This window comes from Mauremys reevesii, linkage group 13, assembly GCF_016161935.1.
Source record: "Mauremys reevesii isolate NIE-2019 linkage group 13, ASM1616193v1, whole genome shotgun sequence".
NCBI classification, from domain to species: Eukaryota; Metazoa; Chordata; order Testudines; family Geoemydidae; genus Mauremys; species Mauremys reevesii.
This window is the reverse complement of record NC_052635.1, coordinates 48,022,108-48,131,239: the sequence shown is the minus strand read 5'-3', so window position 1 is coordinate 48,131,239 and position 109,132 is coordinate 48,022,108. Positions and strand designations below refer to the sequence as shown.

General features: G+C 51.3%; 2 protein-coding genes and 1 long non-coding RNA gene across 3 annotated transcripts; 1 reads left to right on the top strand and 2 right to left on the bottom strand.

The window, feature by feature from the left end:
* Positions 1-14,248: 14,248 nt before the first annotated feature.
* LOC120380239 lies at positions 14,249-82,705 on the top strand. The gene is made up of 4 exons (XR_005587664.1): positions 14,249-14,377; positions 74,281-74,384; positions 78,375-78,530; positions 82,635-82,705. It is a non-coding gene; the product is annotated as an uncharacterized LOC120380239 (long non-coding RNA).
* Positions 18,778-54,890, bottom strand: TGM2 (transglutaminase 2). Its single transcript, XM_039497771.1, has 13 exons — positions 54,881-54,890; positions 45,895-46,074; positions 37,589-37,831; positions 35,884-36,002; positions 31,224-31,352; positions 30,119-30,296; positions 28,798-28,933; positions 28,320-28,423; positions 27,492-27,731; positions 26,798-27,070; positions 21,199-21,359; positions 19,938-20,074; positions 18,778-19,335 (listed from the first exon to the last, which is right to left on the bottom strand). Exons 1-13 carry the CDS (start codon positions 54,888-54,890, stop codon positions 19,179-19,181), a joined length of 2,067 nt encoding a protein of 688 aa, XP_039353705.1. The 3' UTR covers positions 18,778-19,178.
* Positions 78,524-100,919, bottom strand: KIAA1755 (KIAA1755 ortholog). The gene is made up of 14 exons (XM_039497770.1): positions 100,661-100,919; positions 96,192-96,389; positions 94,065-95,463; positions 93,748-93,942; positions 92,475-92,598; positions 90,212-90,305; positions 86,732-86,818; positions 85,241-85,357; positions 84,473-84,571; positions 83,221-83,369; positions 81,746-81,884; positions 81,261-81,380; positions 80,310-80,501; positions 78,524-79,786 (listed from the first exon to the last, which is right to left on the bottom strand). Exons 1-14 carry the CDS (start codon positions 100,661-100,663, stop codon positions 78,758-78,760), a joined length of 3,945 nt encoding a protein of 1,314 aa, XP_039353704.1. The 5' UTR covers positions 100,664-100,919; the 3' UTR covers positions 78,524-78,757.
* Between the last annotated feature and the right edge of the window lie 8,213 nt (positions 100,920-109,132).

Genomic DNA, 109,132 nt, shown 5'->3' with positions numbered 1-109,132 from the left:
CAAGTGACCCGTGCTCCATGCTGCAGAGGAAGGCGAAAAACCTCCAGGGCCTCTGCCAATCTGCCCTGGAGGAAAATTCCTTCCCGACCCCAAATATTCCTCCCTTTTATTTTACCAAAAATCAACATCATGTTCAGGTCATTCTGGTGGGGTGCTGTTAACAAACCCAGAATCTCCTTACAAAGACTACAGCTCCCTATCAAAACAGGCAGGTTTAGATTTTTGAACCTTCAACTTTACCATCAGGCAGTAATTCTTAGCCAAATAGCACTCCTGAAACCAGCAGCCTGGGAGAGTGCTAAGGAGAGAGGGCCATTGTGCCCCGGGGTTGAGGGTCGTGCTCTGCATTGTTTAACATCAACTCCTGGAAGTGATAGGAGCCATGAGGCAATAGTGGTGGTGTCAGGGAGGAGGAAACCTGACCTAACAAGAACTAAAACCCAGCTTTGAGCCAGGAATTCAACAACCGGTTTCCTAAGAAGTGCATTTTCTGCTAAAGCAGCACTGCTGCCGAGTGTGTGTTAAGGCAGATGTGACTGACCTTCAGAAATAGCTGGGCTAATGTTTATTTTATCAGGACCGGGCATTGAACCAGAGGAGCTGCAGGTTATTTTTAAACCAGGCATTGAGCAGCTTGAAGCCGGGCTCAGCAGAGCTGTGTGTGACACATGCTCTTTGAAGTGCGGTTGTGCATTGTTTCCTGCTCTGAAGAATGTTTCTGATAAAGGAGGAGAGTGTGGAGGAGTTAACCCCTCCTTGACCTCTCCCTCAATGGCTCTTGTGTAATGTCTGTATTTGTGTTGCACAGTGCAGTCTCTGGCCTCGGCAGGCAGTCCTGGAGGAGATCTTGATGGTCCCCACTCTTCTTCCTTCATCCCTTCACAAAGAGAATCGGGGTGGCCAGCAGCAGGAATCTTTTGGTGAGCTCCCCAGCTTCCAGGCTCCAGTGGAGGAAGCCTGTCTCTGCCCCTGTCTCCTCTTTGCCCAGCCTGGGAACTGGGTTCATGGCATGGGCACTAGCACCTCCCTCCTCTTCCTGCTCCTTTCAAAGAGCCGCAATCTGTTCCTTATTCCATGGCTTCAAGTCCCTCTGTCCTACGCCTTTGGAGAGCCACTGCAGCCCCCAGGCATGGCTTTCCTAGGCTAGCTGCTGCAGCGATGCCAGAACACGTCCAAAGGAGCAGGCACGAGTAGGGTGACCAGACAGCAAGTGTGAAAAATCGGGACGGGGGGTAGGGGGTAATAGGACCCTATATAAGGAAAAGACCCAAAAATCAGGACTGTCCCCATATAATCAAGACATCTGGTCACCCTAGGCACGAGGGACGACACCTTCGGGGGGAAGAAGCACGTCCACCCCTCTAACAGGCTCTTTGGTAGCCTGATACTAAACTGCCATGGATTCCCAAGGCCAGCCCTTCAGATCTGCAGAAACACCCCCTGAGGCGGTTGTCCATCCCAGCCATGGTTTGCATAATAACCTGGAGAACCCCAGGCCAGCCTGAGAAGCAGTGAAGAGGCTAAAAGTTAAATATGTCTGCTGCACAGCAGCTAAAAGGCCAGGACTGGAACTATGCCTTGCATCATATCTCCAATGCAGCAGCAGGTGTCCCAGCAAGCAGGCCCAGGGTGATGGCTGCCCCCCGCCCTCCCCTCCAGCCAAGTCTATGTTGCACTTCATTGTGTGTTTAATCCTGCTGTTTTGAGGGCGGTATTAGCACATGTGAGAACAATCCACATTCAGCAAAGCACAGCAGTTTGAAAGGCAAATTGATCTCTGCTCAGCTGAGAGGAGCTCACAGCCTGAGGAGGAGAGAATCAGGGTGGCCACTTGCATGTATCTTAGGCCTTGGCTACACTTGCAAATTTGCAGTGAAAACACACCCTCTCCAGGGCTGCAAATTGCAGCGCTGCAAAGCGCCAGTGTGGTCAAAGCCCCGCGCTGTACGTTATTCCCCATAGGGAGGTGGAGTACAGACTCTCCCAGCGCTGGCGCTTTGACTACACTTAGCGCTTCAAAGCGCTGCCGCGGCCGCGCTTTGAAGTGCAAGTGTAGCCAAAGCCTTAGGCTGAGGTTTGGAGCACCCTGAACCTGTCTGTAGAACAAAAATCCCTTTGGGTAAATTTGAACTGTCTGCTTATGTTCAGGGATGAGCCCAAACCAACCCCCAGAAATTAGTATCTGGATCAACTTCCCAGCTGCTCCCTACCTTTATGATGGACAGAACCAAAGCCCAGGGTTGAATTGCCCTGAGACTTGGGGGAACCATCTCTATTTGCTCTGTCCTGTGCAGTGCTGGAAAGCGAGAAGCCAGCTAGTCCCCTGAGCGGGCAAATGAGACATCTGCACAAATTGGGATGTGGCACCATTTAGCTTTCCCGCAAGGAAGAAAACTGCTCCCCTTGCCAGCCTGTAGCCTTTGGTGGTCCCGGCAACAGCCTTGAGCAGTAACATTACATATGCCGAGAGAAGACTGAAAAAGGGCTGTTTAGGTGGCTAATTTTTGTTGCAGGGCAAGACGTTACAGCAGGGGTCCGCGACCTTTCAGAAGTGCTGTGCCGAGTCTTCATTTATGTGCCAGTCATACATTTTAACGTTTTTAGAAGGTCTCTTTCTATAAGTCTATAATATATAACTAAACGATTGTATGTAAAGTAAATAAGGTTTTTTAAATGTTTAAGAAGCTTCATTTAAAATTAAATTAAAATGCAGAGCCCTTTCCCCTCCGCCCCCCGGACCGGTGGCCAGGACCTGGGCCGTGTGAGTGCCACTGAAGATCAGCTCGTGTGCCATCTTTGGCACCCGTGCCATAGCTTGCCTACTCCTGTGTTACAGGAAGCAGATCTGTATTACTGGGCCGCTACTGATGATATATTAATGCCCCTCTACCTCTTTTAAAGAGAGTTTACAACTACGGTATTCAGAGTAGCAGCCATGTTAGTCGGTATCCGCAAGAAGAACAGGAGTCCTTGTGGTACCTTAGAGACTAACAGTGGGTACAGCCTAGGTTAACAATCTTAGTCAAATCTCCAGTGGTGTGTGAGATCACTTGCAGAGGGGGGGCAGGGAACCTGTTGGGGGGGGGCGGAGGGGTATCCTCCGTTTTAATGCAACTTAACCCAAAAAATCCCTGAACCCCTTAAAGCTGAACTCAGCAGAAACTATCAAGTTGCAGGTGTTACCATCAGTTCTCCCCAAGACTTGACCATCTCCTCCCCCAATGGAAGCCTGTTTTTCTCTGTAGCATGACAATGGGATGCTGAGAAGTCGGGGTACAGATACTGGGGCGTGTCACTCAGGCGCCTCTCTCTAAGGCTAGCACAGGCAGCGCTGCCTGTCTGACATAGCCCAGGTTTCTGCACTGGGCAAAGCATCTTTGTCGAAGTAGCTGAGGATTCATTTAAAACATGTCTTTAAACCCGCAGGCAAAGTTTGCCTTGTGCTGGCCTGACTCATTGCATGGTCTTTGGACTCTCTCCAGAGCCAGCTGCCCAGGCTCCCAGCAGTGCCAATGGTTCGGGTGATGTGGGTACACGGCCAGCTGGAACTGGGTACCTTCCCCCCCTTACAGTAGAGTGGAACAGACGACTCCTCGGCGCTCAGATATACGTGAGCGCTGCCTGTGCACTGGCCAAGCGCCACTCCACTCACGGTGCAGTAACTCCATCCCGCCTGCGTGCCCCCAGCACCCCCAGGCTTCACCCAAAACAAGTACAACTGGTCTGAGGCAATGTGTCTTAAAATGTGTTGGATGAGCCGCTCCCCTCCCCCACAAGCTCATTACTGTTTGGCTTTCACTGGCTGCCCAGGGAGGCTTTTAATTTCTCTCTCAGTAATCATGAACAAACAGGAAGACAGATTGACTTGGGCAAGGAATAGCTGTTTTCCTGCCTTCGGAGACGTAAACCAGATGACTATGGAGCAGCCAAAGTTCTCAGAGTGTCAGGGGACGATGTGCACTGAGCTGGGGCAGGATAAGATTTCAGAGCCGCCACCGGCAGTGTGGATGATAAACCCTTGTCTGAGGGAAGCATTAAAACCCAGTTCTGTTCAGGGGCAATTCTGCTGAATTATACTGAGAACTAAGACCCCTTTGATACTGCAAGAAACTCAGGAATGTGCCCCAGAACCCATTGCCTTTGCTAGGAAGGACAGAGCACGCCACCCCCTGGGATTTATCCCTCAACATTACTAGTGAGAAAGAGGCACTGACATCCTCTGGCTACCCAGCCATTGCACCTGCGTAAGGGACCAGATCACAGGAGTGAGATAGGGCAGGGAGGAGACTGACTAAACCATTTCCATGTAAATGATTGACGGTACCTTCCCTTTTTCCGGGAGCCCAAGTGCCTCCTGCTTTTTCAAACCACCAGCCATACTGTGCTCTGTGAGGTTCTTTAGGCCAGGCCCTGGATGGAGCAGACAGACTTGGCAACACTGATATGTGATGCCGGGGCGTTCCTAGGTCTATTAGAGAACATGTCCTCGCGGATGCGGAAGATTTGACATGTCACTTCAGCAAATCTAAACTGCATGGTGAACGCCTGCCCCCTGCAGCCTAGTCTCACACTGCCGTTGGTCCCAGAGCGGTGGCATAAGAGCCTCATAGCAATAGGTCTTTTCCATCACCGACTTGTAGGCTTCTATGAAAATAACAGATTTAGGGCTGGGGGAGTGTGGGGAAATCTGAATGCTTTATGGAGTTTTTTTTCTGTAGTCAGATCTCTGTATGCAACTAGAACTAAAATCCCAAGCAGCACTCAATTTGTCTGTTAATCTTAGGCTCCTAGTTTTCCTTTTGTCATTACACTCACTGGTTCCTTCTTTATCAGCATTTAACTAACTCAGACTAGCAAGTAATGCCCAGGGAGGGGGAAATTTAAATAAGACCTCCCATGTGCTAATACCCCGTGCTGCTGTTCTGCACTACGCAACCAGCCTGCAGCTGGAGAATTCCCCCCGGGCTCGTGCCAGGTTCTTTACTCCTCTTAAAAGACTGAATTAAGATGAGTTCCTGTCAGTTTCTGGTGTCCAGTTCTGCTCTTGGCGGCTCTCAGGCTGAGCTGCTGGGTAACGCAAGGAGGGAGTTTTCAGAGCTCTGAAGGGCTGGAATTTGTTTTGAAAAAATAAATCCAATCTTCCCATTTCCACCACGTCCTACAGCTGCTATTAAATCTGCCAAACCCCAAACTTTCCTGCCCTGCAGCCAGTCTGTGCTTACGTGACCAATTGTAGAAGACGTGAGCCTGGCAGTTTTCAGGAGGGGATCAAATGGTCACTTAGGGGAACAGTGAAAGCTGCTGTGTCATGTTGAGAGTATTTCGGAAGATCTAATTGGTCTTGGCTGTTGTGTATTCACTGCACAAAGCAAATCTGAATTGTTCTCCGGAGAGTTCATTATCCTCCCTCCACATGAACACACAATGGAAATGCGCAAAACTGGGCAAAACTGGAATTTGTGTCTCGCTTCATAACCCCATCCCAGCTGGAAACTACTCCTGACCCAGCTGGTTTAGTCAGTTTCCTCCCTGCCCTATCTCACTCCTGTGATCTGGTCCCTTAAGGGGGTGCAATGGCTGAGTAGCCAGAGGATGTCACTCCATGCCAGCTGGGCCTTCTAATGATCGTGTGTGTGCTGAACCAGTTCTCTCGTTTGTCTGTCCTGATGTTTAAAGACACAGAACAACACCCCCTCGGAGGCCTCATGACCGTTCACAGATGTGTCAGCACTGCAAGAAGAGTTACTCTATCAGACAGCTCAGCCCCCTGTCGTTTTGTGCCGCTGAAGCGATGTCTCCTAAACAGCTGAGCTTCTCCATGAGACAATGTTCTGAGAGGTAGCACTAGTGAGGGACATGCCTACGTGCTGCAGGGCAAGGCACGTTAGCCATGTCCAACATTGTCCTTGTGGTATGTGATACAAATGTGCTGCGAAGCTGCCTGGGAAGTCATCTGTAACTAGGGTCATAACATTTGTCATTGCAAATGTGCCCAGCTGTCCTTCAGCTATCGGTCACTGGCCCATGCGTGATATTTCAGAAGATGGTGAAAGCCTATTTTGCCCCCCAGCTGCTATAATGCACTCATCAATTCAGCCACGCTGAACCTCAGTGGTTTCCAGGAGTGGAGGAGAGGGGAGGGTGGAGGCAGGCAGGCAACTCCTTGGACTGGAAGAACAGAATGTGCCCGGGAAGAGGAGATGTAATTTTTGAGAATTAACCCAATCCCTCTATTTGATGGCCAAGGCTTATCTTAGATGCACACCCAGATTGGGAGCGTGTGCCTAAAATGAGCCTTGTCCATCAAAGAGAGGGATAGGGGATAATCCTCAAAAATTGCTTATGTTTCTGGTCTGCTTTTTAAAGCATGATTCTCCTTTGGAACACGACTGTACAAACGGCATTGTGAAGGTCTAGGCTGCTTTTGTGTCAGTCATTTTTTTAAAAATCAAATACCTTTTTTCCTTGTAATACAAGTATATCCTCTGAACTGCTGGCGCACTCAGCCTGGGATCTGAGAGTCAAGCTGGGCTCTTTCCTTGTGCAGAAAAGTTTCATTATGGTTTCTGGACAACCACTCTGTTGTGATTTATGTCTTTAACAACACCCATGCAATCCAGTTGCCTTCAATGGATTTAAATGTATGTAACTGGCCCTAGAATTGGACCTTCATAAGCAATTCTCTCAAGAGTAGTGAACTCTTATCTGCTGACTTCAGTGTCAAACATGAGACTTGGAATGTGCCTGGAAAGTGAATCTTCTGAGCAAGAAGGTGCCGTTCTCACATCAGAGAGGAGGAGCCTTCCTCATGTTAAACAAGGTCAGGACTGGATGCCGAATGCCCAGCAGAGCCTGGACTCTCAGCCAGGCAGTAGGGGGCTGGTATTTTAATAAAATACAAATGTTTTCAATATTTAGTAGCTTTTTCCTCTGCTGCTCCTGGCTCCTAATTCCAGTACCCAAACTGGGCGGCAGGCTCCAGGAGCTGGCACGTAGCTGCTCTCTCCCTGTGTCCTTGAATGAGCTCAACTGCAGTGTGCAGAGCTGTGATAAATGAGGCCTTCGCGACCAACCCTGTTGGTCAATGACCTCAAAGGCCTGACAGATACTTTGTCGCAGGGTTTAGATGAGAAATGCATGCTCAGAACTCCCCCTCCCATTCACCTTCTCTGCTTCATCTTAGTCTGCCCAACCTCCTGGCTTTGCAAAAAGCTTCACGCTTCAAGTCCCACGTGGTTTCCCCCTGTGATTGAAGGTGATGTTAGACTCTGATTTATCACTCCGGGAATGAGTCTGTCCCTCTGTGGTATTTCTTCTCTACTCCCCTCCAAGTCCGGTCCTGGGGTTTGGGAGCTGGAAGCGACACAGCTGCAGCCTGACGCAAACCACAGCAGCTGAGCTTCGGAGCCACCTTCTGCCTCAGCTTGTAACCAAAGGCTTGTGGTGCTGAAGGAGGCAAATCTGTTCAGGGGCCTCCTGCAAGGGGGAGTGAGAAACTGGACTCGGGTCTTGTACTGAGAGGTGAGATGTGCTCAGCCTGTCCTGGCTCTTGGACATATCAGCCAGTGCTTTTCGGCCTGGAGCAAGGAATATGCCATCAGGGCCCTGTGCTGCTGGCTGGACATCACCTGCCCTGGGTAGCTAGAGCTGCCTTGGGAATGGCACTAGTGTAGCTTGCCTAGGTTCAGTCATGCCAGTGGAGGATGGAAGAGCCCATATGCCTACACTCGCTGTCCTGGTTTTGGGTGCCCTGTGCATACACCTGGCATGCCCTGCAAACGGTGGATTGTCACAGCGACGCCTCGGTGCCTGGCAGAGCTCCCTGGTTCAATGAAAGGCTCAGCCCCAAATCCATCAAACAAACAGAGCAGCCAGGAAGGGAGAACAGACCCTCAGGCGTCTTTAATAGTTCTCTTTGATTTGTGAACTAGGCCATTTTCTCTTTGGGCTTCTTTTGGGTCTCAGTAGCTGGTGCTAAATGGCACCGTTGACCAGCCCTCTGGAGTGTCAGAAATAGTCAGAGATTCCTAATCTCAAGCTGTCTCCCTAAAATGAAACCCCTGCCTTGGTAACTGCTCCATTCCCGGGCGGGCGGATGGCTCCTGAGGATAAGGAATGATTCCTGTAGGGGGCTGAGGGCCTTGGAGCCAGCGGCATGAGTCAGTGGAAATGCTCTTGGTTCCTTGGCTGAAGGTTTGATGGAGTCCTAGGTCACTGGCAATTGCTGTGCAAATGCTTGTGAAGAGCAGGACAGAGTCGTGACTGTTACAGACCTTCTGTGTAATTGGCTGGCCGGGGAGCTCTCGGGGCTGTTTCAAAGGCCTCCATGTTACTGATTTGCTGGAGCGTTTCGGTCTTTAATTCCATCTCTCACTCCTCCCTCAGTCTCTTTAGCTGGATTCGGGTTTTTTTAAAATGATGTTTTCCTGGGACCAGAATAAGACCAAAGCTCTGCATGAAAGGCTCATCTCCCCACGGCGCTTTGTATTGATGTTCATTTTCTAGGCCTAGCACGCGTAGCGCTGTACCAGCCAGCCCCAGAAAGAATCCTCAGCGTGTCTGGAGCGCCGCTCGTCAAAGCGCTCGAACATCTTCACATCTTCCCACGAGTGTCTGCTGCGCTAAAGAGGCTCGTCCCCCACGGGTCCGGCTGAGAGCTTGTCTCTCAGGGTGTGGCTCTTTAGGAACCCAACGGGCAAAGACGTTTTGCAGCTGTCCGTGCCAGATGGAAGCGTGAGAAGAAGAAGTGGAGCTACACGAAGACTGACTGTCCCAGGGGACGTGAAGGGACGTGGTCTTTCACCTTTAGGCTGCTAGTTCAACTCTGGCTCCGGCTGGTAGTAACTACAAACGTGACCGTTATTGGCCAGCGTAATGAGCTGCTGCTCTAATTCCCGAGTGCTAGAAAAACCCACCAGCTTAATTCTCCCCTTTGGTGACCAAACCTGAATGGGTCACGGATGCTGAGCTCTGCCATCTCTGCTCAAGCTCTCCAGTGCAGGGTGGGGGAAGGGAAGCTTGCCCTGCGTCTCCCTTGCTGGTCTCTTGTGTGTGAACAGAGCAGTCCTGGCACCAGGGCTATCGAGTGGCTCCTTTGCACGAACGTTGCATCTGCCCTAGAATGATCCAGGCAGGAGTAAGATCACCATGGAGAACTCCTCCTGAGCCAAAAGCCTTTGCTCTGCTCTTTGCAGTGTGTCGTCTTCTCTGAAATACAGTCAGGGAAGTGGTTTTTTGGGTATATGTGCTGCCGTTGGTCGTGCTTTTCAGAAACTCCTCTGCTATTAATGGCACAGGGAGTGGTGTAGAAACGCTTCCATCTGGGTTATGGAGAGAGTGGCTCAAAACTCAGAATTCCCATTTCAAAGGGACATTTCAAAACTTGTTTTCATTCCAAATCCGAATGAAACAATTGTCTTAAAATTCTGGAAAAAAATTCATATAGAACAATTTGTTGCAGAAAATGTTTTGAAGTTTTGTTTCAAAATGAAGTTTTGGTTGTGAAATGTCTGTATTTTACGTTACTACATAACATGTCAGTAGTAGCAGTGCATAGCTGTGTCATGATGCCACACTAGACTATTTCAGTGACTGTTTTATTTTAATGTTATTTTTGACAAACATTAAGGGCAGCTGTCACTTAAGATGTTTCAATCAGTACTGTTTTTAGATGAAGGTTACTCCTGGTTGTGTTGTCAAGAAATAGTTTGACACTGACACATTCAACATGAAAATGCTAATCTTTCAGTATGCTAATTAGAAGAGCAGCTGTATTTAATATCCTAGCAAAATGATTCCAGGATCACAGAAGTAGATTGGAAACGGCTGCTCCTCTAATTAGTACTCGGAGCACTTCCCTTATATTGTTATTGAAAGTGTCAGTGTCAAACTGTTTCATTACAACACACACAGGAGACGTTTTCAGCAAGAAAACTATGTTTCAATCTGTACTGAGCAGCAGCTGCCTTTAACGATGTTAAAAATAAAATAAGTAGATATTTCAATTATTATTTAGTTGTCATAATATGACAGGACTTGACATGCCATGTCATAATATAGTACTGCTAACATGTCATGAAATAATGTAAAAAAACCCCCAAAGATATAAATTAAAATAAATAAATTGACACATTTTATTTTGAAACTAAATTTCAAAGTTTTTTCCAAGCCAGAAATTGTTTCAATAAATGTGGGGAAGTGTTAGTCTCTACATCTTCATGACCAGCTTCACTTTAATCAGAACAGCATTTTCCAGCAGAACAGCGTTTTGATGAAAACTTTCTGCCAGCTCTCGGCACAGGTATATAACTTTGCAGAAAATTTAATTATCTTTCTTCAGTGTACTCGCTGGGTCTATTGGAATCGTTGGGATATGTACCTATCGTCATTCTTAGAACCGCTGATGTCGAAACAGAGCTGGACTGAGACCCTGCCGGGGAGGGTGAACTAGAAGAGTGTGTTGGTTTTACCCAGACCAGGGCCAGAGACCCCTAGAACAGCAGTGACCAACATGCAGCTCAGACTAAACATCCTCCTGAGTTTTACAGGACTCCATGCTCTGAATTGTCCCTGGCCTCTGTTTGCCAGAAGCTGGGAATGGGCGACGGGATGGATCACTGATGATTCCCTGTTCTGTTCACTCTCTCAGGGGCATCTGGCCACTGTCGGAAGACAGGATACTGGGCTAGATCAGGGGCTCTCAAACTGGGGGTTGCGAGGTTATTACAGGGGGGTCGTGAGCTGACAGCCCCGCCCCAAACCCCGCTTTGCCTCTAGCATTTTTCATGGTGTTATTATATTAAGTGTTTTTAGTTTATAAGGGGTGTCGAAACTCAGAGGCTCGCTCTGTGAAAGGGGTCACCAGTACAAAAGTGTGAGAACCACTGGGCTAGATGGACCTTTGGTCTGACCCAGTCTGGCTGTTCTTATGGATTCTGAGGCCAGAAGGGCCCACTGTGATCCTCTAGTCTGACTTCCTGCATGCCACCGGCCAGAGACCTGCCCCAAAGCACGTGCTAGCGCAGAGCTCTGTAGCGAGGAGGCAGGATCAGCTGCCAGGGAAGGCGAAGGCGTTGCCTCATTGTGGGACAGAAGCCTTGTCTACACTGAGGACATTGAGATCAAACCAGCCTTACTCTAGCAGCAGTTCCGCCCTTAGGGTTGCAATGGGCAGAAAGCTACAACCCCACCCGGTGCTGGCACTTCACCACTGTGCGTCTGGCTCTGCTCAGAGCAGCGTTGGATGGCACAGCTGAAACTGCCAGCAGGGTGTCTCGGCCGTCCTCTCCCCTCATTGCGGGATCTGCAAAAAGCCTGAGCCTAGAGCCCGAGTCTGTGGTTCTCTCTGGCGTCTGACCTGGACCTGTGCAAGCTGGTCCCTCTCACCAACAGAAGTTGGTCCAATAAAAGATATTCCTCCCCCGACTCTGTCTCAGATTTTTCTCAGCATTCGGAGGAATGTTTGCTCATGACACAAACATCCTTGAGTGCCAGGAACTGACATGGTGGAATTCAGGGGCCCTTGGGTTCCAGAGGCCAGGCTGGAAGATTTAGGAGCAGGAGCATCTTGGGTTGGAGGTTTGTGAAGTGGGGGATGAAACAACACTAATCCCAGGGCCCTCTGGAACCTCATAACTTACCCAGAGATGACTGCAGCAGCTGCATGGCCGTTTTATGTCCTCTCCCTGGGCTGTGCTGCTCCCCTTCACGCTCTCTGCGAAGGCATTGGGTAAGTTGGCATTTCCTTCCAGGCTGGTGGCTGATACAGACACATCCAGAGCAGCTGGGTCCTGGGTGAGGCACTTGGGAACTGCCTGGAGACTCCTGTGCCGAAGAGCAGGATTTGGCCTGGTGCTTTCTTTGGAGGAGGCTGTCCGTGGGCTCCAGACGCACATGCATGAACTACCGACGTGCAATTCCCCACATGGGAGCTTGACTCCACGTTTGGGGTCTGTGCTTTGCCTGTTCTCAGTTGCATCCTGCCATTGTGCATTGTCCTTCCCCATGGGAAGCGGCTTTGAACTGTAACAGGGAGCTTCGGCTAGGGAGCTGTCACGCACCCGGCTAACGATCAGCACCAGCCTCACCCCACTTACAAGCGAATGTAATTTTTTTAACAACGTGCATGTTTGCCCTAAATGAGGGGGAAGAGATTCCCTGTGGACTCTGGGGTCTAGAATGGGGAAGGGGCAAAGTCCTATTGCTTGAGAGGAGACTAGACCCAGCCGTGGAGTAGGGAGCGCGGAGAACGCTCCTGCATGGGCCCCAGGACCTGCACCTGCTGGAGAGTTTCACCCTTTTTCCCCTGGATGCCAGAGATCTGTTGTTGTTGTTAGAGCCTAATAATGCAAAGTTCATTAATTGTGTTTCCTTGAGGCTTAGCTGCTGTTTTCTTCTCCCGAGCATTTGGGACTGTACCCCTCATGCCTGTGCTTGAACCACTAGACCCCACTTCCTCTCAAAGCCTAAATGAAGGCTCTCATGCAGCCCCTGCTGGCCACCCCCAGGCGGCTGGGTTCAGGTCCCAGTAGGCTGCAGCCCTGTTTCTCCCCTTGGCCTCCATGGCAACCTGCCTGGGCATGAGTTTTGTCTGTTACCATGTCACAGAAATAGCCCCCGGTTACCCGCTGCCCTAGGTCCCCAGAACCGGTGCTGACCCCCAGCCTCCCGTAGCTCAAGCGCACCCTTTCCCAGAGCTCCCAAGGGGCGGGGACGCTAGGGTCACAATTCTCTTCCGGGACACGGGCGAGTGAAAGGGAAAGAGACATATGGGCTTTGGAGGGGTTTCTAAACAGAACTGCCCTTTATTAAGACAGTGTGAGAAATACACAGATACAAGCAAAATGATAAAACCCTACATGTATGTCTCTGCATCAGTGTCCTCGTCACTTTGGAGCATTCTGTGGGCTTAGGCAGAGTCCCCCAAAGAGGCCAGGATAAGGATCCTCTTCCAGGACATGGAATCTCTCAAATGGCTGGTGAGAGACCCTCTTTTACAAGCTCCAGCCCCCTTTGTCAGGTGATCAGAGTCCCTCACCCGGTGACCTTTTCATCAGTTATTGCCCCTCTGGAGTTCAGCTTTGAAAAGCTGGTTTGCCCTGGACAGTAGCCATCTCTTTGTCCAAGGGTGCTCCAGTTAAATGGATGATCATTAAAGTTTAATGACCTTCCAATGTTAGCCTGTGCTACCATGGCTTGGAATTTTTGTGCAAGATGCAGGTAAACGGCCAGCAAGAAGGCACTGACCAGCCTTACAATCAGGATGGAGTTTGCAGCCTGACAAAGATACGTGCAGAGAGTGCCCAGTATCAAACAGAATTTGTAGGGCGGACAGAGACAGAATTCCCAAATCATCACAAACACTTAGGAGTTACTGCAATTCACATGTACAGGGGCTACTTTTCAAAAGCCAGCTGGGCTCATATCATGCCTGGTCTTAGAATCCTGGTCCTAGTTCTCAATGCTCAGGTCATCTCTGGGTATGAACATCTGGGCTATAAAGTGCATCTAAAATAGGGCTGCATCTATACAAGGCTGTCTGGCCTGTTGCCCGTGACTGGTGCAGCTCCCTCAGTGCAGCAGTGGCAGAGGCTGTAGCATGGACAGGACTCTGGTGGTTTTCTCACTGTGTTGCCTCACCCTACCTAGAGCTGACCTAGAGTCAAAAATGCCCGAGTCCTGCCTACATTACTGCTTCCTCCATTGCTACCCCTGGAGCGGCAGCATGGGTGCGAATTACAGGTTGCCAGTTTCTTAGTGTAGCGTCAAGGTGTGGAAGTGGTGTGTGAAATACAGAAACATTAATAACAGAACTTATTTCTTTAGCGCTGCCATGAAAATACATTTCCCCTGAGACAGCATCAGAAGATCTCTGAGGGAGGCACTCACATGTAATATCCCAGCACCCCAAAATTAGTGTATTTAGCCTCCCAACAGGCCCTGAGGCAGGGCAGCCCCAGTATCCCCTTGCACAGAGAGACCAAACGAGTTGTCCAGGGATACACCTGGTGGCTGGCAGAACAGGGCATTGAACCCTGGTCTCCCCGGTGTAAGGTGAGTACTTTACACTGTGGGCTATAGCTGTGGGCTATCCTGCCACTGAGCAGCTGCTGCCTTTGGCCACTTTGTGGGTGGGCCCAGCTTTGTGTGGTGTTTTCCTGAGCTGGAGCTGGGCTACCTGGGTTCTGGCATCGGGGCGTTTGCACAAGAGCCCTGACTGGCTGAGCCGCCCCCATCATGGGCTCAGCAGAGGAAGCCATTTTGAGTAACTTCCTCAGGCAGGGCTGGGAGCAGAGAAGGGTCCAGAGGAAGGAACGGGCCTAGTTCCCACCACCAGCGTCGAGTGGGCTGGTCCTGTCCCCACAGAAGACACCACCAGGTAGGGGACCAGTTGTTTTCTATCTAGCCCGACTGCTGCAGAAGCGTTTGCAAGGTCCCGTCAGTGTAGCTGCTCCGGGCAGGGCTGCGTGGGCTTGCGGTGGGGAAGGGGATTGTGACGGGCTTTGGGTGTCGCTTGCTCAGAGATGCTCATGCTTGGCTTGTGGGGCAGGTCCCACGTGGCTATTCCTGAGGGGAGGCTGTGTCCCTGTGTAGCTGAGGGAGCAGGGGCAGTGGCTTGGCCTAGCCTCCAGGTTACACACCCAGGGCCCGGGCGGGTGTGTGGCATGTTTCTAGCGAGCCAGCTAGAGCACAGCTAGTGTAGGGACGGCACCTCCCAGCTCAAGCACGGATGTACTGTTACCCCAGGCTGCCAGCTCAACCTCCATTTTCCTTTCACCGTCAGTAAAGCATTAGGGTCCTCTTCCCTTCCAGCTCACTGCTGCCAGGAGCCTTTGTCATAAAAGCTCTGTGCCCTGCTACTGCCCTGCCCTGGGCAATTCTGCACAGAAATGCTGCCCCGCAAAGGGACACGGGCACCTCTTCCCTTTCCTCACACACGACAGGCTGCAAAGCAAAGATCTCCCCACAGCTCTGTCACACCCACAAAGGGCTCCACAGATCTGCAGACACACCTCTACCACGCAGACCAACTACTGCCATCACCGTCCGGTTCAGCTCTGCCTGACACCGCCCACACTCGCGGTACCGGGAGTGCATGCAGATAATAAACCCTCAGCTTGCTCTGCTCACGACTGACAACCCCTGTGCCCCGCTCTGTGTCGAACATACGCAATTCGGCACTGACATGATGCATGCTGGATCCGGAAGATACATTTGCTGCTCTGCCCTTTGCTTTCACACATTGCAAAACGTGGATTTCCTCATATCACAATCACAGCTCTGTCACACACCACAAAGTAACCCACACGTCGTCTCCTCTGACAGACACTTCTACCAAGCAGGCCCAGCTCTTGCCTCCGCTGTTTAGTGTTGGCACACCTAACCCCCTGGCTGCACCTGGCGTGTACACCAGCAATCCTCTTTGGCTGCTGCCAGCTCCCGAGGAAGAGAGGGAAGCTGCTGTGAGCAACCTTCCCATCCCCTCACCCCTTTGTCCTTCAGTAATGTTTGATGGAATCCTGGGGAGGGCTGAATGTGGTGTAGAAGGAGGTGAGGAGCTTGTATATTTCAGCACCTATGGAGTGGGCAGAATAACAGTATGTGTGTTACTGGGACGTGTTGGGGCATAGCTGAAGGAGGGCAGAGTTAAGGTTGCATGGGCAACCTTAACTCTGCACTTCCTGGTTTTCCAAAGTTTGAGATTTGCTCAATTCAGCATTCTGAAAGGGGATGACTGACCACCAAGCAACTGTGACTCTCTGTCAGTGTAATCTTTTGCCATTGAATGTATTGGCTTTGCGGCTATAGAAACAGGGAGAGAGCTATTTAGAAGGGAATCAGAGAGTGGCTCGTTTGGATTCCTGCATGAATTGACGTAGAAAAAAAATCCACTGACCCAGCATTTTACTGGGGGCATCAATTCACCTTGGGAGGACAGAAAACGCAATTTCATATTAATTTAGTGGAAAAATACCCCTGCTCCCAGCCGGCTGTAAGCCAGACAGAGAGATTACTGGGAGACCCCTGAGGCGCAGGAGGCTGAGAATGCAGCAAGTCAGATTTTGAAAGTGAAAAATAAACTCTTTATTCTGTGCTTACAGAGTGAATTCATGTCAGTGTCATGTCCAGCCCTCGGCACGCAGTGTCTGCCGTGACAGTAGTAGAAAGGGTTAGAAAAGCGCATGCGCTGCCCTCTCTGCACAGGAGAGGTTACATATAATGTGCATCGAAAACAAACACAGTGTTGCTCACATTATACAATCCTTTTTCCACCTCGCTGGTTTCAAAAGCACTTTCCCGGCACTGATAACTGGTACGAAATAGCGCTGGCCCTGTGCAATCCCGTTATAAAAGTGTTAGTTTTATTAATTCCTGCGCGTTAGTTTATTAATTCTGCTCAGCTTCCCAGTCGAGTATGTAAAGCTGGGGGAAAGGAGGTTTTACTTCTAGAAGAAGTGATGGTTTTGAAACTGCAAACTTTCCAGACCTGTTCAAATGCCTCCTGATTTGCATAGATGCCAGGTAGTGCTGCTAGGAATGCCCCGGGGCTGGGAGGGGTTAACTCTTCCCACACCCTATAACAAATGTAAGCGGCCACAGCGAGAATAATCAGATCATGTTCCCCCCCATCAGGAGGTGAAGCCAATTTTTAATAACCACTTCACTGCTGAATGATGTAGCGGACATGTCCCATGGCGGTGCGCTGCCAGGACTGTGAGATGTGCCAGGTGCCCCCGGCCATTCCCGTGGGGACTGCTGCCAAGGCACAGGCCCCTGCCACAGCCACAGCAGCGAGCTGATCCCACAGCAAGGAGATGCTCCTTTCACAATAACCCCCTGCCCTCCAAAGTGCCTTTTCTTCTGCAGGGATGGAGGGATTCACTGGGGGTTCAGGGGAAGGGATGTATTGGAGGTTTGGGAGAAGGGATTTATTGGGGGTTTGAGGGAGGGAACTGAATGTTTAGCACATTGGGCTGGGTGGCGTGGAGAGGTTAACGTATACAGAGCCTGATCCTGCATGATACTGAACCTCTCCGTGAGCCTTGGTGGGAACTCCAGACCGGGCCTCTGGAACATGCTGTGACCAGTCGGGTTAAGTCACGTCTGCCACCCTCGTGCTTTACAACAGCAGGGGTTCAGATGAGTCTGACTGCCCTGCCAAGCCAAAATCGCCCAGCTGCTTTGTTCATTTCCTCGCTCTTTTCGCCAGAGGTTTTCCACTCTGCACCAGTCAGGATACAGCGCACCCCAGACAGCTGAGATGTGCCCAGAGGGAGTCTAGGGGGATTGCCGATTGTCTAAAGCCATTTCCTTTGGCCCTGCCTGGGCCGCTGGGAGGCAGGGGCAGGCGGCCAAGGCTTTGCTGAAACAGCTGGGGACTGAGCAGAGGTGGAAGGTGACTTGGGGTCACAAAGGCTCTAAGGGCCACGTTTTCAAAGCAAGTCACTGAGAAGCTGTGCATGGGAGCCTAGGACATGCGTTGGCTATGTGAAAAAACCCACAAGCACAGCTGGCAGGTGGACACGCCACATCCCCGAGTATGTCGCATAACACAAAGAACACATGGAGGTGGAGGTTCAGGGAGAGCTTCTAGGCCACCCTAACACCCAGCCCTAAAAATACAGGAGTCACTAAGGGCGTGACGCCTGCCTGTGGGACATGGTGGGTAACCTGCAAGGAAGAGGAGCCTTGTGTTCTCTGCAGCATGGCCTCTGCACCCTAGACGGGCCCGGCGCATTGAGGGGATCCCAGCCTATCAGCAAATGCAGCCTCCAAGGGAGGCAGATCCTGCAGCTGGGCGTGGCAGAGGACAGGGAGTGGTGTAGATTGATCATATCCTCTCCAGGGCAGGGCAGGGCAAGGCAACAAAAATGATTAGGGGGCTGGAGCACATGACTTATGAGGAGAGGCTGAGGGAAGTGGGGTTATTTAGCCTGCAGAGTGAGGGGGGATTTGATAGCAGCTTTCAACTACCTGAAGAGGGGTTCCAAAGAGGATGGAGCTCGGCTGTTCTCAATGGTGGCAGGTGACAGAACAAGGAGCAATGGTCTCAAGTTGCAGTGGGGGAGGTTTAGGTTAGATATTAGGAAACACTATTTCACTAGGAGGGTGGTGAAGCACTGGAATGGGTTCCCTAGGGAGGTGATGGAATCTCCTTCCTTAGAGGTTTTTAAGGCCTGGCTTGACAAAGCCCTGGCTGGGATGATTTAGTTGGGGATTAGTCCTGCTGTGAGCAGGGGGTTGGACTAGATACCTCCTGAGGTCCCTTCCAACCCTGAGATTCTATGGTTCTATGATTCAATCTGGACTCATCCAGCTCAGCTGAGGGGCCATTGGTAATGCTGCTGAGAGCGCCATCAAATGTGTGTGAGGAGGCCTGGGACTAGGGTGACCAACTGTCCTGATTTTATAGGGACAGTCCCGATTTTTGGGTCTTTTCCTTATATAGGCTCCTATTACCCCCCCCCCCCAACCCCCGTTCCGATTTTTCATACTTGCTGTCAGGGGCGGCTCCAGGCACCAGCGCAGCAAGCGCGTGCCTGGGGCGGCAAGCCGGGGGGCGGCCTGTTGGTGGCTCTGAGGGCAGCAGTCAGGCCGCCTTCTGTGGCGTTTCTGAGGGAGGTCTGCCAGTCCCGCGGTTTCGGCAGCAATTTGGCGGCGGCTACGCCAGCGCAGGACCGGCACATCACCTGCAGAGCTGCTGCTGAATCCGCGTGACCGGCGGACCTCCCGCAGAAATGCCGCCGAAGGCCACCTGACTGCCGTGCTTGGGGCAGTAAAAAACATAGAGCCGCTGTCTGGTCACCCTACTTGGGACTGGGGTTCCCGCTCCCCAGAACCATTCTCTCCCTTGGCGCCTCCCCTCCCCGCCGCTTTCTGTGTCAGCTTGGGCTGATTTTCTCCTCGCTGTCTGACCGTGGCCGACTGGTGAAGTGTCTGATGCACGGGGTGTGGTGGCTGCACCAGGCACCTCTGGCAGGAGCAGCCGGCTCCAGGAGCTGTTCTGGTCAATGGCTGGCAGCTCAGTTCCGTGAAGTCCTTTTGAACCCAGCGGATGGCGGAGGCGCCTGGCGTCCGGGCCCGGCTGCGCAGGGCGAGGCGAGGTCTCTGGTCTCTGTAGGAATCGTCGTTAGTTCTTGAGAGGAGGCTCATGTTGGCGTAGGCAGGGTCAGGCGGCTTCACTTGGGCAGCGGGGCGACGATCACGTTGCGATAGCCCTTCACTCCCTTCAGCTTGTCACTCTCGAAATTCACCACGAGCTTGTGCAGGCCAGACAGCTTGGGGGCCAAGTCCATCCTGACCTTCGCCTCCTGCCCCGGCTCAACGGGGCTGGCGCTGCAGGGGGCAGAGGGAAAATCAGCAAACCCCAGCACCACCCGCCGGCGTAACTCGGTCACTAGCAAGTACCCTCGCCAGACCCATGCATGGCCCTGTCGGGAGCCCATCTCCTTTAGAGCCCCGGGGACACTGGACAGGCCTGTCCCTTTGGTCCTCATAGGCAGCACCAGCCTGAGGGGGAGATCCTTGGGGAGCAGCAAAACAAACTGGGGGGTGGGGGGGAATTTTCCCTTTAATATCGGAGATGAAACTGAGCATCCTCAGTGAACTGCAGCAAATCGACTCGCAGGACACTTGCAGCCAAATGCCCCCGGACCGTTCTGTACGGCTCCTCCGCTATTCCCTGCAGCAGCTCCTGCTGGGGGCGGCTGGTCTGAGCTTCCCCCGCCAGCCCTCCTCCGCCGGTCCCTTCAGTGACTGTCACTGGGGCAGGAGCAGCTGCAATCTCTCACAGAGTTCACATCCCCGCTGCATTCCCCACGGCAGCCCCCTGGCTGACGTGGGGCAAGCGCCTTCCCTGTGCAAAGTTCTCGCCGAGTCCCTTGGCCCCTGCCCCCCCACAGCAGCCCAACCCCGCAGTGGGAGTAGAAAACACCTACAGCTCCTGGGTCTTCTGTCCTTCGGTCAGACCAGCCCCCTCCAGGGTGAACACGCAGCCGCTCAGAGGGGTCGAGAGGGGGTTAGTCAGGGTGAGCTCTGCCACCAGCTTCCGCTTCTGCATTGGTTCCCCTAAAACCTGTTTTTCAAAGAAATAAGTTGGATCCTCAGTGAAGTCCCTTTTGCCATTAGAGAGCGAGCGCGAGAGAATGTGTGTGTGTGCATGCGTGTGTGTGTGTGAGTATGTGTGTGTGTGCGTGTACTGTGTGTGCACACCTGTGCGTGTACATGTGTGCACATACGTGTGTGTGTGCACATGCATACGCTCCCTTCCATTGCCCTGGTTCATGTTGACTGGGTGTATAACATTCCAGACACACACTCACCCCTCGCCCGGAGGGAAGTCATTAAGCAGCACCACTCACGACAGGCCGTGTCTGCATTAGCTGCTTCATTGATTCTAGTGAGACAAAGCCGGTTACGGCAGCTCCTGGCCCCATGGCTTGGCTTGGCTCTGCGCTTACTGGCTGCGTGTGTGAGTCACCAAGAGCTGTGGCAATGCACCCTGCCCGTCTGACAGCCTCTATAACCTACCTGCTGCAAGCCCCTCAGCGCTGGCCACGCCAGCCTGCTCCCCTCAGCGCCGGTCTCGCCTCTCTGCCCTCCCAGCTGGCACCTGACCTCCTCTCACACCAGGGGGCCGTACCCCGAATTGCTCAGCAACGCTGCAGCGTCCCCTCTGCGGGCTCGAGCCCCCTTGCATTGTTTGTGAGCTGCTCAGCCAATAGCCCCTCGGGGGGTCTTGTGGGAGAGCGGGAGGCTGCCGGGTTTCCCCCTCCTTTCCAGGGCTAAGTGAGGTGAAACGGGCCGCACTGGGAGCTGGGGGAAGTGCCTGGCAGTTCGGTCTCAGGATTGGGGCCCAGGGAGGTGCTGATGCTTTTCAGTTCTGACGTGGCACTGCATCGAACGCCCGTGTGCACTGGGACACAGGTGCCAGGACAGGACTGCCAGAGGCACGTGCTCTCCCAGTGCAGCAGCAGAGCAAGGCCGGTTTCCCTGTCTGATTGCAGGGATGTCAGTTCAATACCAGGCATTGGGGGAGGAGCGAATGCTGCAAGCTGCATCTCTTCCATTATTGCTGCCTGGCTAACACCAAGGATACTGGGCTGAGAATGTGTCCCCGTCCCCTCCACGTCTGCGGAGCTGAGCAGGGACCGGACACGTGCTCAGCAGTGCCAGCAGGGGGCGTGCTGAAGCCCTTACCCTAATCTTAATATCCGGGTTCTTTATGTAGATGTCTCGGACCCCAAGGACGATATCTCCGGTCTGGTATTCAAACAGGAGGGCCACCAGCTTGATCATGTTGTCCTGGGTCAGGCAGCTGCCGTACTTCTCATACAGAATACGCAGGGGCACGGTCTTTTCTGGAGAGAAAGGTGAAAAAGATCCAGATTAGCTGTCCCCCAAAACCTCGACTCTCTCTGGCTTCCTGGTGCCCAAGGATCACTGAGCCGGGGGCTGGGCCGTCACCTAGTCTGGGGCCAGCTGTCTCCCTGCAGCTCATGCAGTCAGTAGGCAGGGATGGAAATGACAGAGAAAAGAGGGTGATTTCAGGTCTGGCACAAGCAGGTGTCACAAACCCACGTCAGTGGGAGGGGCCGCCCCCCACCCTGGCTCTGAGTGTGGTGGAATGTCTGGTTTTCCGGGGTTGGGATTGTGCCCAGAGACAAGCTAGCATGACAGTGGCAAAGTCTGATGGCAATACCGAGGCGGGAAGTCTGAGGAGAGGAACTGGAAATCCAAAGGGGTTGTGCCCAGGGCAGCTGGCCTTGGGAAGCCAGGAGCAGGCAGGTATAGCAAGGGATGATGCTGAGGTGTCTGCTTCAAGAACCAGGCAGAAGAGCAAGCTACAGCTGGCTCCGCCAGCAGCCAGGGCCCCCAGATCTTGGGTGTGGGATGCTTTCAGTGGAGGGGCACCCTGGAAGTGATTGCAAACAGAGGAATGAGTCCTGTGTTATCAGATGAGATACAGGCCTGGTTTGTGACTCTAATCTTCATGCATAACTTCCACTACTAACCAGGGATTCACATTCAGCTCTTGTTAACCCCTGCACTGCTGGCATTTTCCAGACAAATCCATAGTCTCTGGAAGGCTATAGACAGAGGTGTGTGAGGCCTGTGAGCCCCGCTGGTTCCGACCCAGTTCTGGGTCCGCGGGCTGCTTTTGGCCAGCCCGATAAAGCTGCGTGTTGGGGCAGGTTGTGGGCCCCTCGCAGGGTGAGCTGATGGGGCTGCTCAGTGACAGTGCTGTGCGATAGCAGGGAGCTGCTGAATGGTCTCTGCATTCGGGGTTCCCGCAGCGAGAGTGCTGATGGGAGGGCAGCCTGGTCGTGAGTCGCCAAATTGGAAACAGCCCCGGGGCGGGCTGGGGGCGGCGGGGGGCTGCTCTGGGGCGGCAGCTCCTGCAGCAAAGCTGAGAACTGAACTGGCGAGAAGTTGCAGCCCTGACAGAGCCCTGAGCCCTGGGGGGCACTGGCCTGGGGGGGTGGGTGGCAGAGTGCAGGGGAGAGTAAAGAGAGCTGTGAGTGCTGAGAGCTGGGCATGCATGCATGAACGATCCTCTAGGCCTGTCCTCTCTCTGTCCTGGCGACACGACCTGTAAGTCAGCTCAGACCTCAGTGTCTGTTGCGAAATAGCAAATTTCTCATCAATGGAGTCTTTCCTCCAGAAGGATTCCAAAGCACTTGCACGGTTACAGACCTCTTTCTGATCTTTTCTACACTCAATGAAGGTGAGCAGAGGGGCGCAAGAGAAAAAGGATAAGAGATTTGGCAAACATGCCCTGTGAGGAAAGGGAAATCCAAATGCACGTTGATACGGCCTGTTCTGTTCTCTATTGAGCTGTGTTAGTTTAGCATTTTAGATAGAGCAGAAACCTTTTAAAAGAGAAACCTTATGCTAACCTTCCTGCAATTAGCTTGTTTAATCTAAAAGGTGTCTATCCTTTGATGGAATTTAGACCAGATGTAAAACTGAGGTCTTGACAAGCTGTCACCTTTAAAGAACTTAGACCATCCCTGAGTTTGTTGTCCCACCAGTTCTTAAAAACCACCAGTGATGGGGATTCCACAGCCTCCCTTGGTAGACTATTCCAGAGTTTAAGATGCCAAGAAAAACTTTCTAGCTATAAGTCTATTCTGGTGTTTAACCGTCCGTAGATACAGTGATATAAACATAAAAGAAACCAGCTGGTTTAAAAAATCATACAACCCCCCAAACTCTTTTAACTTCACTGTCAGTAATGGTAATGGATTAGAAAAACCAGGCAGCGCTTACCTCAGGCACCTCCTGGGAAGCGGTGACATGTCCCTGAGGTGCAAGGGTGGCCAGGGAGGCTCTGCACGCTTCCCCCGAGTGCTGGCTCCACAGCTCCCATTGGCCTGGAACCGCAGCCAATGGGAGCTGTGGGGATGGTGCCAGGGGGAGGGTGTGGAGCCCGGGCACCAGTTCCGCAGCTCCCATTGGCTCAGAACCGCGGCCAATGGGAGCTGCGGGGGCGGAGCTGGTGCTTAGGGGCAGTGCACAGAGCCTCCCTTCGCCTAGAAGCCACAGGGACATGTTGCTGCTTCCCGGGAGGTGCCTGAGGTGAGCACCACCCAGAGCCCACAGCCTAAACCTCCTTCCGCACCCCAGTCTGCCTGGGGCCGAGCTGACTTTTAACAGCCGCTGACCGGAGCCGCCAGGGTCTCTTTTTGACTGGCTGTTCTGGTCAAAAACCGGGCTCCTGGCAACCCTAGGAGCGGGACTCAGCACCCCTGAAATATTAGGCCTTAAGAACTCTCCAGAGGAGCGCTAACAGGTCACGACGCCTCCGCAGTGGCGCTGTACAGGGATGTTGTTATTATTTATTTGTATTATCCTAGCACCCAGGAGCCCCCGTCTTGGGCCAGGACCTCACTGGGCCAGGAGCTGTTCAGACACAGAACGAAAGGCGGGACCCTGCCCCAGAGAACTGACCATCTCAGTGTACGGCAAGAGGAGCCAGATGGCTACAGATGAACGCAGGAGTACAAGGCAACTGGTCATCATGATAGGCAGCGGTCTCAGCCTCTCTCTAACCACCGAGGGTGCAGCGAACTCGGATCTCACACAGACTCAGTGCTTTCCTCTTGAGGCAAATCTTGTTCCTAGTTAGTTTTTCGGGCAGTATGCGCCCATCTGGCCCGGGCTTTGTCTGGACCTGCAGGAGCAGGAAGGCTGCCTCACATTCCTGCACAACCTCAGGCTGGTCACCATCCAGGTCCCCGAGCCTGTCTGTCCTGGGTGCTGGCTAGTGAGTCCTGCCCACATTCTCAGGGTTTAGCTGATCGCCATATTTGGGGTCGGGAAGGAATTTTCCTCCAGGGCAGATTGGCAGAGGCCCTGGAGGTTTTTCACCTTCCTCTGCAGCATGGGGCACGGGTCACTTGCTGGAGGATTCTCTGCACCTTGAGGTCTTTAAACCACAATTTGAGGACTTCGATAACTCAGACATAGGTTAGGGATTTGTTGTTGAAGTGGATGGGTGAGATTCTGTGGCCTGCATTGTGCAGGAGGTCAGACTAGATGATCATGATGGTCCCTTCTGACCTTAAAGTCTATGAGTCTATGAGAGACCTAGCTATGGCCTAAAGTGGCTCTCTGTCCACTTGATCCAGTTTTCAAGGATCTGGCTCTGTAATCTCAGATCTAGCAGCTGAGCATGGGTCCAGGGCTGTAAAACCCAGGTCTGGATTGGGCAGCCGAGCGTGGGTCTAGGAGCCGTAAAACCCAGGTCTGGATTGGGCAGCCGAGCGTGGGTCTGGGAGCCATAACACCTGGCTTTAACACTTCATGCATTTGTAAATGGGTTTGGGATCACCTGTTGCCTGGTTATACCAATGAGTGGAGCAGCTTGAGTCAGAATTTTCAAAATAAAAATGTATTAATGAGAGAGAAAATAGAATGCAGAAATAGTGAGAGAGAAACCTCTTCTGCGAGGGGACAGAGGAGTGCGATATAAAGACCTAGAAAGAGAGATCAGTGCGGATAAGCCCAACTCGTTTGGAGAGAGTCAGAAAGACGCTGCTTTGGCCCATCTCCAAATCCATTTCCGGCCCCTCTACCTGAACAATGTTCTTTATCCTTTCATCGAAGATTACAAATCCACAACAATAAATAAATAAAGCAGAAAAACACTGAGACCTGCATTGGCCACAAAGCAGAAGCCCAGAGAGCCAGAGCCTATCAAATAACAACCCGCCTGCATGGGGGCTTGCACGTAGAGGCAGGCTGCGGTGCCGCAGAGCCATTTCAAAACCCTCTCTGTGCAATAGTGAAAGTGGCTCATGCAGCTTGGCGGCTACCTACCAGGATAAGCACCACCTACGTGTCTCAGCTGGGAGCCGGCCCAGAGGAAATAGCCTTAGGTGCTATTTATCCTGGTAGTTTGCCTCCAAGGTGTGTTTGGCACCTTTATTATTGCACGGGATTAAACACAAATACTGAATTCTTGTGCTGCGCCAGCCCATAGTTTGTATGAACCGATGACCCAGGTGGCTTGTTATACAATTGAATTAAGTAAAATAACATCTGTAGACTCGCACACGGCTGTGGCCAGGAAACTGAAGTTCAGAATGAAAATCTGTCCTCAGCTCACAGCTCGTTTAGCAATTCAATGCAAAGTGCCAATCTGGAATGAGGGTTGTGTTAATCTGTGTTGATTTGAGTCTCAGCAGTCAATAACGACAATATGTTGGGTCAAATTGTCAAAAACCAGCTCCAACTTTGAACAAGCTAAAACCAGATTTTGCATAAACAGATGGGATTTGTGAGTGCCCTCTAGATCACTGGATTTTGTCCATGCAACGTGATGCCTGCTTGATTTGCACCCACAAATCTGATTTGTGGGTGTAAATTGTATGCAAAAGTTTGCATATAAACTTAGCGGCTGGGATGACATCCAGGTTAGATCTGGCTGTGAGGTTCTTCTGGCCTATGATGTCCTAGAAAAGAGATGATACAGCTGTCCCGCTATTGGCAAGCTTCTTCCTGGCAGTGTATTCATAGATAGCATTTCTGCCCTAGACTGCCCATCAGCGCTAAGCTCTGCTGAGACAATGGCACTGCCAGCCACAAGAAGGAGATGGGTGAGCATGAGGGCAAAGCTGCCTTGGCATCTGGCCTGCCACCGGACAGTCCTGGCCTTCCCAGGACACATGGGAATGACCAGTCTTGCCGCCTTCAGATCAAAGTACAAAACTCACTCATTTGACTTGGCTTTCCCAGAATACTGATCAATGGAAAACCCAAACAGCTGGGCAGGGCTGTAACAAGGATTTAAATAATTAGATCTTCATTAAAAAAACAAACATTAAGTCTTCCAAGGTTCGTAGATGCCCTGGTGCTGAGCAGCTAAACTCCGAGGTAGACATGCACCATTCTGTGCACTGATTTCAAAGTCAGCCCCTCTGTACCATACAGACACTGCCCTTGCCACAGTACAAAATACTGTTTGAGAATGAGCTCGGCAAAATGCCATTTCTACCACAATGGAGAAAACACTCTACAACGTCTGTCTGCGATCTCCCCTATTGTCTCAGATCCGGCCGTAGGATACACACACAATGCTGAGCTGTGCTGCGCTTTGCAATGCATACAACGAGGGATGGACAGCTAAAGAGAGCCGCATGGTCAGCTGGTACAAATCACTACAGTGCCACTGGGTTTAAAAGAACTTGGCTGGTTGCCATCAGCTGAGGGTCTGGTCCAGGAAGTAGAGAATTTTCTCTGCTCCGTTCTCCCTGCTTTATTTCCAGTATCATTCCCAGAGCCAGTCTCTTACCTGCATGGGGTAGGAGAATGACATTCAGAAGATCCTTCATCCCACACTCAGGGCCCATGACTCCATTGTAACTGGCAGTTCGGGCACAGAACATGAGCCTGCACAGCCGTTCGGTCTCAGTGTTGTTGCTGATGACCGCGTAGACGTCAAAATCGCAGCCATTGTTCATGCCCTCGGACACCTTGATCTTGATGCTCACGCCCTTCTCCTCCTCAGTCAGGGAACTCTTCTGGAGTTCTGCTTTTGCAAACACTTCCCTTTCTTGGTCTGATCCTGCAGTGCATGAAAAGATCATTGTTACCAGGTAGGTCAACAAGATGCTGGCACAGGAGTCCCAGCTGCCTTTGCCCTTCTCCCCACAACCGTCCTGAATGAGACCACTGCAGCTTGACCAATCAGATGCTTTATTAATTAGATTATTCTTGTCCAATCCTGAGTTCCCCCCATTTTATCCCCCAGCACTTGGCTTTTCTCTCACTGGGCAGTGACCAGACCTTCCCAAGCTGCATCATGCTTTGCCCTTCCTTTCTGCCTCTATTTCATCATGACCTATTGAGGTCCCTTCCAGTCCTATCTCGCTCTGATTCTATGAGCTCAGTGGGAACTAGCATGATTCCTGCCCACAAATCGGCAGAAGAAATGAACACCAGCTGGCACCTGTCCTGCAACACATCCTCCGACAAGCAGCACATACCCTCGGGATACTTGTAGTTGTGGGTAATGTCTTCTCTGGTATCTTTGCCCACGCTTTTCGTGCTCATGTTCTTTCCTACGGTAGAAGAGTGGATGGTCTTCTTTCTGGAGCCATCCTTCTGCAGCACCCAATAAACAACATCCGCATTGACCTCCGCAAAGACAAACGGGATGTCGTATTTCAGCCTCAGTTCACCTTCCTTGATGGCTTTGACTGGAGCTGGCCCGCAGCAGTATGCCCCTGGGGAGAAAGGATTCTGCATTGTCTTCCGTGTTTAGTGAGCACGGTCAGTGTGCTTGGGAATGAGCTGGGTGAGCTGCACCAGTCAGGATCTTGGATATGGTGGGCGCGTGCCATACACCATCTGGACTGGACTGAAGTGAGCACTCAGTAATTGGCCTCTGTAACAGGGCAGCCTGCCCTTTAAAAGCCGGGAGGGCTGAGGAGCAGCCAGCTCTGTTCTGGAGAAGAGCCCGGCAGGCAAGTGCTGGGAATCATCCGACCCAGCTGTGCAGCATCGAGTGAGTGGCTCTGATGGTTCCCAGCTGGGGGAATAGAAACAGGGGGACGCTCTCCCAGGGCTGCAGCAGAAGACAGTGAGAGGGCAAGCAAGCCCCGTGAACCCCTGCCAAGCCTGGGGAAAGTCCTGACCATGACACTGCCGGAGACCAGGGGGCCCCACAACCTAGGTTGGGAGCAGGGCTAGTGTGCTATGTTTCTGTCCTAGAGAGAAAAAGGGTCCTGAGGTGAGGGCTACGGACAGAACCAGGCGTGGCTGATTGCTTTCGCAGGCAGGCCTCAGGCCCACTGCCTATAGCATCTCCTTACCTTCGCTCTTCTCCTGAGGAGTCGGATCCAAAGCCTGCCATCCATCACAGCCAGGGGGAAGGTCGGGCCGGGTCATCCAGGACTCCACCCAGCAATGGTAATTCCTGTAAGAAGAGCAAAGAGAGGGGAGAGAGAGTTGAACGGTCATGTCGTCTGCATCCCTGACGTAGGAGGTGTCCAGCAGCCTGTCCTAGAGAGTCACAACTTTCCAGCGCTGTCTGCTAGGGACACTCAGGCGCTGTCCTCTGCCCCTTGCTCAGTGCTTGCTGAGGTGGACATTGCCAAGTGCCATTACTGATCTTACAGGGGGCCTCAACCCTGCATGAGATCTGCCTGTAACTGAGTGGAGAACGTGGCCTGCGTTCCTGAAGAGCCCAGCTCCTGGCATGCCGTACGGAGCAGTATTTGTGTAGCCCGGGATATTATGATGAGCATTTCACCCTGAAGCACAGCGTCCCTTGCCGTGGACACTACTCACCATATCATGTCTTTGGATGTCTTCTGCAGGGTTCCCATTTCGTCTAGGTAACGGTCGACGACCAAGTTGCTGTTGGTATCGTGGGCGGAGTTATAATTGGTCACCACGCGGGTGGGAATTCCCAAACATCTCAGGACTGGGGAGGGAGGGAGAAGGGGAGTGAGCCATGGTGACTGGCTATTGGAATCCCTTGAATCCCTTTCCATCCCAGGCTCTCCAAGTGCTGTCCAGTCCCTGAGCCTCACAACCCCTCTGCAATGCAGGGAAGCGTTGTCCTACCAGGTGCCCAGGCTGCTGTGTGGAAGCCCAGAGAGACCATGTCACAGACAGGGGTTGCGGCCACAGCAACCCACATTTTTTTTTTTTTAATTTCTTTTGGGCCAAAATTTCATACGTGCTCCAGGGGAGGCAACGATGATGGAAGGGATGTTCAGTGACACTGACAGTCTGTCAAGCTCTGATACTTCACTAGAAACAAGGCACAAAAGAGGCTGGGGAAATGCTTTCAAGGGATTCCATGAACAGGTCGAATTTAACATCCAACCAGTTTATTTAATCTCCTAGCTGCTGCTTACAATAATCCGGGCACCCTTCAGAATATACAGGTAGTTCTAAAGTTTTGAAGGCCACCGGTAGGGGTGGGCAGGCCTGAGAAGTCCACATGTTTTAGCTATTTTCTTCCTCCTGTTTATGTACCCAGGAAAACAAGGCCAAGCCCTCATGCACTTTGTCCCCAAGAAAAATAAGTGTCTGCACCTATATGTGTGTCTTGAAAAATTTAAGGCCGGATTCTGTTCTGATTTGCACCAGTTTGACTCCGCTCACATTGGTAAAGTTCCCTTTGAGTTAGACTGTGGTGACATGAGATTTTGTCCCTGTGTGTGCACATGGGGGAAGGCCAATGAATTTTCTGTCAATCATTCACATAGTATTTCTCAATGGTCTGTGTGGATTAATTACATCATTTTAAACTATTCTTTGTCATTCATGTAGTACGTGATGCTGTGCCTGTTGCGGGGGGGGCTGCATGCTAGGGGGACACGAGAGAGAAGTAACTGAGAAACCAAGGTGTTTTTCTCATGTTTGCAGTTTCCTGACTAATTAGACTAACAGAAAGCGTAACTGGTAGGAAATCAGCCCGGAGGAGACGCTCCCCTGCTGACAAGTCTGAGGCCACGGACCTCAGCAGAGTTACTCTGGCCCCACAGCAGTGTCAGCTGGGTCACTGTGAGCCCTGGAACGTGAGGGGCGAGTGGGAATCTGAATGATCCAGTCCTGGGAGGAGGGGGAATCGTCTGCAGCTGTCAGCTGGTCTCCTCACCTGTACATGCCACTGCCGCAAAGACCCAGCACTGGCCATATCGGACTGGCTGGCATCCGTACTTCCTCCACCTCCGGAGAATGTCCACACTCCCTATCCAGGACATAGGGCTCACCCCGTCCTCGTACTTATTGTCCCAGCGCCCTGCAAGCACCCCCTGATCATCATTGCAATTCACCTGCAACACAACAGATGAGATTCCTGGTGAGCAGAGGGCATGGAAAGAGCCGTCAGAAGGGAAGCTGTGGGTGTGAGTTTGGACTGGACGCAGAGATCAGTGGAGAAACGGATTCATAACCGGAGGAGTGGTGGATAGATGCGTGCGCTGGTGGATGGACAGACCAGACCAGTGAAGGGCGGATGGATAGGTTTAGGGATAGATGGAGGTTGAAGAGTGAGTGGATGGATTGACAGATGGGTGGAGATTTTATACATGAGAGGAAGAGAGAGCCCCGTGGTCACTCACCTTAATTCCCCTTGTCTGCTCTGTGCCTCCTCCCCATCCCCCGGGGACCTCTCGCAAGGCCCAGGCAGCTGCAGACAATCACCCTCTTAAACGGGAAATCAACCTGCCTCTAACACTGGCTGTCTGCAGCCCGGGCCATTCACCGTTACCACGGCAATGGTCGCCCCCAGCCGTATTCACGTTATGCAATTGCATGGTGTGTACCGTTGGCAGAACGCCAGTTGGGGGCAGGGCCACTGGGGGGTAGTCTGCCCCAGGCCCATGTTTGACAGGGCCCCCAAACCTGAGTGGCTCTGTGAGCCCCACAACTCCCGGGGTGGAGCAGAGCCACTGCTGTGGGGTGAGTGTGGTTCAATCGTGCGGACGGTGTGAAAACTTGCTGGGGTGCCTAGGTAGCCCCGTATACAGAATGAGGCAGAGCACAGTCGGGTCAGCTGGGCTGAGCGATCAGTGTCACCACTGTCTAATGGTGCCCATAATACGCGGGGCTGTAGCTGGCTGGCTGACCAGGGCAGCTCAGGGAATACAGGCGACACATATGGGATCTGGGGATGAGTGAGTGGAATGGCCACTGGTGGGCGGACCAGCCAGCAGATAAAAAGCTGCCTGTTGGCTACTCCGAAAGTTCCCCAGACTCACCATGGCGCTCACGACCCGGCCAATGTAAACGGGGTTATTGCGGCGGGAGCAGTCTCGGTTCTGGTCTCGAAGGAATTTGGGGTTTGTGTCCAGCAGCTGAAGGCAGGCGTCCAGAATTTCATCTTCAAACTGGTGCAGTGGAGAGAGAGACAGGAGCGCGGTGAAGCCCGGAAGCTGGCCCTGGCACGGAGGCTACTTGTCCCCCCTGGGCGGGCGAGCTAGCCCAGCGCTGGGGCTAGGTCTGGGAGGGATAGAAAGTAGCTGCACCCCAGGGCGTGAGACGCGTCGGGGGACCCAGCCCCTCCCTCGCTCAGGTCTGTCTCACGTGCCATTGTAACAAGGAGGACACACGGTGAGGGCGTGGGAGAGCCCAGGGGCAGCATCCTCCAGAGTGGGCTGCCCCCAGGCCCCACCCTTTGGGCGGCAGAGGCTCTGCCGCTGTCTTGGTAGCCGGGGGCTACCCAGGGGTTTGCCCCTTAGTGTGCGGCCATGGCCAGGACCAGCACAGGGGGATCAGGCACTGACTGTCTCCCCGGTTCCAACATCAGTGAGAATGCGCATTCCTGGCCCCCACCCGGCCCCGTGCCAAGGCTCCTGAGAAACGCTCGGCATGTTTACTTAGGGAGGCAGCTCGGGGCACTTGGAAGGAGAAAGCGAGAGCCCGACAGGCTGACTGGGACTGGTGCCTGTCCTCAAGGCACCTGTGAGAGCAGTTCTGCGATGGGGAGGCCTTGACATTTCAGAGCAATGTTATCTGACCAGGGGCGGCTCTCGGCATTTTGCCACCCCAAGCACGGCAGGCAGGCTGCCTTCGGCGGCTTGCCTGTGGGAGGTCCCCGGTCCCGCGAATTCGGTGGCAGCCTGCGGGAGGTCCGCTGAAGCTGCGGGACCAGCGGACCCTTCACAGGCAAGCCACCAAGGGCAGCCTGCCTGCCGCCCTTGCGGCGACCGACAGAGTGCCCCCCGCGGCATGCCGCCCCAAGCACGCACTTGGCGTGCTGGTGCCTGGAGCCACCCCTGTATCTGACAGCCTGGGGCTTGTACAAAGGCGGGGGAGTGGGACAGGGAGTTTGGATGCTTTTGTCCATTTGTGCAGATAAGGAGCTGGTGTGTGCAAAGTTCAAGGCTAAGCATGGAAAATGAATGAGCTGAGCCTCCCGCCCAGGCGCTGAGCAGACTGCTGGCGTGCAGCTGGGATGCCTCTTGGAAAGCCAGGCCATGGCCGGGCCCCACACATCCGTGGGAACCCAGCTGCTTAGCCCCATCATCCTTGCAGGAGTCACAAGACTTCCCTGAAGAGGCTCGGATCCCCCAGGGATATGGGTGCCTCTTGCTGCTTTAGGAGCCTGAATCCACCATTTGGGTCCTACTGACATCCTCAGCGGCTGCCCAAATTCCCTCAGCGCTCACTGTTCTGCTCTCGCCACCTGACTGTACCGTTGGGTGTGCACACAGCGCCCTCGGTGCCAGGGGCGGCTCTAGCTTTTTTGCCGCCCCAAGCCCCTCAGTGGCTTGCCTGCGGGAGGTCCCCGGTCCCGCGGCCCGGCAGCGTGCCTGCAGGAGGTCCACGGTCCTGCGGCACCCGCAGGCAGCGTGCCTGCGGGAGGTCCCGGACTCCGCAGGCACGCTGCGTGCCTGCGGGAGGTCCCGGTCCAGCGGCCGGCAGCATGCCTGCGGGAGGTCCCGGTCCGCGGCCGGCAGCGTGCCTGCAGGAGGTCCCGGTCCCGCCGGATTCAGCGGCGCGTGTACCCACCGCTGAATTCCCGCTGAATCCGCGGGACCGGGGACCTCCCGCAGGCATGCTGCCGAAGCCGCGGGACCGGGGACCTCCCGCAGGCACGCTGCCGAAGCCGCGGGACCGGGGACCTCCCGCAGGCACGCTGCCGAAGCCGCGGGACCGGGGACCTCCCGCAGGCACGCCGCCGAAGCCGCGGGACCGGGGACCTCCCGCAGGCAAGCCGCCGAAGCCGCGGGACCGGGGACCTCCCGCAGGCAAGCCATCGAAGGCTGCCTGACTGCCGCCCTCGCAGGGACTGGCAAGGCGCCTCCCGCAGCTTGCTGCTCCAGCACGCGCTTGGAGCGCTGGTGCCTGGAACCGCCGCTGCTCGGTGCCGCCCCACCCCGCACTCAGAGCCCTAGCTGTGGAGGTCCCCGCCCATCTCAACAATGGGGCCCCGTCCTAGGCATGCCCGGAGCACACCTGAGCCCTCCAGATGAGCGTGTGTCTCCCCCACCCCAGCGCAGCCGAGTGCGACAGCACATGTGCAAGTCCCTGGGCTGCAGGGGGAAGTTGAACGTCAGTGTCCCGCTTCCCAGGGGAACATCCTTCCCGCTAGAACATTGGCTATGGGGGCGGGGTCTCTCTTTCTGTCTGAGATGGGCTTAGGGCTCTTGGTGGAGGGAGCTGTCTGTCTCTGGCCAGCCAGCTGCTTAGGTGCCTAATCCCAGCACGTTCCCTGCCTTTCATTCCCGGCTAGCTTAGGCAGCTTCCCACCCCGCTGGTTTCTGAATGTCTCCCGCCCCCCCTTGCTGTGCACTAACACGCTGTGTGGACAAACCCTTCAGCCAGCGTCTAACTCTCCCCCTGCATTGTGCAGGGAGCCTGGGGCTGAGGATTGCACTGGGCAGCCAGTGCTCAGAAGGGCCTTTGAGGAGCTGGCCTTGAGTGACAGCTGCTGTTCTGCACAGGAGCCAGGGAACTTTGGTGACCTAGGGTGATTTTTGTAACGGTGGAGGAGGAATTTGCTGCATTCAGGGGTGCAGTGGTGGTGAATGCTAAGAGGCTGGAAAGCCCCTGATTCAGCTCCACCCCCGACAGGACCCCCTCCCAGGAGGCGCTCAGAAGGAGGGATAGCTCAGTGGTTTGAGCATTGGCCTGCTAAACCCAGGGTTGTGAGTTTAGTCCTTGAGGGGGCCACTGAGGGATCTGGGGCAAAATCAGTACTTGGTCCTGCTAGTGAAGGCAGGGGGCTGGACTCGATGACCTTTCGGGGTCCCTTCCAGTTCTAGGAGATAGGACAGGTATATCTGCAGCTCTGTTGTCTGCCTTGGGAATTGCAGGTCACTCAGCCCCAAAGAGAGAGGAGCTCACGGGTGGGGGAACGTGGCTGGAGCCAGCTGCAGCCCCAGCCCCAATATGGCCAAAGGCGTTTGAAATGCAGACATGACGTGCTCCTGACCAAAATACACCGAGGCAGGGCACTAGCAGTCCCCTTATCAGCACTGTAACCTGGGAGGGGGGAGCTGGTTATCTTACAAAGGCCCCTCCATATGTTTCCCAGACAGAGGGTGTTTTTGTCATTATTATGGAGTGTTCTGTCCTGGCCTCTCTCCCAGGCCTCATTGGTTAAGGATTTATGGGCTGCTCCGGGGATCTGAACTCAGCATTTTCCCCTTCGGAAATGAGATTTTAATTTGCCTCTAGAGGCAGGAGGTGTGAGATTTCCACTGAGGTGTTATCAGAGGACACAGAAATTGACCCCTGCTGCCCAGCACATGGGATGGGACGTGGTGGGTGAGCAGCGAACCCTGTTCTGTGTGTGGGGGCTGGTGCTCTGAACCGCCAGGTTCATCTACTGCTGCACACGTGAGATAAAGGGACCTTGCACAGGCTGCAGCTTTGCACTGGAGTCCTCCCCCCGTGTAGGGGGGCTCCCCACTGGCATAAAGCCACTCCACCCCCACCACCCAGCCGCATCTCCTCCTGCCCTGGGACCCAGCCGAGGGCACGTGGTAGGGAGAGGCTCCGATGGGCCTGGTTATCTGCTGGCAGAAGGGCCCAGTGGCGTAAGTTAAAGCTTCTGTTTATGCAGGAGCCAGTCAGCTGTGATTAGCCCCCAGCGCTCTCCCCTCTCCCTGAGCAGAGCGGGGAAGCCAGCCTGGTGCGGTCATGGGGGTTCGGTGTGTTTCCCCACTAGCAACTCTTCCCAGAATCTTCTCCTCCCATCCCTGCTGATCTCCCCCCGCAGCATCTCGGATTGTCTCCTTTGGGGGAAGGGGGGTGCTGGGCACCACTCCCCTTGGGCTCTCAGTGCCTCTCTGTTTGCAGGCCGGAGCAGATGGCAGAAGGCTGGGGTGGAGGATGCTGCACAGCACAGCCCCCAGCAGCAAGGGACCAGGGCTCATGCCGGAAATGCAATGTCCTGCGTGGCCACGTGTTGCGGAACTGCCCAGTCACTGGGTCAGGATTGCTGTCTCCACACAACCAGGCTGTTGAGTGAGCCTGAAAGGGGCTGGGGGAGGGATCATAGAATCTCAGGGTTGGAAGGGACCTCAGGAGGTATCTAATCCAACCTCCTGCTCAAAGCAGGGCCAATCCCCAACTCTCCCCGATCCCTAAATGGCCCCCTCAAGGTTTGAACTCACAGCCCTGGGTTTAGCAGGCCAATGCTCAAACCACTGAGCTATCCCTCCCCCTTTGTATCGTGCCATTCATGATTCTATCTGCCGGTAGTGGGTGGGTTCTGCTGTGTTTCCAGAGGGCTCCTGCAGGCCCCTTAGAGGCGATATCCTGCATAATAGACTCTGACTCGCTGCACTGTGATGCTCCACCTGGAGGAACTCCATGTGCATGTTCCCGGGCAGAGATTACAGCCTGGGCCCCGACTCCCTGTAACTGTGCTGCCAATACAGGGCAGGGGGGTCAGGGCTGGAGACTCACCTGTCCGAAATTCCAGGCAGTAGGGACGATGAACTTCAGAGATCCCTGGTAGATGAGGCCCTGCTGCGTGAGCACAAACTCACACCGCTGGTCTTCATACTCGAGAAAGACAGAGTCGTCTGTGGGGAGAAGGGAGGGAGAGAACAGTGGGAGACGCTCTCCCCCCTCGAGCCTCTCATTCCAGCACCCACGAACTAGCAGAGATTGGACAGCTCCCCATTGCTTCTGGGAAAAGTGCTGCAGTGATGGGTGGCCCCCCATACTAGGAATACCTCTACTTCCGGCTGCAGAGTTTGGACCATTGCTGGAGCAGCACAGAGCCTAGGACTCATGACCCAAGGATGCAGGAGAAAATCCTCCTCTGGGCTTGCGTGGTGATGCTTTGTCCCACGGCTCTGACCCCACTGGGCCGGATCCTAACCTGGCATGAACTGGCATCGCCCCACAGCTGCCCATCGAGCTACAGTTCTATGTGCTGAGTATCTGGGCCCCTGTGAAAAGTGGCCGCGATTTCCCATGAGCAATGCTGAAGGAAATGAAACTGTGCGTCGCAGGTAACATTTTTCATGAAATTTGCTGAAAATTTTCAATGCGATTAGATTTGAATTAAAATGTAACATGGGGGGGGGTTGGCTTTGCTTGTGTGCCCATCTCCTCCCCACCCCCATCTTTTTTCCCACTGAAAAGGGGAGAGGAAGAAAAAAGAAGAGAGAAAGAGGGAGGGAAATGCAAGAAAATGAAAACTGAAAAATGTTCCTGTCGATGAGATTTTTGGTTTTTCTTGTTTCAGTGAAAAACACTGAACAATGTGGCCAAATGTTTTGTGTCGTTTGTTCATTGCAAAAACTTCCTGCCAGCCCTGGTGTTCCGCGCGGCGGTGGCCAAGTGAAACTTTCTAAACTCCTTATCTCTGAAGAGTCAGCACAAAATGTGTTGGAATTCAGGAAGTTTGTCATTTTAGACCTTGTGTTTCACTTGGGTGACATGAGGCTGCACTTGGATGGGGGACTTGATGGGGGAACATTCCTCGTACTGATGGGGAGAGCAGTGGGGGATAAGAACAAGGTGCGGGCAACCTGGTTGGTCACTTGCCCAACCATGGCCAGACATTGGTCCCTCCCTCCACATGCTGCTGTCTGATCTCAGCAGGGACAGTGGTGGCTTGTTTTGTGCCCTGGCTGGCTCGCTAACACAGTGGCATTCAGAGCTGCGTGTTCTGCCCCATAACCCGATGGCCATGGCAGCGAGGGAGCAGGGCAGCAAGTGGGCGAGGGGTGGGAATTGAGATGTCCCCTTGCATCTGGCAGAGTTCTGGATTCAGCGGCAAGGCTGGCTCCTACCCCCAGTCCATGCTCTTCCCCATGCACCAGACTGCACCCACTGTCAGGGATTTTCCAGGGAGGGAGCAGGCGTCTGACAATATGTGCGTTCCTGTGGTGTGGGAAGGGGAACCAGCACTCCCTAGGGAGGAGCTAGAGGGATCCTGGCTGGAGCACAGCTGGGCCTGCTGCTGAAGCTCAGAGCCAAACCTCCCCAAAGTTGTGGGCGTTTGGAGCTGGTGTTGGTTCGGCCCATCCAAGAGAGGCCAGCGTGGGCCGTTCCGCTCCAGGCTTGTGCAGTCCCAGCCAGAGGCTGCTGTTCCGACTCTGGCCCATCTCCCTTTGGAGAGACCCCTGCACCTTAAATGGAGGAATGAACATCTCACCTGGACACCAAGGGTTAAAGAGCAGGATGAACTCTCCGAGCCTGAAGCTGCTGCCTTGGTACCCCGTAGAGGCCTCCAGGGTCAGGGCGTAGCGGCCGATCCGGGCATCGGGAGGGGAGTAAATCAACAAGGAGAGAGCGGCTCCATCCTGATGGTCCACGACCGCGCTCCACGCTGATTGCTGGAGGGCAGCGGAGACGGGGAAATGGGACTTGGTTCCCGACGACTCGATGGGGCATGGCCCTGCCGGAGCAAACGGCCTCGTTAGCACACCCTGCCTCTGGCCTCTGGCTCTGATAGTCCTGGGGACAATGCCTCTGGGGCCAGGGGAAGGACGATTCACCCTCTGTGAGCGCTGCCCGAGAGACCCTGGCCCTTGGATGCACCAGGAGCTATTCCGGCCTCCCGTGGCCCAGCACCCCTCGCCCTTTACAGGCGTGTCCCGCTGGCCCTGGCTGTAGGTAGCTCCCCTTACTGAACCAGCGGAGGCTCAGGCCCAGGGTTGGCTCCGCATCTGCCTTCACTGGCCCCCCAGCAGGGCAGAGGCTGGGGGCTGTGGTGTCCTGAGCAGCCCAGCATGCAGAGGGCAGGAGAGTCTAAGTGGCTGGCGTGTACGGGGGACTGCACCTCCTGCAGATGATTCCCTGCTCCCAGTACGGAGGAGCCACTCGATGGGCGATTCCCTGGGGGACAGAATTCTCCTCATTCTTTCATATGCGGCTGGTGCCCGTCAGTGTGGGGACCCCATTGCTCTGCTGGCTGGATTGATATGTGATGTCCTGATCCCCTGCCTGCTATAACGGGATTTTGTCTCACGATGCCCTGGCGGGCAGGGGCCCATAGCCATGGGTAACGTTCAGGCCCAAGCTGATGCCCGGGACTGGAATTTCAAGGCTATTCGGTGCACTGTGTGCTTTGCATTGGCTGCACGTGCAGTAGTAACTGCACACACGTGGTGCCTGCAGCTGGGGACCTGGGGTCCTTTCCAATCGCTCCCCGTCAGCCTTTCCCTGGTCTGTACGCCCCCTTTGCGGTGATTCTGTCTGAGAGTCAGTCTGCTTCCGCTGCTGAGTGATGTCTGGGGGAATGGTTGGTTCGTGCCCTTCCCCCGCCCTTCTGTGGACACAAAAATGGAGACCCCAAGGGACGCGCCCTGGGGAGCCCAGCGTTCTGACTGGGACACCCCAGTCTGGCTGTGTAGTTGGGGGCCCAAGCCTTGCACTTGTAACTAACAGCTCCCCAAATAACCATTTCTGGGTCCGCAGTAAGTGCCAGGTAGCGCACCCAGCCACAGGACTGTGTGAGCGCATCTCTGCCGGCTACAGCCAAACGGCCCATAACAACACACCACAGCTGAGCATCACTAAGCCCATTTCCGCTCGCGGCCTAGACCATCCAAGCTCTCGTTCCAAAGCCAGCTGCTCTGGAACTGCAGCCGGGTCCCTTGGCAGGACAATACCCGCCTGCGACACGAGAGCCCGTGTCCCTTTCACGGAGCCTGGCCCCCATCTAGCACTGTGCACTTCCAGCGTCTAGCAGTGACGTCAGTGCTCCCTTGCGCACAGAGCTCTCCTTTCACTCTGCTCGGAGTGTTCCTCCAAGTGCAAGGAGCCGTCCTGGAGCCAACCACTGCTCCTCCCAGAAACAGAGGAACACACAGACCAGCTCAGACCTGGCCCTCCCCTGTGACTGCACCCGGCAGCCGCAGTGACCGGCAGATTTCATTTCAAGTGATGTTCTGTGTGCAGGCTTCCCTCCCACACTGGGAACTCTGTGTTATGCTGGTCCTGGGCCCACGCTCCAGCACCCCGCCCTTGTTGGGGAGTAGAACTTCATGACCAGAAATACACATGAACTAATGAGAGTGACACACTTTCTCCTCCTCGCTCCATCTGCGAGGCCGGGGAAAGCTGAGCTGGCTAGTTCACACTTAGCTGGCTGAGCTCTGAGAAAGGCGAGTGCACAGGCAGAGCGTTTCCCTTTTCAGCCCTGCTCCTTACTCATGTCCCCAAGGAATCCCCCTCCCCAGACAGGCAGAGGGAAACTGCCTCCTTCCCTTGCTCCTCCCCCCCGCCCACCCGCTCTGCCTCCTCTGCACAGAGGTGCTAATTCAGTGTTGGAAGAGCAGTGGGGTGGGGACGTAGGGCTGTTGTTGGATCTGTCCACACAAGGGACCCGACTGGAACTGTGCAAACATCTCTGCCTTAAAAATAGACACTGTCTGTCTGCACTGAAATAGCTCCCCGTCTTTGCAGGACGGGCTATTCCAGGCTATTAGCAATCACTCGGGGTGGGGATGACTTGGTAGCAAAGGCTCAGGTTTGGACTACATGGACTCCCTGGGTTTGAAGCTGGCCAGGTAGAGACAGCCCTGTCCTGTTAGCCAGGCAGGTCAATTGAGGCCCCCAGACGCTGAGCCCTTACCCGCTCTGTGCAGATGTTAAAGAACCCCTAGCTCTTTTCTGCAAGAGTAGACATGTTCATCCCTGTGCCCTTGGCCAAAATGTCAGCTGCCTTCCACCCTCCACCCCAGAGGTAACTGCATTCGGTTGTGCTGTATGGACACACTGTCGTTTGGAACACCCTTTGGGATCACCTGGGATGAAAGACACTACGTAAAAATCCTACTGATGGCCAAAGGAAATGGAGGCAGCCAGCAGCAGGTCAGTGGCTGCTGTGTCTGTGTCCAGAATGGCCCCATCAGTTTGCAGAATTTGAAGCTTATACAAAACAGAAATGTTGTAAACAGGCAAGAAACACCAGGGCAAAAAACTGATTTGTTCTACACTGATCAGCTGTTTGATTTTGTAAACAAACCCCAGCAAACACAGGGACACTAACCTGGATCTGTTCCCAAATGCAGCAGGAAGGCAAACTCCCTGGGGAGTTCTTCATCCCAGGCATGGATCTCACCCTAGTTTTGCATCTCAGCTCTGGGATCTAACTCCTCAGACACCTAAATTTGACATCTTTTGTCGAAATTTTTTTTTTCTGACCAGAAGTTTTTTTCTTTTTTGACAGAATGGAAATGTTCATGAAAAGATTTCCATTTTCACTGAAAACGTTCTGACTTCTCCCTTCCCCCTCCCCCCATCTCTAGTTTTAGGTTTTTTGATGAAAATCTGAAAAATTTCTATGAGAATTTTTAACAAAACCAAGTTTTAATGTTTTTTGTTGCAACTTCTCATTGGGAAAAATAAATTCTCGGCCAACTCTATGGTTCATGATTTTGAACCCTCCTGTCCTAGGCCCTGGCACGGGACATCCTGTTTAGGGCCCTCCGCCATGGAGGAGGACCTGCAGGAGGCTGGTAAATAGGGTCACCAGACTGCAAATGACCCAAAAAGACCCAAAAATCAGGACTGTCCCTATAAAATCGGGACATCTGGTCACCCTACTGGTAAAACTGCTGGAGACAAGACCAGGCTGGAGCAAAGGCATTGTTTATCCCCAGAGGTGTCACACTTTAGCCAGTTGCAGGGCAGATTTTCCCCATTCCTCTAACCAAAGTCCCTCTGCACTGTCCTGCTGGGACCCACTGTGCGGGGGAGGGTAGCTAATGCTGCCTGGAGAGCTCAGCCTCTCTTCGGAAGCTGCCGACAAGTCAAATCTCGTATGCTAGACAGCGCAATGGCTTTGTGATGTGGACACAAGTGACTGGATGGCGTCTCACCGAGCCGGCCAGGCCCGCACGTGGTAATGCCTCCTCCTCTGGGGCAGCTATGAAGCTGGAGCAGAAGGCCCCAGAGCTCATTCCCAGTCCCCTGGGCCAACTGGTGTCCCTCCGGGTAAAAGTTTGTCAGTACAAAAGACTGGAAAGACAAAAAGTGGCTGACACTATTACTAGAATCTGTGCTGCACTGCAGGGAGCTGTCTCACCCCCCCTGCCCCTGGCTGCAGGAGGATGGCTCTCTGCTTGGCAGAGGGAGGGACTGCGAGTCAGGGAAGGCACACAGGTTGTATCCACAGTCAGAAATACCCTGTGGCAGTGAGTCTAGGGCCCAGGTCACCTGACTTGGGCTCGTGCTGCTGGGCTAAAAATGGCAGCGTTGCCCTTCGGGCTCTGAAACTCGGGGTGGGGGGGTGGGTCTCAGAGCCTGGGCTCCAGCCCGAGTCTGAGCTTCTACACGGCGACGTATGGCCCTGCAGCATGAGCCTTGCGAGTCCAAGTCATTTGACCTGGGCTCCGAGACGTTTTGTGCTGTGTAGACGTGCCCATTGTGACTAACTCCCTGAGAAATTCCAAGCAGATACTTGGGGAGGCTGGGACCTTTTCTTCCTTGATACTGATTGCTGAGGAAGATGGGTGTTGGCCAGCCTGCAAGCTTCCTTGTTTTGTTCCCCTCCCCAGCCTCTTTTGTTGTCCTTGGTGGAAAACAGCTGCCTGATGTTCAGAGATAACACACGTGCCAAGATCTAAGTATCCTTCTCCCCCTCACCCACTCAGGCCTGGGACAGCCCAGTTCTTGAATAAATAACCCTAGCCTAGGGGTTCTCAAACTGGGGGTCGTGACCCCTCAGGGGGTCGCGAGGTTATTACGTGGGAGGTCGCGAGCTGTCAGCTTCCTCCCCAAACCCTGCTTTGCCTCCAGCATTTATAATAGTGTTAAATATAAAAAAGTGTCCTTACTTTATAAGGGGGGGGGTGTCACACTCATAGGCTTGCTGTGTGAAAGGGGTCACCAGTACAGAAGTTTGAGAGCCACTGCCCTGGTGTGACAGTGTTTGAGATAAGCCTAGGAACAGGGCCGGCTCCAGGCACCAGCGAAGGAAGCAGGTGCTTGGAGTGGCTAATACAAAGGGGCGGCTCTCCGTCCAGTATCGGGGTGGAACCTCTGGGTCTTCGGTGGAATTCGGCGGCAGGTCTCTCAGTCCCTCTCTTCCTCTTTGAGCTGCCGCCGAAGTGCTGCCGAAGAGGAAGAGAGGGAGTGAAGGACCCGCTGCCGAATTGCCGCCGAAGAATGAGGCGGCGCGATAGAGCTGCCACCGATTGCTTTTTTTTTTTCCCCCTCTGGGGTGGCAGAAAAGCAGGAGCCGGCCCTGGGAGGGAATATTCAGGCAGGTATTAAAGCCTCCAAATCCATGCAGGCTGCTATAACCATGGACAGCTAAAGGCGTCCTCCAGCCTCTGAATGCTGTGGGGTGGTGGGAAGTTCCAGTCTTGTGTGTGGTCTGCTCCCTCCATCCTAGCTTTGTTCTGCATGCGCACGGCTATATCCGGGATGGGGAGAGGGAAGGAAATGCAGCATCCTAGCTGCGTTCTCCCCGATAGCCCCTGTGGGACTGGATTAGTGGCGCACACAGCTGGTGGAAGTACGATCCAATGTGGGTAGCGGGTTGAGTAATGGAGCTGGTCCAACCCGAGCACTGACAGTGGGGCTGGGTCTTTCTTACTGTGTTATATGGTCACCTGGGCAGGACCGAGATAAATAAACCTTCTGTCCCTCTGCTGGGCTTCCATGCGGTGTTCTGTCCATGGACAGACCTGCGGTTCATGCTGGGAAAGGAGTTTGGTCTGGCTAACCGTGACCCATCCAACACTACTGCACAGCACACCTGGCCTCTCTTTGCAGCTCTAATTTTACTCAGCAATTGAAAGATGGAAATTCCCCAGACACTGGCCCAACCCCAAGAGAAAAAACGGGCCCAGACTTTGAGAAGGTTCATAGCCAAAGCCTCTCAACCAAACCCACATCTTTCTGGGCTGGGTCCACCACTATTGTTCCTTCATGTCTGATTTCTCCCAAGATGGAGGATAGATGTACCTTGACCATGAGCAGAGGGCATCTCCTTACCCAGTCACTAGACGGGAATTGAGATCCTTACACAGAATCAGCCCTGGCCCACACGCAAAGTTAGACCAGTTTAATTACAGGTGTGATTTTTATACCGATTTGATTAAAACGGTACAACTTTGTGTGCGGACAGACATATCAATTTGAACCTGGCCTATATCAATTTAGCTTGCACTGGTAAATGTACAGGTCAAGCTAAAGGCATAGAACCAGTTTTAAATCAGTTTATGAGAGTCCACACGTACAAATTGTACGATTTAACTAAACTGATTTACATTAAACAGTTACAGCTTCCGTGTGCAAAGAAGCCCTTAGCCTACGGAGGGTGGAAGCACAGTGGGACCAGGAATTGGGAGTTTTGGGCTACATTCCTGACTCTACCACAGACTCTATGTGTAACTTTGGACTGTCACTTAAGCGCCCTTCTGTGCCTCAGTTTCCTATATGTAAAATGGGGATAATATTACTGCCTTTTGTCATGGTGGTGACATAAGGCTCAGTTAATTAATATTTATTAGGGCCTTAAGATTCTCAAGGGGAAGGTACTATGTGTATATACAGAGGGTCCATGGCGCTAAGGGATATGACTTTATTTTATACTTGCTATCCTTATTATTTTATGCTGAATTCCTTGAGCTGGAACCTTAGAGTTCCATAAAAATAGCTTGTGGATGAAACTCTTATTTGGCTTCTGAAACCTTCTGGCCAAAGTACCTCTTATTATTCGTAGTAGTAGTTTGTTTTTCCAGTCATCGTAATGCAAATCCCAGGTGTGAAAGTGACTGCTTGGAATTTTGGAACGCCGCATTAGGAGTCTACAGATGTTATGGATTCCAGCTCAGACATTCCAAGGTAATAGCTGGGCAAAGCCCAACCCTGTCAACTCATCTGAAATAATCCTTAGCACAGACTGATTGACTTGTCTTCATGCCCAAACACTTAAGAAGCGTGGAACGTGGCAACAATGAATGTTGTTGGCGACGGGGAGTTAGTGTTGCACCTGTAGGAGAACACTTCAGTCTCCCTGGACACACCATAGCAGATCTTAAGGTGGCCATCCTGCAGCAAAAAAACTTCAGGACCAGACTTCAAAGAGGAACTGCTGAGCTTCAGTTCATCTGCAAATTTGACACCATCAGCTCAGGATTAAACAAAGACTGTGAATGGCTTGCCAACTACAAAAGCAGTTTCTCCTCCCTTGGTGTTCACACCTCAGCTGCTAGAAGAGGGCCTCATCCTCCCTGACTGAACTAACCTCGTTATCTCCAGATTGATTCTGGCCTGCATATTTATACCTGCCTCTGGAAATTTCCAGTACATGCATCTGACGAAGTGGGTATTCACCCATGAAAGCTTATGCTCCAATACGTCTGTTAGTCTGTAAAGTGCCACAGGACTCTTTGCTGCTTTTTACAGATCCAGACTAATACAGCTGCCCCTCTGATACGCAAGCAAATAACATTCACTAGTGCTGGGGCTCTTGCTTTCTTTCATAGAATCTCAGGGTTGGAAGGGACCTCAGTAGTCCTCTAGTCCAACCCCCTGCTCAAAGCAGGACCAACCCCAACTAAATCATCCCAGCCAGGGCTTTGTCAAGCCGGGCCTTAAAAACCTCTAAGGAAGGAGATTCCACCACCTCCCTAGGTAACGCATTCCAGTGCTTCACCACCCTCCTAGGGAAATAGTGCTTCCTAATATCCAACCTAAACCTCCCCCATTGCAACTTGAGACCATTCAACTATTATTATATTGTGGAGTTTCTGTTTTATATCTTTCTGTCTGGGACTGTGAGGAAAAACCACCTATGACATCAGGATCAGTGCCAGGGAAATTTTACTTTAATGTTGGAAATAACATGACTGAGATAACAGTCTCCTGACAGGAAGAGGAAGCCGTCCTCTCAGATCCCACAATGTAAAACAAATAAATAAAAAGTTTGGACCAAGGGCTTTTAGATTCACTTTGTGAGTTGCAAAAACAAGCAAATATAAGCCGTAGGGGAAGCAATTAGTTTTCTTGAACAAAAATGTGAGGGCCTTTCATGTGGTAGTGCTTGCTTATCTGGATGGTGACAGACCTCGGATGGACTGTCTGAGGTGAATGGGGTGGCGTCGGCCTCTTACTGAGGTGAGAGGTGGGGAGGTGGGGTGATGGGGGTGGAAACTGAGGACAGCTTGCCTATAAAATGGTTGAGGGAGAGGGGGAATCTGTATACAAGTGACAAGTGTGGAAAGTGCTTTTTTGAATGGGCTGGGGCAGGGATGGCTCTCTCTGTGATGACTGGGGTAGAAATTGCCCCTCCTGGACGTGACAGCGCTGAGGTGGCTTAGTTGGGCATGGCCTCTCCCTGAGGGGAGGATGGATGGTGTCTCTCTCTGAGGGGAGGGTGGGTGAATATGTCTGAGGTGATGTGACAGGGGAGGATATTGTGTGTCTCTCTGAAGGAGGGGATGGAGGTGGCTCCTCTCCAAGCCGGCCGCAGTTGAGTTTAGTGAATAGCTCTGGACTTACCTGTCTCTACGTTGAGAGTAAGTCTATCCACTCCTTCCTTATAACCCCTTCCAGCGAAGAGCAGTGTGATGGTGAAAGACTGTCCCCTCCTCACAACAAGCTTCTGGCTGCCCATGTCAGCCGTCATGTGGTTCTGATTGTTGCACTCACACTCCAGGTTGCATAGTTCCAGCACCAGATCTGCAAAACCAACAGCATCTAAAGCTCTCTTTCAGGAAGGCAGCAAAGACACAGCACAAACTGACCCAGACTCCACACTCTCTTCCTTTGAATCCATTTAGTGGTTCAGAGGCTGGGCATCAAAATCTGATGATCCAACTGAGAAGAGATCAATTTTACTCCTATAGAGCTCATGCATTTGGCTTCACTACCATGTGTTTCTCATATGCACGCACACATGGCCAGGTTATTGTTCTGCTGCATTTAGGGAGTACAGGGTGCATCTCCATGCATGAGCAGGGAGCTCTGAGCCCAACGAGATTCACTAGTTGGAAATCTTTACCTTGGTGTATGTCGATGTAACTCAGGGCTGGATCTAGCCCCCTTCTTCCCCTGCCACCTTCCCACCCCCACACTCATGAATAGTCATCTACTAATAGTCAGTACAAGTTTGGTTGATAAAGGTAACACTGTCGATGTAATATACGTAGACTTCTGTAAGGCATTTTACTTGGCACCACATGATATTTTGATTAAAAAACTAGAATGATATAAAATTAACATGGCACACATGAAATGGATTAAAAACTGGCTAACTGATAGGTCTCCAAAAGTAGCTTGTAAATGGGGAAACTTCATCCAGGACTGTTTCCAGTAGGGTCCCCCAGAGATCAGTTCTTGGCCATACACTATTTAATCTTTTTATCAATGACTTGGAAAAAAACATAAAATCATCCTTGGTAAAGTTTGCAGATGACACAAAAATTGTAGGAGTGGTAAATAATGAAGAGGACAGATCACTGATTCAGAGTGATCTAAATTGCTCAGTAAACTGGGTGAAAGCAAACTATATGCGTTTTAATATGGCTAAATATAAATATTTATATTCAGGATGGGAGAACCCTATCCTGGGAAGCAGTTACTCTGAGAAAGATTTGGGGATCGTGGTGGATAATCAACTGAATATGTGCTCCCAGTGGGAGGCTGTGGCCAAAAGAGTCAATGCAATCCTGGAATGCATGAACAGGGGAATCTCGAGTAGGAGCAGAGAGGTTATTTTCCCTCTGTATTTGGCACTTGTGTGACCACTGCTAGAATCCTGTGTCCAGTTCTGGTGCCCACAATTCAAGAAGGAAGCTGATAAATTGGAGAGGATTCAGAGAAGAGCCACGAGAATGGATAGAAAACAAGCCGTATCGTGATAGACTCAAGGAGCTCAACCTATTTAGCTTAACATAGAGAAAGTTAAGGGGTGGCTTGATTACTGCCTGTAAGTACCTACATGGGGAACAAATATTTAATAATGGGCTTTTTAATCTAGCAGATAAGGGTATAACATGATCCAATGGCTGAAAGTTGAAGCTAGACACATTCAGACTGGAAATAAGGTGTAAGTGTTTGACAGTCAGGGTAATTTACCATTGGAACAACTTACCAAGTCATGGTGGATTCTCCATCACTGACCATTTTGGACGTTTTTCTAAAAGACCTGCACTAGGAATTACTTTGGGGAAGTTCTATGGCCTGTTCTGTGCAGGAAGTGATCACAATGATCTGTTCTGGCCTTGGAATCTGTGCACTTGTGCATACACACAGCGTACATACATGTACCTACACAACATACATACATGCACACACAGCATGCACACATCTCCTCTGCATTCTAGCATGGAAATGGCTTCAGTGAAACCTGTCTGAACTCCTGGGTTATCTGTCCTTTTAGTGTGCCTGCCTCACAGGGGTCGATTGCCTCAGCAGTTAGGAAAATAGCTTCCCACCATGAATCATAGAATCACAGCATATTAAGGTTCGAAGAGACCTCAGGAGGTCATCTAGTCCAACCCCCTGCTCAAAGCAGGACCAATCCCAACTAAATCATCCCTGCCAGGGCTTTGTCAAGCCGGGCCTTAAAAACCTCTAAGGAAGGAGATTCCACCACCTCCCTAGGTAACCCATTCCAGTGCTTCACCACCCTCCTAGTGAAATAGTGTTTCCTAATATCCAACCTAGACCTCCCCCACTGCAACTTGAGACCATTACTCCTTGTTCTGTCATCTGCCACCACTGAGAACAGCCGAGCTTCATCTTCTTTGGAACCCCCCTTTCAGGTAGTTGAAGGCTGCAATCAAATTCCCCCTCACTCTTCTCTTCTCCGGACTAAATAACCCCAGTTCCCTCAGTCTCTCCTCGTAAGTCATGTGCTCCAGCCCCCTAATCATTTTTGTTGTCCTCCGCTGGACTCTTTCCAGTTTTTTCACATCCTTCTTGTAGTGTGGGGCCCAAAACAGAACACAATACTTCAGAACTGGCCTCACCAGTGCCGAATAGAGGGGAATAATCACTTCCCTCGATCTGCTGGCAATGCTCCTACTAATGCAGCCCAATATGCTGTTGACCTTCTTGGCAAAAAGGGCACACTGCTGACTCATATCCAGCTACTCGTCCACTGTAACCCCCAGGTCCTTTTCCGCAGAACTGCTGCTTAGCCAGTCAGTCCCTAGCCTGTAGCAGTGAATGGGATTCTTCCTTCCTAAGTGCAGGACTCTGCACTTGTCCTTGTTGAACCTCATCAGGTTTCTTTTGACCCAATCCTCCAATTTGTCTAGGTCACTCTGGCCCCTATCCCTACCCTCCAGCATATCCACCTCTGCCCTCAGCTTAATGTCATCCACGAACTTGCTGAGGTTGCAATGAATCCCATCATCCAGATCATTAATAAAGCTGTTGAACAAAACCGTCCCCAGAACCGACCCCTGGGGCACTCTGCTTGATACTGGCTGCCAACTAGACATTGAGCCATTGATCACTACCCACTGAACCAACAATCTAGCCAGCTTTCTATCCACCTTATAGTCCATTCATCCAATCCATACTTCTTTACCTTGCTGTCAAGAATACTGTGGGAGACTGTATCAAAAGCTTTGCTAAAGTCAAGACTCTTGCATCCAACGAAGTGGGTATTCACCCACGAAAGCTCATGCTCCAAAACGTCTGTTAGTCTATAAGGTGCCACTAGACTCTTTGCTGCTTTTAAAGTCAAGATATATCACATCCACCACTTTCCCCATATCCACAGAGCCAGTGATCTCATCATAGTAGGCAATCAGGTTGGTTAGGCAGGACTTGCCCCTGGTGAATCCATGTTGACTGTTCCCAATCACCTTTCTCTCCTCCAAGTGCTTCAAAATGGATTCCTTGAGGACCTGCTCCATGATTTTGCCATTCCCTGGGTTCGCTTTCTTCCCTTTTTAAAATATTGGCACTATATTTGTCTTTTTCCAATTGTCTGGGACCGCCCCCGATTGCCATGAATTTGCAAAGATAATGGCCAATGGCTCTGCAATCACATCAGCCAACTCCCTCAGCACCCTTGGATGCATAAGATCTGGACCCATGGACTTGTGCATGTTCAACTTTTCTAAATTGTCCTTAACCTGTTCTTTCACCACTGTTCTTTCACCATGGCCAAAGCTCCCAGGAGCAAACTGAAACTAATTAATAATTTAAGCAATCTGCTTGTGCGGGAGAGAGAAGCAGAATCCTGGGTGTCTTTGGGCTAAAAGCTCCTTTGGATCATCACTAGGGCCGGGGGAGGAGTTTGCTAATCTCCTCCCCACTCTCCCTTCTCCCAAGACACAGAGACGTGTGACACAGTTACAATCGCTGTGGCTGCCCCAGTTTGGTACCACCCATAGAACTTACACAGCGCTCTTCCTGCGTCGATCTCAAAGAACCTTACAGAGCTGATGCACGTTACGTTCCCCGTTCCACCAGGGAGTAAACTGAGGCGCACAGAGAGGAAACACGGTGCCTAATGTCACGCAGCCAGTCAGCGGTAGAGCTGGGAGTGGAATGCCGAGCTTCCCCTTGGTTCTGTGCCAGACTCTTGCACTAGGCTTCTGCTCTTAATGATACAACAGCGGAGAGGCCTGAGGCCAGGCCAAAGGAGTGCCGCAGAGCTGCACTGGGTCCATCGGGATTCAAGGACAGGAGAGACTTGCAGAGGGCCAGCAGCAGAGAGGGCAGCACTCATCCTTCCTGCCTCTGGAGGAGTTTGGCTTCAGGCTTCCGCTGCCAAGTTGTCTGGGTTGTTTTCCCCCCGAGAGAGAGAAGCATTTCTGAGCTTGGGGAACGCTGGGCTTTGGATGTTCCCTGTGCCCTTGGTCAGGCTGACAGGAAGTTTCCTATTTTCGGAGAGCCTGCCCATAAACGTACTGCGAAAAGGGATGTCTGACTGAGTAGCCTGCGGCATTCTGCAGGGCGTGCTCTTGTGGCGGTAGGGCAGAGAGGCACTGGTGTAAGCAGGGCCTGTGCTCGGCAGCCGGTGATAATCAGACAGCACCATTACCCGTTGTTTCAGCGTGGTTTCCTGGGGCAATGCGATATCATTCATCCTTGTTCCAGGCTAGCGAGCCGTGAATGCATTGCAGTCAGGCAGATTAGTTGCCAGAATAAGTGAAAGTATTTAATGTAGGAGAACACATAGCGAGTCCAGTGCCAGAGTACCTGAGCTGGAAAACCAGGGTCTGATTTATGGAGCAAGTGCTGACAGGGCTGGGGCTGCTCGGCTCACTGCTGCTTCGCTCCCATCCTCTCTCAGCAATCGGTCAGCTAGCAGTGGTTCTCAGCCAGGGGTATGCCTACCCCAGGGGGACGCAGGGGTCTTCCAGGGGGGACAGCACCTCATCTAGAGATTTGCCTAGTTTTACAACAGGCTACAGGAAAAGCACTAGCCAAGTCAGAACAAACTCAAATTTCATACAATGACTTGTTTATATGGCTCTGTCTATGATACACTGAAATGCAAGTACAGTATTTATATTCCAATTGATTTATTTTATAATTCTATGGTAACAGGGAGAAACTCAGCCATTGTTCAGTACTAGTGGCTGTGACCTTTTTGTATTTTCGTGTCTGATTTTCTGAGCAAGTCGTTTTTAAGCAAAGTGAAACCAGCAAGACAGATCAGCCTCCTGAAAGGGGTCCAGTCCTCTGGAAGGGCTGAGAGCCACTGCCCTAGGGAAGGGGCTGAATGCTGGCCAGAAGGAGGAAGGGAGAGAGCTGCAGAAACCCGTTGCTATAGGAAGGTGAAAAAAGGCAGACCTCTGACATTGCCACATCCAGAGCAAAAGGCTTTCTTGCAATAGTGCCCTCACGTTCGTGCTTATGGATATGCCCCCAAAACCTTCCCACAAAGTCAGCCCTGTTGCTTGCCAGCAGGGAAGGGCGTGTGCGAGAGAAATAATTGCTTTCCCTGGTAGGAGGCTATCGCGGTAAGACCTAAGAGATCTAGATAGATGGAGTTATGGAGAAAGCGTAGCTTGCCCATAATCAAAATGATTCCATCGGGCTGCCGAGCTGCGGGAGTGTGACCAGTGGAGAACAAACTGAAGGGAGACTTTCATTTTACCCATTTCACTCCTGATCAGGGGCGGCTCCAGGCAGCAGCGCTCCAAGCGTGTGCCTGGGGTGGCAAGCCGCGGGGGCGCTGCCGGTCACTGTGAGGGCGGCAGTCAGGCTGCCATTGGCAGCGCCCCTGCGGGAGGTCCACCGGTCCCGCGGTTTCGGCGGCAATTTGGCAGCGGGTACGCCGAAGCCGCGGGACTGGCAGACCTCCCACAGGCATGGCGCCGAATCCGCGTTACCAGTGGCCCTCCCACCGGCGCGCCGCCAAAAGCCGCCTGCCTGCCGTGCTTGGGGCGGCAAAATACATAGAGCCGCCCCTGCCCCTGATTTAGCGAAAACTGCGCCCAATGACATGCGTAGGATCTTATATCAAGCTAGACGCTGCCAGAAAATTTGGGCCAAGTCAGAGAGAGTGCGTTAGAGAGAGGAATTCCAAAAAATGATTTAGCCTGAGCTGGTAACTCCAAACTTGTATTCTGTTGGCCTCTTTGATCAGTAACAGCCAGTTTATTCCTTAGTTATTAAATTGATGAAAACATATACTAGGGTGTTTGCAGAGCTCTTCCTGGATGTCTGCATGCTAGTCACTGCCGGTATTACAATGTTCACAAGGCCATGAGTGGAATGAAATACCTTAACATTCCAGTTCCATTTTCCCTGTGTTTTAAAATCCTTTAATGTAACAGGACACCAGTTAAACAGTCAAATTTCTGTCTGCCAGACTTCTATTTCCTACTGTTATAACTAACCCCTAGGACAGCTGCCACGAAAGAGATTAGAAGGGTTTTTCTCTTCTGGTTTTTTGAGCTGTCTTTGCTTTGTGCATTGGAGAGTCAGACTTAGACTCTGGGGCTCACTCCTGCGAGAGAGAAGAATGGCCACAAGCCTTGCTGTGTTCACATCAAAGCATGTAACTCCCCTTTTCACCCTTGCTTTCCCTGGACATACTTGCACTTTAAACATACACAAACCAGCTCTGAACTAAGCTCTTCCTGGCATCTAGCAGCAGGAGACGCAGAGGGAGATGGTCAGTGTTTGTTTCTATTTTGAAAGACGTGGGAGTGCTTGGAAGTTGGACACAGCATGGGAGGGTCCCTGTGAGCACAAAGACAGAGGAAGAGGAACTCATGGAAAACTTCAGTTCCACCTTCTCCCAGGAACAGCCCAAGCCGAGGGCCAGGTGGGGGCCCTCCCGGAAGAGAAATGCCAGAAGCAACATTCTCTGGTGACCTCAGTGGAGTTTTCCCCATTTACGCCCGCATATAATTTGGTCCAATCTCTGATGGGAAGGGATCCTGCTTTTCATCATCCTGAGGGAAAATGAAGGATGAGGGTCTTCAGACTCCTCCCAAAGTCCGACCGCTGCCCTATAGTGATGAGCAGTCAGAGGGTTTAAAGCAGGCCCAGCTCTCTCGGTGCCACAGTCAGTTCTGACCCTGTTTTCCTTAGGGTGCAGTCACTGCAATGCCATTGCTGGCTCCTCCTCTTTCATTCATTTTTATTTTGTCTTGGGACTCGATTTAATAAAACCTGGTCTTGTCACTGAGATCCCAGGCGGCTAAACTGAATTAACTTCCCTGTTTGTTTTTGTCACTGTTGTGGATTTGGCATGTCTCTCACCTGCCTATCTGCACCTCCACACTCAGCCATAGGACACAGTCGCTTGCTTTAGGATGGGCTCTGATGCCACATAATAATGCTGAGCCTGTATTGCCTTGTCTCACTGATCATAGACTGAACAAAAAGGGCTACACACTGATCAGAATCTGACATGGTAAATATTATTTCATAAGAAGATAAGAACAACCATACTGGGTCAGACTAATAGTCCATCTAGCCCAGTAGCCAGTCTTCCAACAATGGCTGATGCCAGGTGCTTCAGAGGGAATGAACAGAGCACAGCAATTATCGAGTGATCGATCCCCTGTTGTTCAGTCCCAGCTTCTGGCTGTCAGAGGTTTAGGGACACCCAGAGCATGTGGCTACATCCCTGGCCCTCTTGGTTAATAGCCATTGATGGACCTGTCCTCCGTGAACTTATCTAGTTCTTTCTTTAGCCCAATTATACTTTTGGCCTCCACAACATCCCCTGGCAGTAAGTTCCACAGGTTGACTGACTGTTGGGTAAAGAAGTACTTCCTTCTGTTAGTTTTAAACCTGCTGCATATTACATTCATTGGGTGACCCTGGTTCTTGTCTTATGCAAAGAGGTAAATAATGCTTCCTTATCTACTTCTCCGCACTAGGCATGCTTTAAGGGACCCCATCCCCTCTCAGTTGTCTCATTTTGAAACTGGACACTCCCAGTGTTTTTTAATCTCTCCGTGTGTGGACGCTGTTCCATCCCCCTAACCATTTCTGTTGCCCTTCTGTTGCCACTGCACATTGATCAGAGAACTATCCACAGTGACTCCAAGATCTCTTTCTTGAGTGGTAACAGCTAATTTAGACCCCATCGTTTTGTATGTATAGTTGGGATTATGTTTTCCAATGTGCATTACTTTGCACTTACCAACATTGAATTTCATCTGCCATTTTGTTGCCCAGTCACCCAGTTTAGTGAGATCCCTTTGGAACTCTTCACAGTCAGCTTAGGACTTCACTATCTTGAATAATTTTGTATCATCTGCAAACTTTGCCACCTCCCTGTTTACCCCCTTTACCAAATCATTTTTGGGTATGTTAAACAGCACTGGTCCCAGTACAGATCCTTGGGGAATGATTCTATTTACCTCTTTCCACTGTGAAAGATCTAGAGAAGAAAGTATTCTTTCCCCAGTGAAAGACTACACACAAAAGCCAGCTATGTGTCAGAGGGATTTCTAAAGGCTTAGAAGGCTTTTTTTATGGCTTTATTTAGATAACTCTCTTTAAAAATAGGGTGACACTTAAAGCAAATATTTTTAGAGCAGCTCTCTGCAGAGTCCTGCTGAAAGGGAGCTGCAATTTCAAACAGTATTTTAAAATTTCACTCTTTACAGCATTTGGCTGTTATTAAAACAATAGCAAATTACTGTAGTTATGGTAAAGAACAAAATTAACTCAAAATAGTTTCCTCCTGATCATAACTATCTTGTATTTTAATCTTTGGCATGTCTGATTATTCTGCACTGGAGTCAAGAGTTTGCCATTCAGTTTCAATAAGTTCCAGAAATACAAACAAGTGCAGTTGACATAAAGGAGCTTGCTTAATGTTCCAGCCTGAGCTAACTGAACAGATGTAATACTCCTCAACTTTTAAAGTAGAACTTATGCACACAGATACATACCGACCCACTGATATCACTGCCCACCCTTACATAGACACTTTGCAAAGTTCACTATAACCAAGCAAAACATTTCTGATTTAGAAGAATTATAAAAAAGTTGTCAAGTTTTGCTGAAATGCAGCCTCTGGCAACGTGCCGTTCTGCAGCTTTACCTTCAGCCATGGTGTCCAGCCCTGGAATCCCGTTTACTCTGCTTGCTCTCTGCTTGGTGTGCCTACAGCTATGAACAAGGAGCTGATGGTTTATCTCCTCCCACCCTCACTAGTTGTGCTCTCCCTTTATACAGGCACACACAGCACACACCCCCTCATCTGGGTGGATGGTGGAACCTAAGCAAGAACTGGAAAAACCCCACTGTTTCCAAGAAAAACTAAATCCACCTATTTTTTTTTCAACGTTGAGCATGGATTTGTGACAAAAGCAGGTCTGTAATAGCTCACTTCCCCCCACACATGCTAAAAATATACAGATAAGTGACACACACAGAAAGAGCCAGTGTGGGGACATTGCAGATGAATAGCCGCTCTCGCTGGTCAATGTTGTGAAATTCTTTCCCCAGTTTCAGAGAAGGAATTTCTTATGTCATCCTATGAAAGTGGGGCTCGTGTGCAGTGCCTGAGGAGGCTAGTCACAAACCTCGGTAGGTGGGGCTTTCTCTTTTAGTTAGCTGGTCTGAAGACTGTATCCCCCTTATCTGCACAGGCCGTTAAAGGGAAAGGCAGAGCTCTTGGAAACCCCCTTCTTGTAAACACACTGGGAGGAGATGTGCTCTTCCCAGGAAAAACATGGCAGACACCTTGTATTCCTCACGTCAGACCCTCCTCCACCCACCACCCCACGGGCTAACTGGGAGAATGGGTCGGCAGAGTGAAGCACTGGGGTTGTGCTCATTTCAGACTGCAACCCCACATTCTCCCCCTCAGCCACAACCCAGAATCCTTTGGGCCAGTTGCTGTGGCCTTTGACTGTGGGAATTAGCTGCTTTTGGTACCTCAGGAAAACCATTTGCAAGTACAGGTAGTGAGCAAATCTGCGGGGGGGGCTTGTGACCAGTCAATGGTGCTGAGCTCTTGGGGGAAGGGAGGGAACTACCCACAGAGTTGAGCCCTCGCGGGGAGGGAGTGAAGGTTAAACATTCGGTGGTTCCCCAGGATGGGAGGTGTTGCTGCTCCTGCACTTTGATGCTGACTATCAATCACAAGCGGCAGCTTCAGGGTCCATCCATGAAGTGAGATGGTTGGACTCACTCACTGATAGGTAATTTTCACCTCTTTCTGAATCCTCTCCAGATCTGGCCCTTCGTGAACATGCTCCAGGATAATTCATAACCAATCAGCACTTTGGGACATTTTGCTCACAAGCCGCCTGGGACCAGACAACCATGGTTTATGGATTGCTGTCTCCCTCTCATTTGGGCAGTCCCAGCACTGGGCAGTTCATGGGAGCCCAGGGTGGCAGGAGAGGCCTGCTCCACGACATTGGAACTGGAAGATGTTCATGAAAAATGTGTCCTGTGTTTTCAGTTGAGAGGTTTTGACACTTTCGCTATTGTCCGTAATGTCTGAGCTGCCCTGTAATGGAAACTGACTGAAATGCCGTCTAGTTCCGCTGTTACTTCCACCAGCTCCTCTGTGTGCTCGGCTGATGTGCCACCTTGTAAGCCGAATGGCAGATAGCCTTGGGCCTCCTGCAGGAGCTATGCAATAGAGGGACTATTTTCCTCATTCTGCAGTGGTGGAAGAACCCCACTGTCACCAAAGCTGTGCTGAGTCCATGCCCTGGCCTTTTCTACACTGGTGCTGACAGCTAATTGCATTGCCACTGCAAAGCTGAAAAATGACTTTATTGCAGCCCCTGTGGCCCATGAATTGACGTGACTCCCTCCCCGCTAAATGGCTACTCTGCTAGGTGGCAGGTGGACGGCGGCTGGGCGTGCTCTCCATTGACGATGAGGGGGAAGCGCTCCAGCAGGGAGAAAACACAATCACCGACTGATTCGGTAACACACAAGGAGCTGGGTTGTTTTCACATCAGTGTGTGGGATTTTGCGAAAAGAAATCCCTGCTCTAGAGTTCAATACCGCGTTCCGGAATGTGCAATGGAGGGAGGAGCAGCCATGGGGAAATGAACTCTGATGGATTTAGCTCAGCCAGTTGAATTTTTCGTATTTACAAATGCTTTGCAGTTGATTGTCCTAGAGATATGGCACTGTTCTGTCTCACATGGCAGAGGGCCGGCTGGAGCCTCTGGAAATGAAATCTCTCCCAGCACATGAAATGAAGCAGGCAAGCAGAGCCCAGCATGGATGTAATGATCCAGCTGCCCAGCTGTGGCTGGGAAGAGCCCGGCCATTCATCATAACCCGCAGGAGGGGAGGCAGGGAACAAGGTTAAATGTGCAATAAATCCTGGCTGAGCAGAAGCCTTGTGACCTGATGTGGTTAGTTCCAGCATTCTGGTGAATCGAGTCGGGGAGCCATGTCTGGAGCTGCATTGCTGATGGAGCTGAGGAGGAACACATGGCGTATGGTCTGCACTTTTCATCCTGCGTAATGTAAATCAGCTGCCTCGAGAATATTTGCCTCATCTTCCCATCTCAGCTTGTACCAAGTAAGAACGATACAGGAGCCCTTAGGCTGCAGAGCTCGTTTAGCACACATGGAATGACAATACAGGATGGTCCTGAGTCTCCTCTCTGATAGGCCGGTTCAATGGGCTTTCCCGGGTGCAAAAGCTGGTGGAACGCAGTGGATCAGGCTCCATACATAGGTGCCGGAACTAGGGGTGCTGGGGGTGCTGCTGCACCCCCCGGCTTGAAGGGGTTTCCATCACATGCAGGGTTTACAGTTTGGTTCAATGGCTCTCAGCCCCCACTATAAAAACTGTTCCAGTGCCCCTGGCTCCATATGTTTTATGTTGCAATTAAGTAGCTTATAGGAGGGTCAAAATCAGTAATTCCCAATGAGTGAATACAACCAGTAGGTCTGGTAAACAACCAGGCTATGGAACTGCAGTAGTGCCCTCAGCACCCTCTGGATCTGCTTTATGCCGCCGCCCCCACAGGCCAGGTGTCTCCTAGGGCATGGTGGTAGCATAGGGCCATTGTGGGAGCTGTTTTCTGGGATGCAGTTGGGATTAGAGAACAGACCGATAATTTAATTCTATTTTTGGATGGTCAGCTGCCTCTGAGTTTGAGCACCTGCCTATACAGTGTTGATGTGATTTACTAACGGTTTGAAATGTCTCACATTGCACTTTATCTTTTCGCTGGGGCTTGTATTTTGTCAGCACTCTGTACTTTCCTTGGTTGCTGAGCCTTTTTTAGTTACCCTCCTAGGTAATAGAATCCACTCCTGCGTGATCTTAGATCTTGCACATATTGTAATATCGGGCCAACTTTTCAAAGCATTCTCCAAAAATACACCCCAAGATGTGTAAGTGGAACCCGTTCACAGAGCAACCCGTGTATAGAGTATTTGGGCTGAAAGCACCCAGGTTCTCTTGTACATGGCAATTTGGGCACACACCAATGCAGGCTTTTGCATCTGCCAGGGGGTGGGGCACCCCCCAGTTTTTTAGGCACATTTTGGAAAATGTGTCTCTTCAAATCCGATTGAGAATGCAGCTCACTACAGTTGTTGTGTCAGTGCAGCCCACATGCTTCACGTCTGTACTCAGGCAAACTGTTGACTTTGCGGGTTTGCCTCAAGGGGAATGAATATAAGAAATATCAGAGCAGGGGTAGTCAATCCGGACCGCCACGTGCTTTTGAACAGACCACAGCATCTTTTTATTTTTTATATTATTATTTATTGTTGTTTATTATTTTATTTCTGTTTTATTCTCTGGACCTTGACTAACCTTGACCAAGAAATTTGGACCTTGACAAAAAATAATTGATTCCCACTGTACCAGAGTAATGAGTGCAGGACTTGCCCTGTCTGCTGCAGAGCACGACAGGCAATCCGTTCTGCCACGACATTTCAGTCCTGCTCTCTGTCACTGAACTTCGCTCGTGCTCATCGCGTTGAGCTGCTGTGCTCTGGATGTGCTTTGTGCAATGTTCAGCCCATAGACCAGTAATGAGCATCTCAGCCAAGCAAATCTAAAACACATCCAACAGACTTTTCTCACTCTGCTTTCATTTTGCTCAGAAACCCAAGCTGTTCATTACCCCGTAATGTGTGTGTATTTGTGCATCTGCTTGAAGGAAAACAACTTAGGAGGACTGGATGGCGGTGAGGACTATTCACTGACTACGGTGAATTTCATCTTTATTTTCATTGTTGGGTTAAACATCGTCTCGGTCAGCAATGCCCAACAGTCGCTCCCATCTGGCCAGCCATGGCTATCATCACTGTAGTATCTGAGCACCTCACAATCGTGACTGGATTTGTGGCACAACAGAGTTATCACCATTGTACAGAGTGGGAAGTGAGCCCCAGAGAGTTGCACAGGAAGGCTGTGGCAGAGAAGGGACTTGAGCCCTGGCTCCCAAGTCCTACGCTAGTGCCTTAACCACAGGGCCCGCCTCCTGTTTGGATGCCGACTGGTGGCCTATATGAAATGAGTTTACTGGTGTCAGTCCATGTCCTCACCCCATCAACTGCTGTCGCCGATTCAGATGAATGAACAGCTGATTGGCAACCTAAGGACTGAATGGGTGAGAGACTGAGCTACTCTCTCATGCCTAGTAGGGGAGCCTTTTAGTTTGGGCACATCAGGACTTGAGTTTTTAAGGACATTTATGGGCACTAGATTCACCCACAGGACGCCAGGCACTAAGAGTGTAAAGCCAGCTATGCCAGCTTTGCGGCATCTGAGGCTTTGCCCACGGTCCTTGAGTTTTTTGAGTGCCTAATGCAAGTTTTGACAGCCTTACGTTCCAACACTGGTGAAAGACTGAGCGTGAGCAGAGTTCCCAAGGGACACTGAAAAGCTCTCTGCTGTGGGAAGAAAGTAAGGACCATTGCGGGAAGTGAGTTTGAACAAAGTATCTCGGGAAAGAAGAAAATCTTCATGTTACTGTCCTCTTCATCCAAGCTTCTGCTGCACACTATAGTGGTATCCGCCATTCACTGGAAAAGCAAACCTCAACATGCTTATTTTTACTTTGCTTAGCAAGCCAAGGGCTTTTAGGAGGCATTTGCGCTGCTGGGTGCCAGGAATTTGCTCAAGGTGGATAGCATACAATTGTGTTTTCCTCTCACACCCGCCTTTGAATCTGGCACCTCCTCAAAGTATGCACATTCTTGGCCTTTCCAAATCACTGTACTGTCAGGTTGAAAAATATTTGCATTATTGGATGCGTGTACACTAGACAAACAGCTCACCTCTACACTAACTCTGTTGTAGCAGTAGATCCTGACTCAGCCTCCAATGCAGACAGGATAGCAAGCCCATGAGAAGAGGCAGTACATTAGTCATTTGTCTAAGTTATCCACCCTCAGTTAAAAGTCACCCTGTTTTCTTAGATTATTTCATATTACGTGCAGGTGCCATTAAATGTGATAAGTGAGTAGGGTCAGAAAAATGTCAACTCCCACTTTGCAAATCAACATGTAGAGTGTCTCTGGAAAACCACAACGGCTGAATAGCTTCTTTTATACAAAAAGAGCGAGGAGTCCTTGTGGCACCGTAGAGACTAACACATTTATTTGGGCATAAGCTTTCGTGGGCTAAACCCACTAACACGACTTCCACTCTGAATTCTTTTATATGGTGCCGCCCGAGCACCGTACAGCAAAAAGAAACAGACGTTCACATGGGTCACAGGGGAAAGGCAGCTTTAAAGGCAGCCGTGTTTCCTCAGGTTTCAGATAGTGTCAATACTTGTACTGGAAATCTTCAAAGAACATAAGAATGGTCACACTTGGTCAGATCCACGGTCCATCCAGCCCAGTATCCTGGCTTCTGACAGTGGCCAGTGCCAGGTGCCCCAGAGGGAATGAACAGAACAGGGAATCACCAAGTGATCCATCCCCTGCTGCCCACTCCCAACTTCTGGCAAACGAAATCCGGGAGCAGATGGTGTTCGTGATTTAGTGGGTGACGGTTGCAGTCTTATGCCGCGCTCATCACCCTAGTATCTGAACATTGTCATTAAGCAGCGTCACTACACCTGTGTCAGGCGTTGTTCTCCCATTCTCTCCCTGGGGGGAGAAGTGCATACAGTGCAGTGTCTGGTTTGGTAGGGTTGGTTTGTTTAATATCCATATTGCTGTGTATTTATTTGAGAGAAGGCAGGTCAAAGAAATGCCCCTTCCACTTGGAGCGGGAGATGATGAGGTCTGTGATGGTCCTTAGTTCTTGAGGGAGTTTGTTCCACAGTCTGGGGCTAGGCCCTGAGAAATCGCTGTGTCCTGCACAGACAAGCTTTCCCCTTACTGTGGAGCGTTCCATGGTATCAGAGGAGCAGAGCTGTTGATCATTGTCTTTATCCCGGAGCTTTAGGCTGGCCTTTATATACCTGGGCCCAGGCCATGGAGCACCTGGAAGATAAGGACTGAGACATTGAACTTGATTCAGAATTCTATGGGAAGAGGGGAGGGGTTCCGAAGATGCTGAGCAAAGCTCAAGTGAAAGGGTTTGACTTTAGCTTTCATGAGAATGTGCTAAGCCATGGCAGGGCTGAAGGAAAGAATCTGCAGCCCTAACATGTGCTTGAAGTGCCTCGGTACCCAGAAAGAGTGTTCTTGGACACTATGCTGGATTTGGAGTATGTGGCTCCAAAACAATTTTTTTCAAACTTGGCTTGTTTTGTAGATCTAACGGAGACTTTAACATCAATCTGCAGAGTGCACGTACTCTACTATAATTTACTGTATGCAAGAGATTTCAGTTTGTATTATTGTGACAAAGTTGGGACTGTTCTTAATGTTTCCTCTGAATATTGTGTGGGTGCCTCAGTTTCCCTTATGCATTTCTTAAGTCTCTAGAGGGTGAGATTGTTGCAGAGCAAAGGCCCAGTGTGCATAAATGGCTGGCACTCTCTCCTGGCAACTAATGGCCGGGGCCCTTCCCCCCTGCAAGGAGATAGCTAAAGGTGTCGGAGAACAAAGAAATCAGGTGACCCCTGGCCCGGGAAAGGAACAAAGCCCAGAGGAGGGCTCACCTACGGCAATGAGGTCCAGCGCACCGGGCACCCTGGCAGCCGTGAAGGTCCGTAAGGGAGATAAGAGGGATGTAATGGCTGGAGATGGTGAATCCTGACTCAGCAGTGTGGTGACCTGAGTAGCCTGTGCTACACTTACAAGCCAGACAAGCTAAACGTTAACGGTTCTACCTGCCAAGTGGGCAGCCAGGGCAAGGTAGCCAAGGTGCCATGGTCTCTGTTTCTAGTGGATGCCACGTGTGTTCTCTGTCCTGCCCCCCGCCCAAGAGAGAGCCAGACAAGACTCCATAAAGCTGCAAGCACCGTTAATTAGCCAAGCCCGCTGCGAGTTAATATCCTGTAGGAAGTGAATCATGGATGTGTGGGAGGAGCCCCTGGTTCAAATTCTGCTGCCTACCAGAAGGGAAGGCTGGGGTGACTTCCCTGCCCCTGGTGGCACCTTCACCCCCACTCTGAGTGAGTGCATACGTCCCCGGGACTGACCTCGCTGACCTGGACCACGCTCATTTTCCGCTGAGCAGCAGTCAGGTTTCAATGTCTGTCAGTCGCTAGCGCCCAGGGCTGGATTTGCACCAGGGCCCCGGAGGTGACAGCCCCTGTGCCTCATTGCCAGCCCTCTAGCCTGCCCAGTGCCCGGGCTGTATTGTACAAGAGGGTTGTTAAGTCTGCATCTGGGGGAGGCGTTCTGGGGGCTGGGCTCTCACTGCTCCTCCTGCTGCAGGGTGAGTTGGGGCTTTGATCAGGGCATACAAAACTCAGGATGATCAGGGGCTTATCAGCCACTTTCATGCCCCCAGTGTAAGGCAGAGGCCGGTTCCTAGAGGAAAGCGGAGAGACCGGGAGGCCTTTTCTGACTGAGGGCTTGTTTTCCCCTCTGGCTGCGTGGAAGTCAGGTGCTGAGCAGCTCAGCTCGTTTGGGATTTCACATTGTGCAATGTCCGAGCGATGCTCTCCCTTGCCTGCCAAGCGACCGCCTCCAGACACAGCTTGGACTGGCCAGTCCCCATGACATCAACCAGGCAGCTGCAGGCACCGGCATGGGCTCGGGGCCCAGCCAAACACGAGGCGACCTGAGGTAGCGAAGTCTGAGGGCTCGTGGCTCCCTCGGGGCAGAGTAAAGGCCGGTTTGACTTCGGCACTGACAGCTGATTGGCTGGATGTTAAATTTCAGACCTGTCAGTTTAATAAATCCCAAGCCCACAACAAAGCCCAAAGGCCCTGTCTGCCTGCACCAGAGCAGGTTCTTTTTGAGAGAGCTGCTTCTCGAAGCCCTGCATGCAGCTCTCTGCACACCCCCTCAGCGGTGTCATTGCTGTCACCCCAGCTGCAGCTTGGTGCTGGAGCCAGACTCCATGTGGCCCAACTTCCTCTCCTCAGCTGGCTCCATCTCTCGACAGAAATGCTGTTCCCTGTGTCCAGGGCATAAATTCGTATAGAGGATTTCCCGGAACCCTTCACGCACCTCCCCACAACATGGTATATGAACTCCAGGGGGGCTGAAAATATTTACCAGAGCTCCACTCAGGACAGCTGTGGCCGAATTTAAGCCCATCTCAAACATGGGATCTGCTCTAGCCTCCTTTACAGCTAAGGGAGTTCAGCAGGTACTGCGTCACACCCCGCGTAGTTAAATATTCTCTCAGGACTTTGGCCTATGGACCCAGGAAGGGAGGGGGCCATACAGCAAGGTATTGGCACAGCTAGGTGGTAGGGGCCTCTGGCTATTTAGACCCCTAGGAAGGCTATTTGTGCTTTATACGCTCATCCCAGCACAAGCACAGGCTGCAGAGCAGCTCCACAGGGGCTTTGGTCACCTGGACCCACAAGGCGGCTGCATGAAAAAGCCAGTCGGGCAACAAACGCTCCCAGACCTGACCCCATGAGGAGTCCACAGCGTAGCCCTAGGTGGGGAGGCAGAAGTTCTGTGCTGGGTGGGGCCATTCTGAATTAGTTGGGAATATGGGGGGGGGGGCGTGAGGACTGTATTATGTTAGGGTGCAGAGGTGGGCCCCAGCACAGACTCCTGAGTCTCCTCTGTCTGGCCCAAGAACAGCAGAGACAAGTTCCTGTGAACTGGAGCCATGTTTGGAGTTGCCTTCATGAAACAGGAAATGTGGTAATCAAATTCTCGGGAAAACCTCGGGTCCAAGGCTCTGGGACCCTTTTAAAAAGAGATTTTAAAGGGAATTTGTTGTTTCACGGTCTTTACTCTCAGGCCCAAGGTCTGTGGATTTTATTTAAATAAGGAGAACCACAAACCTTTGCTTCCAAATGATTTCCAAATTCTTTCAGAAAGAGCCGGGAGCGGGAAGTGGAACCATTTTGTTCGCAGTTCCTGTGTGGTTACGTCTGTGATCTGATCTGGCCTCAGAGCCAGGGCAGCGGGAGACGAGGTGTTAGTAGAAGAGCTAAACACTTAATGTTACTGGCAAGGGCTGGGAATGATGGGAAATTACTTTTTAGAATGCAAACCAGCCAACAGGTGGGGCTCAGTCAGGTGACAGCTGATGTCCTGGGGATCTCAGTGTGTCCTGTTGCTGCCTGGCCTGATGGGAATAGAGCTGCACTGGGGCGACTCAAGCAGGTTTGGAGGGAGTGAGGGGGGCTGGGCTGGTGCTGCTCTAGGAGTCAGCAGCGTGGTCCCTTACTCAGCCGCGAGAATCCTCCTTGACGTCCCCCTCCCAACCTGTCACTGTATCTGGCACCTTTACAAGGGCCAGCCGGGGCATCCCAGTAGAGGCTGCAGTGGCCTGTGACCCATGTAACATCGAAATCCTGTAAAGTGCTACGGAATACAAGAGACTTCCAAGCAGTGTGACCTCCCCCCGTGTCCTACCAGGCACAGCTCTCTGCAGTCCACTCAGAAGAGCTCGTGCCAAGGCTCCTCCTTAAAATGCCAAGCTCCAAACTCTCATTGGCGTTACCTGAGCAGTGATATAGGGAGAACTCGGTAGTTTCCTAGTTAAACTGGCACAATATCGCTTGTTGGGCACTTGCATTTCTAAGCCATCTCCATGTGTGCAGAGTGTAACAGCCATTTTGTTATGGGCACACAGCACAGAGGGTCACACTCTCTCTCTTTGCTCTCTCCTGGAGACTTCACTTTTATTCATTAGTGGCCTCTTTAAGATAAAGTTGAGTCTGCTTGGAAGTCCCTGTTAACTTCTGGTTGTACAGCAAAACCTATTGTCTTCTAAACGTAGGGTCAGTTACTTCAATGAACATGAAATCGTCTGTCTCGGGGGGTTGGGAATCAGCAGGGCCTACGTGCGGGCCCTTCTCCTGTGCCAATAGGAGAGCCCCTCCCGCTGGTGCAGCTAGTGGCGTCACTGCTGCAGCCTTTTAAGCGTAGCCACGCCCTTGGAGTGGTTAGCAAAGTCCCCCTCTCCTGCAGGGCAACTGCATTGTCTACAGGCAGCCCCCCACCTCAGCTGTGGCTGCATTTCAGTGGCTGGTGAAAGACTTTCTTGGCTGTGTGCACATTGCTCTCTGGTTTGCATGTGATGATACAGTAACAGTGTTAAAAGAGAACTGGATAAAATCATGGTGGTGAAGTCCATTAATGGCTATTGGCCAGGATGGGTAAGGAATGGTGTCCCTAGCCTGTTTGTCAGAGGATGGAGATGGATGGCAGGAGAGAGATCACTTGATCATTACCTGTTAGGTTCACTCCCTCTGGGGCACCTGGCATTGGCCACTGTCAGCAGACAGGATACTGGGCTGGATGGACCTTTGGTCTGACCCAGTCTGGCCGTTCTGATGGTCTTAGTATCCCTGGGGATTTTAATTCTTCATCGGCTTGGTAATCTGCTAAATTCAGTCCATTGCAATGGGTCTCCCAGTTATTAGTGTGATCTCGTCAGGCTCTGGGGCATCTTTGCAAATCCCCGGTGCCCAACAGTGACACTTTGCCAGGGAGTTGGCTTTGACCTAACAGATATTGATTACTGAAGAACTGGCCCCAGTGACAGCAGTCAGCTCTTCTTGAATCCTAGCTGAGGAACCTGCAGCAGCGTTGGCTGTGACGGGCCCTTGGAAAGGTCAGCATTGGCAGTAGGTTCAGCCTGTTAAGTTTTTGGAGGGCGTGCTCCAGTCCAATCCAAAAGCACAACTGATTGAATAAGCCCCGGCATGCGGCCCTCTGGTGTGCCAAGGCAGGGGATGCCAGCTTTGCTGGTTGTCATTTGTTAGCGCTGCTGGGAGGAACAGAAAGATTGCAGAGCAAGACAAACAAGTGACAGGTTGAGTTATAAAACAGGCCCAAGGTTTCTTTTGAAAATTGAAATACATAAATCTAACTTAGGTCAAATTGCAACCTCCCAAGTGCCACTTCCAAAACAGTTCAAGGCAAAAAAACCTGATTGGAAATGGTCTTGCTCAATTCTCCTTGGAGCCTAAGTGTCTTTGAACCTGTTTATCCCTGAGGAATTTGACACCTCTGTGATATTTGAAAGTAAGTCCCCAAGAGTCTGCTAGAGAAAACAAACGGCCTCTGTTTGCCCGTTAGTTACTTGATTTGTAACGATACCTTTGCACCTATCTTCCAAGGATCTCAAAGTGCTTTCAAACATGAGTGCATGAGCCTCACAACCTCAGCAGGAGAGCTACAGAATTTATTGGCCACATGTTTCAGTGGCTAAACAGAAACAGAGAGAGGTTAAAATGACTTTCCCTCTTCCTTTAGTCCCTGGAGTTTCAAACAATGGCCTTTGTGTTTACCAGCAAGGTGGTCAGGGTAATAACTGTACAATTGAAACTTTCCAGCAGGCAGCCAGAGAATGGAGCTTTCCCTGACTCAGCTAATTTTGTGGAAAACCCAAACCTTGGCTTCCCCTCACTCACTGAGCTCAGACTGTGTCTGATTTTGGACCTTTGACCCTGCGCCGGCCCTGTTGTTCCAACTAATCTGAAGCCGCTTTACAGTTTTTCCCCAGATCTTTGCTGTCTGCCTTTTTTGCAGGGGAGAGAAGTGGGGATGGTGGAGATTCCTCTCTGTTCTTGAAGGGAAATAGCATCTAACAAAGTCTGCTCCAGTGCCAGAGGCCCCATTTTGGCTTGTAATTAAAAGTAAATAAATTGCTGAAGCAGATTGAAATGCGGTTGGAAGCTACTTGAGTAAAAGTGTTTTTCTGATCACCGTTTAGCTGGCCACGGTGTTGAAGGTTCCTTGGTCTATTCGTTCACTTGCCCAAATGAAATCCATAGATGTGAATGGTGAGTTGCAGACCAGATCCAGATGTGAACTCTGTGACTAGCCACTCTCTTTATCATGAGCTGAATCCAACTTCTGGGTCGAACACTTCCAGGCAGCCCTCTGACTGTGTGTGCCAGGCATGTGGCCCCTGCAACCCCCGGCTGCTTCCGCTTAACCCAAGGGCCAGGCAGGTCCCTGGCTACCCCGAGGATACAGGGAGTGGTTTGCTCCCACTCCATTACTGCACCAAAGGCAGGACTAGAGCTGCAGAGAACCAGGCCTGTTCTCTCCCCTCCCTCTGGCCCCACGTGTGCGCAGCTCCGAGAAGCAGAGCCAGAGGTCTGTTCCTGAAGCACAAACGCCACAGAGCAGCGGAACATCGACATTTCTCTGTCTCGCCTGCAGTGTCCCTGGGGGTGATTCTTTTCCACTTGTCACAATGCTGTGGGTGCATCTACCATCCGTACTGAGTCAGGTCAGCACTCCCCACAGGAGCAAGGCAGAACAGAAACAGCTAGAGAACTTTGCCAGCTTTTGGGATAACAAAAAGAGGAACATACATGGTGACCTTGATTCAACCTCATATAGCTGTCAGCGTGGTTTCTTGCAACAGGTTCAGAGCTGGGTGTTTATTGGCAATAAGCTTCAGAATTTTCACAGAACGTCTGATGCAGCTTTCTTGTTTAAAAAAGTCTCGGAGTGGACTTTGTCAGGTCAGTAGATGTTATTAAAAAGTCACCATGTATCCACAACTGCCACACAAGGCTATTAGAGAGATTGCAGTATTTCCTGTTGGATGTGTATATTGGACCAGGAAGAGAATCATCACTCAGCCAGATTCTAAACTCAGATACATGCGCCGGCGTAAATCTAGTGCAACTCGGTTGATTCCAGTGGCGCTATTTCAGACATAAGCTTGTGCAAAAGAGATCTGAATCTGTCCTTCCCCCGATATACAATATCACAAAAACACACACACACACATATTCCTTGTGCGGCCTCATCTGGAATATTGTGTTCACTCCTGGAGGGAATTCAGAGAAGAGCAACAGCAATGATTAAGGGGAGTGGGGGGACTGACGCAGGAGGAAAAGGATCAAGTGAGCTAAACATGCACAGCGTGGCTAAGCCATGATAGCAGCCCACGGGTATTGGAAGGGTGTACAGTGGGGGAAGAGTTTATACAGCGGAAGTGAGAGGGGAGAGTAGAGCGAGGCGTAATGGAATGAACTGAAGAGAGAGACAATGTAGGTTGAATAAGTAATTCAAATACTCATGAAACTTCCTGCCAGCAGGGTCCATTAGGCTGTGGAGCAGTGTCTCAATGGAAAGGGTTGGAACACCCTTTGCTGGGGACAATTGAAGCTAGACAGGATAACATCAACATGACTCAAGGAACAATCCTGCATTGGCTGGGGGATGCACCAGCCGTTCAATGGGGTCTTTCTTCCATTTCCAACTCTGATGATTCTATGAAATAAGTCTGGGAGCCTCCCCCAGCTCACATGGGCTTTGGGGTATAGTTATCTCTGTGCTGACTTGTATTTTGTGCTGCTCTGGCTCCAGTCTTTACTGACTCACTTCCTCCATTCTGACCATATATTACTGGCTAGTGAACTCATTTGCCTATTTTGTGTCTTGTTTCAGGACCTTAGGTCAAGTGGCTTCTTGCTGACACACACTAGAAAGCTTCCTGTAGAGACCATCGCACTTGCTATAGCAGCAGAGAGTTGGCGGCATGTTTGCAGTGTAGTCCGGGGCGCTGAATGAAGACTGGTGCTTTGCTGCGCGTCCCAGCTATTGCACTATTTGAAGGGGGACTGCTGTTTGATTAGCACAATTCTTCAATAACCTCATTAGACATCAAAACCATCACCTCTGCCAGGCCGGGTAGTGCACTTGTCCGCTATTGACTCAGCTGTGGGAAACTGGAAACATTCTCTATATTGTGCTTCATTCACTGTAGCTGGTTTGGAACCATCTCCAAGATTGTGGCTTCTTTTCTATAACTACAGAGCTAAGTAGCCCAGCTGGTGTCTCCACTTCAGCAAAACATGCGTGGTCCTTGCATCCACTGTCTCTTCACTTTGTGTGGCAATTTTCTAAGCTTCCACCCTTCTGCAGTGTGGCGTGATGAGAAATCCAGCTCCCATGGCCATTTCACTGCAGTGGGCTTGGGCAGATCCCCACCAAGAAGACTTACATAAGAACATAAGAATCAGACCAAAGGTCCATCGACAGTGGCCAATGCCAGGTGCCCCTGAGGGAGTGAACCTAACAGGCAATGATCAAATGATCTCTCTCCTGCCATCCATCTCCATCAAAGGAACTGAACTGCAGACACTCCCCAGAGAACCCATCTCAGGCTTTCACAAGTGCGTGTGTTACACCCTTAATCACACGGCTCAGCTTTCGAAGGAGAACTTTTATTCTGGGAATCCCAACCTTTTCCTTTAAGACCTTCTTGCAGCCAGAGACCTCCTCCGTGCCTAGCTACCGGCTAGCTTTCACTTGTGGCAGCCTGCCAGCCACACAAGTCTCTCATGCCTCGTGCCCCCACCCTGTTCTTAGAGGGGCAGCTCCCATTTCTGTTGTTATATAATTTATATCACTATTACCAGAACAACAAATACAGCACTGAGCAGGCACTCAAAATGGTGACTAAATATAAACAATATGAATCTATTTCTAAAACCTCCCTTCCAGGGTCCTCACGCATACGGGGCGGGGAACTTGGAGACTGTTCGCTTGGGACTCTGCAGTGAGAGTTGTTGCTGGACTTGGTAATGGAAGGCTCCCAGTGACGTGGGTGCAACTTGGCAGCCCCAGAACAGCACTTACATTTTGCACAGTGCTTCATGCTGGTTAAGCTAATGTCAGACGTCTCCTACCGGCGTCCGAGTGTGGGCTGGCCTGTATTACATCGAAGGTACTGATTGCTTCGGTAGTGATGAGTGAGGCACTGTGTTGGTAGTGGAATGGTGAGCGCTGGGGATGCAGTGCAAACAGACACTCCGCGAGGAAGCGCAGCTCTTTTCCAGTTATCTACATAGCCAGGATTAGTCCATGGTTCTTTACAACCCTACGGAGACTGGCACCCACTGAACTAATACACTGGTATTTTATTTACATGCAGCGAGTTTTGTTCAGTCTAAACCAACTTCTTACTGGAAACAATGATGGGCTCTCTCTCTCCCATGGGAAGAGCTTGTGGGGTGTGGGGAGGAGAAGACACTCCCTCCGCCCCCCAGATTATCCCATAGGGGAGAAGGGCAGGGTGTGCCCACCATGGGATAAGGAGGGAGTTCCATGGCCAGAACCTGCAGATCTGCTACACACAGTAGGTCATGAGCACTGCATTGGCTCTGGGCCACCCGACCTCACCTCCAGCTCCTGGGCAGCACCGCCCTGCGGTGCCAGGGATGTGCCCATGGTATCTGTCCATTGAGCGTGTCGTTGAGGGGAGGGGGAGTCTGGAACATGGGGCAGGGGAGAGACTGTACTGAAGTGAATACAGATTCCCTTCTGGGGGAACAACATGGGTCTCCACTAGCTCCATTCCTTCACTTCCCACCTGTCTCCCCTGCTTCGATCCCTGATGTCAGAGAGAGCTCGCCACAGAGCCTGTGGAGGCAACGGACACTTCCGCTTTCCCCAGAGATAGGGTGAGATGCAGGCACAATGGACACCAGCTGGGTTACTTAGCTCTGTTACAGAGAAGAAGACACAATCTTAGAAATCGTTTCAAACAATGGGCTCCTCCAATAATACCTGGATCTTGCTGGGGAATGAGGCCCCTGCCAATGCTTGTAAATTGTGACCGTAGTTTTGCTTCTTAGATTCAGTGGGTTAGTTTCTGTCTGTTGCGCCTTCTCTCTTCTCTTTTACATCTAAGATTGATTAGCTTTTCCCTTGGAAAGAGAATCATTTTCTCAAAGCCTCTGGGGGCCACCAGTCTTTGGACTGCAAAAAAACCCCATCTCAGCCTAAAATAATTGTTCACTTGAAATGCCTTCAAGCCCAGCTCACCTCCCACTTCCAGGACACTCTGCAGAGCTGTTGGAGATCTCGGAGAGATTTGCCACCACTGAGACCTCACGCTGAAGCTCTTGACAAATGATTTTGCCATTTCAGGGATGGGGAAGAAACATTCATTAACTCCTGCACTTGGCTTCCAGAAAGGTTACAGCTTAATTGGTCAGACTGTCAGCTATAAATCAAGTACTGAAAGGGAAGGAGACACAAGGAAAGGTTTTACAAGAGGATGCAAAGGCTTTTCTTGGGAGGATCCATCCAAATGAGTGCAGAAAACCGAGGGCAGGCAGGACAGCTGAGAATCTGAGAGAATCTTAGAACAACACTGCACCCTTCCTGGCTTGCCAGCGGCTCTCCAGTCTGCTCTCAGTTACTGGCTGGGCAGCAAGACGAACATTTTTGCAAGAAAAGAAAATCAGTAATTTTATTGAAAAATTTCCATGAGTTTTTAAAATAAAAATAACATGAGAATTGTTTTAGAAAATATTCATGTCGGTTAAGTGGGAAAACCCCCACCATGCTTCTGTGATTTTTTCATCTATAAAGACAGCAGCACAAAATCCAGATGCCTTTTCATGGCGTAGATGCCACCCATAAGGCATTCCCAGGCAGATCATGTACCTTAAACACTAATGGGCCCAATTCTCCTTTACACAGTTCTGGCAGTGCAAAAGAGCCTTGAAGTGGATCTGAGACTGCTGGGTTCAGAGTTTCTGGACCCATTGACATTCCCATTGGTGGAGCTTCAGCTGGTGGCTGTGTGGGAAAAGGGAGAAGCGAAGAGATTTCCAGGAACATGCAGGTTTCCCTAGAGATCCCAGCTGGTTTGTGCATTCTCAATGCGCTGATGCTCGAGTGCACATTCCCACAGAGCACAGGAATTGGGGCTTCCCCAGACGTGGCTATCCCCTGTTCCCACCCAAAGGTCAGGACTGGTCAGATTTCAGGGTTTGTCTCTGATTAGAAGCCGGGTGTGGTGACTGATTTAGCAATAGATTAAAACAAAGTGAAAGGAGGCCGTGGATGGCCCAAGGGATTGGTAGAGGACAGTGGGTTCTCTCTAGGTCGCTGGCTGGTACTACACAGGCTGGTGCCTTCTTGGCGTGAGATTCACATCACAGCCAGCTCCTTTGTTTGTGATTTCGGCAAAGAGGCAAAGGAGTAAGCAGGCCACGCAGCCTGACTGATGCTTCACCCTAAAACAGACTGTGGCGGGCCATTGTCAGGGGACGAGGAAAGGCAGGTTGCCCTGCCAGTGACCTGTAGGTAAATCAAGGCTGTCCTTGCCTAGCCCTGGCAATCCAGCACCTTTCACGAACACGGAGTTCACCAGGAACAAATAACCTCCCCACAACCGCTGTTCTCCAAGGAAGGCCTCTGCCAAAGTCAGTTGTGAGACAGGTGCAGATGTCAGCTCAGCTATTTTGCCAACTGGCATACGCTAAACTGTGAACAATTAGATTCTAGATGACATTGAGCAGGCAATGGCTGATTGGGCCGGGAGCCCTCTTTGCTACTCAGGTGTGTTGGAAACATTCATAATCCCCAACAAGCCAAAACCAACAGGCATGGTCCTTTGAAGGACACTGCAGCGCCTTCACTGCCATTCGCCTGATCCATCGGGGAACAGGCCATTCAGAAGGAAGAAGAAGGGGGTTTACAAAATGTTCCTAGGTAGAAATCAGTGGCAATGTCTTACTGACGGACAGAACAGGACAGCACAGCACCTGCGCTTAGCGCCAGCCTCAGCGACTCCTACTATCCACCTACTGAGGCTCGTCTCCCTAACACTGCCTGCCTGAAAGCGAAGCAGTGCAGGACAGAGTGTACTGCTCAGTGGTTGACATTCAGAGTCAGGATCAAGTGATACCTGTGCAGTCTGGTAGCCGGCAAGTCAATTGGTATTAGAGGGAGACCAGGCAGTGGTCAGAGTTCTCGCAGGGGGTCTGTAGCCAGGAGAGCCAGTCGAGGGGGGCAGGTTGGCAGAATAGGCAGGGGAGGTCAGGCCAGGTGGCAAGGCAGAATCAGGAGAGACAGCAGGTCAGCAAGGCAGGGGCAGATGAGAAAGGTTACTGATTGATTCTTAAATTGGGGAGGGTTGTGTGTCTTTCCCTCTCACACGTGTTTTGTCAGTTCTGTTTAAATCGGTGGAGTGTTAGATTTATTCTGTCTCTGGATCTTCACTCAGACATCCCTACCACTTAAATACAGGCAATGAATGCATGACACCAAGCCAGAGGCTTCCCTCTTGACCACAGGCTGATAGTGGCCTGACCTGAATCAGCTCATCTGTATTCACAATGCCCTGGTCCCAGAGGCTCCTCCAGACATCTGCTGTGCAGCCCTTTTTGTTTCCTGGAGCATGTAGGTTTCCCGAGACACCCTTTGCTGCAACCAGGTCTCGGCACAGCCCCTTACTGGCAAAGTTTGGGTCACTTGCTTACTTATTCATTTCCTGGATGCAATAAGAAAGTGTGTGTGGTGTGTGCACATGGGCCTGTGTGTGTGTGTGTGTGTTAATCTATGTGCAATTTATATGTAAGGGGGAAAAAGTCACAAGTAAGAGCCAAGCACAGGAGACACCTGGAACCAGTCATTACAAGCCCTCGTTGCTTAGGACCTCTTGCTTACACAGGATTCTAGACTGATTCACAAAACTTTGGCCGTATTGGGATGCATCTTCAAAAAATTATTTATCATCTGATACTGAACGTCGCAGACAATTTGTCTAGATTGGAAAGGGCAACATTTTCATCAGAAGGCCCAACTCGTGTGCCTAGAAAATACTCCCTTCATAGCATTTGCACATGCAGACAAGCACTATGTCTCCACATAAACAAATGCAAGCCTGAGCAGTGCATGCCCCTTTTCAAAACAGGTCGCTTTCAGCTCAGCTGTACTGAGCGATCCAAGATACCAGTGCCGAGGGAGTGCCCACACTTTATGCCCTGCGGTGACATGTGCCAAATCCAGCTGATACTGAGTCATTAGCACGGCCCCTGCACATGGCTAGGGTAAGGTTTCTGTGCATGTGAAATGTGGCATTTATTTGAGAGTGAGATCAACTACAATTAGGAAATGGCTCTAAACTGCAACTTGTGACCTTTGAAGTTTAGGATGGCTGCAGAATCCAGACTGAACTACTTCAAGTAAATGGTGTTGACTGAGAGCTCGATTTAAGACAGTGTAAATATATTTAATGTTTTGCAGGAAAGAAAGGAAGGGGGTGACAAGGAGACAGACCATCCTTACGCAAAGGGAGGGAACTCAGCGAAGGAATTTGGAGGGCTGCCTTTCAAATGGTTAGCAGGCAGGTAAGATTCATAGCTCTCAAAATAAGAGCCCCCAAGCCCAGCTGATGTTCCTTCTGCCAGCTGGGTTGGAACTGGATCAAGAGAAGGCAACATCTGATGAGACTACCTGAGAGAACCTACTTAATATGTCTCATGAAACACTCTGGGTCTGCACTGTCCAAGGACCGCAACTGTGAATGGGGTGCAGAGAAGGGCCGGGCACGTGAAAGGGACTGTCGGGTTGCTGGATTTAAGAACCTGAGGGAAAAGGACACTGCCCACCCTACTTGGGGGTGGGTCTTTTGTTCATGGTTTACGTTTATGAGCCCTGTTTGTGGTGGTTCCCCAAATTAATGCTGCATTATTTCCTTCCTTTTATTAAAAGTGTTTTGCTACACTCAGACTCTGTGCTTGCGAGAGGGGAAATATTGCCTTTGAGAGGCACCCGGCGGGTGGGGTGTAATTGTCCCAGGTCACTGGGTGGGGGCTCGAGCTGGTTTTTGTTGTATTGGTGAAAAGGAACCCCATGATACTGAACCCCGCCCTTCCTGCTACCCACTCTGACTGGCAGAAGGGTTACACAAGAAAATCATGATGTGCATTCCTAGAAAGAATAAATCACGCTTATTCCTTCCTTGGCCTTAGCACAGGACAGGAATCTCTGTGCAGCACAAGCCTTCAGCTGGCACATGGAGGTGGAAGTCATTGGCTGCATCTTGAATCTAATGGCTTCGGAAATGCCCTTATGTGGCCACCTCCATGTTCTTTGTGGCGGGAAGCTGTACCGAGGTCATTTAATCACTAGCCTGCAAGTTGGTGGTTGCCTAGGGACTAGTGATCATGACCTGATTGCATTCAATCCGGGAAAACAGAGGGCAGTCCCAGCCAGGAGGAATAAAAAGGTTTGGTGCTTCACAGTGGTCAGTGTCCCAAAGCTGAGGAAAACTATGAACAAAATTGATTGGGAGGAAAATTTTACACAGAAAAATGCAAATGAAAATAGTGAGTTCTTGAAGCAGAGTTTATTAGGAGGCCCAAAAGCCAGGACTCTACCTCAAGGAAGCAAAAATTTGGCTAAAAGCCCTCCTGGTCCAGTGGAGTAGTGAAAGCAGCAATTAGAAATAAAAAAAGCCACATATAACAAATGTGAGTGTGAGAGAGAGACAGAGAGAGAGAGAGAGAGAGAGAAATGGATAGCTCACGATATAAATCAGAAGTTATGAAGTATAGAAAATTGATAAAGGAAGCTAAAGATATTACAGAAAAACTCTATGTCTCGGAGGGGTAAGGACAATACTAAGGAGTTTTTTTAAGTGAATTAGGAACAGAAGAAATCCTAGCAATGATATAGGCCAATTACTAGAAGGAAATAGTAAAACAGTTAATGCAGAAAAAGTAGAAATGTTCAATAAATATTTCAATGTTCAATGAACATTTCTGTATTTGGAAAGAAGCAGGATGATATGTATGTATCACATGATGAATGGAGTACTTTCCAGTCTATTAGTAACCAAGGAGTATGTTAAACAACATGTACTAGGGATAAATATTTGTATATCAGCAGCCTGGATAACTTGCACACAAGAGTCTGAAACGAGGTGGCAGAAAATCTCTCTCTCTCTCTCTCTCTCTGATGTTCATTTTTAGTAAAACCTGAAATATCGGGGAAATTCCAGAGGACTGGAAGAGAGCTAATTTTGTGCCAACATTCAAAAAGGGCAAGCAGGATGACTGGCCAGTTAGCCTGACATCAGTCCTGGGCAAAATAATAGAAAATCTGATATAGGATTTAATTAATAAAGAATTAAAGGAATATAATTAATGCCAGGCAACAAGTGTTACAGAAAATGTCTTGTCCAACAAACCTGATTTCATCTTGGATGAGGTTACAAGTTTGGTTGCTAAGGATAACTGCCTGGATGTCACAGACTTGGACTTTTGTAAGGAATTTGACTTTGTACTGCATGACATTTCGATTAAAAATTAGTGCTACACCATATCAATAAATCACCCATTAAATGGCTTGTGAATTGGCAAACGGACCGATCTCAAGTAGTTGTCAATGGGGAATCACCTTCAAATGGGAGTGTTTTTCGTGGGGTTCTGCAGGGACCAGCGCTGGTCCCAACAGTATTTGACATTTTCATCAGTTACCTGGAAGTAAATGTAAAATCACTGCCAATAAAATTTGCAGATGACACAAAGATTCGCTGAGTAGTAAAAATGATGAGGACGGGGCTGTCAGACAGAGCAGTCATGGTTACTTGGTCTGCTGGGTCCATTTTAATAGAATGTGTTTTAATACAGATAAATGCACAGTTACATGTCTCGGGACGGGAATGCAGAGCACCCCTACAGACTGGAAAGCAGGGACTCTGAAAAGGATCTAGTGGTCACGGTGCACCAGCAACTCACCAGGAGCTCCCCGTGCGATGCTGGGACAGATGGGGCTAATGTGATCCTTGGAGATCTAAACAGGGGAGAAGTGAGTCAGAGCAGGGAGCTAATTTACCTCTGTAAAGGGCACTGGTGAGACCGATATGGATCCCGTGTCAGCTCTGAGGTCCACATTTTGGACAAGGTGCAGAAAAGAGGCACAAGGGCTGGACAAAATGGCTGAAAATGAGCCAGTGACTGAGCTCAATCTGCTTTGCTTATCGGAACGAAGGCTGAGAGGTGACTTTGTACAGTGTGTCAATCCTGCGTCCGAAAGGGCTCTTAGAGGAGAAAAGCAGCCTGAGAGCCCGTGGCTGGACGCTTCTGTCTGGAAGATGCTTCTGCCAGGCATAAGTGGGTTGTTTCAATACAGGGACAATGGAGAGAAATGTGAGGTCTGTGATCTAGGTCAGACCAGATTATCTCACAGTCCCTTCTGGGCTTGAACTCCCTACGTTTATGCAGAAGCTCAGACTAGTAACCAGACTGGTCCCTCCTCGCCTTACAGTCCAGGAAGGACAGTGACCTGACTCCACAGGCCTGGAAGCAGGTCCTCTCGTTCCATTGCCAGCTGGCTGTGGGGGAAAGGATGGAACCAAACACAATGCACCCTTCTGAACTGACGAGGGGATGGGGAAAGGAGGAGGAGGCAGCGCAGTATGAGAGAGGAGCCTGGATTGGAATGTTTTTTTAAAAAGAAAAACACTTGAGACTTCACCAAAATCCTTCCCAGGCAAACACCCGGGGCTGGATTTTTAAACCACTCAGACATGAGATTCCTGTGATGACACATGAAAACTGGGTAACAGAGTGTGCAAACTGCTAACAACTGTCACTTGCATGTACAGTCTCTGTAATAGTGCATGCAAGTTATGTCCTGCATGCTTGAAAGTCTATCCAGGAGCCAATCTGAAATGTCCACCCTTAGATTAAGGAGAATAAATGCCTGTCGGCTGGGGATGGATTACGGGTACAGCCTCAGAGGAGTAGAATCCGACATTTCTTTTTTGGCTCACTGAGAGGATACTGAGCACAGCTGCTAAGAGAAGATGAATCAGGACTGGATTTTGGTGCTCACCTTGAATTTATTCCTCTGGCTCCTCCTGCAGCAGTAGAAGCACCCAAGAAGGATTTCTGTTCGCAGTGGGAACAGACCCTGGGGGCTGTCTGACTGCAGGCTGGAATGTAGTTTCCTCTGCACTGCTCTACACTGAGAGCCCTGCATTTTGGGTTTATTATTGGTAATAAAATTAGCCTTGTGTAACAGGGACAAAATATCACAACCCAAGCTGCAGCAGCCCCATAGACCAGGAGGGAAAGGAGACAGTAAAAACATGTGGGCAGGAGGGAAATTCCACTGGGCAGGCAGGGGAGGTGGGAGGAGGAAGGAGGGATTTGGTGATCGCTCTGTTGTGGTTACAATTTACACTCCGAGGCCTGGCGGCTCTGGACAGGGGAAGGTTCAGCAGTGAGGAACACGGTGCTCCAGCGGGGGCCCAGGGGATGACTGGTGGGGCTCAGGGAATATGGGTGTTGCTAGAAGAGAAGTGACCAAAGTGTCTCCATTTGCCCTAGGTTTTTCTCCTGCGGTTACTGAATGTGAATAGTACCATGAGAACGTCATTGTTAACTCGGCCAGTACCCTGCGCTTCCCCAGCTGCAGGCCTTTCACAGGAGGACCACAAAGCACTTCGAGATTGTTAATTAACTGAGCCTACAGCTCCCCGGGAGGTAGGTAACTACTGTTATCCCCATTTTGCAGATGGGTAGAAGTTAGGCACAGGGGAGTTAAGTAACCTGCCTAGGGCCAAGCAATGAGTCAATGGCAGGGTAAGGAGTAGAGCCCAGTAGGTCTGATGCCAAGTCCTTGCTATAACCACTAGACAGCACATCCACTCTGTGGCCAAAGTTGCCAGGGCTGGAAAGACAAAGCCAACCCAGTTTCGAAAGAGCTGGTTTTACTCAGCATCCGCTTTTTCATGGCTATTTGTGTGGTGGTTTTCCAGATATATGATCCCCGGGGGCTTTCCCAGCGGCCCAGGCAGTCTAGGACTCACGAGTTCCATGGGCAAAATGAGATTAGTTGTTGAAGGGTCTTGGGCCGAGTTCTGTGACTCTGTATCTTCAGAAGAAAAGCTGCCATGTCTGGACACCTGAAAGTATTGGGCTGCTTCCGGCATCTTACCCCAGTGCTGCTGACCACATGTGCTGTGGGCTGAGCAAGGCCCATCACCCAGGGACTCACTCACGCTGTCCTGAGGAAACTGGCCAGGGTCTGGGCAAGAGGCTTGGGAAGGAAGAGTCAGAGGAGGCTTCTGAGGGGGTGCCCCGTGGAGGCTTTCTAAAGCCTCCGTGCTGGGATTCGGAGCCAGGGCTTCTCTCTGTTCAAGATCAGCTCCACATGCAGCACTCAGGGGAGACTCTTCAGCTGTTATAGAGCCTTGATAAATACATCTGCCCTCCTGCTGAGAACACCTGGGGTCCCTGGGATCTACACCTAGGGCAGAGTCTGTGGGCAGATGTGGTTTTAATTCTATCTCACTCCTTGCTCTGCATCCTGATTCTTTAACTTGTGTCTTGCTTTCTGCTGAGGCTTGGGCAGGGTTGGAAGTTGATTTGCAAACACGAGGAGCTTTACCTTGGACTCTGGGGCCTGATTTAGCAGCAGCTGAGCTGAAAGAATCCTCCTCCCCACTACAGTCTGGCTCAAATCCTTGGGCCTCCTTGAATTTTTCCAGCATCTCCTCAAGGATCTGCCTGGTTTCTTGACACTTCTGCCATGTCTTGTTCCATACTCCTAGTCCTCTGCAGCTGTGCATGGTGCAGGCTTGTACTTTCATCTCTTGGAACCTCTCTGCTGAAAACTCCACAGAGAGCTTCTGTAACGATTTCTCCAGGCATTGCAGGGCCTCCCGACTCGCTGGCTGTCCCTCTCCAAGCTTCACATGAGCCATGTGAGGTTTGCAGGCAAGGTTCAGCGATGTTATCTAGAAAACAGAGCAATCGTTTGTCGTTTTTCCTTGTCGCTCATCTAGAATGTGCTGTCTCTCCTCCCCCAGGATCCCACTTGCTGCTGGTGCAAGAACCTTCTCTTATAACTGCAACATCCTTCCCATGCTCGCCACCTAGTGAACTTTTCTCTCTCTCTCCAGACCTCATTTCCCACTTGCTTATTTATCCCTCTGTAACTTCTCTCATCCCCTGTTCTGCTGCAGCCCCTCCACACCGACTTCCTTCTGGAGTCCTACAGAAATTCCATCATAATCACCAACCTTGAGTTTCTCCACCGGTTTCTCTCTACCAGTGTCAGGAGAGCACATCCTCGGGGAGGTGGGGGGGTGGGGGGCTCCGTTTCCTTGCTATGCAATCGGCGCTGGAATCAAACTACTTCCCTGCTCATACATTTCACACTGTGCCCTACAGATTCCCATCTCCTGGCTGAGAGCAATGTTGTCTGGTTCCAGTTTGCTGCAGGGTAACAATCTGGAGCAGTTAGCTTAGCACAGTCACCTTGTCGTAGAACCTGCAGAGGTTGAGCAGAGTTTCCAGCTCAGCCTGCTGCCGCTCCAAGTTCGTGTAGAAACTCCTCAGTTTGGCCTGCATGGTACCTCTGGCTGCCTGGAAGGCTTGTGCCTCTGGGAACATGGAGCCTTGGAACTCAGCAGCTTCCTTACACAGCACAAGTCCATGGTTGTAGTGAGCCTAAAGGAGGATACAAGGGAAATGATCTATTCCTAAATAGGCTCTGCTGTCTTAATTGTGGGGGCCTTGTTTGCTGAGGGCCAGGAGCTCGGCAGCTGGAAGATTCCAGCATCAAAGTCAGAGGAATGTTCTCTGTTTGGGCACAAGCCATTTCTGGGTGCCAGGAAGCAGAAGAGAATCATTCTGTTTTGGGAGGAGATAAGAATGGAGGGTCTCATTCTACACTCCCCACGCTGAGACCTCATTTAATTCGGTGCAGTGCATGGGGCTGCTTGTTTGGGTCAATTAACCAGAAGCCTCAGTCTCCATAGAACCTCTCCTGGGCGTCCCCACACAGCACTGGACCTCCCTTGGAACAGAACAACTGTCCTCCAGAATTGGAGGCGGGGAGAAGGGATGAGGAGGCAGGAGTGTTAGGGGTCGGAGCCCATACGTGGTCCAGAAGTATAAGGATTGTCTCACATTTGGGACTAGCGCTGTGCAACACTGGGAACCTCCTTGCAAAAATTTGACCTGACAATTAAATGTTGATGGGCCCATTATCGCTCAAATGGTCAAAAATGGTATTTTCTGCAGCTCTGTAACAATACTGGGCCATTTGTAACGAAATTGCAATGCAATGTGAGAAGCTCTAATTCTAGGGTTTTCGTATTTCATTCTGAGTATCTGGCAAAGAGCCCTAGCAAGGACCATGTTCCAGACATAGGCAATGTAGCTATAGCCAGGATACAGGTCATAGAAAAGCATCCTCAAACATACTGTAGCCTGCATCAAGAATTCCTTGAACTGCTGGTAGGATCTCTCTGGGCTGTCCGGGCTCCATTCCTCAGTGCTCAGCTCACGGAGCCAAGAATCTCCTTCATCAATCCCGCAAGTGAGCTATAAAAAGAAATAAATGGGGTTTCCATGAGATCTCAGTTATTTAACAGCTGCCACGACCCTGGGAATTTCCCCTCCTTCCCTTGGGTCATCCAGATTTCACAGAGTATGTGAACATATTTTTTCCAGTAACCTAGTAATTAAAATCTGGGCTTCAAGAAAATCTTGTTCTCCAGGTTCCCTTGGTATCAGTAGCCCAGGCTGTGGGCAGAGAAGTTTATTTGTTTCACTCAACTCTGAAATCTTTTGCTCTGTCACTTAGTGACTGGGTCCTGGATTTGATGAATGAGATTCAGCAAGTGTTGCCATGGTAGCCAAGGTGCAAGCTGTCCTTTCCGGCAGCGTGTCGTGGGGAGAGCACTCACCTTGCCGAATTCTGCCTCAAACTCCCGGATCTTTCGGAGGAACTCCAGGCTCTCCAGGCAGCTGTTGGATTTTGTCACCAAAGTGTGAACTTCTTCTTCCACTTGGTTGTAGAGGCCCATGGCTGAGTCCATGCTGTTCCTTAAGAACAAAAAGGGTGACAAATATATCTGGCCCGTCTCTGTTCACCTACAGCGTATCGGCCACTGGTGTGCGAGGAGACCATCCATCCCTCCTAGAACTAGAGCTACAGGTCAGGCACAATTCCTAGTAAAGAAACCAACAGAGGGAGTCCTCTGAGCATCACAATCCCTTAACTGGGGAGAGGGGAACCCTAACCTACGCCCGTGTGCTCCCTGGAGCTGGGTTCTAGTTATGACTCTGATGCACACTGTTGGGCGCTGAGAAAGGTCACGTGCAAAGATTGCTCTGCTGGTTGGCACGGTGGCACCGAAGGATTGCATGTGCGGAGTGGAAGAGCCGCAGTCCCGTTCCGCCGCAGTGTAGCCCAGCGTGGGAGCCAGAGCTGAGGTCACAGGGGTTGTAACTTGTAGGTGATGCTTTGCCACAAGCTGAGCCAAGCTGCTAATGTTTCTAATTCCATTAACACACCAGGGGACTCTGGATTTGCACCTGTCCAGAAAACCTCATTGTATCACTCTGTGTGGGACCAGTTTGTGCCCACAGACTGGCCGGCCCTGGGGCCAGGTACATGTTACTCTCCAGATGTGTGGAGCCCTGAATAGCTGCAGGTGTAATGTCAGGTGATTGCACATGTCAGCAATCTCCCAGTTACAGCGAGCAGGTTGGAGTTGGATGTTGGATACCAGAGGGAGGGATGGCGCTTGCTAACTCTGCTCTCTATCCCCTTGGAAATATCCTCCACCCCAGCTGGTGGCAGAGGAGCTCAGGCAAAGGAGTGGGGGACAAGTGGAGTGAACTGAGGGAGAAAGACACCGGCAGGGTTTGTGGTGTGCGGCTGGCTGGAAGCAATGTGATCGTATTGGGGAGCAGCGCCATCTAGCAGCCCCACTGGAAAATAAAATGAAATAACATTGGACGGCGTCTGTTTAAAGTTGCATGGAATGGAGCTCTGCAGGGGACAAGAGCTCCGTCTTCCTAGTGACACATGTTCTCAGCCCAGGGAGAAAATCCTCACCCTGCTCAAGCCAACGGTGCCTGGTCGCCTTCCAGGCCTGTGCTGAGCAGGGCGGTGGAACCACTCCTGGGAGCTCGGGCCTCCAGCTTGGTGGGGAGCTGGCAGAGCTAGGCCTGGGCGAGCGGGTGGTGGTGGGAACACCTTGAAGGGCTGGCGAGAAGCCTGTGCTGGAGGGTAATGGGCTGCATTGACCCCAGAGAACGGACGAGGAGCAGGGGCTCTGCAATGCCAAAGGCACGAGCATCCTGAAGCCAGTAGGGTGAGAGCTCGGTGCTCTGTGTCCCTCTTCTGGGGCAGAGATGGCTCCAGTCTCCGTACCTGACATCCGGTGAGAAGCTGAGCCGGGACGCCTCCTTCCTCAGCCTGGCCAGCGTGGCCCCACCCTCTCTCTGCAAGCCGACTAGCTGCACGTTGCTGAGCACTGCCTTCATCAGCTCCCGGTATCTCTCCCTGCACTCGGCTGCCTCCTGCCCGAGGATCAGAGACACACACGCTTGTCACTGGGATTGTCCTTTGCCCCATCACCCTCTGAATCAACAGCATCAAGTCGGCTGTCGGGGGCAAAGGTAAGAGAGGGGACAGAGCCTGAGGACGGAAAAGGCCTCCGACCTGGGGAACAACATTTCCACCAAATGGAGTTAAATGCCAAGTGCCACGTAAAACACACATTGTCCTGCAGAGAGAGCCCTGGAGGAGCTAGCTGAATCACAGACTGCCTAGGGCAGGTGCGGAAGCTCCTTCACTGGAGGGTTTCAAAAGGAGGCTGAAGCCATCTGTCTTGGAGGGTTTAGACACAAGTCCTGCACCATGGCAGGGGGTTAGACTAGATGACCCTTGAGGTTCCTTCTAACCCTATAGTTCTGTGGTCCCTTGGTCAGGGGATCCCAATGTGCTTTCTGAGCATGAGACAGTAACAAACTCTATGCAGAGATCACCTCATCCACCACTGACTGCAACCACCTTTGGGGTGCAACATGGCAGCTGTCTGTGTCCAGTGGGACCTGCACAGGGGCTTCAGGCAGGCCGCTTGGAATGATATGGACTGGAATTTGACAGGGCACTAGAGTTCACGCTCCTCCTCTTGCCGACCTTCCCATGGAATCTGCAGTGACCACAAGTAATCAGGACCCTGGTGTTAAGTCTCAGCCAATAAACAGCATCTTCAGCAGAACAGAGCATCACACCAGCCAGGTCTCCCGCTCCAGCACAGATTCACTATGGCCGCTGCATGCAGTTCCTTGCAGGTCTCCTGTCCAAGCAGTGACCCAGCCTGACCTGACTTAGCTTGTGGGCTGTGCCAGCTGAACAGCACAAGACTGGCTCAAAAATTGTTTTGCAATATAATAATTGATTCTTTGCTCTTAAATACTGATTACGCAGCAAGCAAAGGCTGTGGGACAGATTCCCTGCTGCTTTTGATCAAAGGTACCTAGAGAGTTCCTCTGGCTCTCCCGGTGGGCAGCAATGGCCCAGGGCTGGATTGCCAGTGGGCATCAGGAGATGGCAGCACAGGACACATGCTGATGTTTTGGGGGATATCCTGTTTGGAACTCGGAAGCATGGCTGTTACCTGCATATCCTCTGGGAAGTCGCCCTTCTCCAGTTCCTGGATGGAGCTCTGCAGTAGCTTGGAGGCCTGCTTGAGATCTGCCACGAAGGGATGCAGCTTCTACAGAGAAGGAAACACAAGTGGGTTGGCCTGTCCCGGGCCAGGAGGGCTGGCGGATGGATGGCAAGACAGGCTTAGAGGAGAGAGGGGGAAAAGGGTTAGGCTGTGTGGATGTATAAACAGATGGGCAGTAGTTCAATGGCTGATAGGGAAAGAAGCAGGTGGAAATATGGATGAATAGCAGTGCAGCCAATAAGCAGGGTGGGAAGGTTAATTGCAGGGAGACATTGTAGATAATATATTTCTAAGCAGAACTGAGGTAGCTATTGATACTTAGCTAAAGTTCTGGGCCTTCTTGTTGATTTCTTGAACTTGTGTGTAATAGACGTGAAAACCGCTGCTTGCTTCAGGGCATCCCATGGGAACCCTCTCCCTTATCTCTCTCTCTCTCTCACACACACACACACACATGCTATTTTTGTGATACATTGAAACAGGGATGTACTTATTGTGATGTAACCAGTTGGCATAACCTGCAGCCAGATTCACTCTCTCCCCACAGTCGGGTGTTACGCTGTTATTGCAGTACCAGTAGCCTGTGCATTCTCGTACATTGTCTTCCTGCATTACCAAGGTACCAGGGATTTGCCAGTGATCGTCACTGTGAGTGTTATGCCCCCTGGCTGCTGCAAACACAAGGAGAAAGCTAAAGGCCATGATAATAGACACCTGGAAGAATTGAACCCACTCGTCGTGGCTGTAAGGGAAAGTACCATCCAAGTCTGGTGTCAGCTGGGTGCTGTCGACGTAGCGGCCCAGAGCTCTGAGGGAAGTCAGCAGCTCCACCTGCAGGAGGGAGGGACATGGCTTTAAATTCTGTGGTGAGCTCTTACAGAGGCAGGTGAGAGTGGTGGGTAAGAGTTTGGTTTGGCAAAGCTTCCCCAAGGGGATCCTGCAGCCTTTGGGCATGAAAATACCTCTCTCCTTCTCCAAAGGACCCCGGCCGCCTGAATCTGCAAAACGGGGCTGGAAGAGTCAGAAGGAGAAGCTGCTGGCTGAGATTCCCGGCTGTCCGCTCCTGCCTGGCTTTGCTGTAAATCCTGAATCCCACATGCAATGTGCTGGCTAGGTGCATGCAGCTGTGTCTCCCTCTAGCGAGCAGAACTGCCTGCTAGGTATCGGCAGCAAATGAGTCAGTTCCTCTGTTGGCTCGAGAGGAAGAGAGGCTTGTTTGGGTAGGTCCTGGTTCTATCCCCATGCAAGACCCTGGGGTCTGTGTGCAGCTGCGGTTTCTTCCACGCAGTCTTTATTCAGGCAAACGCCCGCTGAGTACAGACCTCCGGGTGTTGCCCACTGGGGACTCGACCCAAAGCCCACTGAAGCGGCTTCAACAGGCTTTGCATGAGGCCTGGAGGGAAAAGCTGTTCTCCTTGGCATGTTAGCAGTTCTGGTTCCTTCCCAAGAGCCTGAACCCAGCACTGGCTCAGAAGAAGTCACTGTCTCTAGGTGGAGCTCCCTGGGGCTCTGTGGTTTTCGAATGCACAGCAGAATGCTGGCATTTTAGTAAATCTGCCAGGACAGCCAAGCTGGGTAATCGAACTCATTAATATTTCACATTATATTAATTAAACAGAGCAGCCTTGAAAGAACAATAAACTCTTCCAAGTTGTGAGTTATTATCCTAATGCCCGTGTCCAGCATGTGGAAGTAACTGGGAAAGTCCTTGGCTTCCCCTGGGTGGCTGCAGTCCATTACTGTCGTCAGACAATGTGAGGACTGCAAGAATTACCTGCCTGGGAGACAGACAATAGGATAAAGGCCCCACAGACAGAGAGAAGGGCACCTCTCCCTGCTCCTCATCCGAGACAGGATCCAGGTATTTCATAACAAGGGTGAGGACTGTGCACATGGGCAGGCTCTACTGACAGTGTCATGGGAATAATGGAACCTGAGCTCTAGCAATGTGACCAGGACAGACAGACAGAATCCATCTAGTCACTGCTCCTGCCAGCACAGATGGAGCCCCGGTGAGCTAGGCCAAGGTGGAGATGAGGTGGGGGAGCACCTCGGTCCAGCTCCATCCCCCTGACTGCAGAGACGAGGGAGGAAAGGAAGGAACCCTCCGTCAATACAGACTCTGTCCTCCTTGCAGGAGAAGGTGCAAATAGTATAAAGACGAGTCTAGGGAGCAGCTGCAGAAGACGCTGCTCCAGTCCTCACCTGTATTCCAGGTAACTTCTCCAGGTGTGCAGCCGCCTCCTTCTCTGCCAACAGCAACACACCATGGATGGTGGCAGGTGAAGATCTCTGCAGGGGAGGGCAGAGTAAATGTCACTCCTTGCAATACAAGAGATGTTACGAGTAACAAGAAGGGTTTCTTCAGGTATGTTAGCAACAAGAAGAAAGTCAAGGAAAGTGTGGGCCCCTTACTGAATGAGAGAGGGAACCTAGTGACAGAGGATGTGGAAAAAGCTAATGTACTCAATGCTTTTTTTGCCTCTGTCTTCACGAACAAGGTCAGCTCCCAGACTGCTGCACTGGGCAGCACAGTATGAGGAGAAGGTGACCAGCCCACTGTGGAGAAAGAAGTGGTTCGGGACTGTTTAGAAAAGCTGGACGAGCACAAGTCCATGGGGCCGGATGTGCTGCATCTGAGGGTGCTAAAGGAGTTGGCGGATGTGATTACAGAGCCATTGGCCATTATCTTTGAAAACTCATGGTGATCGGGGGAGGTCCCAGATGACTGGGAAAAGGCTAATGTAGTGCCCATCTTTAAAAAAGGGAAGAAGGAGGATCTGGGGAACTACAGGCCAGTCAGCCTCACCTCAGTCCCTGGAAAAATCATGGAGCAGGTCCTCAAGGAATCACTTCTGAAGCACTTAGAGGAGAGGAAAGTGATCAGGAACAGTCAGCATGCATTCATCAAGAGCAAGTCATGCCTGACTAACCTAATTGCCTTCTGTGAGGAGATAACTGGGTCTGTGGATGAGGGGAAAGCAGTGGACATGTTATTCCTTGACTTTAGCAAAGCTTTTGAGACGGTCTCCCACAGTATTCTTGCCGGCAAGTTAAAGAAGGATGGGCTGGAAGAATGGATAGAAAGCTGGCTAGATGGTCGGGCTCAACGGGTAGTGATCAATGGCTTCATGTCTAGTTGGCAGCCGGTATCAAGCGGAGTGCCCCAGGGGTCGGTCCTGGGGCCAGTTTTGTTCAATATCTTCATTAATGATCTGGAGGATGGCGTGGACTACACCCTCAGCAAGTTTGCAGATGACACTAAACTGGGAGGAGTGGTTGATACGCTGGAGGGTAGGGATAGGATACAGAGGGACCTAGACAAATTAGAGGATTGGGCCAAAAGAAACCTGATGAGGTTCAACAAGGACAAGTGCAGAATCCTGCACTTAGGACGGAAGAATCCCATGCACTGCTACAGGCAGGGGACCAACTGGCTAAGCAGCAGTTCTGCAGAAAAGGACCTAGGGGTTACAGTGGACGAGAAGCTGGATATGAGTCAGCAGTGTGCCCTTGTTGCCAAGAAGGCTAATGGCATTTTGGGCTGTATAAGTAGGGGCATTGCCAGCAGATTGAGGGATGTGACCATTCCCCTCTATTCGACATTGGTGAGGCCTCATCTGGAGTATTGTGTCCAGTTTTGGGCCCCACACTGCAAGAAGGATGTGGAAAAAATTGAAAAGAGTCCAGCGGAGGGCAACAAAAATGATTAGGGGGCTGGAGCACATAACTTATGAGGAGAGGCTGAGAGAACTGGGATTGTTTAGTCTGCAGAAGAGAAGAATGAGGGGGGATTTGATAGCTGCTTTCAGCTACCTGAAAGGGGGTTCCAAAGAGGATGGAGCTCGGCTGTTCTCAGTGGTAACTAATGACAGAACAAGGAGCAATGGTCTCAGGTTGCAGTGGGAGAGGTTTAGGTTGGATATTAGGAAACACTGTTTCACTAGGAGGGTGGTGAAGCACTGGAATGGGTTACCTAGGGAGGTGGTGGAATCTCCTTCCTTAGAGGTTTTTAAGGTCAGGCTTGACAAAGCCCTGGATGGGATGATTTAGTTGGGGTTGGTCCTGCTTTGAGCAGGGGGTTGGACTAGATACCTCCTGAGGTCCCTTCCAACCCTGAGATTCTGTGGTTCTATGACATCCTCTGCTTACTCTGCACGTGACATTCAGTCCTGGCATTGGGAAACACTCACCAAATACGGGACTGTGCGAGAGACCCTCATATCCTGAGCAGTTCAATGCTGCTGTTAGAAGCCCGAGAAAAAGCTCCTGAGCAGAGCTGGGTGGGAGATGCGCCCCATTTCCCCCAAACCAGTCACTTGGGCCAGAACCTGTGTAGAACAGCACAGCGCATCCACACCCTGGCTGTGTCCACCTCCCATGAGCAACCCAGCAAAAAGCAGCAGGGGAATTTCTATGAAAAATCCTGTATTCATACTAGAATGGCATGTACGGTCATCCAGGCTGGGGACAGAACGAATATCCTGGGACTTATTTGACCAATCACAAATGAGCACAAAGCTCACTGAAGAGACCTAAAGCAAACCCAAGCAAAATGCAGAGTTGATGGGAGCTGTGCTGGTGACAAGCTCTCTGCCCTGTGCAGGAACACAGGGCACTTCTCTGAGGTGCCCGGGGCTCAGGCACTAAACACCTGCATTACGGTGCAGGGTAATTATTGCAGAGTCATTTTGGCAGGTGGGCCAAGTTAATGCCAGCCAGGACTTGCAAGGGGCCCAGGAGGTCCTGCCGGGAATCCTTAGGAGCAGCTGCGAGAAGTGGAGATGTACGTGGCGCTGTTGTGTTTGAATTCCAGGTATGGGATAAGCTTGGACATGAGCTCAGCGTCTGGATGCTCCATTGTGGATTGGTCCATTCACAGGGGCACTGATAGATTCTGCAGCTGACTGTGGCTACTGGAAGCAGAGAGAAACGTAGTAACCCCTGATTGACAAGCGACTTGGGCTGGGGTTTGGACAAAGGATTTTCTCTGCTGGTTTTAGAGTGTGCAGAGACAGAGAGGTTGGGGACAGAAAGATGCACATCTCCGGGCTACTCGAGCTAAGCCTAGCGTGATTTTGGGGTAGCAATGAGCATCTTTTGTGCCCCGGGAGACTATAAACAGTGCTTTGAGTCTGTCCTCCACGTGTGCGATCTGTGTATCCACAGGTGGCAAGCAGAGAATTGTAGTGGCAACTTGAGACCAGACAACCAGGAAAGTGCAGGAGTGTAGCACTGACCTCCCAGACAGCTGGGGGCTGGATGCATTGACGGTTCCCCAGGAGATCAGTAACTGGGACTGTGAAGGAGGAGACTGGGCGGGTGTCCCAGGGAGAGCAGGGGCTACACAGTGTTTCCTAGATAAATATATCCCGCTGCAACAGAGGGTAACTGAGACCTGCCTGAATAAATGTTCTTGGGGATGCTTAGGGCAAAGAGTGTGGATGAGATAAAAATCTTAGCCTCAGGCCATTGCAGACAAAGGGACTGTCAAAGGATCAGCTGTAGGCCTGTAGGCCACCCAATGCAATACACTCCAGAGGGAATTCGAGAGTTGCTTTAGGGACAACACTGCTGAACTTTACTGATTAGCTGGACAGAGGATCTCGCCCACCCAAATCGACTGTGCTTTCCTGGGCCCTCTTATCCCTCTGAGCTCACGACTGTACAGAGACCAGCGTGTACCTGGACTGATCTGATTGCCGTGTGCAGGGTTGGGGAGGGAGGCTGTCTCCTGGCATCCACCACAATGGTCAGCCCTCTGTCCCTTGCTTCCCTCCTAGGGAATGAAATAAACCACAGTGAGCTCCCATTGGAAGAAGAAAACGGCATTAATTCAGACCCTCAGCAGCTGCTTTGGTTTTCCCCATCCCTGCTGGAGAGGAAATGCCCCACTTTCCTGAAGGCCCCGTCCTGGGGTCTGTGTGCCTGCGCTGCAGTGGAGAGTGAGTCTCCCAGCTTGGGCAGATGGACTCGTGCTAGAGAGCTCGCACTAGTGCACCAACAATAGCAATGCGGGCAGTGGAGGCAGCAGCTTGGGTGCTCCAGCCCCTAGGCATCAGAGCCCGAGGTTGGGTCCATGCTGAATGTCCGTATTTCTGGTTTTAGCATGCTCACTCGAGCCCACCAGCATGAGTCTATCTGCTAGGCTGGGAGATCACTTGTCACTTCCGGCCTCAGTGTAGACATGTGCCCGCTGACATCTGGTCAGGGGAAGTCTAAGGGCCTCCTTTCCCCTGAGAGCTGCTGTCCCGCTCCCTTCTCCCCCACACTTCAAGTTGGCACCTCTGTCCTCGCCCTCCCAGCCATGCAGTAAGTCAGGGCCCGCGTGAGAGCCCAGACTGAGGCCAAGAGGGAACGTGAATTCTTCCAAAGCTGTAGCACTACTTTAAACCAACCAACAGGAGGTGCTGTGGCCCATCTCCCCACCCTTCTCCATTCCAGACCAAAGCTGAGGGAGATACCTGCTGGATTTAATGGCACTGAACCCCCAAATACCTTGCTTGGATTACCCCAGGCCTTCTCCTGCATGGAGGCAGTGAACAGTTCATCACTTCACACCTATCCCTCTAGGGGTTATTTTACCATCAGCAGCATAGGTGGCTTTGGGGGGTGGGGGGGTGTTTTTCTAGATAACGGGGAAGGGCTGGAGCAATCCGAAGACCCCAGAAGCAGAGCCTGATTTACCAGTTAAGTGAAGGTTTCAATGGACTGTAGAACTCAAATTTTCTCTTCTGTGAGGGGTAGATGGCCTTGCCTGTGGCTGGTCCTGGTTTCTAGACTTGATTACTTCACTCTGGTGCACAATGGCTAATGACATTGACAAAGAGGTATGTGGCATGTACATTAACCTCTGACTTAGTTACATATTTCAGTGACTCCTCCTGGGATTGTCTCTCAGGCTGAAACCCTGGGACATGAACATCAACTCTTCCCTTTCCTCCAGAAATCTTCTGGGCATTTGGCCCTGGCCAGCCTTCTGCCCCATGGCAAGAGCCCCACCTCTGCTCTCTCTCTGCCTGCTCCCCCCAGAAATGCCTAAATACACCCAACATCACACACGCTATTTATCTTCACATCCAACAGCTGCCATGGGATTTCAAAGGACGGGTGGAAAGAACGCCTGAACTACCCACGCAATGTCCAATGAGCTCCAGTAGGGGGCAGTGGTGCACGTTCCAGCATGTGTGCGGGTGGAATCCATCCAGCTATACAGGGAGGGTTAAAAGCCCCCAAATGACCACAGCGAGCAGTTCCGGAAATAATACCGTTCACAGTAATTAACTGGGCCCTCTGAGCGTTGCCTGCAGCCTACAGCCATCCGACTCCCTCTTGCCAGGCAGCGGATGGGGGTGCAAAGCAGGCAAAGGAGCGAGTAAGGATGCCCAGCTCCCAGGCAGAACCCGCCCCCTAAACGCCATATTCCCCAAATTCCGTTAACCCGTGTTTACCTGTGACTATGCTACTGCCTGAAAGGCATTGGAACGGGGCACGCAAGCCACCACACATGGCAGGAGGAGGTTAATGGACAGCTGGAGGCTGAGTCAGCCCAACTGAGATACCTGGAGCAGAAGTCTGGCTTCCAGGGGAAAAGGCAGAGCCCTGCTCAGTTGAGGGGAGCAGGCAGAGAGAGCAGAGGCTGGAGAAGGCTGGTCAGGGCCCAGTGCCTAGCAGATCTGCCCGAGGAAAAGGAAGAATTTAAGTTCATGTTGTTTCCTCCTTGTTCTGGAACTGGGGTGCCCTGCAAGGGGTAGAACGGGAAGGGACCTGCCGGAAGGCTAAGTCTCTGCAACCCAGAAGGTGTTGGAGGCTGGGCAGAGCAGTGGAAGACAGGCTGGGAAACCGAGGCTGAGTGGCTGCTGCGCCGGGCGATGCTGCATGCAGGTGCTCTGCTAAGGTTATGCTGTAACATGGATGTTGTGGGAAGGGTGCTGTGTTCGCCCCTTACCTGGGGATGGAGCAGAGGTAAAGGAGGAGCTGGGCTACCTCTCTGGCGGAGCACCAGGTGGCTTCCCATGCTCTGCTGCTTGTGGTCACCTGGATCAGGGCCCTGCCAAGCTTATCTGTGCTCCCTGCAGCCAGGAAAAAGCAAACAGTGAGTTACCAGTTCACAGTATTGCCACGCCCACGTGTTCAGGAGACCTCCAAAGCCATCAGATTGACTTGAAAATCATGCGATTGTTCGAAAAACAAAACCTCGGTTCTTTTATTTGCCTTCTCTTTTTGAGCCTTTAAGAGTCACATTTTGAAGCTGTTTTCTCTCTGCAACCATGAAGGCTAGAGACATGCTTTTTCTTAAAACAAAACAAAATAAAGCAGAGTTTCAACCTATTCCATGATTCCAGGAATTGGGGCTTCAAGGTAATCACTAAGGATCGGGAGACTTGGCGATGTTAAGTTTGTTGTGGAGTGGGAGACCATGGACAATCCAAATGTCATCTACTGCGTCCTCCCTTGAACTGCTCCATCCCACGGCCGCATGCTTTCCCTGAAAGCCCTTAGGGAGTGCTGCTTGCGTGGTACAGCACCTCCAGTACATCTCCTTGGGGACTTCATGGAAGAGCTGCGGCAAATACTATTGGCCTAAACTCCCGCACGACCTCACTTTCACCTTGATGACTGCTGACGCCTCAGGTTTCCGCCTGGTCTGAGTAGCTGGCTGGGGTGGAGGCTCATGTGAGAGGGGCTGGAGTCTGGAGGAATTAGTACCATGTTGGTAGCTCTAATTCTGGCTCTGGGGGGCTTTCATCTGTGTCTCAGAGTTCTCATCTGTGAAATGGGGGGAGAATGTTTCTCTGCCTGCCTGGGGGGCTGTGTGCACTCATAAGTTAATGGCTGTGCCGTGCCTTCAGGAGATAAGAACTGGTTGGGGAATGTCTGGGTTTCCCCTAAGGCATTTTTTTGTTTCTGTCAAAAATGTTCAGGTTTTCATTGTCTCTCCCCCACCCCCCAATATTCAGTTAAAAATTAGTTCTCAGCCACTTAAAAGAGAAACATTTCAGCTGACCAGGCAAATATTTTAGTTTTATTGAAATGATCGGCTGAATTTTTTTGCCATTTTGGTGCTTTCCATTTTTCAACAAAACCCCTAAAAAATGTAGGACATTGGGCATTCCCTGCAGATATTTTCATTTTGACCACAAAAAGCTTTCATCAAAAACCCATCTGGAATGAAGAAATGCGAACAGGTCTAGTCATGATCCTGTCACTGGGTTCAGTACCTGGCAAACAAGCTATGCCCGAGTGCAAGAGCTCGGCACCGAGATCCTGCCATTGGGGCGGCCGTTGAGGGCTGGACTCTGCAGACAGGGGTTCTTGGGCAGGAGAGCTCACGGTGGTAACACAAAGACCGTTCTTACAGTTGGTGCCTTGGAGAGAGCTGATGTTGAAGAGAGACGCATCCGTCTGATCGGTACCTGGCCAGGGAAACAGATCAAAGATGTGTCAGAGTTTTTAGCTGGAAGGAGGCAAAGCTTGCACAACCTACTACCATGTTTGCTTTATACCCAGTTTTGTACAACCCTCTACTGGCTATTACCTTTCCCAGCCAGCTTAGCTCTGCTCATCCGGGGAGAGTAAATAGCCGACATCCTTTTCCGAGGCCCTTCATATTGGCTGGTACCAGACAAACTGTCCCCTGGGGATGCTGGTTGTCGTTGGCCTTTGAAGAAGGAGAATTTATGGCTGGCAGGGGGAGACTGTGACCGAGGGAGGTTTCTCCTCGCACCAGCAGGAGACTTTAGAAGCTTTAAGTATCCCTGCTTTGTCACCTCCTCGGCTTTCGTCTCCTGAGTCATTGCTTTCGGAGGACAGCCAGAGAGGAGTCTGGGAGCGGCTGCCTGGCCTGGCCTCTGTCTGGGGTGAGCTGGACTCTCTGGAACTGTGCTTGCTGAAGGGAACTCTGGTTTGGGCACATCAGACTCCTCCAGTATGGCTGCCATTAGCCCAGAGCCAAAGCTCACAGGGTTCTGAAGGGCGGCCACATAGGACTCACGGTATCGACACCTCGGCCCGTGGAATTTGGGGTCTCTGTTCAGTTTTCTCCTCAGACACGGTGTGCAGGGACCCTCCTCTGAACTCTGCCCTTTCCCACAGGTCCATTTTTCTGCTGCTGACCCTCTGTTCACCCTTGGAAGCCGTGATTTACGCTCTGATGGCACCTTTATTTCTCTAGAAGGTCCAAGTTGCTCAGCAGATGGTCCTGACTTGGCCAGAAGATCCAGCTTCATTTCTTCAGAAAACTCCAGCAGGTCAACATAGTCACCATCCAGGTCCTGGCTGATGATATCGCACAGGCTTGGCACAACAAACACACTGGGCTTCTTCCATGATCCTGCTTGGTCCACCTTGATGAGTCCTGGATACTTGCCCTGGCTGGACCTCCAGTGCACATCTTTGCAGTCTTGGCCATTACCCATGATGTTACCAGGTGGCACCTGAGCATCAGTCATGCAAAAAGACATTGTGCAGCTCTGTGATGCTGGCTCTACCATCACTTCAGATCTGCCACGGTCCAGTGCATGTGCTGGAAGGGACACTCCGACCTGGGTGGGACTTGGTGCTGCTTTGGGCTTGCTGATGAATTCTGGCATGGCTATCTTACTCCAAGGCACAGGGGCAATTCCCTTTTCTGTGGCTACCAGGCAAGTGTGCAGAGGTGCTCTCTCCAGGTCTCGGTTGATTTCCTCCAGCCACTCATTGGTAAATAGCAGCGTGTAGGAGGATTCAGGAACTGTTCTTTCTTCCACAGTGCGCAAGTCCTGAGAGAGGCACTTTACTGTGATGCAGGCAGATTGCTCTCCGTAGGGCTCTGCTTGGAGGTAGAAGTCTCCTGGGCGTAGTAAGAGGGGGTTGAGTGGGGCAAGGTGAATGACCACTTTCTCGTGAAGACACAAGGGCCAGCCTTCATGGAGAAAGATGCAGTTAAAGTAAGGTGCCTAAGAGAAGAAAAACACACAATGTTAACAAAATGGGATCTGACCAGCTTATTGTGGCCTAATGGATGGAGCGCCGGACAGGGAGACGGCTCTACCACAGGCCTGCTGGGTGATCTTGGGCAAGCCACTCCCCGTGCCTCAGTTTCCCTATCTGTAAAGTGGGGATAATGCGCTTGTCCTCCTTTGTAAAGTGCTTTGAGATCTACTGATGGAGAGCTGTGTAAGAGCTCGGGATTATTATTATTATATGGCCTTTGTTCCACAGTATGCGAGCACCTTGCCACCTGTACTGGACGATTTGTCACAGCCCCTGTGTGCGGCCGGGCCAGGCCATTATTCCTGTTTGGGGTGGGGTTAATGATGTACAGACCGACTCTGCAGTGCCACAAAGAGCCTCACAATGATTAATAAACCCAGCAGCCTGCCGGGGGTTGGGGAAGTCTCATCATCCCATTTTACAGATGAGAAAATGAGACCCTGAAGAGGTGATTTGCTGAAGGCCCCACAGAGAGAACCCAGGCATCCTGTCCTGTTCCTTGCTTAACTACCAGCCTGCACTGCCCCTAGGTGGGATATGATAGCACAGCGTTTAGAGTCCGCGTGGAAAGTTTGCTTCAGTGGGGGAAGCCTGCCTGCATCCGTGCACCCCCGGCAGGCCTGGGCCTGAGAGCCGGGCTCTGGGAAGGCTTGGGGGAGGTGGAGACTGGCGTTGTTGTCCATGAACTCACACAGGCTGCCTGCCGCACATGTTCAAAGAGGCGCTTGGCAGGAATCAGGAAATCAAGGAGGCAGCACAGCCCGTCGCCGTGGTAGTCGCTGTCGAGCAGGCGGAAGAGCTGGCTGAGGACGATTGGGGCTGTGACTTCAAATGGCGGGTAGAGGGCTAGCAGGGCGTTCTGCACCGCGGCATCGAGCGACCGGGGATCCTGCAGGGGAAATGCACCATCCATTAGACAGACCAGCACTAGCAACCCGCCCCCTTTGGGGACCTCTCCCACCGCCCCCAATTTAATATACATCATCCATCACTCGCTTTCCCAGCTCCCCACAGAGCCTCCAGACCGGCCCTCCAGCCTGGTGGGAGCGTGGAAGTGTCTTTAAAGGAGCGACACTGATTTAAATACACCACCGGGGCTGGCAGAGCCACATGCAATAGACGTGTTTCCTTGGGAGTAACCGTGCTTTTCTGGGACTCGGGGTACATTAGTTATGACACTGCTGAAGTGAGGAAAGGTCGAAAGGTCTGAGCGAATTGGGGAGATGCCACTAGCCTCACAGAGGACTGTCTTTTGAACAGGCAGGTTAAGGGGCTTTTGGTTTAAAGGGTTGCCAGTATGTCTAGGTTTATACTCGTTTGATTTGTGGTGGCTCTGAGTTTCCAAGTGCAGGCTCCAAATTCTAAACTCCTCCAAGTTCAGGAGTGTTCACACCTGGTGATTTGGCTCAGCCCATTATAGCGAGAAGGGTAGCTAGCGAGGTTAGACCCAGTCCCAACTGCCCCCAAATTCAGAGCTGGTCAGATCTAAGCTCTTTCTAAGACTGGCAGGTGTCTTAGAAATACAATCGTGTGGATGGGTGACAATGCATGAGGCTAGGCACCTTGATCCCTCTGGTTCAGCCTCATCCCTACATTTCATTGATTCCAAACCAATCACTGGAGAATCTGTTAGGAAATATCCTACATATTCTACAGCTCCATCCTTGCAAAACAAGACCCTCCAGACTAAAACAAGAGCCACCATTTGCGTCAGGCCCACTTAATGATGTTTCCAATTCACTGACCTGGCTCTGCAGAAGCAGTTAATTAAACAAACCCTGTTTCCAAGGCTGTGCTAATCTGACTGACATAACTGGTGCACCAAGGGAAGCAATCAGGATGAGTTCAGGTTAAATTTCAGCTGCTTTAGGAAAGCAATGGTTGTCAAATGGAAAAAACACATAACTAGTAAGGACAGACATTGGCTTTTCAAGCCTTTAGGAGGGGCTTTCAAGCTGTTCACAGAGAGTAAATAATAATGCAGCTATAGTAGCCTGAGACAGCTCTCCCAGAGCTAGCATTTGTGCAGGAACTGGACAGGCAGACAAATAAAGCCTTGACTGGATTTGCATGTATAGAGGCCCATAGGCACACACAAATGGAGGTTTCTGAGCATGCAAACCCATGGTCCTGCAAAATCTGGGCTGTTGGAAGCTGGTGGAAGAATTAACCCCAATGTACTTTTTAACTAGGATGTGTTGAGTTTTTATATATATCTAAAATCTCCTGATCTGTCTCTGTTCAATCCCTAGATAACAGAGAAGGCGCTTTTATCTCCTGCTGCCAAGCTTGACCGGCTACAGATCTGAGCTTCTTGACCTGGTAGGAAGGTCAGTCTCCAAATTTAACTGTACTTGATACGGACGAATTCCAAAGCTCTGAGCACAGCCTCAAGCAGAGAGGACCTTTAGTTAGCAGCCTTCCATTGATCCATTCAGCAGCTGTGTCAGCAACGGCTTCTGGTACTTGAATGAGCCCAGGGTCTGTGGCTGTCACACACTGGGGCTGAGGGGGTGAGACTGTCACACACATGTCGATGTTGGGGGCACTCGGGAAAGTGAAGTGGAATTATCCCAAGGTGTGAACATAGAGTGCACTACTTAAAGCACATTAAACCCCTGTGTGGACATGCTACTCCAGAAGTAAAGCTGCCTTGTCCAGCTTAGCTTAATTAGGTTTAATGGGTTTTAGCTAAAGCACTTTAACATCACACCTTTTCTGAGGAACTTTCCTAAGTGTCCCCAGGTAGACACACCTTGCCGTTAGATTCTCACTTCTCAGTGAGGCAGATTTCAGCCTGGTTGCAGAGCTCTGTTTACCATTTTAAAGTGAAGGCTGTGTCAGAGTTGACAGCTTTAGGCCTGGTCCACATGTAAAAATTAGGTCAACATAGCTGTGGCGCTCGGGTGTGAAAAATTTACACCCTCTGAGCACTGTGGTTAAGCCAACCTTGCCCTGGTATAGACGTGGCTTGGTGGATGGACGAATTATTCTGTCAGCCTGGCTACCGTAACGTGGGGAGGTGGATTCCCTACAGCAGTGGAAAAATCCCTTCCATCAATGCAGGAAGTGTCTACTACACTAAGGCCGCACAGCATGGGTGCAGGGCTGCAAAGCAAGGTTGTGTCACTCTGCTTCTGCCCTGACTGCAGGGGCCTCCTCTAGAGTGACAGGGGAGGCAGGGAGCTCTGTCCATGTGAGCCCATCCAGCCCAGTGCTGCCTCCTCGCCTCTGCTGAGATCTGGCACCCCCTGCAAACAGACACTTGCACAATACTTGGTTTTCTCCCCCGGTCAGATTTGTCGGAAGGGGCCCGGTTGGGTGCCTTTGGGGCATGGGTTTCCTACTCTTTTGCAGACTGTCTTGCAAGTCACTTCATCTCTCCATTCTGTCCTGCTGTCTGGGTACCATGGCACTTCAAGCCCCCTGTCTGCTGGTTCTCATGCCCTTCCTTGCTCTGGTGGATGGGGCAGTGAACGGAGCAGCCGGTGCTGTTACTCCCAAATCTCAAAGGGGAGCTTGGAATTTAGCCACCTCCCAGCAGCTGGTGAGGTACTGAATTCACTGGGAGTCCTGGTGCTGTAACAAAACAGAGATGAAGAAGTTCAAATCCCCCCCCCCTCCCCAAGATGAACCAGTTCAGATCCTAATGCTGTAATCTGTAAAGCAGCAGGGCCCTCTTACACCCGGGTTAAAGAAAATTGTCAACTGAATTTGCGGCCCCCATGTAGAGCAGAGAGGAGAGGAGGGTGGGATTTTACAAATCCTAATGACACGACTTTATTCTTGGTGTAATTCCACCAAGGTCAATTACACTAGGGATGATTTGGCCCAAGATGGCAAAACAACTTCATGAAATGTTACCAGAAAACCTCCCATCAGTAAATGAGTCTGATCTGGCTGTGAATAGAGAGCAGCAGCAGCGTATGGGCTATACCTGGAACCAGCTAGAGCGAATGGCCCAGGATAGAAGACTATGGAGATCTGTGGTTGGCGGCCCATACCCTGGTTGGGGTGACGGGCATGAATGAATGAATGATGCAGCGTGCAAACGCAAGGCGAATAGGGACCCTAACTAGGGAGTGATTAGAAACCAAAGGGAACTGACCAGTCGACTTTCTTTGACCAATTTAAGTGAAGTGCAAAAAGAAAACAAAAGTCACTAAGAGCATAAAGAGACTGAGATTTTATAAGTTATTTCCATTTCAATAACCTAAAGTGTAGTTCAAACGGAGACGATGCTCTTTCCCCCAAATCCCCATCTGTTTTTATAAAGCCGTCTGTCTGAATCTCCGGGAAGGGTTAGAGCTTCACAATAAATACAGTTTTGGCACAGTAAGGTTGTTCATTTAACTCTCAAGTCACCAAGCATACCGCTCCCTTTCCCTGATGCAGAGGTTTGAGAGCACTAACCAGCAGCCAATAACAATTCCACTCCCGCTGCTCCAGCTCTTACATCAGGGGAGTTTAGCCTGAGTAAGGACTGCAGGATCCAAACTTTAAAGACAAGTCAAAGCATTAGGAAGGCAAGAGACAGGTCATCAGAGCCGCTCAAGGCAGCACAGGGGCCACTAACAGTAATGCAGTCGGGACCCACGGAGTAAGGAATGTCATCCCTGCATAGCAAAGGGAGAAGTTATTAACACACATTCTCTGGCTCTGATTCCCTGCAGCCATAGCAAGGGAGTGCAGGGAGGTTTTAACCACAATGGTTTGCAGTCCCACACGCTTCCATCCAAACAGCTGCTAGTGATCTTTGTACCCTTCCTTCTACTTGGTGCCAAACGTCTGCTCAGGCTGCTGGAGACACGGGCTCTGCGTGAGAAGGGAATCCTCCCAGGCTCAAACGGTTTTAGAAGCAAGCTCTCTTGTCAATCTCTCTCCCCTTTCCCACCTGGCAAGCAGCGGCGTTACACCTGAGCGTTAGCGTGTCAGGGCTGACAGCCACACCCCATGTGGCACAAGCACACAGAAAGACAGGGCCTGGGGAAGGACAGAACCCGCCATGCACTGAGAGCGACAAAGCAGCAGGCTACTGCTAGGACTTTGCTGCAGGGCCAGGTGTGCAGTGTGTGTTGGCAGCAGGGGACGGAGGAGACAAGCAGACAGGGAAAGCTAGTGGGACAGTCATTACAAAGATACAAAAGCAGAAGGCATTACCATGTTTTACTAGGAAGTGGCAGGGAGGCTGGCGGGAGCAAGGAGGTAACTGCCCCTTCTCCCTGGAAGCTAGAAGTTTTCCTATTGCATCTAGTTGCCCTGCCACTCTCTTCAGTCCATGCAAGCGGCTCTTTTTCCTTCTGGCGGATCCTCAATGAAATCCAGGTGCCCTAGAAAAGTTGCAGCGAATCCAGACAAGGGGCAGAGGTGGCTCTGCCTGCATCAGCCCAGCCTCTGCCTCCGTACCTCCATCCCATTCCCGACCAGAGTAAGTCCGAGAGGATCCCTCCCACCCAGCCACCCACCTCTCGTCTCGTGTAGAAAAGAGCAAGCCCTGCTTGTGAAGGGGAGGGAGAGGGAGTGGAAAGGGGGAAGGAGGGAGGGGGCTGTCTGGGAAAGACGTCTTAGGCTCAGTCTAGTTCACGCCTGTGCTGCTTCATCTGCAAAACATTCACAGAGCAAGCCAGGCCCCAGGCACAGCAGCTCCCATTGTGCATCTAGACAGGCTCTTTTCATGCCCACACAGCACAAGAACTGGGGTGAGAGCAAAACAGGCAGGGGAAGCATCTTAAGTGGCCAGATCCATCTATGGTGCATGCACGCAGAATTCAGTGCAGTCCCACCGGGTGAATCTGGCCCGTGCTGCCTGCCAAGACGAATACAAGACGCCCACACAGGCTTGTTTTTCTAACTGTTCTATTTCCCTCCGAAGTGGTTTCTTTCTCTGTCTCTTCCTGGAAGGGGCGTGCCAGCCAGTGCCTTGAAATCTCCCCTCCTGCCTGTGTGAAATAGCTTTGCTTAATTGGCCACTCATTTCCTTTGTAATGTGGCAAAATCCACTTCCAGGCTCAGGGCTGTCCAAGCTGTGACTCACATGATGGGGAAGGAAAGCAAGAGTGAAGCAGGCCAATTAAAGGAGACGCTCCTTCAGACAGGCAGGACACTACCCTGTCTCTGCCCTAGACGTTATCCAGGTCTCCGTTTCTAGCTGAGCGTTTTCAGAAATAAAGGGTTTTGGGGAAAAATAGATCATAAACCTGTTCTGGGAGAAAACCACTGCAGAATCCTAATACAGAATGCTGCGGCAGCTCTGCAATGGCCTGGGTTACAGAGAAATCTGCCAGTCTGTCCGTCCTTAGCACTTTTCAGCCATTGATCACAAATAAGGTGAGTGTCATTATCCCCATTTACTGGTGGGAAAACGGAGGCACAGAGACTAGTCCTAGATTACACAGTGAGTCAGACAGTGGCTGGAATAGAGACCAGGTCTCCTGATTCCCATCCCAGTCCTATTCTCTCTCCATTGGACCATTCTGCCTGCCTGTCTTATCAATCGTCTGTCATGTATGTCTGTACCAGAGATGGGCTGGCTACAGACCTGACTTGTACACACCAGAGGTGGTCATCATCAGAACCTTTACTGCTCTGCCAGGTCCGGCTGAGGTGAGCGCACATAAGATTTTTTACACGTGTCACCTGGTGGCTGACCAGTGTCACCCAGTTTAGCATTCCATCACATCTCACACTTTACCTTCTACAATCAGACCCTTTACAGTCTTTCACTGCCAGGCTGCTGTCGAAGTTCAGTATGGATCAGTTCGTTAAGTGTCTCTGAATCGTCCCCGGTTTCTAATTACACATCCTGAACCCGTAACAACTGGGTCATCTGGCTGTCCAGGAATTGCAATCCATCAGGCGTCGGCGTCTTGTTCTGCGTCCGCTGAATTTGCTCTGTTGATTGTTCTCTCTGAGGAACAAACTGTAGATGTCAACGGTTTCTGGTGAACTCTCCACTGTCAGTCGCTTATCACATACCATCTGAATTCTTTGTCTTTATGACAGCTAGACATGGTCACCAGGTTCTAGACCTGGCCGTTCTCTGACTGAGTGATGTCTATTATATGTGTCCATAAGCTTTTTTAAGCCTCTTTACCTGATTGGGGGGCTACTCTTGTCATATCTGGTCATTATGGACATAGGTTCTCTTCCAAAGTCGGAACAGTAATTCTGAGTTGTCTTCCCACCAGGAGTTGTGCTGAACTGTATCCAGTAGCTGCTATTAATCTTGCTCTGTAAGTCAGAAGAGCAAGGAATGGGTCTTCCTGCTGTAGGATTTTCCTGGCTGTCTGTACAGCTCTCAGCCTCTCCATTTGCTTGTGGGTAATGTGGGCTGCTAGTAATATGATCAAAATCATATTTTGTTCAGAGTGATTTAAATTCTGCTGCAGTGAATTATGGTCCATTGCCCATCACTATTTGTTCTGGAATATCAAAGCGAGCAACAGTGCACTTCGGTTTCTTGGTAACACAGGCACTCGTCATATCTTTCAGGTACATTACTCCTATATGCCTGGAAAAACAGTCCACAATGACCAGGTAATGATGTCCTCTGAATGTGCATATATCTGCAGCTAGTCTCTTCCAAGGTCTCTCTGGTAGAGGTGTTTGTACACTATATGGTTCAGCATTGTCTTGCAGGTTGATTTCCCCCGTCAAAAGTCCAATATAATCAAAACCTCTGTTGAATTCTTCCTGCTTTCTCATTACACCCATCATGGCTGCCATTCTGCGGCTGAGAAGGCTGCTGGTCTGTGGTTCTTTGGTCATATACACTCTGAATGCACAGCTTTGGTCTTTGTAAGTTGTTTCAGTGGTGAACTGGCCCATGCAGTTCAGAAAACCTGCAGGGCTAGTCAGAGCGGAGTCAGGTGACTTCAGCCCTGGGCGGGGTTGAACATGATTGTATGCCCCTTCTGAGAGGACTGTGATGTCAGCTCCTGAGTCAGTTTTAAAGTCAATAGACTTGCCATAAATATTCAGTTTCATTCCCGAGGCAGGCTGTATGGCATCACAAGGGATAGATCATAGAAACAACAGCTCTTGATTGTCTGGAATATGTGTCAACTCCCTGACTGCTTTGGTGCAGCAAAAAGCTGCAAAATGTCCATATTTCGTGCATGTATTACACCATGCGTCTCTGGCTGGACATGCATCATCTCTTGGGATAAGACTTTTTCCACACCTTGTGCATGTGGGATGGAATTTGTCCCTCTTAGCCTGGGAGTTCTTTCTCCTTGCCTCTGGGGTCTCATGGTAGGTACTTTTAACACTCATGCTGCATTTGCTAACAGCTTCTAGGCTAGTTTCTTGGTTTTCAGGCTAGTTTCTTGGTTTTCAAGTTTGGCAAGTTGCTCTTGGTTTTGCTGTCTCACCAGCACAGGCTGCTTTCATGTTTTGCATTCCCCAAATCACAGTTTTCAGCCAATGTATGCAGAGCTCCTATAAAACACTCAACATTTCCCCCTGGTTCTTGAATTGTCTGGTGGAAACATGCTCTTTCATAAACCACATTTCTCCGAGGTATAAACTATGCAACTTTCCAGTCATCTTTGTGATTGTCTTCAGTAAAGTCAAAGGATTTAAAGATATGCTCTGCCTTCTTCCCCATAGTATGTAAATTAAAGAAGATACCTGTATATCTCCAGTTTCTTTGTAGAGTTGGTTTGCAATTCAGAATCTTGCAAAACGCTGCTTCCAGTCTGTCCACTGGGAAGGTTTGTCAAAGCTCAAGTTCCCAGGGGCATTGAAGAGCAGCATGTTGATGAGATCCTGCAACCTTTGTCGCTGTTCCTTCTGTCTGCAGCCTTTGTGTCCTTTTGTGTCTGTCCTTAATTTACTCCGGACACCATGTCATGTACTTCTGTACCAGAGATGGACTGGTCACCGAGCTTACTGATACACACTAGATGGATTCGTCAGAAGATCCTTTAATACTCTGCCAGGCAGGGCCATCCTTGGGAGGTGCAGGACCCAGGTGGAAGTGACGTCACTTCCAGAACTGACCACGGCAGGGGCGGGTAGGGGAGGCTGGGGGAGGTGGTGCCACCTCAAAAAGCTAGGTGTGACACTGCCCACACTCCGCCCCCCCCGGCCCCACTTGGGCGGTGCCACTGGACTCCAGGGGGCTGGGGCCACACCACCCACCTTCCTGTTTTCCTTGGAGTTTTCCTTAAAGCGCCAGCTCCTGGAGTCAGCTGACTATGTGAGACTTTCAGGCTTCATTAAAAAAAAGTAAGTTTCTAGCCCTCATGAACATAAGAACATAAGAACGGTCGTATTGGGTCAGACCAAAGGTCCATCTAGCCCAGTGTCCTGGCTTGCAACAGTGGCCAATGCCAGGTGCCCCAGAGGGAATGAACAGACCAAGTGATCCATCCCCTGTCGCCCCTTCCCAGCTTCTGGCAAACAGAGGCTAGGGACACATCCCTGCCCATCCTGGCTAAGAGCCATTGATGGACCTGTCCTCCAGGAACTGATCTAGTTCTTTTTTGAAGAACTTGATAAATGGTCGCAGAGGAAAGCTGGAGAACGTTACCCATGCGTGTCCTAAAGGCTCAGAAACCCAAAAGCAAATGGAAAGAACCCCACGTTTATGTTTTTTAAAAAACCCTCATGATTTCTGAGTCCTCCCTCACGAGTTTTGAACCTGTGGGGCTGGCAGCACTGGGTCTGTGGTGATACCGTGTGACGTTGACAGCGAGCATCCAGGCAGCTCTGGGAAAGGGGCTCTGGCACCGGAGCTCGGTGGATCCTGGAACAGCTGGCTGAGGGGGAGGCAGTTGCAATAACAAACTTTTGTCCAGGGATTAGGCAGGGGATGGACAAAGCGCTACAAAAACAAACGGGGGTGGGGGGAGGGGTAACACTGCTCCGCTGGCCAGGGAAGCCTTTTCGGGGGTCCGTGGTTTGCTGCGTTCCCCATTCACTTGCGAGCTGGTTAGCAGCGAGAGCCCCTTCGCCACGGCTGCAGCATGATCGTTCAGTGTCCAAGATCCAAGGGCCTCTGGTGCAGTGGGGTTCCCAGCTCCCTTCTCCAGGAGCTGCCTGGATGAACTGGGCTGCAGCAGGCTGCTGGGCTGGTGCTAAAGGCAACGGGTGATGTGCAGCAATGCAGAGCGGGGCCTCTCCCTGTGTGTCGGGGCGGGGGGGAGCCGAACACCTGAGCAGCTGTGGCCCTGCCTAGGGCAGCTCCCTCCCCAGCAGCCGTTTCTCCATGGACTGGTTTGTTTCCGTCTCTCCTGTCATCCTCTCCTGCTTGGGGTGAAGTCAGCCGCAGCTTCCCCGAGTCTCGTTACGGGAGGAAATGAGGGCGAATTCCCTGCAGAGTTAGCCTGTCCCTACCCCCCGTCTCTTGTCACCTGAGCTTCGTGGTGCTCTCAGCCTGGCTGGGGCTGGAGTTCGAGCCCAGACTCGGCTTTCACTCAGGCTGGTTTGCAGTGAGGACACGGGTGAAAGCTCTCGGGCGCTGACACTGCCGTCCCACAGTTCCCCCCAGGTGCCCAGGACAGACACAATTCACTGGGAAAGAATCCTAAAGCGGCTCAGCTTATCGCTGTGCTAAGAACCACGTCCCCCAGAGTTCTAGAGACGTACCCAGGGGCAGACTGACATACGCAGTGTCCACCGCTGCCCACGGGGGAGAGGAGAAACCCCAGACCTCCATGGCTGGGTGTGGATCCCAGAGGTATCGGCTCTGCAGAATGGCACGACCCAGGAGTGCTGGGGTCGCCAGCCGCTCGGCAGGGCCGCTGCGAGGAGCGCAGGTGCACTGGGGAAGGGGCTGCACAAAACCTCGAGGGGGGATCGAGAGTCGTTACAGGTTTGCAGGCTGGGACAAGGGGTTCGAACCAGCAGCAGCCCAGGGCAGGAGGGAGCAATGCGGTCAGCGGTGAAGCCAGGAGCAGTAGGCAGGTGTCCCCCGTAGCTCCCGGAGCCTGTCCAGCCACTCCAGTGCCAGAGCCAGGCTCTGGGCTGAGGGAGCCGTGGCATGGGCCGCTGGCATTGCCCGACTGGCCGTGAGTCTGCAGGTAAGAATGGGGTGAAGAGATGAGCATACGCAGGAGGGAGCGACAGCAAAGCATGGTTCCCTTTCATACAGGCCACTACCAGCGTGGGCCATCTCCCCCCGGTTCCCTGGGTCCCCAGGGGTGCAGTGGAAAGGAGGGACACTCATGCAGAACTCAGGATAGCGGGGCCAGATGAGCTCCAGCTGGAGACAGGCAGAGTGTCCCAGGAGCATCCAGAGTTTGCCTCAGGGAGGGCATGGGGTGAGGGTCTCTGTGTGGGTCTCTCTGTTTCTCCCTCACTTTTATCTCCCCCTCCCCCCTTCTCTGTCTGGCTTTGCCCAAGCAGCTGTTGAGAGCCTGTATGTGGCTTTTCTCTCTGCGCCCCTCGCAGGCACAGAGCCGCCATTCAGGGCCAACGGGGCGGCTGGAGCCCTCCCGCCAGAGGCTCCCTGAGGTCATCGTTCCTTCCCAGTTCTGAGTTGTTATTGTCTCCAGAGTGGGGCCTGGATCACTCACTGAGCAGAAGGGAGTGTGTTGGGGAGGGGGGACTGAGCGGATGGGAGCGTGTGTGTATGGGGCAGGGGGTGCAGTGCAGGGGTAATAGAGTATTTTTCGGGGCATGAGATCACCACCATGGTGTGTCTAGAATACGTGATTTGCTGCCGTGTGGTTGACCAGGGGGCTCAGACGTCGCAGGCCAAGGGCTGGGGGTGAGCTGTGGCAGGGGTGGATGTGAACTCAACCCTAGAGCTAAGTTCCAATCCTGAGGCTACAGCTTGTGCCTTTCTCTGTGTTGCACCCAAAGTGTGAAACTCCTGAGCCCAGCCTTCCTGCGAGTGGGGAAGGCTTGACTCTGGATCCAGAGTCAGATCTGAGCTCTATGACTCAGGGCTGTAGCCAACTGCATGATCCTTACCTTGTGGACTCTTCTGGGGTAGGCTGCAGCCTCGGTTCCTGCCCTGCGTGCGTGTCGGAGCCCTGCCACATCAGGGTCACAGGCCGTAAGGCCAGAAGGGGCAGTTCTGATTGTAAAAAGAACAGGAGCCCTTGTGGCACCTTAGAGACTAACACATTTATTTCAGCATAAGCTTTCGTGGGCTACAGCCCACTTCATCGAATGCATAGACTGGAACATCTAGTGAGGAGATATATACACATACAGAGAACATGAAAAGGTGGGAGTTCCCCTACCAACTCTAAGAGGCTAATTAATTAAGATGAGCTATTGTCAGCAGGAGAAAAAAAACTTTTGTAGTGATAATCAAGATGGTCTATTTAAGACAGTTTGACAAGAAGGTGTGAGGATACTTAACACGGGGAAATAGATTCAATGTGTGTAATGGCCCAACCATTCCCAGTCTCTGTTTAAGCCTGTTTGTGACACTGTATGGAATATGTGGGACACTTTATAATATTATTGATACCAATATTATAAAATTGCAAGGAATTGGACCCGATCTGCTATGTGAGATATCTGTGAAAATGTTATAAATTGCCAAGTCTGCCTAGCTTGTTGATATGTTTGTATCACCTGTGTATTGTGAGTTATAGATGTGTAGGGTATGTCTGTATTTCCAAACTTGTGCTGTGTTTCTGGGTGACACCCGCAGACAGATTGGCATCCTGCTTGATGGCCCATCAAGGGACATCAGCTGTACAATGAACCCATTGAAAGGAGCGGGGGGGGGGGGGGGGTACACCTTCTGAGTCAGCAAGCCATGTAGGTGCATGCCGGTGGACAGAACTAATGCCATGTGCTGTGCAGCTTGTGTTTGGGACACAGAAAGTACCAGCCACACGGCAAAAGGAATATAAAGGGCAGCTGCATCGTCTCCATTTTGTCTTCATTCCTGCTTGCTACCTCTGGAGTAACTTCTCTACAAACCGAGCTCTGAGCAAAGGACTGAATGACCCACCCACGCTGTGGGTGTGTCCGGAGGGACTTTCGAGCCAGCAAGCTCGCCAGTACTGCTGAGAACCTGACCTATGGGCTCTGAGGTCTCTGTGTGTATGTGACCGCTTTACCATTTCACAGCTTGCGTCTTGTGCTTTTTTCTGTATAATAAACCTTTAGTTTTAGATGCTAAAGGATTAGCTGGCAGCCTGAGATTTGGGGTAAGATCCAACCTAATACTGACCTGGCAATGTGACTGGCCCTTTGGGGTTCAGAAGAACATTTTGCCGAGTGAGCAGAGTTTTGAAATAACTGCTCACCTTACTGCACCTAGGTGCTGATTGGGAGCCAGAGAACAGGAATGCAGTAAAGGGGGCTGGGTGATTTCTTTCTGTTTTAGCTTCTTGATAACCAGTGTGGTGGAGCAGGAGCACAGTTTGTGACTGGTTGGGGAGTTTAATTTCAGTATTTACCCATCAGCCTTGGGAGCACCTGCTCTCCCTTTTGCAGCCTGCCCCGACCTTGGCATTTTCAGTGAGGGCTACTCCAGCCCCTGGGGTCACACTGAAATCTAGTCTGACCTCCTGCAGCGTCCAGGCTCTTAACGAGCGCCTGACGGACTGCACCTGACTGCATTCCGATTAGCTGCCCCTCAGCCACGAAATCGTCTCTTATGGGCCCAAAGCCATTCCTGTGGTTAATGGGCCAGGAGTGTGCATCCTTAACCCTGCC

Bases quoted from the DNA above. Each gene is read 5' to 3' on its own strand.
- TGM2 (XM_039497771.1), bottom strand. The intron at 27,732-28,319 runs GTAAGGAGATGC...CTTTCTCCCCAG, and splicing joins TCCTCAGGAGAAGAGCGAAG to GGGCATACTGCTGCGGGCCA. The intron at 27,071-27,491 runs GTATGTGCTGCT...CATGCACTGCAG, and splicing joins CAACTACAAGTATCCCGAGG to GATCAGACCAAGAAAGGGAA.
- KIAA1755 (XM_039497770.1), bottom strand. The intron at 85,358-86,731 runs GTGAGGACTGGA...TCCCTCCTGCAG, and splicing joins AGAAGTTACCTGGAATACAG to GTGGAGCTGCTGACTTCCCT. The intron at 81,885-83,220 runs GTACGGAGACTG...TTTGTTCTTAAG, and splicing joins AGCTTCTCACCGGATGTCAG to GAACAGCATGGACTCAGCCA.